General features: G+C 40.5%; 1 protein-coding gene and 3 pseudogenes across 1 annotated transcript; 3 read left to right on the plus strand and 1 right to left on the minus strand.

The window, feature by feature from the left end:
• The first annotated feature begins 13,712 nt into the window (after positions 1-13,712).
• LOC147452324 (uncharacterized) lies at positions 13,713-14,664 on the plus strand (annotated as a pseudogene).
• Positions 14,665-49,090: 34,426 nt separating this feature from the next.
• Positions 49,091-50,040, plus strand: LOC147452325 (uncharacterized; annotated as a pseudogene).
• A 99-nt stretch (positions 50,041-50,139) lies between these two features.
• On the plus strand, positions 50,140-51,036 carry LOC147452326 (uncharacterized). The gene is made up of 5 exons (XM_086519239.1): positions 50,140-50,256; positions 50,361-50,429; positions 50,521-50,619; positions 50,677-50,783; positions 50,868-51,036. Exons 1-5 carry the CDS (start codon positions 50,140-50,142, stop codon positions 51,034-51,036), a joined length of 561 nt encoding a protein of 186 aa, XP_086375365.1.
• Positions 51,037-63,552: 12,516 nt separating this feature from the next.
• Positions 63,553-64,992, minus strand: LOC147452327 (uncharacterized; annotated as a pseudogene).
• Between the last annotated feature and the right edge of the window lie 79,187 nt (positions 64,993-144,179).

Raw genomic sequence — 144,179 nt, forward strand, 5'->3', positions numbered from 1 at the left:
GTTATTATCCTCTTGATACGGCAAGACATCTTGAAATTCGCTAAAAATAATTCTGCATCCTCTCCAGGCTCTCCAAAGAAAAGAGGATACCCAAACATTTGGCGTTGGCTTTCCATTGAATTGATTTCAAAGTGACACCCGTTTTTGTTTTTCTTTCTTAAAAAGATTTACACAATAATGTTTTCTAGCTTGCAATCTATTCTACAACAAAATAAAGATATTCACATCAAACGACCTATGATAATCAATAAGAGGTAGGATGACAGGGTTTGGTGATGCGAGAATTTCTCCTACTCTTTGGGCACCAAACATGAACACCATACGTTGTTGAAAATGGATTTTCCTACTAATTGCAATGTTTATTCTAATGTGTGGAGTGAAATGGAAGGGGAAAACCTCTATTCCTGGGCCATTATCCATAGTCTATGCATGACCTAATGCTTAAAACAAAACAAAAATATAGACGTCCAAACTAAGGTCGTACCTAATGAGAGGCAAAATAAAAGGATTTACTGAAGCATTTATCTCGGCCAACCTAAGAGGACCTAAAATTCTACGAATGACACGTTGAAATTGCAACTTAGTACTAACAATTATGTGTACCTTTTGCCTTGCAATGGGAATGAAGGGATCATACAAATTTTCGTGATTCATGCAAACTACTTGACTATGCTAAAGGTTGATTCTACACAAAAATACACAAGCCGTCCTCAGTGGGGGCACCAATTTGAAGCGGTCCGGGGCGGGCAACAAGAAGAGCAACCTCTAGACACCCTTCAAGGCTCCCGTGCTGCTCAATTGGGTTGGGGTTGGAAAAAACAACAAACACACACACAAACCCACAACCTAACCCTACACAAATTTGGGGCACCACCTAGTTTTGGATGCGAACTAGGACGCGTAAAGAGAGAGAGAGAGAGAGAGAGAGAGAGAGAGAGAGAGAGAGAGAGAGAGAGAGAGATAGTGCTCGGGCTGCTTTGAAACGTATCGGCAATGATCAAGCAAACACAATTATATATGTAAGAAAGAGAGAGAAAGGGGGAGGGGACGCTTGTTGCATTAATACCTTCTTACAAATCTGTCATGATTGTCTGGCGGACTTTTGAAAGTGCATAGCTACATGGCATAGCTTAGAGGATTTTGTGAAGCCCTCATCTCCAAACGCCGCATGGAATTGCTGGATAAAGGCCAAGACTTTGTCCGTGGCACCAAAGGTACCATCATAGGTAAGGAAAGAGATGCTCTTCCCTCCCTCTTTGAATTTCTTCAGCTTGGACGACCTCTTCCATGCGGCATAGGATTTCCTATGGCCTCTTCTTTTTGATGGTTCAAAAGTTGCACCATCACTTTCTTCAGAAGGTGAAGAATTTGAAGAAGGTGGAGAAGAGGGTGACCTCTTTCTCGCCTTTTTCTTGTCCTGATCTTTGTCATCTTCACCATAGCTTTCATAAGAGGAAGAGGATGAAGAAGATGGAGAAGAGGGTGTCCTCTTTCTTGCCTTTTTCTTCTCTTGCTTTTTATCATCCCTCTTCGAATTGTGGTGAGGAGAAGAATACGATGGTCTTCTCTGCTTTGGTGGTGATGGAGAGCGTTTAGCCCGCCGTCTTCGTGGAGCCATCTCCGCCGAGGTGGCGGGAGACTCGCTTCTTTCTCGTTCCTTCCGTGGAGGCTCTTGAGTTCTCCTTTGGGAAGGAGATGCATTGTCAAGAAGTAAATTCTTGAGCCCTTCATCCCCTATTACAACACATGCACATGCATAAGACAATGAGCTTCCACTCAAGAGCTCCTTCTAGAGAGGTTGAGCTTGGCTTCTCAAGCTATAGCATAGTGCTCTTTCTTCTCCCCCTTTTGTGCTAGCTACACCCTCCTTTTATAGCAATTTTGAAGGCTAGGGTTACTCCTCTAACCATGGTTGGGTTAGATTTTCAGCAATTTATCTAATTTCTTTTGCTTGGAATTATCAAAAAGTTGGTGGGGAAAGAGAGAGGAGAGAAATGGAGGTGATAGGACTTTTCATAGTGGGTTAGTGTTAGTAGAGTTAGTATTAATTTACAAATGGAATTGGATATTTACAATGGGAGTATCCATGTAGGATACAAATAAGGAAGAAAAACTCTTAAGAGGTAAGAAAAGGTGGATTTCTTACAAGGTTGATGCTCCAAGTTTCTTGAGTAGGGCCAATTTTGACGCTTGTTGACGGTCCACTAGCTTTGACGGTACATTTTTTCTCCACTCTTGACCTTCCTTGAGAGACAAGGTAATTGAAGCTGAGTAATCAACCACCATGATGCTGTCTTTTAAGAGAAGAGGCTGAATTTTGTGGCTTTTTTGATAGATATGGGTAAATTGGAGGAGGAAAAATGAGACTAGGTGGTCAATTTTAGGATGGAATTGTGTGTGGGAGGTATGAGTTCACCATGGTTTCTCTTATTCTTCAAGGTTGAGGAGAAGGTGAGTAGGGTGCAGAGAGGAGTGGTGAGAGAGGTGGGGATGATGAGTGGAGAAGTATGTGTGAAAGAGGAAAATGATAAAGTGGAAGAGAGAGTGTGGCTGCATAGCATGGGAAAACTGGGGTCCACTAATAAAATCATATCTCAGAGCTCGTAGCTCAAAAAAATATGAAAAAATTTGAGGCAAAAGTTCAGCCCACGAGCTACAACTTTTGTCTGTATCACCTTTTCAAATTCGGAGAGCAAGTGAACTTTAAAAATTCAGCAAAACCGACCGTTTTTTTCCACTGCACAAGGTCCTTATGGGGTCCTTCTTTGGATGATTCTTTTGAATACCTCCAAGAGTGAGCCCTCCATAGTGCATGTATACATGCCACCTACCCTTGACCTTATTTGGTAGGTCTATAATTGAAGATATTGTTGAGATTATGATATAAGTGAATAGTACAACTAAGAAAATCAAATATTGAGGGGTCTAAAAAATATGTACATGTCAAATATAAATAATATAAGTGGAAAAAATATAAAGGGGTCAAAAGAAATCTCTCTCATTATGAGGCTACCATAAAAAGATAAATATTTTTGGTGTTCTAATTTTTTAGAAAGAAAAAACAAAATAGATGTAGGGAGGGAAAAATCACAATAGTGAAAAAATATACACATAAATAAAACTAGTTTTTTTGGATTTTTGTTGGGGTGGAGTTACACCAAATATAAGAGAAGCTTACATGAAAATATTTCTATATGGAATAAAGAGTATGAAAAATGGTAAGAAAAATTGTCGTCATGGTAAGGCAATGTACAGAGCATAAATAACACACACCTAGGTAAAAATATTTAAATAAATACCAAAATAATTATGAAAAAATCTTTTACTTAGGCCCTATATACAAAGAAATATTTACATATGCATGGGCCATAATATACTTATATTTTTTATTTTTTTTATTTTTTTGGCTCAACTAGCCCAATGCCTAGCTAATTGAGGGTTTTTTATTTCAGTAAGGAGATATGGGAAAAGTCCCCTAACTCACACGCACCTATATACAGTGAAAGGGTGAGGATAGCCACAGTGTTTGGGTGATTTTGGTAGGGTGAGGTAACTCACTGTGGCAATTACAAAGAGCCGAAAAACGGCTATCATTAGCCCTCCCCCTGGATGATGGTATATTCATGTACCATCATAGAGCATCTTTTCCAAAGAGAGTGCTTCAGAGTCCTTGAAGAGATCTTTATTGTTTGGCCCCTCAGAAGTTTGGCTAGAGTTACACTCATGCTTCATGTAACAATACTTACATGAGACAGTGGCCTTTTGCTCTGGTAGATCCTTTGGTAGAAGGAGACTCAAGTAAGGCTTCGAGCGATAGCCGTTTACCTTCCTAGAGTGCTCTTTCCCATTCAAGTCCATAAGTTGATAGTAACTTGAATTGAAAGCTTTCTTGACTATGTATGGCCCCTGCCATCTTGTTTCAAATTTGGCATCAAAACGATTATCGAGTCGATTGTCATACCTTAGCACAAGATCTCCTTCATTGATGCCTTTGTCCTTCAGTTTCTTGTCAAGCTTCTCCTTTGTCTGTGTGGCTTTCCTCTTATAGCACTCGTATGCTGCTTCTCTTTTCCACTCAAGCTCAGCTAAGGTAATAAGTAGATCCATCCATGCTTCTTGATCATCTTGTGCTGATTTTCCATGAAGTCGCATTTTTGGAATGTTTAGCTCAATTGGCTGTAAAGCCTCTTGACCATAGACCAAGTGAAATGGTGTGAACTCCCTGGCTTCCCTATATGTGGTTCGATACGCCCACAAGGCACCATCCAAGAAGTCATCCCACAACTTTGTCTTGTTTTTCACCATCTTTCTAATGATGCCTGCAATGACACCATTAGCTTTTTCTACCAAACCATTTGATGCCTGCAATGACACCATTAGCTTTTTCTACCAAACGGCTATCAATACATTTGTAATAGCTGAGAGAAGTTGCAAGGAATGCTCTTACCCCCCAATTGTCCATTCCAATTTCTTGGCTTGCAAACTAGGAGGGGTGCAAGAGACCGCGCTTGAGGTGTCATATGCTTTTTCTTTCGAGCACTCACATCCAATCCCCCAAATAGAATCTTCAAGAGATCGTCTTGAAATTCCACAGATGTGCGGGCCTCATCACATAATGATTGGATGCATAACACACAATCTAGTATGTACCAATCCAATTCCTCATAACTCAATACGTCACCACTTGGTGGAAATGATTGAGAAGATGTAGCATATCGGTCCATGTACAAGTGTGTGCTGGCAAGTTCATCATCACAACTACTTTTAAGCAGCATGTTTATCACATGTAGTATAACCCAATGAAAACATTATGAAACCTTTTATGGAAGAATTCCTCTCTTTTCAATCAAAATTCATGCGTTTCTAGAACATTGCAAGTCAACCATAATGATGCACCATATACCTAGCTAGGTATTTTGCCTACTAAAACATGACAACAGACATAAAAGAAGCAAAAAGACTGATGCAAATCAGAAACGGCTTCAACCTTCTCACAAACATCCTTCAACTGCGTCAGTGTTTTACTCAGTTAAGTAGATTATTTGGCACATCAATTATAAATTAATCTGGAATAATTTTTCACACTAATTACAGTCACAATCAACATTATGGCAGGATTGACATAATGTTAAAATGTCCCTATACAATACGAAAGGCAAGGTGGTCCATCTTTTTCATAGGTCTAGTTTGCATCACCACTATTTATTTTTACACAGCAGTGCTTGTATAGACGTGCATGAACGGCATCCAGAAGTGCGAAATATACAATTGCGAAATATACAGAAGTGCGAAACCTAAAATCACTTGCAAAAAGTAAACAAGTTAAATAATTGTCCCTAAAACATCTCAATATACAATTATGAAAAAAGGCTTGAGGAAATGAATTCTGACCTGAGCTTGCAAGTAGTGGCTCAAGAAATCGAAGCCCTCCTGAATTCGCACAAAATCTCCTCCTCTCAGGCTAGATCAATGGCAAAGTGCTCTTGTCTCTACTTGGTCTCATCTGGTTAGACGCATTGTAGGCGATGGGCTAGTAGTTGCCTACAAAAGACTGTCGATCAACTAGGGCGAGGGCGATCCTAATTCGTGAACAGTGGAGAAAATTTGAAAACATACTTGCGCACACTGCTTGCTTGGGATTCAGATATGTGGACGATATATAGTGGGCACGTACTGCTTGTTCGGGATACAGGAGACGCGCGACAGTGAACTGCAACTGACGCGGATGAGAAGAGGGATACATGTTGCAAGTCGATAGTGGGCGCATACTACTTGCTGGGGATACAAGAGATGCGTGACACTGAACTGGAGCTGACGTGGGCTACAGGACCTCTCCTAGGTTCAGCGAATCTGTTCGTAGCAAGACCCAGGTTCAACTCTGTAGCATTTCAAATAGTAGACAAAATGAAATCAACAGTGCACTATGCATTCTCTTTAGACTCCACAAGAACCAAGCCTCAAGGCTCTCGCAATCCTTCATATACTGGAAAAAATGACAGGTAATTCACAAATCAGGACTTGTCATTTGACAGCCATCAATTTTTGCTACTTGTCGTTCGATAGAAAAATTCTCTAGCTGCACTTGTCATTTGATAGGTGAATTTTTCTAGAACCTTTTTTGATAGGCAAAATGGCCCTTGACAGGAAAACCAGGTGTCAATTCTATAGGTTGCAAGTCGACCGCATGCGCACACTGATTGCTTGGGTTTCAGAAGTGGAGACGCGCCCCCATGCAGAGGGATGCAGGTTTCAAACTGTTAGGGTAAAGGGGCCAAAAGTGCGCCACCTAAGCAGAGCGACCCGCGGGAGATTTAAGGGTCAAAACCAGCGTTTTTAAAAAATTAAAGGTATTGGCTAGCACTGCCATGTGTCATTGCACATGCCAGGTGAGATGATAAGTTTGTGGTGAGGATAGATGGGGTAATTTTTGCAATCAATAATTTCTTTGTAAAAGTAAGGGAGTGAGAGAAGATCCAATAGCCCCCTATGCCTACTGGTTGCACTAATCTTTCGAGAAGTTTGACACCCGCCACAGTTTTCCCCCTCTTTCGGAGCCTCCATGAGCTACAAGCGCACCATGGCCCCCATTTTATCTGAATCCGCCATGAGTTGCAAGGGCAACATGGCCGCCATTTAACTGAGTCCTCCATAACCTACTAAAGTGATAATCCCGTTGGCCATAATGGTCAAAGTGTGGACACATGCAAGGAATCATTTGCCCTTTTGCTTCTCCTTGCGCTCCTCAGACTTTGCTATTGCGGCCATAGCATTCATCACACTTGCAGGGCATCGTTTACCCTGCTGCTTCTCCTTGCTATGCTGAGAGTTTGATATTGTGGCCTAGGTCATCAAAGACCAATTGTGTAGAGCACCACCAATTGGCATGCCGGGGAAGATTAATGCTTGCATCTCAATCTTACCCCTTGGCCCATGGTAAGTCAGGGAAGATCAGTGATCAGGACCCCTTTACCCTAAGAGTTTCATTTGGGAAGAGTAAAAGGTTTGATCCTGTCGTGTGTGAGACTATGACATGTGAGTTAAGCTCTGAACTTTTCCCCTAGGTAGCCCTAGCTCTAGCGATGGCGTGAAGCAGTGCTCGAGAAAAATCATTTTTCCAGACATACAAAATTCCTTTTCTTAATTTTCTCAAGAGGAAAATTAAGGAAATTAGGTTATTTTTCCAATTTTTTACACTATTTTTCTCTAGTTTCCCCTTACCTCAACCGGCATCTTTAAAATTGAAAATAGCACGATATTAAGTTGAGACACATTTTTTGCGAACACTAACGTGAAGAGAATAGCAGCGCCACCGCTCCCTCTGCCGTCTGATCGTCACAACTACTTTTATCATGTTTAAGCTTCCTCACCACTCGCTTGTGCACTATAATGCCTCTCTGCTGTTCCGACACCTAGACAAGTTCCAACTGATAGGAGTCCAAGGAGTTTCCAATATCCCATGGTTTACTCTTTTCTTTGGCCCTATCGAGGTATCAAAAAAAGGATTGGATCTCCTCAAAACGCTCTGGAAGGCTTGGAACAGGTATAGACCCAGCCTGAGGGTTAATTGGGAATCTAAACACAGCCTCGCAAGATATATATGCCCAATATCATATGTGAAGGGAACGCCCAATGCTGTGATTCCCTTTAATTGTATACAAAGGATAGGCCTTCCTATACCCTATACATGATACAACATCATGGAATGCATTACTCGTAGGGTTTGCAAAGTAGGGGCATAATGAGGCAATCCTAGAAAGCTTTGCTCAGATGGAGTGTCAGGAAGTCTATTTAGATGCACCAACATGTGTTTTTTTGCATGCGATTTTGTAGCCAAAATAATATTCTCTTCACTTCCGCATTGCGCCACAAGGGAAATGAGATGAGGGCACCACCTAGTCTTGGAAGCGTGGACTAGGACCGCTACACAAAGAGAGAGAGAGAGAGAGAGAGAGAGAGAGAGACATCACTATGAATGAAGCATTAACCTTAGTGTGTGTACAAGGAATGGATAACTTCAAACACTCCCAACAGAAATAGCATGTAGATTACTAAACAACCACTCAAGGATTAGCCAAAATCACATCAAGCACTCTCACACACACATAAAAGATTTCTCTTAATTAACATAAGTAAGAGGAGGGGAGGTTACTAGCATGAAACAATTTGCACTCTAGAATGTGCAAGAATAGAGTGAATGAATGAGCTTTATGGGCTCATGGTGAGTGATACAACGACTCAATGGGGCTGAGGGAGGCTTAAAATTACAAAGGGGAAGGCCTCTTTATATAGGAAAGAGAGTGATTAGGAGTGAGGTTAAGATCCAAGTGTAATTTGTACAAATGAAGCTTGATTAGGGACATTCAAGCAATGAAGAAGCTCCTTCCAAGTGATTTGTTGACCAATTTGCAACTAATTGGCTCCATCATCACTTGTGTTGTCTTCACTCCTTCCTCCATAGCTTGAGTCCAAGAGATTCCTTATTTTAAAATGTAAAGAATCTACATAAAATCAATACATATCTAGTAATAATAGAAAGGGGTTGAATGAGAACTTATGAATTACAACAAGATTAAGCATGACTTGAGAGGTGATTAGAAGAGGAATTTGTGATGGTTTTTTGAGCTTGAGAGAGAGGAGGAAGGAGGGGAGGGTGAGAAGACTAATGGCTGATTTTTAGAGAAGGTCTCAATGTGGAAAAGGAAGGGTGTGTGTGTAAAGGTAGAGGGGGTGGTCTCCACCACAGTTGGAAAAGCTGGCGTCCGCCATTTTGGCCATATCTCCTAGACCGTAGATGCAAAAATTATAAATAAAAAAATATGATCAGAATCTCCAGCTCATCAGCTACAACTTTGATGAAGACAACTTTTCTTGGATCGGAGTGGAAGTATTTTTTTAAAATCCAGCAAAATCATGTGTCTGGTTCCTTCCTTTACCAAGTCTTCCACTTGGGTCCCATCTGTTTGAATCATCATATGACTCCAAAGCCATGATGATATGAGCCACTCATGACCCTTGAATCATGGGTGCATGGATCCACAACCGCATCATATCTTTTCTTTTCACATTTACATATTTTCCCTTCCCTTTACCACTAGGTTCTCCCTCTACCTTTCACCTCCGGTGAACTAGTCAAGAAAAAATTCCCATCAAATCATTTTTTTAATTTTTCCAAGAGGTTGTTCTCACTCTTTCTTTTATTGTAAACCTCCGGAAGCAAGGAAAACCAACAAAATATAGTAAACAAAAATTTGTGATAGGCTCGGATCACCATGTTGGTTATGAAATCCTTCTACTATACTCCACCTTACGTTAGCGTAATGTGCATGAATGTACTGTGAATGAGATAAAAGCAAGAGCCATGCTAGAGCCATGTCTTAGAATAGTTCAAGAGTGTAGGTGGAGTGATGATGAAGATGGTGGTTTGAAAAAATGACGCAAGAGTTGGAACAATGAAAATATTTTACCCTTGATACCAAAGGGGACTCCAAGCTAGAGGAATCCTAGAGGGCAAAGCAAAATCAACAATTAGACCTTGCTTAACCTCATGGTTAAATAGGAGTTTCTAAAATATGAAATATATTTGTATGGGAATTAATCTTGGTTGCTCCTTGTTGAGAATTTTATAGAATATATCTTTAAGGCCTCTTAAGAATTTTCTTGTGATGTTAACTTAAAAGGAATCTTCTTATTCTTGTTCGAACTCTCTTCCGACCTAGTAAGATGCAATGTTTATAGAGGCTTGGACACCAATTAAACCCGCTTGAAGTGCTTCCTATAGTTTGAGGTAGATTCAGGGACTCATGAGCAACCGCATGAAACCCACTTGTATATATCGGTGTGGGTGGCTACAGGTAGGTGATTCGAGTCAAGATTATCAAGTAAGAAGTTCATTAACCAGGGTCCTCACATTGATGCCTCATACAAGTATGAAACTTGTTGTAGCGAATTGAAGTGTTACAGCTTGTGGATGAGCTTCTTGCTTAGGATGTCATCTCTTCGGGGTAGCAGTTCTGCCAAGCGTGCTCTATAATAATGTTTGGGAAATTATAAGTGGAGAAGAGAAAGAGCATAGATATGCCAATATCATATGTTAAGGAACGCCCAATTGGAATGCATTACTCGTAGGGTTTGCAAAGTAGGGGCATAATGAGGCAATCCTAGAAAGCTTTGCTCAGATGGAGTGTCAGGAAGTCTATTTAGATGCACCAACATGTGTTTTTTTGCATGCGAATTTGTAGCCAAAATAATATTCTCTTCACTTCAGTACGATATGCATCCCATGGTCCCACATTCACCTATATCCCACACCCATTTCATTGCTTGTAACTGGGCTATCCAAAATGGTCTCAGATTTGGGTCAACAATGTTTACTACCTACAATATTGATAAGTCTGAATTCATAGTATAACGAAGACATTAGACAAGATGAATGTGAAAGACCCATGTTGGTTATGAAATCCTTCTACTATACTCCACCTTACGTTAGCGTAATTTTCATGAATGTACGGTGAATGAGATGAAAACAAGAGCCATGCTAGAGCCATGTCTTAGAATAGTTCAAGAGTGTAGGTCGAGTGATGATGAAGATGGTGTTTTGAAAAAATGACGCAAGAGTTGGAACAATGAATTTATTTTTTGAAAAAAATACGCAAGTTGGAACAATGAATTTAACCCTTGATATCAGGGACTCCAAGCTAGAGAATCCTAGAGGGCAAAGCAAAATCAACATTAGACCTTGCTTAACCTCATGGTTAAATAGGAGTTCTAAAAATGAAATATATTTGTATGGGAATTAATCTTGGTTGCTCCTTGTTGAGAATTTTATAGGATTATCTTTAAGGCCTCTTAAGAATTTTCTTGTGATGTTAAAAGGACTCTTCTTCTTCTTGTTCGATCTCTCTTCCAACCTAGTAAGATGCAATGTTTATAGAGGCTACTTGTAGGTAGGATAAGCCACATGATGGGCATGGACACCAATTAAACCCGCTTGAAGTGCTTCCTATAGTTTGACGTAGAGTCAGGGACTCATGAGCAACCACATGAAACCCAATTGTATATATCGGTGTGGGTGGCTACAAGTAGGTGCTTTGAGTCATGATTATCAAGTAAGAAGTTCATTAACCAAGGTCCTCACGTTGATGCCTCATACAAGTATGCAACTTGTTGTAGCAAAATTGATGTGTTACAGCTTGTGGATGAGCTTCTTGCTTAGGATTTCATCTCTTCAGGGTAGCAGTTCTGCCAAGCGTGCTCTACAATACTGTTTGGAAAATTATAAGTGGAAGAGGAAGAGCATGAGAAGCACAATGGATATGTTCAATGTCTCGTCTTTCACAGTTTGGGCACGTTGCTAAGGATTTCCCCATGAAAGATTTGGTCCATATGTATGCCAAATGCAACTCCTTCACAAAAGCACAAAGAGTTCTTGATAACCTTTGTGTTTAAAATGTCATCTCTTGGAACACTTTGGTTGCAAGGAACGGTTTGGTTGCAAGGTATGCTCAAGAAGTGTAGAGTCAAGTAGCCCTGTGTTGTTTCCAGTTGATGCAAAGTGAAGGAATCTCTCCAAACAAAACAACATATACTTGTTTCTTATGGACCTATGGCCTTTCCAAATATGTTGACGTGGGTTAGACACTAGAAGTCATGAAATAAAGGCAGGTTATACTTAGAAAGAGAAGACTACTAAGTACTAACTAACTTGAAAGAGGAGGACAAACAAAAATAACATACTTGGGAGGGGACAATATCCTCTTCAATGTCTTTTAGCAGCATGTAGAAGCTTTCACCTCTTTGACAATGTAGCTGGGGGGATGGCAACATTGTGACTTAACATCGTGAGCTTTTGTGAGGGAGGCACCGCATACCTAGCTAGGTATGCGGTGCCTCTCAAGCACAAGCTCATGATGTTATTCATTGTATGAAAAACACTCAAAAAGACTCCGTTTTCCTACATGAGATAATTTCTAAATCTTCTTATGGTGCTGCCGATGCGCCAGACTGCACAAACCTCAGATAGGGCCAAAATGATGTTCCTCATTAGTGGCACTTCTTTGTCACTCTTTTCACACGTGAAGCCCATCGTGAAACATTCTTTAGAATTATCATTAATGAAACAAAAACTGCGACATGGCTGGATGGTGTTGATTGTTGGTAGGAGCCCTCGAAGCAGCCCATATGACGTGGCCACGCTGAGTGATGTGCATGGGATGCCTGTCCTGCTTGCTCACCGTTGTCGTGTTGGTGTCGAAGCCCAAGTTTTGCAAATATTCCACTACCCTCACCGTACTGGGGTTTCCTGCAGGCAGGTGTAGCTTGTTCCATGTACCGTGATATGCACATCTCACATGCATATGCTCTTCTCTCTTTATCTCTCTCTTCTAATCATCAAGCAGCTTGTTCCATGTGCTTTCATATGCACATCTCACATGCATGTACTCTCTCTCTCTCTCTCTCTCTCTCTCTCTCTCATAATCATCAAGCAATAATTCATAATTGGAATCCACAAAAAGCTGCACTTAATGTAGGAGAAAAAAGAACCCTAAGGTTTTATTTATGGATACAATTTACAATCTTAGTGTAGAAATTTGACTCGAGTCCAGCTCGCGCGCGGCTTTCTCTTTGCAGCCTACCAGAGGTTCGGAGTTGCTGTACAACTGAGCATTTGAGAATCAATTTCCTCTCTCCATCTCTCTCTCTCTCTCTCTCTCTCTCTCTCTCTCTCTCTCCTCTCTCTTTCTTCTCTCTCTTCCTCTTCTCTTCTCTCTCTCCCCCCCCCCCCCCCCCCCCCAGTACTGGCTACAATGGATTAGAACATGCAGCCAGGGTTGCTTTTATTAGAGTCGACAGCTTCACTTCTTGGCGAAAAAAGTCCAGGCTCTTGAGGGCTCTGCTCTGACCTCATATCTCTCTCTCTCTCTCTCTCTCTCTCTCTCTCTCTCTCTCTCTCTCTCTCTCTCTCTCTCTCTCTCCTCACTCTCTCACACACACTCTCTCACACACACACAACACACACACACACACATATCTAGCCTACACCACTTGCTTACGTACTATTGGCGGGTAGACTCACTCTCTCTCTCTATGGCGGCGCAGAAGTCCGGCCCGGATTGAGGGCTTGCAAGAGAGCATGACTATCTCTCTCTCTCTCTCTCTCTATCTCTCTCTCTCTCTCTCTCTCTCTCTCTCTCTCTCTCTCTCTCTCTCTCTCTCTCTCTCTCTCATAAACACCCACAGTCTCATTCATTAGGCAGACGTTGCATGAGAATGCAACTCGAAAATGTGGTTTTTGTGCACCATTGACAAAGCTGGAGTTTCTTCTGGGCCATAGATCGATTCTTTTGGAACATCAAAGCTAGAAATCTTCTTCTTCAGGCCACTAACTCAAATATACCTCCTAAGTATCCTCTCTTGCCGCTAGCTCAAGACCGTGATAATGTACAATGGACCAACATAACATTGAAAGAAGGTAAGCGCCATATTCAGTCATATTAGGCTAAATACTTTGCAATTGTATTTTATGTAGCAATGAAAGCTTCAAAAGCATTGCATTGTGGGATGACGAAAAGTAGTAGCTCTTTTGTGGAGGAGTTTTGTGTCACAAGTGAGTACTCCAAGCGGTGTCATCAAGTGGCATCAACGGCAAAACACTCTTATATATGACATTCGAAGGTTGGATAGAGCTTGGAATAACAAGATTTTCGCATCGTCACATGATTTTAGGATGGAGCAACCATATCCTCAATGATAATCCTAGTTCACACACACATGCTCCAAGTATTAGGAGAGATCCTTGAGGATTATTCATCATCCAATCGACAATGAAGATCATGATCACCTACAAATGTTGCATGAGATGAAATATCTTCACGCCGATGCTGTACCGGTGATGCGCAAACGGGTTTTGTATCCATCTACCGTTAGACATGAACATTCTCTTGTAGGAAAAGCTTTCCTTAAAAAATATTGGTACAAACAACATTTTTCTTACAATGAAAGCATGAGAAAAAAATAGAGGCTGGTTCAAAGAAGGTTTTGGGGATTTAGAGAAGCATTCATTCACACAAATTAACTTGCAAAAAGATCCATTGATTTCAACTAATTTGATGGAATTCATCAAGGGAAAGATGCATGAGTTGAAAACTCTAGTGTTTCCAAAAGATGTAAAGCTTGATTGGAGTGTCACATATGTGTATGAGAAGGTCTTAGAATGGAGGCATGCACAAAGAAACCCGAAAAAATGTTTGCGGTTGGGAAATGTAGAGAAAAGTCCTCCTTTACTTAGCCCACTTACTATCCAGCCAAGGAGACAATGGTGCTATCCCTCTCAAGATAGCTCCATGAAAGCACTCGAGGGCACCTCCATGCTCCAATTTATGAAGAGTGCTCTTCACTTTGAAGATCCTCCCAAGGTATGTAAGTACATGAGTTGCTTTTAATTTTGTTCTTAAACATCTTTAATGTGAGCTCAATGTGTGTGTGTGTGTAAGTGTGTTTCCTCAATGTTTCTTAGTTTGTGAGCTAACTTTTTGATTATTTTCCTTCCATGCTATGTTGACAAAAGACCTTCACAAGATCCTCAAACACTGTGCACGGTCATGCCACACAGTCTTGTGGCAAAGGCATCCTTTTGAAGAGCTTTATATGCATGAGGTAAAAAAGTAAAGAATATTTACAAAAAAACATTGTATTCTTATTTGGTAGCTTGACACTTTCATGCATACTTTGCTTGTTTAGCCAAAGCACACCACCTATGGCGATCCCATGAGCATATCCTCTTATGCTAATCACGTAGATGAAGATGGAGGAGACCCTTTTACGGAAACTTTTGTACAAGATTGTTATATCCCTGAGCCATTGAATGGGACTGCTAATACAATGGTAAGATATACATTATATGTTCTTTAAGATATGACTTTTTATTGTCCATTTTAAGTTTTGCACATGTCATATTTATCTCATGGTTATGCTCTCTTGGTACAAAGCATAAGGATTGTACCACCATATCTAGCTGAGGGGCTAGTTATTGCCATGATGATATAACTACAAACATGGTAAGAGTAATTAATTACATGCTAATTTATAGTTGTTAGATTACCTTATTTGAGGTTCTTACTTTGTTCATTTTTACTTCTTGTAAAATAGCATGAAGGAAGCCAAATTTTTTGCATAGATATTGATTGTGATGACATGCAAGTGAAGGAGCACATGGTTATGCTTGAGACACAAGGATCAAAACAAGAGGTGGCGACAATTGAATCATTACTACCTCAATTATGATACTCACTCCTTGTTTAAGCATGCCACTAACTTCTAGCTTGTTTTTTGTTATGTTATAGGCAAGACTCATGGCGACCATGTGAATGAAACATTTTTGTGCAATTATGATGTGATTCCACCCAAACATGACAAGTTTGTGAGGCTAGGAGGATCAAATCCATTGGCGATTAGTCACTCAAAGTGTATGTTACTTTCAAACTTATTTTTTTAAATATGGATTTTATGACATGATCTTATCAATACATTTTAGGACAAGGAGACTCTCACTAAGTTCTATAGGATCCCATTATACAATGGAAATATCCTTGAGGTGGAAGAAGCCACAATTGATAAGGTGAAGATTCCTAGTGAAGTGGTGAAAAGAAACAACAAACTTGCTAATTCGAAAGTGGAAGAGGCCACCATTACAAAGGGGGAAAAGCCAAGTGAATTGGTAAGGGGAGAACTCTTGTATAGATGACTTGAATAAATAAATATAAAAGCTTTGACACATCGCCTAGTAAGTTCTCTAAACTCATACCGTGTTTATGGAAAATGTGCAGCATGAAGACTTAGATGCAACTACTTCCACCCATGTTTTTGTGGATTATGAGGAGGAAAATGTGTTGGAGTTAAATAACTCAAACCCAAGGGTATGTAAAGGTTTTTCCTACTTAAGTGCCATTGGTTTTTTAATGCTTTTAGAATTGACATTTTGTGTGCTATAGCTTTGTGAAAATTCTAATGCAAGGGATAAGGAAATAAAATTTGCAAGTATCAACAAGATGATGGTATGTCTTTAGATTTGAGACCATGTGCCTATGTGTTCTCACATTAAAAAATGTGGTTTATGCTTGATATGCAAATGAAAAATATTAGGATTCCTGAAGACAAAAATATCAAGTCAATGAGCTCTTTCTAAAAAGTCTTGGTATCTCAAAAAAAGAAAGGGTATCCTATTGATTGCATGTTACACTATCTTAAAGTTATGTAATATGGCTTAAATGGGGCACATACTAAAAAATCTTGCATTTTCTTTTAGGCCTTTGATGGCTTAATACATCAAAATGCCTCAAAGAAGAGGAAGGTAATGCCACTCACTCTTTACACCGTTTGTAAAAATGAGTAGTTTAGTTTCTTATTTGTGAAGTTGCCCCTTACTCCATTGTTTGTTAATTTTTTGTATGCCTTTGATAACCTAACCAACAACTTGTTAACTAGTCCTAAGACATATGTGGTGTGGTTTTCACCTTAAATCTTACATTGGTTAATTTGTAATGCTTATTGTAAGTCACTATCTAACAACTACTAAATGTGCATCTATTCTTACACAATTTTGGCAAAAAGTACATACATCAAGGTCCTCTAGGCCTATAAAGACTCCAGCAAGATTCATAGATACCTTATTAGAGAATGTAAGCAATTCTCAAGCAAGATTATCATTATTGATATGTTGCTTTGTCTTGTTCATAGAGCTCTTGAATCTTTTATGCTAATAGGATCAAAGCCGCACAAGTTTGCTTAACAAGAAGACAATCAAGAAGAGTAATATGGATACTTGCATGAGTTGTTTGAAAAATCATGACTTCGTTTTCTCCTCTTTTATAAACTACTTTATTATTTACAGTTCCTTGCAACAACAAAGGAAATGAAAAATGAAGAAATGATACGCATTACGATGAAGGCAATGGATCAACATGATGTAGATGAGATGTTCGGGAAGTTTTGGAAAGCCATCAAAGAGGCACGTACATCTAACAAGTCTTTCTTCAAAGAGTGTTTCGTGACTATCGATCAATCACTTCTTTTGCAATACTATGTAGCTTGAGTCCGTCATTGTAGCTCTCTTAGTTGCCAATAAAAAAAATAAGACACTTTTGTTTTGATGGAATTGGACAAGTTGCTTCTTTTTCTATCCTTTGTGACTATGATTCAAAGGTGATGCTATTTTGATTTCATACACATCTTTTCTTTAAATTTCAATTGCTTGAATTTCTACATGCCCTCTATTTTAGCATGCTATCTCTTTCTAAATGTTTAAGGCCTAGAATTTCAATGATGGAGATTCAAGAATGTTATGCATTATGTAGTTTGTTGGTAAGTTTATATAGCCAAGTAAAATCATTTATCCAAGTTACCACTTTTTATGCAACAATTATGGAGAAGGTGAGTGTAAGCTTCTACCCATACATGAGAGAAGTATATATATATATATATATATATGTAGACGGCTGGCGCGTCACCATGTGGGAACGTGTTCTTAAAGATGGGCAGTGAATCACTTAGTAATTACTAGAATAATTACTACGGTAAACCCGAAGCATATAAATAGGGCCCATTACTTTGATATGGGGGGGGGGGGGGGGGGGGGGGGGGGGGGGGGCAATTGTTATCACTCGTTTCTTAGAAGATGGGCAGTGAATCACTTAGTAATTACTAGAGTAATTACTACGGTAAACCCGAAGCATATAAATAGGGCCCATTACTTTGATATGGGGGGGGGGGGGGGGGGGGGGGCAATTGTTATCACTCGTATTAGCGCTTGGAGCTATAACTGCACTTGAGCATCAGTCGCAGTATTATCGGCTACACTTTTCTCTCTCTGTAATTATATTCACTGTAATCTCAATCATGATATATATATATATATTTCAGTGATACTGACTTCTCAACAGTCTTCTGAATCTGAATCTGAACTTTATTCCAGTCTTTAAGTTTGATTCTCATTTCAGTATTCATATTTCAGTCTAGTCACTGATTTCTGTCTAGTCTGTTGTCTGAACTCTTCCTACTCTAAGTAGTTGAAATCCTTCAACACTGGAATTAGCTGTCTCAAGAGATCAGCTCCAATTCCATTTTGGCGATCACGGTGCTAGAGATGAAGCTTGTTGACTGAAAGACTCTTCTCCCAGTTGGAGTTTTCAGCAAATGGCACCAAAATCCAATCGTGACCGAAAATCTACCAATCGTGTGGACCCCATTCTTGAGGAGTCAGGAAGAGCGTCTGACCCCAAGAAAGAGAAAATGACTAAAACTGAGGCTCAGGAGGAGCATAGTCAGGCTGATGAGACGCAAGACTCACAGCACTCCAGTCATTCTCGACGCAGACGGGCAGAACGGGAAGCACGAAAGGCAAAGAGTTCCAAGAGTTCTCAGTCTCGCCAGAAAGATGAGCATATCAAAGGCAGAAAGAAAGGAAGTCACCGAACTTCTAGTAGACAAAATAGAGAGGATATTGATACTGAGACAGAGACATAGATTGACTGGGATGCTAAAACTGACAATTGCAAGAAGGTTCCCAAGCGTCAGTCTGAAGCCAAGAAGAGAACTGGCAGGATCAGCAGTAATCGAAATAATTACACCACTTCCCTGAAGATTTCCTTTCCCATGTTCAAAGGAGGGAAAAAGGATGATCCTGATGTTCACATACATTGATGAAGATGATTGGGGGAATACTTTCACAAACCTTGAAGGAAGCAGCAAGGAAATGGTCTAGTCTGCTGTCTGAACTCTTCCTACTCTAAGTAGCTGAAATCCTTCAACACTGGAATTAGATCTCAAGATATCATATATATATATATATATATATATATATATATAGCTAGATAGAAGTCTTTATCTAAGCTACTACTTTTTATGCAATTGTCATGGATAGGGTGAGTGTAAGCTTCTAACCATAACATGATCGAGGTAAAATTTAAAACAGTTGTAAGCAATGCTTAGTTTTAAAGGACCACATGATTCTTCTAGTCTTTGATTTCTTGGTCTATGTGCACATCATCACGGACTCATGACAAATAAGTTCAAGCAAACATGAAAAAAATAAATATGAAGTTTAATTTAGAGATTAATAATTGTCACATTCCAATCTTCAATTAAGTAGAGCTAGATGTTTTTCTAGTTTAACCTTAACAAATTTGTCCACAACAACGATTGGGTGCTCATCAAACACACTTAACGAGCAGTCTTGTTTTTGGCCTAGAAGGCCTTGGCGGGAGGGGTATAAGTGCAATTGTAGGAGAATCTCTAGTCCCTTGTGAAGTCGTGATGACAATCTTGGAGGCAATTATTTACCCTTGGATTGCAAGTAGATTGCAAGCTTTGAAACGTATGCCTCATCAACCTTTTGAAAAATTCAAGAATAGAGTTCCCTAACTAGGGGAGGGTAAGAGGGAATATACAAAGCAAAGGTCTCTCTCTCTCTCTCTCTCTCTCTCTCTCTCTCTCTCTCTCTCTCTCTCTCTCTCTCTCTCTCTCTCTCTCAAATCATAAAGATGGGGAATTATATTATTTAGAGAGACTTTCTACAACCATAAGCGACATAGAGGCCATCGAAGTGGAAGAACACAAAACTTCGGTTGTCCAACTATTCATGTGGTCCTTGTCAATCGTAATCTTTTTCCGATGGTAGCAACCCTAATTGGACTAATATTTTTAGATTTATTGATTACATATTGTTGCCTCTTTCAGGCACAAACTAAAAGGTCCTATCAATTTGTCTTGTTCATCATAGATTATCCCTGTGAGATAGTCAACATATTCTATTAGTTAATTGTTAGCCACAGTCTGCTTTTGAGGATCAACTAAGGATTTAATACATAGGCAACAATAAAATAAGTATTGATTATGAAAAGGTCAAAGTAACCATTTAAAAAATAAAAAATTCGGTGCTCATATTAAAACCTTAGTATAGAACTGAACAAGGGGCACAAGTGGTGCTTTTTTGAAGTTAAGAATTGTTAGACTCTAAATTTACACTAGCTAAGTTAAAAAGCATGTAGTTTTACAAAAAAATCCTTTTAATCTTGATTTATTAATGTGGAAAATTAAACCATCTTCAAATTGGGAAAATGAATCTATGTCTATGTGGGCACTTCCCACAAGGGAAAGTAAGTTCACATTTGCAAGGTGGGAAAAGTGAAGCTGATTGATTTCCCTCATGGTAGCAGTCAATTGTGTCAATTTTTCCACTTGGAGAAGTTACTATTCCCTTTTTTTCCCCATTGGGAAAACTCTGGCCTACTTTCCCATAAGGAGTTACATTATGGAGAAAATATTCCCATCAGTGAAGTTGTTCTTAGTCACATGATTCTCACATTCAATTGGCAAGGACAACCTAGAGTCTCTATTCACACCAGCGATGCGAGCAAATCCATGCATAGACGATCAGATTATCAGACAAAACCAGGTCAAGGAAAATGAGCCAACAAAGTCAAAAAAAATTGTTCCATGCTAGACATAAGAGAGGGACATAGACATAAAGAGGGGATTCTTTTTATACATAAAAATCTGTTTTTAAGGACCATTGTGTTGGACGAGTTTACCAATAATGAGTGCAGTTAAAACTCCAAGTGTGGGAGTTTGGTTCATTGATGATTATTGCTTATGATCAAGGACTGAGATTTCTCTTGTGATTATTGCTATGCTTATGCTTTTTTCGTTGTGCTAGCTGGTGTGGCTCTTGGATTGTGTTTTGGTATGGCTATACTATCAAAAATTTTGCAACTATGTGATGGGATATGGATTATTATTTATGATTAAATTTTTTATTATGGAATAATTTATGGCAAGTGTGTAAGAGTAAAGACTATGTATAGCTTAATTGTCTTGGAAAGGATTTTTTTTGCATATCCAAGATGCTCCTGTGCAATGTTTCTTATGGTAGCTTTGATACAAAACTAGGGCCACCTATATTGCATATTCCATGGTCAGGATAGATGACCAGCTATGGCTATGCTTGATGAAGAATGTCGCATAAATATTCTTTTTTGTTAGGCTCATCTACACTCCATCTGCATGGCTAGTTTCTTTATGGTGGCACCAGAGAGGCATGGCTCTTGAAGTAGTGTACTTGGTGTACAAGGTGAGAACTAATCCTTGGAGAGATGCAGGTTGGGTGACAGGTTATCTTTGAATATTTGACTTGGAAGATGATTGAGTTATCTTGAGGAGTTACCACTAGTTACTCTACACTATCTTGCTATTTTGATCAATCAAGATCTAGTCACAAAACCTATATATAGGCCCCACTAATCCTTTTTTGAGACTCTCTAGTCTTATGCCCTTGATCTTTGTATCTTTTAGAGCTTAGTGAGATTAAGAATACTTATCAATGGGCTTTGTGCTAGTTGTACTTCGAGATTAAATTTTCCAGAGCACTAATATCTAAACTTGAATGTATTTTAGTTGTTTCATTACATGTCTATAGTCTCAAATCTTTAATTTTTGCTAAGTTCATTTTTTTATTTGATATGAAATCAAGTCATCGGAATTAATTTAAAACTATCATCTAGACATCTAAAGTCCTACAAGGCTGGGATCCTCAAAGGGAAGGCTACCATATGTGCTGGTCGGATAGAAGAACCCATTTAACCAAGTCAAGACCACCAATGCCATGATGAGAGTATGAGTTATCAATTGCTTTTTGTGTGGGAGTGTCTATTAATGTAAGGATGCTACCAAAGAGGAGTATCGTATGGGGTTGTGGGTTTGATGTGAAGTTCATATATGCTTTATGGTTAGTTTTGTTGAGTTGTTTCCACTTGTTTGACCTCCATATATACATCTACAAATGTAGGCTTTTCTAACCCAAACCGTATGGTTGATTTTGCAGAAAAAATCTTTCTTTTTGCATCATAGTGTTAGCATGAGTTTCATATCAATGGAGTGATGTGCTATGATGATAACCTTTGCTATAGGGCTCAGTGTGATGCACTAATATGGGGTCAAAAACTATCTCTTGTGTGCCTTGTGTGTGCATCCACAAATAAGAAAAAAACTATTTTGCCCATAAGAAGGAATTACAAGATATGGTTGACAAAAGTGATGGGACTGTTTTGTGTCATGACTATGGTTATTTAATGAGGTTTTAATGTGCATAGAACCTGAGAGGGCATGTGTGGATGTCTCATGTGCATATTTGTCATGACTATGGTTATGTAATGAGGTTTTAATGTGCATGGAACTTGAGTGGTCATGTGTGGATGTCTTTCGTACATATGTGTACCACTTTCCATCTTAACACTAGACTCGTATAACAGGACACTTCTATGTCCTTAGACACTTTTCTGTCCTGTTAAGTGACCATTTTTCTTGAATTATTTGAAGAGCATGAAAATGAATTTCTAGGTGCTATATATCCACAAATTTGCCTTATGAGCTGAAAAAAACTTGACATTTTTTTTGGAATATCGATCTCACCATTAATCTTACTCTTACACAACATTTTTGAACATGAACTGTGTGAAAAAACGTGTCCTATTTTTGACTTTGTTTTCAAGTTTTTGCAACTATACCACTCTAAACTTCGTGTTTGTGAGGTTTAGATTTCTACAGGATAAGCCTTCGTAGTTCTCAACATGTTTTGATGCTTCGATGGAAAACTAGGTGGTAAAATTGAAACTTATGACAAAATTACAAGAAATGCAATTTTGATTGTGTAAGTGTCATTATAACAAATGTGAATATATTGTCAAGGTGGAGAATAACCTTTGTGGAGCTTGGAATTATAGTAACTATAGATTTCCAATCCAGCAAAAAAAATTCAGATTCTGCATCATCTAACCAAAAAAGAAGGGCCTTTCTACTTAGCTCGTCAACTTCCACAATAAAAGCAGCCTTCATTTGATAGTCGTCCGAAAATGCAATGACATGATCCCCAGGCTCAGTCCATGGTGGAACATAACCTGGATGTCCTCTTTGCGCCAATCTCCCTCGAACCTTATGCCCACTCACCTCATACATTATCTCCAAGCCATCAATAGGAGATCTTAACCCAAAAAAATTATGCTTGAGCCAAGCAAGAGGTTGCACCATGTCCTTTAGATTATTCTTCTCACTTGTGCGCACGAGAGCCATCCATGTCACCTCATTCATGATGTAAATTCTTTGAACCATAGATTCCATGACCATAAATAGCTGAAGTTCTCCTTCTTGTTCATGAAGAAATATTTTTTTCACATGGTCTCTACATAATCCTCCTCCTTGTTGGCATGTTTGAGATAGCTTATCTTTAAAAACCACAGAGTCACCTTGTGTATACTTACATCCATGCAAAAAGGCCTTGAAGTAGAACACACCCATATCATATATATTTTCTAAAGTAAGAAAAGTTGAGCCATTCCAATTGTAGATAGAAAACAATGACTCCCTTTCAAATGCACTAAGAGTAAAAGCCTTCTTCTCCTTGCCACCAACAATAAGACCCTTCTTCTCCTTGCCACCAACAATAAGACCCTTGTTATTTACCAAGCCTTTGCAACTACTTGGAAGGAGTCTAGAACATGCATTCCATACATCTTTGGCTTTGTCCTCTGACGATACCAAAAGAATACATTTCTCATGCCAATCAGCACAATCTCTTGGTACTTCTTGATCTCCATGTCCCTCTGGGAAAATGAAGAAAGAATTTACAAAATACTCATCTCTGTCAAAGCATCATGCCCCATATTTCTTGACATGGATTTGTTTCCAGATCCTTGTAAACAAATGACAACAGAAGAACTTAGTATAAGAAATCTCATTTTCCTTGTTATTGGTGGGTATACTCAAGAAGCCCAAAACACATCTCTCAAAAGAAAAGCACCAAAAACAATCGTGCGACCCATGTCTCAAGATGTCATCAAGCATTTCACCATTACCTTAAAAAACAACAAATAACATAAATATGCATGCATGAATTTGAAATTATATGAATTTTGTCATTAAAAAAAAAAGGACTAATACCTACAACATGTTCCAAAGGAGAGCTATTTGTACCCTCCCACTCCTCCGATAAGATGCACCATGAAAGAAAAAGAGATCGACAAACACTTATGTCATCTTGGGTCCATCCCTTTTTTTGCCTTGTACACTAAAAGAACATGTGTGAGATATCAATAAGAAGCTTTCCAAGGACCACATCTTCTTGGGAGTTTCCATTGACTACATTTAGAATATGGGGCAAACACCACTGAATAAACTTTTGGCAATCCTCCGCTTTGAAAATTTTGTAGTGTCGAGAAGGATGTCGTGGCCATCGTCCACTATTCAAAATAGTCTTGGGTATTTCCCTCTCCACCTCTTTCACTAATGTAGAAGCGGTTGACAACAATTTTCTAAGGTACTTTTGAAACAAGTTAAGAGACAAGATGTGCATGGAATCATAGACTAAGTCCTTAGAAATGTCAAAACCATACAAGTGATAGAGTCTCCAAAGTGTAGACTCCCCTGATAAACCCCCTTTTCTTAAGGTTTCCTCCTTTCTCTTCTTTGTCATGCATCTCTTTGACTTTTTTATAGTCCTCCACATCTTCTCCACATGCCTCTTCTTTGGCGGATACCTGCCTTGGAATCTGTTAGCATCATACACATAGCAATCGCCCACAAGTGTTGCCTTCGCCTTGTCTTGCCTACAGAACCTCATTAATTCCACCATGCTTCACTTGCCCAAGTTTGCATTGAGTAGGATGATCTCCAGTGCATAACATGAGCATGCTTCTCAATGTGACTCTTCCACCTTGTAGTTTGCCACTGATATCACTATAAGGATATGCATAATGCAAATCAAAACTCTCCACAAAAGGATGCAAGAATGCACCAAGTATATCGTTATGCTTTATCTCCAATTCTTGATGAGATAGAGGTAAAAACAACACGGGTAAAGATCCCAAAATTGATCTTTTGCCCCCATTCATCACCATTATTTCAACTACGGCGCTATCTTTCATCGTTGTAGAAGCGGCTTGGAAGCCATCCCAATGTAGCATGAGAGCAAAATTTCGAGGATCCCCCTTTACAAAGAAAGAAAGAAAAATAAAACTTGATAATGATAAGAGAAAGGCATAGAGCACAGAGTTAAGATGAACCATATATAAATGTTAGGAAATAAGACGTAGCTAAATAGATAATTGAGTAGATTACTTAATGGAGAGAGACAGATTTACATGCACGAGATTATAGAGTAGAGAGAGGGAGAGAGTACACACGATATACGTGGTTCACCCAATGTGGGCTACGTCCACGGGAAAGCAGCCACTCAATGGATTTAGTACTTCAAAACAAGAAGTAGTTTACAAAGGGATTATACCCTTAATGGAGCTCCCGCCTTGCTTCACTCTCACCACCTCACACTCACCTTGTTGCATCAACTTCACAAACTATGAAATGTGTGTAGAAATGGCCTCCTTTTATAGGCCAAAAGGGCTACCCTCTCTTATGAGAGGAAGCCATGTGTAGCCGCCCTTGTGCGAATAAGTCCAAATCGGACCCTCCAATCCGCCCATGTGTGGCCGCCCTTGAGAAGACAAGTCCGCTTTGAATTCGGCCACCGGCCACCGGCCATTGACTTCCGACTACCGGCCACCGGCCAACCAACGGGTGTTTTCCGACCACTTTCCGGCCGCCGTCCGGCCATAATATTCCGGCGAGGGGAAAAAAAGTCTCGGGGACTTCCGCCCCCGAGGCCCCTAAAGTTGCCCTTGATTCTTGACTTTGAAAATTTTTCTTTCCGATGAGTGATTTTCTTTCACGCGCAATGGCTTCTCCTCATAATGGGGGCCTTACAAATGTGCGCTTTTACCACAGAAAATTACAAGGGTAAATCACGCTCCATACTTAACAATCTCCCACTTGGAGACTGATCTCCAAACCAAACCTGTGACTGCTTTCCATTCTCGCTTCTTATCCTTGAATGCTGATTGAAGATGAGTAAAATCTCAACTTCTCCTTGTTGACCACCTTTGTAAACATGTCTGCAGGATTTTCACTTGTATGCACCTTTCCTAGCTTTAGCTGTCCCTCTTCCAAAAGAGTGCATATGAAATGATATCTCACCTCAATTTGCTTTGTCCTTGAATGAAAGGCTGAGTTCTTCGCAAGATGGATAGTGCTTTGGCTATCACTGTACAAGACACAATTGTCTTGTTTGAATCCAAGCTCTCTAAGAATCTGTGAAGCCATAGAATTTCTTTGCATGCCTCCGTCATTGCTACATACTCTGCTTCTGTGGAAGAAAGTGAAACCACTTTCTGCAGCTTTGTGTTGAGCTATATATAGAGATACTATATATAGCTTGTTGAGCTATATATAGTATCTGTATATATAGCTCAACACTTTGAACCCAGCTTATTGTTGTGCCTCCAACCGTGAACACATAGGCAGTAGTGCTCCTTCGAGTATCTTTGTCACCTGCCATATCTGCATCAGCATAACCTTATAGAAAAATATCAGTTCCTCCAAAATACAAAGCATTTGTTGTTGTCCCTTTTAGATACCTAAGTATCCACTTCACAGCTTGCCAATGATCTTTACCTGGGTTGTCCATGAACCTACTCACAACTCCCACTGCATGTGCAATGTCTAGCCTTGTCCAGGCCATAGCATACATTAGAGAACCTACCGTTGCAGCATATGGAACTTTAGACATATAGACTATCTCCTCTTGTGTCTTTGGACACATATCCCTCGTTAGTTTAAAGTGACCAGCCAAAGGTGTAGTAACTGGTTTTGCATTTTCCATTGGAAACCTTTCTAGTACCTTCTCGATGTAATCTTCTTGAGATAGATTTATTGTCTTCTTCGTCCTGTACCTTGATATTTTCATACCAAGTATCCTCTTTGCAGCACCTAAATCTTTCATTGAAAAAGATTTAGACAACTCCTCTTTTAGGTCTTTGTTGTCCTGCATGTTAGCACTTGCAATCAACATGTAATCAACATACAACATTAGCATGATGAATTTCCCATCTCCCAAATTCTTCGTGTAGACGCAGTGATCCGAGTTGCATCTTGTGAATCCATGATCCAACATCCATCGATCAAACTTCAAGTACCATTGTCTTCATGCTTGCTTTAAACCATACAAGCTCTTCTTTAATCTGCAAACCATTTTCTCCTTACCTTTTACTTCATACCACTTTGGTTGAAGCATGTAGATTTCCTCCTCTAAGTCACCGTGAGGGAATGCCGTATTTACATCCCTTTGCTCGAGATTTAGATCATGAGCAGCCACAAGGCTTAAGACAAGCCTAGTTGAGTTCATTTTTACAACTGGAGAAAATATTTCATTGAAGTCAATACCTTTCTTTTGAGAAAAACCTTTTACCACAAACCTAGACTTGTACCTTTTCTTCCCACCTTCTTCTTCCTTCACCTTGTACACCCATTTGTTTTGAAGTGCCCACTTACCTTTAGGCAACTCAACCAACTCCCATGTTTGGTTGGGATGTAGTGAGTCCATCTGTACTTGCATGCTCTTCGTCCATTCTTCTTTGCATTCATGTTGCATAGCTTCTTTGTATGATTCCGGCTCTCCAGAATCTGAGATCAAGAGATAGTTGAAGGAAGAAACAAACCGTTCTAGAGGTCTACTTGCTCTTGTAGATCTTCGGGGAATAGGTTGAGGCTCCTCATTTGGTTGACGCTGTTGCACATTGTTACCGTTTGCAGTCCTTGAGTCTTCACTGTCCTCAAGCTCCATGTACTCATCACTTGTTTCTTTTGTTTGTTTTCTTTCCAAGTAATCTTTGTACATATTTTGTTCGTTAAAAATTACATCCCTACTCCTTAAGATTTTACCATCTTCAGGATTCCATAGGCAATACCCAAAGTCACCTTCTCCATAGCCAATGAAGAAACACTTTTTGGACTTTGCATCTAGCTTTGATCTTAGGCTTCTATCTATGTGCATGAAAGCCTTACACCCAAACACTTTGAGAAATGCATAATTCACTAGTTTACCTGTCCATGCCTCTTCTGGAACTCCCCCATCCAATGCCGTTGAGGGTGACCGGTTGAGGGTACTTACAGCTTCCGCCCAAAGCTCAAGCGGTAGGCCTACATGTAGCCGTAGGCTTCGTGCTCGCTCCATGATTGCCCTGTTCATCCTTTCCAAAATCCCATTTTGTTGAGGTGTCCTTGGGGTTGTCCTTTGCCTCCGAATGCCATTGCTAGCACAAAAGCTTTCAAAAGCTTGGCTGCAATATTCGCCTCCATTGTCGAATCTGAGGCATTTAACCTTGGTACCTGTTTCATTCTCCACAAAGGCTTTCCACCTTTGAAATATGGAAAATACATCAGATTTATTCTTCATGACATAAACCCATGTTTTTCTAGTCACATCGTCTATGAATGTTACATAGTACAATGAGCCACCAAGTGATGGTGTACTTGGAGGACCCCAAACATCAGAATGAACCAACTCAATTTTTTTATTTTTTCTTTCATTTCCTGATTTTTGAAATTTTACCCTCTTTTGTTTACCATAAACACAATCTTCACAGAACTCTAAGTCCACTTCTTTCAAACATGGTAGAAGCTTCTTTCTTTGAAGGATTTGCATTCCTTTGGCACTCATATGGCCAAGTCTGGGGGCTTTTCACAAGCCAAGCTCCCGTACCCCTCTTCTCTCGTCCCCACCCCATGAAAACCCCCTCTTAGGGAGGGAGTGATAAAAGACATTGGAAAAAGTAAGAAAAAATAAAGTATGATTATGTAAATATATGAGAAAGGTAAAATAGGCCACCTCATGCCTGCGGGGCAGCCCATCCCCACCTTGCCTCCTTTTTCTTCACTGTTGCCCCGCCGTGTGTCCCTTTTCCTCTTCTCCACTCAAAAGGTCAACCCCCTCTCTCTTCCCCTTGTCCTTTCTACTTTCTGTCTCCCCTCAAGCTACCCCACCTCTCACCAATAATGCATTCTAACTCACCAATAATGCACCCTAACCCACATGCAACTTACCCTATCTTCCAAAATAGTATACCCCACCCCCCCTTTCTCTCTCCTATCATATCCCATGACCCAAATACCCCCCCCTCTCTCTAAAGGGCGCCATGTCTCATGTCTCAGTTTCACTAAAAAAGGTGCCCACAGACCCATCCCCACCCGGTGGTTACCTGATTTTTCTTGTGTTCACACACATCTGCACACAGATTCACCTCTGAACACACTCCTCTCTCTCCCCTCTTGTAATTACTTTATTCTCCATGTCACCTCTCACTTTTTTTCATCAACCCATCTCTCTCTCTTAGTCTCTCTCTCATGAGACTGCTGTTCTGGCACATATACACATAGCCAGACAAGTGTGGCCCACAGTCACATGGCCTATGTAAATAATGATTTCTTCATTTCTAAATTCTAGAATTTCTCCCCCCCCCCCCTCCTCCCCTATATAAAGAGGGTTCACCATCACACAAACACACACACCATCACCAAAGAGTACACTATGCACTGTGTGTGCCTAGTGCACACACACACACCCACACCATCACCATCACCATCACCGCAATCACCATGCTCATCTTGAGCATGACCTATACACCCTTGGGCTATGGAAGATGAAGGGCAACTAAATGAAGGATGATGGCCATAACCCTCATGCGAGTCTTCGCCATCAACTCCCACATATCCGCCATGTGCTCTACCACGCTCTCCCTTCTCATTCCCCTACCCTATGCTCCCCATTTCATCGCCTTATTCTCTAAATAAAGCTCGAGGTTTTGTGAGTATGCTTTATTGCAATGTTTTGCCCATGTGAGGTGTGCGGAATCGCCACCTAGTCTTGTGTTTGGAGTGAGCTTGTGTATGTGTGAAGGGTGTGCGGATTTGCCATCCTTTTGTGGTGCCTAAGTACTAAGCCGCTATACCCCCTCCCTCACTCTCTCTCTCTCTCTCTCTCACTTGATCTCATTCCCTTTCCTCTTCATCATTACTCCCAAGCATCCATCTCTCTTGGATGAAAACTTTGTTATGGTGGTATGTTGTTTGCGTCCTAGCCGCTGAAGCTAGGTGGTGCCCCCTGTTTGCTTTACCATGACAGGCTCGAGGCGCGCCATTCGGTCCCCGCTGTTTTAGAGGACATCGGGGTTCAGGGTTCGCTTTGCTCCCGTCATTTGGTGCCCCCACTGAGGAGGGCTTTCTAAGACCCTTCAGTTTACAATGCTGAAAGTGACGCCCACTATCAATCATGGACGAATGGCTGAAGGAATTTTTTAACTGGAAGACGGAAGAAGAAGAGACGAAGGAGGCACTAGCCGCCTTCATTGAGGTGCTACTGCCAGGCTGCAGTGTCGTCAGCATTCAAGATGTAAGTTCTAACTATAAATTGAGAGCATCAGGTGGGAGGTCGGTGAAGTGTCATCACTGTTGTCAACCAAGGCACACTGTCAATGAGTGCCAGCAACGAAGGCAGCGAAAGGGCTGAAGTCATCTACATCAACATTCATCGCAAAGAAGTCATTCACATCAAGGAAGGGAAGCAAACGGTGAGACCTCTTTTCCCTAAAGAAACTATAGTCAAAGTTATAACTCCAAAGTGGCCTAAAGGGGCTGCTCGAGCCAAAGGCAACGAGAAGATAAGCCAGTCTGGAAACACATGACCCCGAAGGGAGAAGCATCTGGCCAAGCAAGTGCTTCAAGCTCAGAAAGCCGGGTTGTACCCAGTTTGCCAAAGAGGAAGTCATCCGAAGCTAAGCGGCGAAAGGTCGCCTACCGGTTTGCACGACGCATGCGAGTGCTACCAATCCACTTCGACAATCCGAAAGAAGAAGTGGTAAGAAGATTCCCATGTCCTAGAGAAGAGTGGTTCGGCTACTGCTCTCGCTGTTTTGGAAAGAGAGTGGAGGATCTTCCTCCTCTCCCGGTACAACTTATCTTGAAGAAGCTCTCTACCACGGGAGAAACCCAGTGGGCTGGGGACGAGTTGCAACTGAATGGAGTAGAATTCATGCAACACGCCGACTACGGAAATTACCTGCAATTTTTGTTAGCCAAGAGGCTGGGAGTGGTCAGACGCGTCGCCATCACCCCGTACGTGCTGAGCAACGAAGGAAAGGTAGATCCTATGAAAGGTGACGACCTCTTGTGGATGTGCCGACTCATCAACACTGGCACGATAAGAGTATAAGTAAGTATTTCATCCTCTGTGCATGATGGAAAATGGGCCAACGGCATTCCCGTTCAGATTCTTGCAGCATATGCATGTGAATATCTATGTAGATAGGAAAGTCTTCTACCAACAGAAGATCGTACACCTATTCGGTGCGGCGATACTAGGATAAATCCTCAATTCCCCGAACCCTATCATTCTCCCCATATTAGATTACCATCATTCCTTTAATGTTTCTATCTTTATCTTGTTTTAACCTATCCACCCACCCTCGTAAAAAGCTGCTATGAGCCGCACTGTTAATGTAATGTTAAAAAAAAAAGAAAAAAAGAAAGAAAAGGTTTGTAATTTCCTGAGTCACTACCATGGCAAGTGTTTCTTTCCCCACGTTCAGTGGAAAGAAGGGAGAGGATCTCACCACCGACTTTTTGGATGATTTCGACATTGCTTGTATCGTCTCCAACAAAGATGACGATGCTTCACGACTTAGAATTTTTCCTCTATTGATGAGAGTAGAGGCCAAGTCCTGGTATAATGCATTGCCCCAGGCCACCAATAATGCATGGGATGTGTTAATGGCTACTTTTGTAAAGAGGTTTGGTGGAGGCACAACCTCGGAGAGGCTATGGAAGTTACTGAGAGACTTGAAGCAGGAGGGTCTTTTAGAATATGCCACCTATGAGTCCAAATTTGTGGATTTGTGGGAACGGTGGGTTGAGTCATTGGCAAGGGGGGAAGCTGCACCCGATTTCCTAAAAAAAGATCGGTTCACGCATGGCTTATGGCCTCTTCTCAAGGAGAAGGTGAAAGGTAGATTCCCGGCTACGTACGAGTTAGCCGTTGAGATTGCTCGCCTTAAGGACAAGAAGCTGCGAATGAAAGCCAAAGAAATCGAGTCAACAAAAACAGCAACATCACGTCCACCAACAACTATGACAACCACCATTCCACCACCACCACCGGCTCTTGGGGTAAGAGATGACCAACAAAATATGTTGGCCCATATTATTGACCAACTGCGTAATTTGTTTGTCCACTTAATACAACAAGGGAGGAGTCAAGAAAGAGATCAAGACCCTGGAAGAGCACGACGACAAAACAGGGAGTATCATTGCTACAACTGCGGAGAAGACGGTCACGGTATGTACTATTGTCCCAAACCACGACAAAACTATAATAGAGGAGGTAGGAGGAACCAATTGTCACCCCCTAGAGAAAGAACACCCCCACCCCGAGCACCAACCCCACCAACACAAATTCTATGTCCACCCCAGACACCACTACAAGCATCCATTCCACCTCTTCCACCAGCCCCACCACCTGATCGCCCTGTAAACATCATAAGTCTAGAAGAGAAAGGAAAAGCCGTAGTAGTGGATCCACCCAGAGCAAAGGAGAGGGACAAGGGTAAGGAGAAGGTAACCTTTTTAGAACCACTTGAGGCCATGACTGTGAAAAGAGCTAGGAGGGAGAAGGCTACACAATCAGATGATGAGAGAAGCATGAGAGGAGAAACTAGCAAGAGGCCATCCAGGCCACGACGGAAATTGGGCATCACCGACTTCCAGCTAGGGGAAAGTTCAAAGCCCTATGATCTAACATTGGATGTGGTAGAGCAAGGACCGAAGATTACATGGCCACAGCTGCTACATCTTGTACCTAAAGTAAGGCGACAATGGTCTAAAATGGTAAGTACAAGACGCTCCAAAACAAAGGTAGCCGGAGCAATTTCGGGATGCAACATGGATGACATCCTTCCAATTGTCGACGTAAACATAAAAGGAAAGAGGGTTGGAAACACCTACATTGATGGAGGTGCACAAATCTGTGTAATGAGCGAAGCTACGATGCTTCGATTAGGGCTCGAGGTTGACAGGCCTTCTCCATGCAAGGCAAAGATGGCAAACAACGCAAAAGTAAAGTGTGTGGGTGTGGTAAGTGCCGTGAAAATCAAAGCTTTCAACACTGAGGTAGAGGTAGATGTTTTTGTAATGCCTACTAAGGGGGAGGGCTATCCACTAATTTTGGGAAGGCCATGGTTGATGGCCATGAAGGCAAAACAGGACTGGGGTACTGGCCTTCTACGCATGACCGGTAAGAAAGGGGAGACAATCTACTACGACATGAGGATTGGCAAGCAGAAGCAAATGAATCTGGAAACATCGGCAGATGAAACCACTAGCGAATCTTCCAGTTCTGAGGAGGAGACCACATCCACCGAAGAAAGTGATAGTTCCATTGATAAGATGGGTATCATTATGAAGGATCCACAAAGGGTAAGCACAACTGGTGATCCATCACCAAAAGGGAAACCCAATGAAGAGGAGAGAAAATCACCTGGCCTAGGAGGAAGTAGGTTGAAGGGTATGTTGTCTACGGAATTAACACTTGAGGAGAAAGATAGTTTTTTGCAAATGTTGATGGGATTTCCTAACCTGTTCATTGACAACTATGAAAGAATCACAGGCATTACAGTGGTGGAACATCATATTAAGCTGAAGGAAGGGGTAAAACCAGTTGTGCAAAAGCTACGACGACTGGGGGTCATACAAGAAAAGGCACTCTTGGCCGAGGTAAGGAAACTGCTGGAGGTGGGATTCATCTATCCTGTAGAAAACTCAGAATGGGTGTCACCCGTAGTGGTGACTCCTAAAAAGAATGGTAAGTGGAGGGTCTGTGTTGACTACAAACCACTAAATGCAGCTACAAAGAGAGACCACTTTCCTCTCCCTTTCTTGGATGAAATTCTGAATGAAGTAGCGGGTTTTGAATGCTATACCGTCTGTGATGGTTATTCAGGATACTTTCAAATACGCATAGCCTTGGAAGATCAGCTAAAAACCACTTTTATCACGCCATGGGGTTGTTTTGCATATAGGGTTATGCCATTTGGTCTCACAAATGCACTTGCCACATTCCAAAGATATGTCACATATGTTTTTCAACCGTTCTTTGGAACATCCATAAGAGTGTTCATTGATGATTTTTGTATATATAGCTCCCGTATTTCACATTTAGAAAAGGTAACTGAAGGTTTGGCCAGGTTGCAGAGCCTAGGTGGGCAATTAAATGTGGATAAATGCCACATTGGGGAGAGTAAAGTCATTCTACTAGGCCATGAAATTTCAGCAAAAGGTATCAACGCAGACCCAAGTAAGGTGTCCGCACTCATAGCCCTACCTTCACCAACGACCGCACGTCAACTGGTCTCTTTTCTACAGAAGGTGAGGTACTTAAGTAGATTCATATATCTACTATCACAACTTGTTCTACCACTGCAACAACTCACTCACAGATCAGCTTTCACTTGGGACGAGGAAAGCGAACATCACTACAATAAGGTAAAGGAGGTCTTAGCCACTCTGCCAACTATCTCACCACCTAAGTGGGATGAAAAATTCTATGTCACCTCAAGTGTTGATGATGACTCATTGGGGGCTGTGCTACTCCAAAAGGATACGGCGACATCTTTCATGAGGCCAATCTACTTCTCTAGTCGATTGATGACAGCAGGAGAGAAAGGTTTCACCCATGTGGAACACTTAGTCCTAGCTCTTAGATTTGCAACTACAAAGTTTAGGTCATATTTGCTGCCTAAGCAATTTGTGATTCTAACCATGGATGAAATATTTCCCTATGTTGTACAACACATAGATGTGTCTGCTAGAATTACTAAATGGCTAGTTCGTCTGCAAGAGTTTGACTACACGGTACAGGTAGAAAGCATGACAAGGGCAAGTTTGGGGGGACTCGTGACCTACCAAGTCTTTGAAAGGAAGGAGAAGCAATCTAAGGAAGGAGAAGTCCGATTACCTCCAGTACCACCGATGGTAGAAGGAGCATACTCTCTCTACTTTGATGGAGCCTACAAGCGAGCGTTCGACAAAGCAGCTGCAAGCATAGTGGTCTTTGATGACAAAGGGACAAAGGTATTTTCGTTGGGCCAATTGTTAGATTCACATTCTAACAATGAAGGTGAGTTTGCAGCACTAACCAAGGGTCTACAATGGTGCGTCTCGCAAGGTGCACAATGCCTTAATGTATTTGGGGATGCTCTACTTCTGGTAAGGCAAGTAAATGGAGCATGGACATGCAAGAATCCTAGTTTAAGGACTCACTTAAGTGGTGTAAAAACCTTGTTGGGTAAGTTTGAATAAGTTCAAATACACCATATCCCAAGGGCTCAAAACCAAGAAGCAGATGCCCTAGCAAGTGAAAGACTACAGGAAGTGGTGGTTGGAGCAATAAAACTAAAGCTCCCTCTATTTCAAGGAAGTGATGCCTTGCCTGACATCATGCATTTTTTGGAAACAGGGGAATGCCCATCAGATTTAACAAAGGGACAGAAGCAATGGCTGACACAGAAGGCCACAAGGTATCGACTCATCAATGACGGTTTGTACTGTAAGGGTAAGGACCAAATACTCAGGAAGGTCCCTCTCTCTCAGGAAATCACGGGAGTAATTGCTAGTTGTCACGACGGGGTTTGTGGTGGTCACTTTGCCCTAGACATAACAAGTAGGAAAATTTTGCAGGCAGGCTTCATATGGCCTAGCCTCAACCGCCAGGTTTCAGAGCAGACTTGGTAGGAGAATTAATGCAGAAACTGGGCATTACAAGGAGGCACTCTTCACCATATTACCCTCAATGTAATGGCCTAGTTGAAAAGTTAAATGGAATGGTTTCTAAAATTATTACCAAGCAGGTAAACAATCATCCTGGAGACTGGGATAAGTATCTACTACCAGCTTTATGGGCCTACAGAACTTCATTTCGTACATCCTTGGGATTCACACCGTATCATCTAGTATTTGGTAAGGAAGCAATCTTGCCCATTGAAGTGCAACTACAAAGTCTCAGAGTAATGGCAAGCCAACTTCAACAACCCAACATGCATTTGAGAGATCACATCATCAACTTGGAAAGACTGCAGCTGGACAGAGAAGAAGCAATAAATTATTATGCAGCACAAGCAGAGCATAGACGGCTTAGTTTTAACGAGCATCTCCGGAAAAAAGAATTGAAGAAAGGAATGTTGCTGCTCCGCTACGACAATCGCTTCGACACGCGCAAGGATAAGAAACTCCTACTCCGATGGGAAGGTCCTTTCATCGTCAGGAAAAAGTATGCCAATGGAAGCTACCAGCTTATGGAGGCTGATGGAAAACTTCATAAAACCAAGGTAAATGGTTGGCAACTTAAACCTTATTTTCTTCGATTTGACCAGGCTCCACCAATTGACATTCCAGATGAGGACACACCATCAGCCGCCACCTCCGACGATAATGATCAAACAGATGAGCTAGAGACATGAATGCCTCTAGCCAAAAGGGGAGGGCTAATGATGGGGGCTTTTCACAAGCCAAGCTCCCATACCCCTCTTCTCTCGTCCCCACCCCATGAAAACCCCCTCTTAGGGAGGGAGTGATAAAAGACATTGGAAAAAGTAAGAAAAACTAAAGTATGATTTTGTAAATATATGAGAAAGGTAAAATAGGCCACCTCATGCCTGCAGGGCAGCCCATCCCCACCTTGCCTCCTTTTTCTTCACTGTTGCCCCGCCGTGTGTCCCTTTTCCTCTCCTCCACTCAAAAGGTCAACCCCCTCTCTCTTCCCCTTGTCCTTTCTCCTTTCTCTCTCCCCTCAAGCTACCCCACCTCTCACCAATAATGCATTCTAACTCACCAATAATGCACCCTAACCCACATGCAACTTACCCTATCTTCCAAAATAGTATACCCCACCCCCCCTTTCTCTCACCTATCATATCCCATGACCCAAATACCCCCCCTCTCTCTAAAGGGCGCCATGTCTCTTGTCTTGTAGGTAAATAACCTCCCGCACACTCACACACACTCAGTTTCACTAAAAAAGGTACCCACAGACCCATCCCCACCCGGTGGTTACCTGATTTTTCTTGTGTTCACACACATCTGCACACAAATTCACCTCTGAACACACTCCTCTCTCTCCCCTCTTGTAATTACTTTATTCTCCATGTCACCTCTCACTTTTTTTCATCAACCCATCTCTCTCTCTTAGTCTCTCTCTCATGAGACTGCTGTTCTGGCACATATACACACAGCCAGACAAGTGGGGCCCACAGTCACATGGCCTATGTAGATAATGATTTCTTCATTTCTAAATTCTAGATTTTCTCCCCCCCCCTCCTCCCCTATATAAAGAGGGGTCACCATCACACAAACACACACACCATCACCAAAGAGTACACTATGCACTGTGTGTGCCTAGTGCACACACACACACCCACACCATCACCATCACCATCACCGCAATCACCATGCTCGTCTTGAGCATGACCTCTACACCCTTGGGCTATGGAAGATGAAGGGAAACTAAATGAAGGATGATGGCCATAACCCTCGTGCGAGTCTTCGCCATCAACTCCCACCTATCCGCCATGTGCTCTACCACGCTCTCCCTTCTCATTCGCCTACCCTATGCTCCCCATTTCATCGCCTTATTCTCTAAATAAAGCTTGAGGTTTTCTGAGTATGTTTTATTGCAATGTTTTGCCCATGTGAGGTGTACGGAATCGCCACCTAGTCTTGTGTTTGGAGTGAGCTTGTGTATGTGTGAAGGGTGTGCGGATTTGCCATCCTTTTGTGGTGCCTAAGTACTAAACCGCTATACCCCCTCCCTCACTCTCTCTCTCTCTCTCTCTCTCACTTGATCTCATTCCCTTTCCTCTTCATCATTACTCCCAAGCATCCATCTCTCTTGTTATGGTGGTGTGTTGTTTGCGTCCTAGCCGTTGAAGCTAGGTGGTGCCCCCTGTTTGCTTTACCATGACAGGCTCGAGGCGCGCCATTCAGTCCCCGCTGTTTTAGAGGCCGTCGGGGTTCAGGGTTCACTTTGCTCCCATCATCGGTAGTGCGACACCGCACTGTCAACTTCTATAGTTGCTGCACAAGTTGAAGGTTGCGTGCTGACAGTACACAAGTAAAGTATACCGACTTTTTCTCCCTTGGCAGCCACCAAAGATCCCTTTGAGATCTTCCACCTTTTGTTTCCGAATGCAATGTTGTGACCTTCATCATCCAATTGTCCTGTAGAGATCAAATTTTTGCGAAGAGAAGGAACATGCCTAACATCTTTAAGCTTCCACTCATTTCCATTAGCAGTTTTGACATAAATTGTACCTTTGCCGACAATCTCACAAGCTTCATCATCTCCCAAGTATACATACCCAAAATTACCTTTGGTGTAGTCTTGGAAATGTTTCTTGTGTGGTGTGGCATGGAATGAAGCCCCGGAATCTACTATCCAGGAATTAGACACATTGTCAAATGAGAGAATTAGAGCATCTTGCTCTACTTTACCTGCCACATTGGCCTTCGATGTTGGCTTGTTGTCTTGAGACTCTGTCTCCTTCTTCTTCTTGGACCAGCAATCCTTCTTGACGTGGCCCTTATTGCCGCAGTTCCAACATTCAAGAACTGACTTTGTGCGTGACTTGCTCCGCCTTGAGTGATCACGACCCTTTTGGTTTTTGAAACTCTCCTTAGGCCTTCCTCTTGTTTCCACTGACAGTGCATCACTTGATGATCCTCTTGTGCTTCTCCTTCATATTTACTCGCTTAGGAGAACACCCACAACATCATCAAACTTAATAGTATTTGTGCTAGAAATAGAATTACTTACAGCCATCACAAGGCTGTCCCAACTATCCGGTAGAGATGATAGTATAAGGAGAGCTCGCACTTCGTCATCGAAATTGATTTTCACCGATCGAAGTTGACTTATGTTTGTGTTAAAGTCATTTAGGTCTTCTGCAACTGAACCATTCTCTCTCATCTTTAGATTGAACAAGCACTTCATAAGAAATACCTTATTGGATGCCGATGGTTTCTCGTAGAAGTCGTCAAGTGACTTCATCAAGTCCTCCGTGGTCTTCATCTCTGAAACATTGAAGGCCACCGTTGACGCCAAGCTTAACCGGACTGTTCCCAGTGCCTTTCGATCAAGGACATCCATGCTTCATCTGCCATTGTTGTGGGCTTCTTCGCAAAACCGCCTAGTGAAAAATAGAGGTCTTTCTGGTAGAGATAGTCTTCAATCTGCATCTTCTAATGTTGGTATTTTTTGCCGTTGAACTTCTCAATCTTGAGCTTCCCTTCCTCCGCCATAACTCCCACTCAATTCAAGGAATCCTTTCCTTGAGATAATTTAGCTACGAGTAAACCTTGCTCTGATACCAGTTGTTAGGAAATAAGACGTAGCTAAATAGATAATTGAGTAGATTACTTAATGGAGAGAGACAGATTTACATACACGAGATTATAGAGTAGAGAGAGGGAGATAGAGTACACACGATATACGTGGTTCACCCAATGTGGGCTACGTCCATGGGAAAGCAGCCACTCAATGGATTTAGTACTTCAAAACAAGAAGTAGTTTACAAAGGGAGTATACCCTTAATGGATCTCCCGCCTTGCTTCACTCTCACCACCTCACACTCACCTTGTTGCATCAACTTTACACACTATGAAATGTGTGTAGAAATGGCCTCCTTTTATAGGCCAAAAGGGCTACCCTCTCTTATGAGAGGCAGCCATGTGTAGCCGCCCTTGTGCGAATAAGTCCAAATCGGACCCTCCAATCCGCCCATGTGTGGCCACCCTTGAGAAGACAAGTCCGCTTTTAAATTCGGCCACTGGCCATCAGCCATTGACTTCCGACCACCGGCCACTGGCCAACCGACGGTTGTTTTCCGACCACTTTTCGGCCGCTGTCCGGCCATAATATTCTGGCAAAAAGGAATATTTTGGCGAGGGAAAAAAAATGAGGCCCATAAAGTTTCCCTTGATTCTTGACTCTGAAAATTTTGGTTTCCGGTGAGTGATTTTCCCTCACGCACGATGGCTTCTCCTCATAATGGGGGCCTTACAAATGTGCGATTTTACCACAGAAAATTACAAGGGTAAATCAGGCTCCATACTTAACAATAAAGGACCATTACTTGTATCATCTTTCTCTTAGCAGAAATGTCTTGACAACATTTTGAGCATGTAAATTGATACTATTTATTTGGCTCACTCCATATGAGCTCGGATCTCCTTGACTCCTTGGGAAAGGTCATGTATGCTTGCATGCATAATTCGTTTTTACATATTACAGGTGCCTCCCAACATTTTTTCAGGATTCCAAAAGTCCTGATAGGCTCTTGTCTTCTCCCCATCCCAAAACTCATTGATATCTGAAGGATAGTCAGAACCTTTCTTATCCAGCCATTGTCCTCTTTCCCTCCACATGGCCAAAAAGTTATGGCAAAACGTCTCACTAGCACATATGAGCCGAAGTTGTTCCATGAAAGAGATGTATTGAAAAGAAATCATATCTTTTCTAGGCTTCTGACAATGTGGACATCGTTCGCAACATTCTTTACGATCACATACTAAAGAAGATGTATTGTCTTTGATGCTACAGTCACACTTGAGAATTTCACCCTCATATGCATCCTCAAGACTAGGTGCAAAAACTTGAGGATCATGGGACATATCCTCGGTGCCGACACAAAGCTTCCATTCTTGAGGGGTCACCATGCCCATCTCTTTGTACATTTGCAATAGCTAAGAGAAGTTGCAAGGAATGCTCTTACCCCCCAATGGTCCATTCCAATTGCTTGGCTTGCAAACTAGGAGGGATGCAAGAGACCGCGCTTGAGGTGTCATATGCTCTTTCTTTCGAGCACTCACATCCAATCCCCCGAATAGAATCTTCAAGAGATCGTCATATGCAGGCCTCATCACATAATGATTGGATGCATAACACACAATCTAGTATGTACCAATCCAATTCCTCATCACTTAATACGCTAGCACTCAGTGGAAATGATTGAGAAGATGTAGCATATCGGTCCATGTACAAGTGTGCACTGGCAAGTTCATCATCACAACTACTTTTAATCAACATGTTTATCACATGTAATATAACCCAATGAAAACATTATAAAACCTTTTATGGAAGAATTCCTCTCTTTTCAATCAAAATTCATGCGTTTCTAGAACATTGCAAGTCAACCACAATGATGCATCATATACCTAGCTAGGTATGTTGCCTACTAAAACATGACAACAGACATAAAAGAAGCAAAAAGACCGATGCAAATCAGACACGGCTTCAACCTTCTCACAAACATCCTTCAACTGCGTCAGTGTTTTACTCAGTTAAGTAGATTATTTGGCACATCAATTATAAATTAATCTGGCATAATTTTTCACACTAATTACAATCACAATCAATATTATGGCAGGATTGACATAATGTTAAAATGTCCCTATACAATACGGAAGGCAAGGTGGTCCATCTTTTTCATAGGTCTAGTTTGCATCACCACTATTTATTTTTACACAGCAGTGCTTGTATAGAGGTGCATGAACGGCATCCAGAAGTGTGAAACCTAAAATCCCTTGCAAAAAGTAAACAAGTTAAATAACTGTCCCTAAAACATCTCAATATACAATTATGAAAAAAGGCTTGAAGAAATGAATTCTGACCTGAGTTTGCAAGTAGTGGCTCAAGAAATCGAAGCCCTCCTGAATTCGCACATAATCTCTTCCTCTCAGGCTAGATCAATGGCAAAGTCCTCTTGTCTCTACTTAGTCTCTTCTGGTTAGACGCATTGTAGGCGAATGGCTAGTAGTTGCCTACAAAAGACTGTTGATCAACTAGGGCGAGGGCGATCCTAATTCGTGAACAGTGGAGCAAATTTGAAAACATACCTGTGCACACTGCTTGCTTGGGATTCAGATACGTGGACGATATATAGTGGGTGCGTACTGCTTGTTGAGGATACAGGAGATGCGCGACAGTGAACTGGAGCTGACGCAGACGCGTAGAGGGATACATGTTGCAAGTCGATAGTGGGCGCATACTACTTGCTGGGGATACAGGAGATGCGTGACAGTGAACTGGAGTTGACGTGGGCTACAGGACCTAGGTTCAACTTTGTAGCATTTCAAATAGTAGACAAAATGAAATCAACAGTGCAGTATGCATTCTCTTTAGACTCCACTGTTGGAGCTATATATGGCTCACTCTATTGAACTTGGTCTCACCTATATATTTGTATCTTGTCCTCAATATGAATCAGTCTTTGGGAGCGTATATGGTGTGTCTCTTGTCTCGTCTCTCTCTCTCTTTCTCTCTACATCTCAACATGGTATCAGAGCGGTAACGATCATGCGCCGATTCAATTCATGGTGACAACAGTATGTGTATGCGATTCGCATGTAAGATTCAAAATTGTTACAAATTTTATTTTTGAGCGTTGATTCTTGTTAGCTGTGGTTGTTTTGTGTTAAGAAGAATATGATTAGTGTTTTATGTGGCGTTTATTTATAATCAATCTAATCGTTGATTACGTTTTCTTGTTAATGACACCCTGAACTTCATCTCAATTTTTCTTGCTGTTCTGCTCAAAATTTGGAGAAACAGCAATGGCACTTTTCATCCAAAACTTGTTCGTCTCCTCGAGCTCTTCGATTTGAGTTCTAGGTTTGCGTCAATCGGAGTTCGCAGCAGAAAGTTATGCTGTTTTTACTGCAATAGAGCTTGACGCAGCTTTCTTCGTCCTACTTCTTCGTGAAGCGTCCCCGATCGTTTTTCTTATTTTGGCGTTAACTTTTTCGAGAAGATTTAGCTTTTTTCTATTCATATTGTGGCCGTCAATCTTGCGTCTCACGCCACTCTATTTTGAGGACAAGATACAAATATATAGGTGAGACCAAGTTCAGTAGAGTGAGCCATATATAGCTCCAACATCCACAAGAACCAAGCCTCAAGGCTCTCGCATACCTTCTTGCTGACTGTAGTCGCAATGTGGAAATAATCATGTTCGTCCATCTCTACTCAAGAGTCATCACACAACCCTGTTCACAAGCAGTGTAGCTGTGTACCAATGTAGACAGCAGTGCAACCTGCTTCAATCTTGCTCCCTTGAATCCCTTTGTGCGCCAGTGGTCGTGCTCTCCGTTCGGTTGCTGCAACTCGGAGGTCTTCAAAGCGACAGGGACCAGGGTTCATTTTTTCGTGCTGTGGTTTTTAGCAGGGCATTCGATGATATGCAGGTTTTACGCGCAACTTTCAAGTTGCAAGGCTTAGCCTTTGGAGTGTCCGGCCTTAAGATTTTGAGCCACATCAAATTTGGGCCGTGGACAATGGCCACTTGCCATGATCAATGTCTCTTTGAAGTCTGAAAGTGGACCAGAGTCATGACCATTGACTCATGAGTCATAGCATATATGTATTGTATTATTTATATCTACTTGTATGTATCCTTCATATACTGGAAAAAATGACAGGTAATTCACAAATCAGGACTTGTCATTTGACAGCCATAAATTTTTTCTACTTGTCGTTCGACAGAAAAATTCTCTATCTGCACTTGTCATTTGACAGGTGAATTTTTCTAGAACCTTTTTTGATAGGCAAAATGGCCCTTGACAGTAAAACCAGACGTCAATTCTATAGGTTGCAAGTTGACCGCATGTGCACACTGCTTGCTTGGGTTTCAGAAGTGGAGACGTGCCCCCATGCAGAGGGATGCAAGTTTCAAGCTGTTAGGGTAAAGGGGCCAAAAGTGCGCCACCTAAGCAGAGCGGCCCGCGAGAGATTTAAGGGTCAAAACCAGCGTTTTTTAAAAATTCAAGGTATTGGCTAGCACTACCATGTGTCATTGCAGATGCCAGGTGAGATGATAAGGTTGTGGTGAGGATAGATGGGGTAATTTTTGCAATCAATAATTTCTTTGTAAAAAAAAGGGAGTGAGAGGAGATCCAATAGCCCCCTACGCCTGCTGGTTGCACTAATCTGTCGAGCAGGTTTGACACCCGCCACAGTTTTCCCCCTCTTTCGGAGCCTCCATGAGCTGCAAGCGCACAATGGCCCCCATTTTATCTGAATCCGCCATGAGTTGCAAGGGCAACATGGCCGCCATTTAACTGAGTCCGCCATAACCTACTGAAGTGATAATCCCGTTGGCCATAATGGTCAAAGTGTGGACGCATGCAGGGAATCATTTGCCCTTTTGCTTCTCCTTGCGCTCCTCATAGTTTGCTATTGCGGCCATAGCAATCATCACACTTGTTGGGCATCGTTTACCCTGCTGCTTCTCCTTGCTGTGCTCAGAGTTTGATATTGCGGTCTAGGTCATCAAAGACCAATTGTCGAAAGCACCACCAATTGGCATGCCGGGGAAGATTAATGCTTGCATCGCAATCTTACCCCTTGGCCCATGGTGAGTCAGGGAAGATCAGTGATCAGGACCCCTTTACCCTAAGAGTTTCATTTGGGAAGAGTAAAAGGTTTGATCCTGCCGTGTGTGAGACAATGACATGTGAGTTAAGCTTTGAACTTTTTCCCTAGGTAGCCCTAGCTTTAGCGATGGCATGAAGCAGTGCTCAAGAAAAATCATTTTTCCACACATACAAAATTACTTTTCTTAATTTTGTCAAGAGGAATTAGGTTATTTTTTCAAGTTTTTACACTATTTTTCTCTAGTTTCCCCTTACCCTCAACCGGCATCTTTAAAATTGAAAATGGCACGATATTAAGTTGAGACACATTTTTTGCAAACACTAACGTTAACAGAATAGCAGTGGCACCGCTCCCTCTATCGTCTCATCGTCACAACTACTTTTATCATGTTTAAGCTTCCTCACCACTCGCTTGTGCACAATAATGCCTCTCTACTGTTCCGACACCCGGACAAGTTCCAACTCATAGGAGTCCAAGGAGTTTCCAATATCCCATGGTTTACTCTTTTCTTTGGCCCTATCGACGTATCAGAAAAGGGATCGGATCTCCTCAAAACACTCTGGAAGGCTTGTAACAGGTATAGACCCATCCTGAGGGTTAATTGGGAATCTAAACACAGCCTCGCAAGATATGCCCAATATCATATGTGAAGGGAACGCCCAATGCTCTGCTTCCCTTTAATTGTATACAAAGGATAGGCCTTCCTATACCCTATACATGATACAACATCATGGAATGCATTACTCGTAGGGTTTGCAAAGTAGGGGCATAATGAGGCAATCCTAGAAAGCTTTGCTCAGATGGAGTGTCAGGAAGTCTATTTAGATGCACCAACAAGTGTTTTTTTGCATGCGATTTTGTAGCCAAAATAATATTCTCTTCACTTCAGTACGGTATGCATCCCATGGTCCCACATCCACCTATATCCCACACCCATTTCATTGCTTGTAACTGGGCTATCCAAAATGGTCTCAGATTTGGGTCAACAATGTTTACTACCTACAATATTGATAAGTCTGAATTCATAGTATAACGAAGACATTAGACAAGATGAATGTGAAAGACCCATGTTGGTTATGAAATCCTTCTACTATACTCCACCTTACGTTAGCGTAATGTTCATGAATGTACGGTGAATGAGATAAAAACAAGAGCCATGCTAGAGCCATGTCTTAGAATAGTTCAAGAGTGTAGGTCGAGTGATGATGAAGATGGTGTTTTGAAAAAATGACGCAAGAGTTGGAACAATGAAAATATTTTACCCTTGATATCAAAGGGGACTCCAAGCTAGAGGAATCCTAGAGGGCAAAGCAAAATCAACAATTAGACCTTGCTTAACCTCATGGTTAAATAGGAGTTTCTAAAATATGAAATATATTTGTATGGGAATTAATCTTGGTTGCTCCTTGTTGAGAATTTTATAGGATATATCTTTAAGGCCTCTTAAGAATTTTCTTGTGATGTTAAAAGGACTCTTCTTCTTCTTGTTCGATCTCTCTTCCGACCTAGTAAGATGCAATGTTTATAGAGGATACTTGTAGGTAGGATAAGCCACATGATGGGCATGGACACCAATTAAACCCGCTTGAAGTGCTTCCTATAGTTTGACGTAGAGTCAGGGACTCATGAGCAACCACATGAAACCCACTTGTATATATCGGTGTGGGTGGCTACAAGTAGGTGCTTTGAGTCAAGATTATCAAGTAAGAAGTTCATTAACCAGGGTCCTCACGTTGATGCCTCATACAAGTATGCAACTTGTTGTAGTGAAATTGAAGTGTTACAGCTTGTGGATGAGCTTCTTTCTTAGGATGTCATCTCTTCGGGGTAGCAGTTCTGCCAAGCGTGCTCTACAATACTGTTTGGAAAATTATAAGTGGAAGAGGAAGAGCATGAGAAGCACAATGGATATGTTCAATGTCTCGTCTTTCGCAGTTTGGGCACGTTGCTAAGGATTGCCCCATGAAATATTTGGTCCATATGTATGCCAAATGCAACTCTTCACAAAAGCACAAAGAGTTCTTGATAACCTTTGTGTTTAAAATGTCATCTCTTGGAACACTTTGGTTGCAAGGAACGTTTTGGTTGCAAGGTATGCTCAAGAAGTGTAGAGTCAAGTAGCCCTGTGTTGTTTCCAGTTGATACGAAGTGAAGAAATCTCTCCAAACAAAACAACATATACTTGTTTCTTATGGACCTATGGCCTTTCCAAAGATGTTGACGTGGGTTAGACACTAGAAGACATGAAATAAAGGCAGGTTATACTTAGAAAGAGAAGACTACTAAGTACTAACTAACTTGAAAGAGGAGGACAAACAAAAATAGCATACTTGGGAGGGGACAATATCCTCTTCAATGTCTTTTAGCAGCATGTAGAACCTTTCACCTCTTTGACAATGTAGCTGGGGGGATGGCAACATTGTGACTTAACATTGTGAGCTTTTGTGAGGGAGGCACCACATACCTAGCTAGGTACGATTGGGGGTAGGCGACCGCTGACTAGGTGGGGGGCCAGTGGTTGCTTGCCCCCAATCGTACCTAGCTAGGTATGCGGTGCCTCTCAAGCACAAGCTCATGATGTTATTCATTGTATGAAAAACACTCAAAAAGACTCCGTTTTCCTACATGAGATAATTTCTAAATCTTCTTATGGTGCTGGCGATGCGCCACACTGCACAAACCTCAGCTAAAATGTTGTTCCTCATTAGTGGCACTTCTTTTTCACTCTTTTCACACGTGAAGCCCATCGTGAAACATTCTTTAGACTTATCATTAATGAAACAGAAACTGTGACATGGCTGGAGGGTGTTGTATTGTTGGTAGGAGCCCTCAAAGCAACCCATATGATGTGGCCACGCCGAGTGATGTGCATGGGATGCCTGTCCTGCTTGCTCACCGTTGCCTTGTTGGTGTCGAAGCCCAAGTTTTGCAAATATTCCACCACCCTCACCATACTGGGGTTTCCTGCAGGCAGGTGTAGCTTGTTCCATGTACCGTCATATGCACATCTCACATGCACATGCTCTTCTATCTTTCTCTCTCTCTTCTAATCATCAAGCAACTTGTTCAATGTGCTGTCATATTCACATCTCACATGCATGTACTCTCTCTCTCTCTCTCTCTCATAATCATCAAGCAATAATTCATAATTGGAATCCACAAAAAGTTGCACTTAATGTAGGAGAAAAAAGCACCCTAAGGGTTTATTTATGGATACAATTTACAATCTTAGTGTAGAAATTTGACTCGAGTCCAGCTCACGTGCGCGCTTTCTCTGTGCAGCCTACCAAAGATTGGGAGTTGCTGAACATCTGAGCGTTTGAGAATCAATTTTGCAGGTCAACAATATGTTGCTTGGGAAGTTGGGAGTCAAGACTTGCATTCGTTTCTCTCCGTCTCTCTCTCTCTCTCTCTCTCTCTCTCTCTCTCTCTCTCTCTCTCTCTCTCTCTCTCTCTCTCTCTCTCTCTCTCCACCCCCCCCCCCCCCCTCCAGTACTGGCTAGTAATGGATTAGACATGCACCCAGGTAGCTTTTATTAGAGGCGACAGCTTCACTCTTGGCACAAAAGTCCGGGCGGCTTGAGGGCTTGCAGCACAGCATATTTTCTCTCTCTCTCTCTCTCTCTCTCTCACACACACACACACACACACACACACACACACACACACACACATATCTGGCCTGCACCACTTGTTTACGTACTGTTGGCGGGTAGACTCACTCTCTCTCTCTCTATGGCGGCGCAGAAGTCCAGGCCGGCTTGAGGGCTTGCAAGAGAACATGACTATCTCTCTCTCTCTCTCTCTCTCTCTCTCTCTCATAAACACCCACAGTCTCATTCATTAGGCAGACGTTGCATGAGAATGCAACTCGAAAATTTGGTTTTGGTGCACCATTGACAAAGCGGGAGTTTCTTATGGGCCATAGATTGATTCTTTTGGAACATCAAAGCTGGAAATCTTCTTCTTCATGCCACTAACTCAAATATACCTCCGAAGTATCCTCTCTTGCTGCTAGCTCAAGACCTCGACAATCGACACAGGACCAGCATAACATTGCAAGAAGGTAAGCGCCATATTCAATCATATTAGGCTAAATACTATACTTTCATGCATTTATTTTCATTAAATACAGACATTCCATATGAATGATAGGGGGTAACAAGCAAGATCTTAAGTGTTTTCAAATTCAAACTACATTAGCATCATTGAAAGGGAATTAATAATCCTTCCTTCACTACCAATTTTATGCATCAAATCCCTTCAAATTCTTCTCTTTCATCCAATACTTTATGATTTTTAGATAGTCCATGGTATAAATATGACTTTTTGTCCTTGACTAGAGGAGAGATGTGAAGGCAATTTGTGTGTATAAGTATACAATTGCGTGGATGGAGAGAGAGAGCGAGAGAGAGAGAGAGAGAGAGAGAGAGAGAGAGAGAGAGAGAGAGAGAGAGAGAGAGAGAGAGTATTGATATTTCGCAATTGTATTTTATGTAGCAATGAAAGCATCACAAGCATTGCATTGTGGGATAACCGAAAAGTAGTAGCTCTTTTGTGGAGGAGTTTTGTGTCACAAGTGAGTACTCCCAAGCGGTGTCATCAAGTGGCATCAACGGCAAAACACTCTTATATATGACATCCGAAGGTTGGATAGAGCTTGGAATAACAAGCTTTTCACATCGCCACATGCTTTTAGGATGGAGCAAGCATATCCTCAATGATAATCCTAGTTCACACACACATGCTCCAAGTATTAGGAGAGATCCTCGAGGATTATTCATCATCCAATCGACAATTAAGATCATGATCACCTACAAATATTGCATGAGATGAAATATCTTCACGCCGATACCGTACCGGTGATGCGCAAACGGGTTTTCTATCCATCTACCGTCAGACATGAACATTCTCTTGTAGGAAAAGCTTTACTTAAAAAATATTGGGACAAACAACATTTTTCTTACAATGAAAGCATGAGAAAAATTAGAGGCTGGTTCAAAGAAGGTTTTGGGGATTTAGAGAAGCATGCATTCCCACAAATTAACTTGCGAAAAGATCCATTGATTTCAACTAATTTGATGAAATTCATCAAGGGAAAGATGCATGAGTTGAAAACTCTAGTGTTTGCAAAAGATGTAAAGCTTGATTGGAGTGTCACATATGTGTATGAGAAGGTCTTCAAATGGAGGCATGCACAAAAAAACCTGAAAAAATGTTTGCGGTTGGGAAATGTAGAGAAAAGTCCTCCTTTGCTTAGCCCACTTACTATACACCCAAGGAGACAACGGTGCTATCCCTCTCAAGATAGCTCCATGAAAGCACTCGAGGGCACCTCCATGCTCCAATTTATGAAGAGTGCTCTTCACTTTGAAGATCCTCCCAAGGTATGTAAGTACATGAATTGCTTTTAATTTTGTTCTTAAACATCTTTAATGTGATCTCAATGTGTGTGTGTGTGTAAGTGTGTTTCTCAATGTTTCTTAGTTTGTGAGCTAACTTTTGATTATTTTCCGTCCATGCTATGTTGACAAAAGACCTTCACAAGATCCTCAAACATTGTGCACGGTCATGCCACACAATCTTGTGGTCAAAGGCATCCTTTTGAAGAGCCTTATATGCATGAGGTAAAAAAGTAAAGAATATTTACAAAAAAACATTGTATTTTTATTTGGTAGCTTGACACTTTGATGCATACTTTGCTTGTTTAGCCAAATCACACCACCTATGGCGATCCCATGAGCATATCCTCTTATGCTAATCACGTAGATGAAGATGGAGGAGACCCTTTTATGGAAACTTTTGTGCAAGATTGTTATATCCCTGAGCCATTGAATGGGACTGCTAATATAATGGTAAGATATACATTATATGTTCTTTAAGATATGACTTTTTATTGTCCATTTTATGTTTTACACATGTCATATTTATCTCATGGTTATGCTCTCTTGGTACAAAGCATAAGGATTGTTCCACCATATCTATCAGAGGGGCTAGTTATTGCCATGATGATAGCACTACAAACATGGTAAGAGTAATTAATTACATGCTAATTTATAGTTGTTAGATTACCTTATTTGAGGTTCTTACTTTGTTCATTTTTACTTCTTGTAAAATAGCATGAAGGAAGCCAAGTTTTTTGCAAAGATATTGATTGTGATGACATGCAAGTGAAGGAGCACATGGTTATGCTTGAGACACAAGGATCAAAACAAGAGGTGACTACAATTGAATCATTACTACCAACTTCTAGCTTGTTTTTTGTTATGTTATAGGCAAAGACTCATGGCGACCATGTGAATGAAACATTGTTATGCAAGTATGATGTGATTCCACCCAAACATGAGAAGTTTGTGGGGCAAGGAGGATCAAATCCATTGGCGATTAGTCACTCAAAGTGTATGTTACTTTCAAACTTATTTTTTTAAAGATGGATTTTATGACATGATCTTATCAATACATTTTAGGACAAGGAGACTCTCACTAAGTTCTATAGGATCCCGTTATACGATGGAAATATCCTTGAGGTGGAAGAAGCCACAATTGATAAGGTGAAGATTCCTAGTGAAGTGGTGAAAAGAAACAACAAACTTGCTAATTCGAAAGTGGAAGAGGCCACCATTACAAAGGGGTAAAAGCCAAGTGAATTGGTAAGTGGAGAACTCTTGTATAGATGACTTGAATAAATAAATATAAAAAATTTGACACATCGCCTAGTAAGTTCTCTAAACTCATACCGTGTTCATGGAAAATGTGCAGCATGAAGACTTAGATGCAACTACTTCCACCCATGTTTTTGTGGATTATGAGAAGGAAAATGTGTTGGAGTTAAATAAATCAAACCCAAGGGTATGTAAAGGTTTTTCCTACTTAACTGCCATTGGTTTTTTAATGCTTTTAGAATTGACATTTTGTGTGCTGCAGCTTTGTGAAAATCCTAATGCAAGGGATACGGAGATAAAATTTGCAAGTATCAACAAGATGATGGTATGTCTTTAGATTTGAGACCATGTGCCTATGTGTTCTCACATTAAAAAATGTGGTTTATGCTTGATATGCAAATGAAAAATATTAGTATTGCTAAAGACAAAAATATCAAGTCAATGAGCTCTTTCTAAAAAGTCTTGGTATCTCAAAAAAGGAAAGGGTATCCTATTGATTGCATGTTACACTATCTTAAAGTTATGTAATATGGCTTAAATGGGGCACATACTAAAAAATCTTGCATTTTCTTTTAGGCCTTTGATGGCTTAATACATCAAAATGCCTCAAAGAAGAGGAAGGTAATGCCATGCACTCTTTACACCGTTTGTAAAACAATGAAGTAGTTTACTTTCTTATTTGTGAAGTTGCCACTTACTCTATTGTCTGTTAATTTTTTGTAGGCCTTTGATAACCTAACCAACAACTTGTTAACTAGTCCTAAGACATATGTGGTGTGGTTTTCACCTTAAATCTTACATTGGTTAATTTGTAATGCTTATTGTAAGTAACTATCTAAAAACTACTAAATGTGCATCTATTCTTACACAATTTTGGCAAAAAGTACATACATCAAGGTCCTCTAGGCCTATAAAGACTCCAGCAAGATTCATAGATACCTTATTAGAGAATGTAAGCAATTCTCAAGCAAGATTATCATTATTGATATGTTGCTTTGTATTGTTCATAGAACTCTTGACTCTTTTATGCTAATAGGATCAAAGCCGCACAAGTTTTCTTAACAAGAAGACAATCAAGAAGAGTAAGATGGATACTTGCACCTTGAGCAAGGTATAAATATAGGTTTATAAGGTTTACTTGTCCATGAGTTGTTTGAAAAATCATGACTTCGTTTTCTCCTCTTTTATAAACTACTTTATTATTTACAGTTCCTTGCAACAACAAAGGAAATGAAAAATGAAGAATTGATACGCATTGCAATGAAGGCAATGGATCAACATGATGTAGATGAGATGTTCGGGAAGTTGTGGAAAGCCATCAAAGAGGCACGTACATCTAACAAGTCTTTCTTCAAAGAGTGCTTCGTGACTATGGATCAATCACTTCTTTTGCAATACTATGTAGCTTGTGTCCGTCATTGTAGCTCTCTTAGTTGCCAAAAAAAAAAATGAGACACTTTTGTTTTGATGGAATTTGACAAGTTGCTTCTTTTTCTATCCTTTGTGACTATGATTCAAAGGTGATGCTATTTTGATTTCATACACATCTTTTCTTTAAATTTCAATTGCTTGAATTTGTACATGCCCTCTATTTTAGCATGCTATCTCTTTCTAAATGTTTAAGGCCTAGAATTTCAATGATGGAGATTTCCCTCATAGTAGAAGTCAATTGTGTCAATTTTCCCACTTGGAGAAGTTACTATTCCCTTTTTTTTTCCCATTGGGAAAACTCTGGCCTACTTTTCCATAAGGAGTTACATTATGGAGAAAATATTCCCTACAGTGAAGTTGTTCTTAGTCACATGGTTCTCACATTCAATTGGCAAGGACAACCTAGAGTCTATATTCACACCAGCGATGCGAGCAAATCCATGCATAGACGATCAGATTATCAGACAAAACCATGTCAAGGAAAATGAGCCAACAAAGTCAAAAAAATTTGTTCCATGCTAGACATAAGAGAGGGACATAGACATAAAGAGGGGATTCTTTTTATACATAAAAATCTATTTTTAAGGACCATTGTGTTGGACGAGTTTACCAATAATGAGTGCAGTTAAAACTCCAAGTGTGGGAGTTTGGTTCATTGATGATTATTGCTTATGATCAAGGACTGAGATTTCTCTTGTGATTATTGCTATGCTTATGCTTTTTTCGTTGTGCTAGCCGGTGTGGCTCTTGGATTGTTTTTTGGTATGGCTATACTATCAAAAATTTTGGAACTATGTGATGGGATATGCATTATTATTTATGATTAAATTTTTTATTATGGAATAATTTATGGCAAGCGTGTAAGAGTCAAGACTATGTATAGCTTAATTGTCTTGGAAAGGATTGTTTTTCCATATCCAAGATGCTCATGTGCAATGTTTCTTATGGTAGCTTTGATACAAAACTAGGGCCACCTATATTGCATATTCCATGGTCAGGATAGATGACCAGCTATGGCTATGCTTGACGAAGAATGTCGCATAAATCTTCTTTTTTGTTAGGCTCATCTACACTCCATCTGCATGGCTAGTTTCTTTATGGTGGCCCCAGAGAGGCATGGCTCTTAAAGTAGTGTACTCGGTGTACAAGGTGAGAAATTGTCCTTGGAGAGATGCAAGTTGGGTGACGCGTTATCTTTGAATATTTGACTTAGAAGATGATTGAGTTATCTTGAGGAGTTACCACTAGTTACTCTACACTATCTTGCTATTTTGATCAATCAAGATCTAGTAAGGACCATGTGTATTGGATGAGTTTGCCAACAATGAGTGCAATTAAAACTCCAAGTGTGGCACTTGGGTTCATTGATGATTATGGCTTATGATCAAGGACTGAGATTTCCCTTGTAATTATCGATACGCTTATGTTTTTTTTGTTGTATTAGTTAGTGTGGCTCTTGGATTATTTTTTTGGTATGTTTGTCCTATCAAATTTTTTGCAACCATTGGTGTGCTAAAGTGGTTTGCAAAATGGTTATGTATCACGTAAAGAGGGGTAGAGTCCTCACCCATGTCATGGGTAATGGATTATGATTTATGATTGAATTTTGGATTATGGATGGTTTATGGCAAGCATTTTGAACATGCGTTGATACGCCTAACAAATTTTGGCCCACTAAAATTTTTCCTTATATCAAATGCTTGAAATGGTCTGTGAGACTTGATCAACACTTAGAGACTCCATCCCACTACATTATTAGGAAAGAAGGTGCATGTGTCAATCCTCCTAGAGACTCATATTCTTCACCTGTGGAATATGTCTCCCATAGTGATGTTCAGTATGTGAAGGTGGCATTCATCATAAACCTTGCTCCAAATTGGCTACATCAATCTCCTTGATTTGGAAGCCCAGATTTTGCAGCCTTATATACAGTAAGAGCAACATGTGGAAATTCAAAAAAACGATCGCTAACCTTGTAGCCATATAATCTTTGATAGAAAATCAATTAAAAGAAATTTAATGCCTGTAGTTGTTAACATATGAAAAGGGAAGCTTGACAGAGGAGGTACTACGTACACTAACCCCTAGAATCCTTTCCTCAAACATGACCTTGTCATCTACCTAAAGAGATAAGTGGGTGAAAGTTCATTCAACGCATATTTAAAAATGAAATAAAATTAAATTGATTAAATTGAATACTTATTATGATGAGGAAAAGTATCATATACTTACCTCAAGGAAAAAGGGCATTAGAAAACAAAAAAGGTAAAGGTGCATCACCAAAATCCCTACCTCTATTAATCTAGTCAATTCCTTGACCCGTTAACCAAACACTAAAAGTATGGATAAGTGAATATAAACAATACATCTAAACTAATGGCATGGATTGAAAACCTTGGTCTTCTTAGCTAGGAGTTCAATATACGTCAGTTTGAGAACTGCCTTTCGGAGTGAAATCTAATTCACCAGCTTGATCTTACATAAGCTATACTTTATCTATAGGCACAACAATTCATTTAGAAAGTACTATGATATACTTAAGTTGGAATCGTATTCACTTCATTATAAGTGAGAATTGTATAGTTAGGATTTTGAAAATTTTCCCCTTGTTCCTACAAGTAAGACCATCTAATGCTGACTCAGATCATCATCCTCTTGGTCTTCATCTTGGCTTAATTGGAGATGCTCCATTATTGCTTGATTTTCTAAAGCACTTGTTTATTTGGTCGCGCTATCTTCCAGGTCCTCTTTCATGTTTACAAACGGATCTTGTAGGTCCGCATGGTTTAGGGATAGATTTCCTTCCAAGTTTGTGATATCTACCAGAGACTAGTGGATGTAATTATCCAAAATGGACTACTTCATTACATTGTGGGCCTCCTTTAAACTATCAACAATTGGTTGCTTCTGGTGTAACATAGACTAGTACTCTTTTAGATTTTTCCCTAGGTTCCATTTCTCAACCCTCTCATTGGAATTAAAATTTTCCAGTTCTTTAGTTTGCTGCTCCAGTCCTTTGATGGCTTTCTCTATTTTCTGTTAACTACTTACTCACTATCAAAACCTTGTCATGTGTGATTAATTCAAAATTCCACTATAATTCTAAATTTTGAGTCTCTTGAGTCCCCAACCATTGTCTGAGTTGCCGATGTCGATAAAAAGTCACCTTGCTAGCCTACGCTTCCAATCATTTGGCCCACTGGATTGACAAGTTTATTCCATCCTGTTTGGATTGTGGCTATGCATCCATTGGTAATGGTATCCACATTTATGCTCTTACTTTCATATTTGACTACATGGGAATTGTATGGTATTTGTAGTTGGTGTGTGGTATTGATGAGTTGAAACTTGATGGAACTTGAGCTATGAGCTAAGTATGATGGGATAAAGGCATTGGAAGTGAAAAATTCTAAATATATCCCACAAGGTGTTGCTTTTGTAAGGCCTCAAGTCTGTAAGGTAATCTTTGAATTGTTGTGTAGTGGCGATTGTGGATTTCTGTTTCAATGTGGTAGTTTTCAATTTTGTGTCTTCTTAGATTCATTTATTTCTCGGCGTACATCGATGGTTGTCTTCGGGGTTCTGTGATAGTGGTACTATGGCCGTGCATTCTAGTTTACCTCCTACCAGTTTAATGGTTCATTGTGCCTTCTTTTCTTTAGATTATTTGCTTTGGCGACGAGCTAGTCTCAATATTCTTTTGATAGGTTTTTTCTTTGTGGTATTTTCAAAATCTCCTTGCCTGGTCCACTCTGTGTTCATGTTACATGTCTTCTTGCCCTTCTAATTTGGCTACATCCAATGTTTGATCTCATGTTCTATTGGGCTTTCCTGCCAGAAGTTTTGGATGCCCTGGCTTGCAAGTCATCTAGTAGAAAACTTGCCAAACATACGAGGATTTAAACAGGTGTTGGGATTTTACCTTGGCTCTCTAAACACCACACTAGATCATAAAAGAGTGTGCTTAGGTTAATTGGACACTTATTGTCCAAAGCTATCACAAGAAGCATGGTGAACAACTCCTTAGACACATACATAGGGTTGATAGTTTTCAGATTGATGGCCTCAGCTACAAATTTATAGGTTGTTTTTTGTTCCAGAGTCATGTCTAGTGATGTTGGCTTGCACATTCTCTCACAAATGTCACATGTCTTCCAAAAATCTCAAACTTTTGATATCATACTCTATCACCATGAACCAACTTGAAGAATTTTCTTGTAGTAGAGAAGTGTCCACTCAAACTTCTAGTGTGTGCTTTAGTAATTACTTGCATCTTGCCTTGCATTTGTATACACCTTCTCAGAACTCCATCAATACTTAGTAAGATTCTAGTTCAGACTTCTTTGAATGAGAGCCTTTTTACTAGGCTGTGTGCTTTAGTAATTACTTGCATCTTGCCTTGAATTTATACACACCTTCTCCAAACTTCAACAACACCTAGTTGATACAAAGATCCTATTATGATAGTAAAATTTAGACTTCTAAGAATGAGATATTTCTTACTCGATTGTCACCTGTCCTTTGGTATACACCCATATTGTAGGAATTTATACACGTTGGTGCAATCAAACATGGTCGAAGCTAGGAGCAGGCACAGACAATGCTATGTATGTTTACAAGTGCATGCTAGAGTGCTAAAGTAGGTGTGGAGGTCCTAGGTAGGCAAGTGGTTGCTGGAATGTATGCTTGAGGTGTATTTTTAGGCCATAAAGGCTCCATGATCGGCTAAATAGATTGGTAGATCAAGGTGTTCAAAGTAGTGGAGTCATGTGGTAAGATATAGTGCTCAAGGTGCTCTACAAATTGGTCAAGACTACTCCTCAATCGGAGCTATAGGGTGGATGTTATTGGAATTTGAATGTGGAGTGCCTTGCAGATCTTGGACGGGATGGATAGGTGCAGATGGGTGGTCAGAGAAAAGGTGAGTGTATAGATATGGAGTGTTTAGTTTATGGAGCATGTGTATCTTTTGAGATTGACAATTGGAGTCTAGATGCTTGAGATATGGCCAGTTGAATTTTTTTCAAGGGCTAGGTCAGTGCCAGTTTGACTGCCTCGGTAGGCATGCCATCTAGAACTTTTTTGGGCTTAACAAAGTTCTCAAGAGAAGTATGTAGTGTGTGGAGTTAGCTAGAATTGATGGGTTGTCGATCTAAGTTGTAAGTATAGAGTTATGGACGATTGAATTTTGTGGATGGTGGCAATAGTGGAGAGTCGGATGGTTTTTCACATTTTTTGGATGCGTTGTTCAAGTCCACAGAGACGTTGAATGGTGGAGGAGAGATGGTGGGCTATCGATGGAATCTTATAGCATGTGCATTGGATTTTGGGGCCAAAAACCATGAGCCCCTCAATTGGCAAAGAAGAAGACAAATTTTTAAAGTTATTGCGAAATTTTTCTAACCCCAAAGGGGTGCTTCCACCGTGTGCAGCCACATGGCAGTGAATAGGCCCATATGTGATGGGGATATCCTTGGATGCATGTTATAAATCTTGGGGCAAGGCCCTATCATCATCAAGAAAATGGAAAGAGAAAGGCTCTCGTGGAGCTCTCCCCCCCCCCCCCCCATGCTTGCGGCCCTGTGCGACGCTCATGGCGGTGTTGGGTGGTTTTTGAGTGCACGGTAGTGGTGTTGGTTGATGGTGAGTGCTCCTAAGCATTGGTCGACCATTATGGAAACAATGATGTGGCAATGTGGCACCTTTAGAGGCTATTCTCACTTGACGGGTCCCCGAGGAGCCCGCTTTTAGAATTGAAAGCAAAACACCCCCCCCCCCCCCAAACTAGCAATCTCGCTAGTGCTTGGGTGAGGGAGAGTGAGTTCAAGGAGGAAGTTCTTGAGAGAGAGAGAGAGAGAGAGAGAGAGGGGGGGGGGGAGACGGGGGGGAATGGAACCTTGTGAATCACAAGGGGCACTAGTGATGTTGCTAGTGCTACTCGCTCTAAAAAGGGAGAAAGGGAAATTCGTGAAGTCGAAAGGCACTGCCCTCTCCAAAAGATGCCAAATTGGGCCGCCAAAGAGCCACCAAGTGGACCAATGGAAGAGCAGATGCTAAAAGTGTAATATCACCTGTACAACATGGGGTTTTCTAATCATTTTTGGGCTTTTTGGGATCCATTAAAGCATGCACGAGGGTTTTTAGATAGAGATCTGTGCTTGTCAACCCATGAGGGTTTTTTTCTTGAAACTAGTCACAGCTTTGGCATTGGAAATGTTGTAAATGTTCTTTTGAAGCGATATCAAGCCCATTGTCACCCCATTTGATATCGTTTTTCCCTTCCCCCTTTCTCCTTCTCTTGCTCTTGTTGTGTCTTGCAATGTTGTCAGTGTGGATGTGTGTGTCCCCCCAAAGCAGTGGTGTATGTGTAAAGAGAGTGAGATAGAATGGGTGGGTGTGTGTTGTTTGGTGATCTTGTCAGGTGTGTGAGTATTGGGTGGAGTGCAGACGTGGTTCTGTTAGTTTAAGTTGTAAGTTTTGAAGGAGTTTCTTTTATAGGATAGGGGTGTTGTGAATACCCTGATCTATAGAGAGTCCATTGTGTTGTGTTTCATGTGTGTTCCCCATTCCCCCTCTCCATCTTCTGGTGCCCCCATGGAGGAGCACACTAGATTTACAAGAAGCATAGTTTTTTGCATTGGTAAGCATGTCGACGTGAAGCTATGGACCAATTTTCACTGATGAAGAGAATTCACACAAGTAAATTGCAGATTTTGAGTTGTACATGCTATCATTGTGTATGCCTAATGAGGATAAGAAGATGCAAACTTTTCCATTGGTGATGCACGGTAAAGCGAAGGTGTGGTGTGAAGCTTTGGAAGGCAAGATCAAGGCATGCGTGGTCAGTTGTACGGCATACTTTTTTCATGTTTTCCATAAGAGGGTGTCCCAATTGAGGTGAATGTGAAGCTGAAGGCTCTTAACACTAGAATGGTAACCTAACAAGACATAAAAGTGTCCTTTCAGGGTTTTGGGAAAAAATTCCAAAACCATAGTAGATCCACTCATTTTGAAAAATCCTTTCATGAGCTTATAGTTCAATAACTACTACATATGGAAAAAATAAGAAACTTGTAATTTTTCTCATCACTTGGTCACTACAAGCCTCCAAAGTTGACGGAACAATGCATTTTGCCCAAAACAACAATTTCTTACGGTTGATTGTATATAAATAAGAGTGGGGATTTTTGTAGGACATGATATAAAATGCCCCGTTAACTTCAATGGGTTGGTGACCAAAACATATGGTTGCTTTTACCTCACTATTTGTTTTTGGGCAAAAAAAATAGGTACAAAAAAGTCGCATTTTTGTCATTCTGCGGACCTATCATCAAAGTTTCTATAGTCACGCTCAATACAGATACTATATACATGTTTTCTTGGTTCCCTTTGGGCCTTTGGATTCAAAAGGAGCCATGAAGCATGTCAAAAGGATAATGGATCTCTTAGAATTGGAACCTTGGGGGCAATGATAAAGTGCTAAATACAGCAAACATGAAAATACTGGGTTTAGCATTATGACCTCTAGAAACCCATAGAAACTACTCAATATCTAGCCAAGTTTGTAGTCTATGATTAGATATGGTTACTACCTACAAAATACACACAATTGGACTAAGAAAATAGCAATATTGAGAAAGTTATACTTGCTACTCTAAAATGTATCATATTCTTCAACAATCAAAAAACTCAACCATCATCATATACTATGCTATATAGCATATTAGGTCCCCCAAAACTCAAGGAAGATTAGCTTTATGTTATACATTACACTTACACAATCAAAATTGAATTTGGATATCAAGAAAGCCACCAAAAAAATCATAAAAGTGCTAATTTTGGCCAAAAAAAAGGATTATGCAATTCTTGTAAATTGGTCATAACTTTCAATTTTGACACTTAGCTCTCCCTACAAGCATCAAAACATGTTGAGAACTATGAATGCCTAACCTCTAGCCATCTAAACCTCACAAACTTGAAGTTTAGAGTGGTATAGTTGCCAAAAATTGAAAAAAAGCCAAAAACAGGACCCGTTTTTTCACACAGTTTAGGTTCAAAAATGTTGTGCAAGAGTAAGGTTAATGGTGAGATCGATACTCCAAAATAAAGGCTAAGTTTCTTTCAACTCCTAAGGAAAATTTTTGGATATATAGCACCTAGAAATTCATTTTCATACTCTTCAAATAATTCAAGCAAAATGGTCACTTAACAGCACACAAAAGTGTCCAAGGACATAAAAGTGTCCTGTTACCGTTCTAGTGTTAAACAAGATGTAAGTGAGGATTTCAATCTTTTTTATTTATTTTGCTAAATCATGTTGGACACAATTATCGGCAACTATGCAGTTGGCTAATGGTGAGTACTTCAAGGTGGATAAGTTCATGGCATTCTTGCATCCCAAAGTGCGAGAGAAGGTTGACTTTGAAAGCCCAAAAAACTACAAGGGTGCAGAGGTGATTGTACGAACTAATACTAGGAAGATTAAGAAGAAAATTGACAAAGGCATGTTGGGCTACAAGGTGGTGGTTCTACTCAACCACAGAGTCCTTAAGACGTTGTCTAGGATGAGAATCATGGGAATCAAGGTATGGGAGCTATTCCACAGCATTCGGAGCCCAGGATTTGTCTGAGAAAATGCAAGAATTGCTATTACCTCTGATGAAGAGGGGACAACCAAGAGGATCAATAAGATTTTGGATGCAGGTATCGTCTATCATATGAACGAGTCAGAGTGGGTTTCACATGTGGTCATCACTCCAAAGAAGAATGGGAAGTAGAGAGTGTGCATCGACTACAATCTCTTCAATGCTACTACGAAGTGGGATCACTACTCTTTACTATTATAGGATGAAATCCTAAACCAAGTAGCGGGTCATGAAAGGTATTTGATTATGGATGGGTTACAGAATGTGCATCAGATTTTGGGGCCAAAAATTATGAGCCCCTTAAGTGGCAACAAAAGAAGACAAACTTTTAAAGTTTTTGTGGATTTTTTCTAGCCTCAAAGATGTGATTCCTCTCTCTCTCTCTCTCTCTCTCTCTCTCTCTCTCTCTCTCTCCTTCTTGCTCTTTACACACGCACAACATTCGTGCACTCACAATTGGTATCAGAGCTACGGCTTGGCAATGAAAAGGAGCACGAGGGCTTTGAGAGCTTCAAGGTGATAGCTTGCTTTCTCTCAGTGGTGGAGAGATCAAGAAGCTATCTGAGAATGCAATGGCAGCTTGCGAGCTTAGCCTGCGAGTGATGTATACTCTTATGGAAGCTCTGAAAAGAGTATGGAAAATTGTGTGTAAGTGAAGGTGTTACCCTAAAAGCTGTGTGAGTAGTAGCATTGTTTTTAAATTCCTTTTTATGCTCGTAGAATGCAGATTTGAATATTCTACCCGCTAAATCCCTTCGTTTCGATGTGGTCTACAACTTTGCAGAAGACACTTTCTACAAAATCCTCACCGTTTTGTTGATATTCATCTCAGACTGACTCTATACAAAAAATTTAAGTTTTTTGTTTTCACATAGTGTGCAAGATTAATGCATTTTTTGGAAGCAAGGCAAGTGCTCAAAGTTGAGTGCATAAATTATGAGTTTAAGATGCAATTTCAGCATGTGCAGAGATTAATGCATTTATTGGAAGCACGGCAAGTGCTCAAAGTTGAGTGCATACATTATGAGTTTAAGATGAAATTTCAGCTTGTGCAGAGCTTGTGGTTTGAAGGTTTTTGGTAGATTTGGGCAACAAAGCACGGAGGCGTTCACACACCATTGAAGCGATCTCTTGAGAGACATGGTTTTTGAGCACACAGGTGAAGCTTCTTTCACAAGTTTTCATAGGATACTTTGACAGTGATTTTGTGCTTTGGTTTATGATCTTCGCAAATGGATTTGCAGATGGTTATGGTGCATTGTGTATGCCCATTATACATGCGTTTTGGCGAGTGCTTTTGAGTGTCGGTGAGCTCTCTTGAGTCTTGAGAGTATTGGTTTTGCATTGATCAAGTTTTTGGATTGCAACTCTTTTGGCGCTTGTTCATGTGCAGTCACTCCGTGGATGTATGCCGAGTGCGGATTGCCATTGTATGTGGAATTGTGGAGCCATTTTAGCATTTCTACTCATTGGCATTGAGTAGTGTTTTGGTTTATGGTTTTGAGTCCTCTTTTGGAGGCTGTAGTGGTCGAGGTTTACTCCCACTTTGCCATAACTTTTGTTGATAGATTTTTGTCATTTTTTAGTGATCAAGAGCTTCTCCCACTTTGGCATCTTGGATGCGATTTTATGGTTGAGATTTGCATTGAGATTTTACTTCAATTGCATTTAGAGGAGACTCTCTTGGTTTTTCACCAGGTTTTATGCGGTGTGTACAAGTAATAGGCGGTTGGACGTCTCTTGCATGTTCATTCGGGGTAAGAGGCACATTGTCTTTACCCCAACAATCCCCCACTTAAAGGAGAATGTGTCGCATAAGTGGTACTACTATAGGACCTAGTAGTATGTATAATAGGTAAGGGACTAAACTTGTCTCAACCTATGCCCACTGGCTCTCTCACACAAATTGTGTTGAGATGCTCCAAGCTCTCCTAGTGATGACATCAAATAATTGAAGCAATCAATAACCAATAGCCTCAAATTGGCTACATCTTGGCTACAAGAGAGACTATCAGAAGAAGACCGACTGAAGCGATCAGCAAGCACAAACTACACTTTGGCTACAGGAAAGATTGACCAAAAACAAACAACTGCAACAAACGGAACACACCCTTGCTTGCACCAACTTCAACATCGAATGTAACCAACAATTATCGAATAATTGAACCATCAACAAGCAAAAGCCTTACATTGGCTGCACTTTGGTTGCAACAAAAACTAACCCAAAAACAAACAACTGCAACAACACAAACCCCTGCTTGCACTTATTATTGAACGTAAACCAACATTGCAACTGTGATCAGAATTTTACAACCTACAAGAGGTGCTATTCATATAAAAACTGTAAACAACAAGCCACTACTATAATCAGATTTAAAATAGTAGCAGGACGTGTTGTTCAAAACAAAAGTGTCTACAACAAGTTTGTCTTTATCAAAGAGGAGTTGTCACGGTATATCTATCAGAACCATTCAACAATCAACTCAACATAGACTATCCAAAGAACGATTCTTCAAGTCCTCACAAAAAAAGGATTTGTTACGGTTTCAATTTGAAAGTTAACAAAGATGAAGCATAGCTCGTAGTTTCCATACCCTAGCAACTTGCAAGAAAGAAGCAAAGAGTATGATCTAACAAGGGCGTTGCACTTGACCATACAAGAAATGGTGCCAAAATAAGAACAGAACACAAGGCATTGAACAGCCACCTGAGAAAAACAGCTCTACCACACACCAACGGACCCCTGCCAAACAACAAAATGACAATGAAATTCCATTTAAGATTGCAAGAAATTAATGCCCGTCAAGTATTTTCCATGGTAACAGACATAATATCCATCATAGATACAGCACATACATGTGTGTGTGTTTGCACACAATATGTACCTGTACGTGTGTTTGTGGACGTGTACATACATACATACATGCATGCATACATACATTTATATATGTATGTATCCATGTATGTACATCAATACATGCATAATACATACATGCATTTGTATCATAGAGATGGTATATATAGATATATCTATGTGTCTGAGAGAGAGAGAGAGAGAGAGAGAGAGAGAGAGAGAGAGAGAGAGAGAGAGAGAGAGAGAGAGAGAGAGAGACCAATGCAAGTTTCAAACATCTTAAGCAAAAAACACATAAAGACAAGGAGATTTACTAGTAAACTAGTCCGTCCATCATGAGCTCTCTGCATCCAGCTTCAGATTGAGCTCGTTGTCAAAAACCTTAGTTAGCAATCCCTTTTCATATCAGAGATTAGGATTCACCCCTCACAAACTTTAAAGCTTGGACATATCAAATTCATATTGAAACTTTCAACAAAGGCTTTGCGAACAACTACCTCATGACAAGTACGCTGCGAAGACGTGCCCTCCTGCGCTCTACCCTGAAAGAAGAAACGAGTAAGGTTAGAAGCTTGACATAAGAGTAATAAATAAGGAAAAGGTGAATATATTGTCAAGGTGGAGAATAACCTTTGTGGAGCTTGGAATTACAATAACTATAGATTTCCAATCCAGCCAAAAAATTTCAGATTCTGCATCATCCAACCAAACAAGAAGGGCCTTTCTCCTTGGCTCGTCAACTTCCACAATAAAAGCAGCCTTCATTTGATAGTCATCGGAGAATGCAATGACATGATCCCCATGCTCAGTCCATGGTGGGACATAACCTGGCTGTCCTCTTTGCGCCAATCTCCCTCGAACCTTATGCCCACTCACCTCATACATAATCCCCAGGCCATCAATAGGAGATCTTAACCAAAAACAATTATGCTTGATCCAAGCAAGAGGTTGCACCATGTCCTTTAGATTATTCTTCTCACTTGTGCGCACGAGAGCCATCCATGTCACCTCATTCATGATGTAAATGCTTTGAACAGTAGATTCCATGACCATAAATAGCTGAAGTTCTCCTTCTTGTTCATGAAGAAATATTTTCTTCAGACGGCCTCTACATAATCCTCCTCCTTGTTGCAATGTTTGAGATAGCTTATCTTCAAAAACCACATAGTCACCTTGTGTATACTTACATCCATGCAAAAAGGCCTTGAAGTAGAACACACCCATATCATATATATTTTCTAAAGTAAGCAAAGTTGAGCCATTCCAATTGTAGATAGAAAACAATGACTCCCTTTCAAATGCACTAAGAGTAAAAACCTTCTTCTCCTTGCCACCAACAATAAGACCCTTCTTCTCCTTGCCACCAACCTTCTTCTCCTTGCCACCAACAACAAGACCCTTGTTATTTACCAAGCCTTTGCAACTACTTGGAAGGAGTCTAGAACATGCATTCCATACATCTTTGGCTTTGTCCTCTGACGATACCAAAAGAATACATTTCTCATGCCAATCAGCACAATCTCTTGGTACTTCTTGATCTCCATGTCCCTCTGGGAAAATGAAGAAAGAATTTACAAAATACTTATCTCTGTCAAAGCATCATGACCCATCTTTCTTAACATGGATTTGTTTCCAAATCCTTGTAAACAAATGACAACAGAAGAACTTAGTATAAGAAATCTCATTTTCCTTGTTATTGGTGGGTATACTCAAGTAGCCCAAAACACATCTCTCAAAAGAAAAGCACCAAAAACAATCGTGCGACCCATGTCTCAAGATGTCATCAAGCATTTCTCCATTACCTGAAAACACAACAAATAACATAAATATGCATGCATGAATTTGAAATGATATGAATTTTGTCATAACTAAAACAAGGACTAATACCTACAACATGTTCCAAAGGAGAGCTATTTGGACCCTCCCACTCCTCCAATAAGATGCACTATGAAAGCAAAAGAGATCGACAAACACTTATGTCATCTTGGGTCCATCCATTTTTTTGCCTTGTACACTCAAAAAACATGTGTGAGATATCAATAAGAAGCTTTCCAAGGACCACATCTTCTTGGGAGATTCCATTGACTACATTTAGAATATGGGGCAAACACCACTGAATAAACTTTTGGCAGTCCTCCGCTTTGAAAATTTTGTAGTGTCGAGAAGGATGTCCTGGCCATCGTCCACTATTCAAAATAGTCTTGGGTATTGCCCTCTCCACCTCTTTCACAACCATATCAATTTCCTCTTTCACTGATGTAGAAGCGGTTGACAACAATTTTCTAAGGTACTTTTGAAACAAGTTAAGAGACAAGATGTGCATGGAATCATAGACTAAGTCCTTAGAAATGTCAAAACCATACAAGTGATAGAGTCTCCAAAGTGTAGACTCCCCCGATAAGCCCCCTTTTCTTAAGGTCTCCTCCTTTCTCTTCTTTGTCATGCATCTCTTTTACTTTTTTATAGTCCTCCACATCTTCTCCACATGCCTCTTCTTTGGCGGATACCTACCTTGGAATCTGTTAGCATCATAAACATAGCAATCACCCACAAGTGTTGCCTTTGCCTTGTCTCGCCTACAGAACCTCATTCCACCATGCTTCACTTGCCCAAGTTTGCATTGAGTAGGATGATCTCCCGTGCATAACATGAGAGTGCTTCTCAATGTGACTCTTCCACCTTGTAGTTTTCCACTGATATCACTAGAAGGATATGCATAATGGAAATCAAAACCCTCCACCAAAGATTTTCCAAGATCCAAAAGCAAAGGATGCAAGAATGCACCAAGTATTTCGTTATGCTTTATCTCCAAGTCTTTATGAGATAGAGGTAAAAACAACACAGGTAAAGATACCAAAATTGATCTTTTGCCCCCATTCATCACCATTATTTCAACTACGGTGCTATCTTTCATCATTGTAGAAGCGGCTTGGAAGCCATCCCAATGTAGCATGAGAGCAAAATTTCGAGGATCCCCCTTTACAAAGAAAGAAAGAAAAATGTAACTTGATAATGATAAGAAAAAGGCATAGAGCACAGAGTTAAGATGAACCATAGATAAATGTTAGGAAATAAGACGTAGCTAAATAGATAATTGAGTAGATTACTTAATGGAGAGAGACAGATTTACATACACGAGATTATAGAGTAGAGAGAGGCAGAGAGTACACACGATATACGTGGTTCACCCAGTGTGGGCTTTAGTACTTCAAAACAAGAAGTAGTTTACAAAGGGATTATACCCTTAATGGAGCTCCCGCCTTGCTTCACTCTCACCACCTCACACTCACCTTGTTGCATCAACTTCACACACTATGAAATGTGTGTAGAAATGGCCTCCTTTTATAGGCCAAAAGCGCTGCCCTCTCTTATGAGAGGCAGTCATGTGTAGCCGCCCTTGTGCGAATAAGTCCAAATCGGACCCTCCAATCCGCCCATGTGTGGCCGCCCTTGAGAAGACAAGTCCGCTTTTGAATTCGGCCACCGGACACCAGCCATTGACTTCCGACCACCAGCCACCGGCCAACTGACGGGTGTTTTCCGACCACTTTTCGGCCGCCGCCCGGCCATAATATTCCAGCAAAAACGAATATTCTAGCGAGGGAAAAAAAAAGTATCGGGGGCTTCCGCCCCCGAGGCCCCTAGAGTTGCCCTTGATTCTTGACTCTGAAAATTTTTCTTTCCAATGAGTGATTTTCCTTCACGCACGATGGCTTCTCCTCATAATGGGGGCCTTACGTACAAATGTGCGCTTTTACCACAGAAAATTACAAGGGTAAAGCAGGCTCCATACTTAACAATCTCCCACTTGGAGACTGATCTCCAAACCAAACCTGTGACTGCTTTCCATTCTGGCTTCTTATCCTTGAATGCCGATTGAAGATGAGTAAAAGCTCAACTTCTCCTTGTTGACCACCTTTGTAAACATGTCTGCAAGATTTTCACTTGTATGCACCTTTCCTAGCTTTAGCTGTCCCTCTTCCAAAAGAGTGCGTATGAAATGATATCTCACCTCAATGTGCTTTGTCCTTTGAATCGCAAGATGGAAGGCTATCACTGTGACACAAATTGTCTTGTTTGAATCCAAGCTCTTCTATAATATTCTGTGAAGCCGCAGAATTTCTTTGCTTGCCTCCGTCATTGCTTACATCTCTGCTTCCGTGGCTATCATTGTACCAGAAACAAACTTGTTTCAATCCAAGCTCTTCTAAGAATCTGTGAAGCCACAGAATTTCTTTGCTTGCCTCCGTCATTGCTACATTCTCTGCTTCCGTGGTAGAAAGTGAAACCACTTTCTGCAGCTTTGAAGCCCAGCTTATTGCTGTGCCTCCAACTGTGAACACATAGCCAGTAGTGCTCCTTCGAGTATCTTTGTCACCTGCCATATCTGCATCAGCATAACCTTCTAGAAAAATATCATTTCCTCCAAAATACAAAGCATTTGTTGTTGTCCCTTTTAGATACCTAAGTATCCACTTCACAGGTTGCCAATGATCTTTACCTGGGTTGTCCATGAACCTACTCACAACTCCCACTGCATGTGCAATGTCTGGCCTTGTCCAGACCATAGCATACATTAGAGAACCTACCGCTGCAACATATGGAACTTTAGACATATAGGCTATCTCCTCTTGTGTCTTTGGACACATATCCTTCGTTAGTTTAAAGTGACCAGCCAAAGGTGTAGAAACTGGTTTTGCATTTTTCATTGCAAACCTTTCTAGTACCTTCTTGATGTAATCTTCTTGAGATAGATTTATTGTCTTCTTCGTCCTGTCCCTTGATATTTTCATACCAAGTATCCTCTTTGCAGCACCTAAATCTTTCATTGAAAAAAATTTAGACAACTCTCTCTTTTAGGTCTTTGATGTCCTGCATGTCAGCACTTGCAATCAACATGTCATCAACATACAACATTAGGATGATGAATTTTCTATCTCCCAAATTCTTCGTGTAGACACAGTGATCCGAGTTGCATCTTGTGAATCCATGATCCAACATCCATCGATGAAACTTCAAGTACCATTGTCTTGATGCTTGCTTTAAACCATAAAGCTCTTCTTTACTCTGCAATCCATTTTCTCCTTACCTTTTACTTCATACCCCTTTGGTTGAAGCATGTAGATTTCCTCCTCTAAGTCACCATGAGGGAATGCCGTATTTACATCCATTTGCTCGAGATTTAGATCATGAGCAGCCACAAGGCTTAAGACAAGCCTAATTGAGTTCATTTTTACAACTGGAGAAAATATTTCATTGAAGTCAATACCTTTCTTTTGAGAAAAACCTTTTACCACAAGCTTAGACTTGTACCTTTTCTTCCCACCTTCTTCTTCCTTCACCTTGTACACCCATTTGTTTTGAAGTGCCCGCTTACCTTTAGGCAACTCAACCAACTCCCATGGTTGGTTGCGATGTAGTGAGTCCATCTCCACTTGCATGCTCTTCATCCATTCTTCTTTGGATTCATGTTGCATAGCTTCTTCGTATGATTCCGGCTCTCCAGAATCTGAGATCAAGAGATGGTTGAAGGAAGGAACAAACCATTCTGGAGGTCTACTTGCTCTTGTAGATCTTTGGGGAATAGGTTGAGGCTCCTCATTTGGTTGACATTGTTGCACATTGTCACCGTTTGTAGTCCTTGAGTTCTTCACCGTCCTCAAGCTCCATGTACTCATCACCTGTTTCTCTTGTTTGTTTTCTTTCCAAGTAATCTTTGTACATATTTTGTTCGTTAAAAATTACATCCCTACTTCTTAAGATTTTAGCATCTTCAAGATTTCGCTCCATGATTGCCATGTTAATCCTGTCAAAATCCCATTTGTTGAGGTGTCCTTGGGGTTGTCCTTTGCATCCGAATGCCTTGCTTAGCACAAAAAGCTTTCAAAAAGCTTTGGCTGGCAATATTCGCCCCATTGTCTGATCTGAGGCATTTAACCTTGGTACCTGTTTCATTTCTCCACAAAGGCTTTATCCTTTGAAATATGGAAAATAAATCGGATTTTTTCTTCATGACATAAACCCATGTTTTTATAGTCGCATCGTCTATGATTGTTACATAGTACAATGAGCCACAAGTGATGGTGTACTTGCATGACCCCACATCAGAATGAACCAACTCAACTTTTTTTTTTCTTTCATTTCCTGATTTTTGAAATTTTACACTCTTTTGTTTACCATAAAACACAATCTTCACAGAACTCTAAGTCCACTTCTTTCAAATTAAACCTGGTAGAAGCTTCTTGTTTTGTTTGGAAGGATTTTGCATTCCTTTGGCACTCATATGCCCAAGTCGGTAGTGCCACACACCGCACTGTTAACTTCTGTAGTTGCTGCACAAGTGAAGGTTGCGTGTGCTAATAGTACACAAGTAAAGTGTACCGACTTTTTCTCCCTTGGCAACCACCAAAGATCCCTTTGAGATCTTCCACCTTTGTTTCCGAATGGGATGTTGTGACCTTCATCATCCAATTGTCGTGTAGAGATCAAATTTTTGCGAAGAGAAGGAAATGCCTAACATCTTTAAGCTTCACTCATTTCATTAGTAGTAGTTTTGACAGAAACTGTACCTTTGCCGACAATCTCACAAGCTTCATCATCTCCCAAGTATACATACCCAAAATTACCTTTGGTGTAGTCTTGGAAATGTTGCTTGTGTGGTGTGGCATGAATGAAGCCCCGGAATCTACTATCTAGGAATTAGACACATTGTCTAATGAGAGAATTAGAGCATCTTGCTCTTACTTTACCTGCCACATTGGCCTCGATGTTGGCTTGTTGTCTTGAGACTCTGTCTCCTTCTTCTTCTTAGACCAGCAATCCTTCTTGAATGGCCCTTCTTGCCGCAGTTCCAACATTCAAGAACTGACTTTGTGCGTGACTTGCTCCACCTTGAGCGATCACGACCCTTTTGGTTTTTGAACCTCTCCTTAGGCCTTCCTCTTGTTTCCACTGACAGTGCAGCACTTGATGATTCTCCTGTGCTTCTCCTTCGTATTTCCTCGCAAGAAATAGAATTACTTACAGCCATCACAAGGCTGTCCCAACTATCCGGTAGAGATGATAGTATAAGGAGAGCTCGCACTTCGTCATCGAAATTGATTTTCACCGATCGAAGTTGACTTATGTTTGTGTTAAAGTCATTTAGGTCTTCTGCAACTGAACCATTCTCTCTCATCTTTAGATTGAACAAGCACTTCATAAGAAATACCTTATTGGATGCCGATGGTTTCTCGTAGAAGTCGTCAAGTGACTTCATCAAGTCCTCCGTGGTCTTCATCTCCGAAACATTGAAGGCCACCGTTGACACCAAGCTTAACCGGATTGTTCCCTGTGCCTTTCGATCAAGGACAATCCATGCTTCATCTGCCATTGTTGTGGGATTCTTCGCAAGACCGCCTAGTGGCAAATAGAGGTCCTTCTGGTAGAGATAGTCTTCAATCTGCATCTTCCATTGTTGGTAGTTTTTGCCGTTGAACTTCTCAATCTTGAGCTTCCCTTCCTCCGCCATACCTCCCACTCAATTCAAGGAATCCTTTCCTTGACATAATTTAGCTACGAGCAAACCTTGCTCTGATACCAGTTTTTAGGAAATAAGACGTAGCTAAATAGATAATTGAGTAGATTACTTAATGGAGAGAGACAGATTTACATACACGAGATTATAGAGTAGAGAGAGGGAGAGAGAGTACACACGATATGCATGGTTCACCCAATGTGGGCTACGTCCACGGGAAAGCAGCCACTCAATGGCTTTAGTACTTCAAAACAAGAAGTAGTTTACAAAGGGAGTATACCCTTAATGGAGCTCCTGCCTTGCTTCACTCTCACCACCTCACACTCACCTTGTTGCATCAACTTCACACACTATGAAATGTGTGTAGAAATGGCATCCTTTTATAGGCCAAAAGGGCTGCCCTCTCTTATGAGAGGCAGCCATGTGTAGCTGGCCTTGTGCGAATAAGTCCAAATCAGACCCTCCAATCCGCCATGTGTGGCCGCCCTTGAGAAGAATCCTTTATAGGCCAAAAGGGCTTGCCGGCTCTCTTATGAGAGCAGCCATGTAAGCTGGCCTTGTGCGAATAAGTCCAAATCAGACCCTCCAATCCGCCCATGTGTGCCGCCCTTGAGAAGACAAGTCCGCTTTTGAATTCGGCCACCGGCCGCCGGCCATTGACTTCTGACAACCGGCCACCGGCCATTGACTACCGGGCCACAGTCCGGCCATATTTTCCGGCGAGGGAAAAAAATGAGGCCCCTAAAGTTGGCCTTGATTCTTGACTCTGAAAATTTTGGTTTCCGGTGAGTGATTTTCCTTTACGCACGATGGCTTCTCCTCATAATGGGGGCCTTACAAATGTGCGATTTTACCACAGAAAATTACAAGGGTAAATCAGGATCCATACTTAACAATAAAGGACCATTACTTATATCATCTTTCTCTTAGCAAAAATGTCTTGACAACATTTAGACAAAATGTCAGGGCTCAAGAGGAGCAAGGAGAGGATAAATTGGAACCACATGTTGTGGCTGAGCCTGAGCCACCTATTTTGCGTAGATCTGGACGTATCACGCGACCTCCTGATCGGTTTGTTCCATCTATGAACTATGTCATGTTGACTGATTGCAATGAGCCTCTTTCTCAAGGCTACAAACGTAGTGAGTTCGATCATTGTCTATATACAAAGAAGGCTAAGGATGGTAGTTGGCTAATCCTTATTTTGTATGTGGATGACATGTTGATTGCTGGCAAGCACTTGGAAGAAATTTCAGCTTTGAAGTCAAAGATGGCAAAATCGTTTGACATGAAAGACATGGGTGAGGCAAGTCATATACTTGGTATGCTCATTGAGAGAGACAGATCAAAGAAGTTGATTTGGTTATCTCAAACAGAGTATATTGACAAGGTTTTTCAACGTTTCAATATGGAGAAGGGAAAGGCATTGAGTGTTCCATTGCCACCATATGTGAAACTTAGCAAACAAGATTGTCCTGTGTCTGAGGAAGAACAGGCTAAAATGGATAAGATTCCATATGCTTCTGCAGTGGGTATTTTGATGTATGCAATGATTGCTACTCGCCCAGACATTGCATTTGCAGTGGGAATAGTAGGTCGATTCATGTCAAACCTAGGCAAGAAACATTGGGAGGCAGTGAAAGGAATATTGAGATACCTGAAAGCTACAAAGAGTATGCGTATATGCTATGGGAGTCAGGAGCTAAGTGTAAAGGGTTTTGCAGACTCAGATTATGCAGGTGACTTAGACAACTGAAGGTCTACGTCAGGGTATGTCTTTACATTGGCTGGTGGAGCAGTATCATGGCGTTCTAGATGACAAGATTGTGTTACTCAGTCTACTACAAAGGCTGAATATGTTGCAGCATCAGAGGGCACTCAAAGACAAAGCATGTGGATGTGAAGTATCATTTCATCTGGGAAATGCTCGAGGATAAGAAAATTCATCTTGTCAAAGTTCACACCACAGAAAATCCTGCTGATCTACGTACAAAAGGACTTCCCTTAGAGAGCTTTGCGCACTTTCACAAGCAATTAGGTGTAGGGTAGTACATCACTTCTCTACATCTCTTGTATATTAGCTTGTATAGTAGCTTCTCTCACATTGAAAGTACGACATTGGACTTTAAGTGGGAGGTTGTTGGGTATAAAGCCCAATGTGGTCGCCCGAGGTAAGTGGGGGCCGCCAGGTATGTACACATATTCTTTTGTAAAAACCTAATAAGAACTCACTATGCTCTACACATTACAGTAGAGCGTCACCATATCTTCGTGCTCTTCTTCTCGCACTCTCTCTCGCGTCACACTTCCGCTCGTACTCCTTCAGATTCCATCAATATACCACCATCTCTCCTCCACCATTCAACGTCTCTGTGGCCTTGAACAACGCATCCAAAAAATGTGAAAAACCATCCGACTCTCCACTGTTGCCACCATCCACAAACTTCAATTGGCCATAACTCTATACTTACAACTTAGATCGACAACCCATCAATTCTAGCTAGCTCCACACACTACATACTTCTCTTGAGAACTTTGGTAAGCCCAAAAAAGTTCCAGATGGCATGCCTACTGAGGCAGTTAAACTGGCACTGACCTAGCCCCTGAAAAAACTTCAAATGGCCATATCTCAAGCATGTAGACTCCAATTTTCAATCTCAAAAGATACACATGCTCCATAAACTAAACACTCTAGTTATATACACTCACCTTTTCTATGACCACCCATCTGCACCTATCCATCCCGTACGAGATCTGCAAGGCACTCCACATTCAAATTCCAATAACTTCCACCCTATAGCTCCGATTGAGGAGTAGTCTTGACCGGTTTGTAGAGCACCTTGAGCACTACATCTTACCACATGACTCCACCACTTTGAACACCTTGATCTACCAACCTATTTAGCCGATCATGGAGCCTTTATGGCCTAAAAATACACCTCAAGCATACATTCCAGCAACCACTTGCCTACCTAGGACCTCCACACCTACTTTAGCACTCGAGCATGCACTTGTAAACATACATAGCATTGTCTGTGCCTGCTCCTAGCTTCGACCATGTTTGATTGCACCAACGTGTATAAATTCTTCCAATATGGGTGTATACTAAAGGACAGGTGACAATCGAGTAAGAAATCTCTCATTATTAGAAGTCTAAATTTTACTATCATAAGATGATGTTTGTATCAAATAGGTGTTGTTGAAGTTTTGAGAAGGTGTGTACAAATTCAAGGCAAGATGCAAGTAATTACTAAAGCACACAGCCTCTCATTCAAAGAAGTCTGAACTAGAATCTTACTAAGTATTGATGGAGTTCTGAGAAGGTGTGTAAAAATGCAAGGCCAGATGCAAGTAATTACTAAAGCACACACTAGAAGTGGACACTTCCCTACTACAAGAAAATTCTTCAAGTTGGTTCATGGTGGTAGAGTATGATATCAAATGTTTGAGATTTTTTGAACACATGTGACATTTGTGAGAGAATGTGCAAGCCAACATCACTAGACATGAATTTGGAACAAAAAACAACCTATAAATTTGTAGCTGAGGCCATCAATCTAAAAACTATCAACCCTATATATGTGTCTAAGCAGCTGTTCACCATGCTTCTTGTGATAGCTTTGGACAATAAGTGTCCAATTAACCTAAGCACACTATTTTATGCTCTAGTGTGGTGTTTAGAGAGCAAAGCTAAAATCCCAACACCTGTTTAAATCCTCATATGTTTGGCAAGTTTTCTACTAGATGACTTGCAAGACAGGGCATCCCAAACTTCTGGCACCAAAGCCCAATAGAATATAAGATCAAACATTGGATCTAGCCAAATTAGAAGGGCAAGAAGACATGTAACATGAACAGAGAGTGGACGGGGCAAGGAGATTTTGAAAATACCACAAAGAAAAAAAAACTATCAAAAGAATATTGAGACTAGCTCATCGCCAAAGAAAATAATCCAAACAAAAGAAGGCACAATGAACCATTAAACTGGTAGGAGGGAAACTAGAATGCACGGCCATAGTACCACTATCAAGGAACCCCGAAGACAACCATCGATGTAAACCAAGAAATAAATGAATCTAAGAAGACACAAAATTGAAAACTACCACATTGAAACAAAAATCCCCAATCGCCACTGCAACAACAATTCAAAGGTTACCTTATAGACCTGAGGCCTTACAAAAGCAACACCTAGTGGGATATATTCAGAAATTTTCACTTCCAATGCCTTTATCCCATCATGCTTAGCTCATAGCTCAAGTTCCATCAAGTTTCAACTCATCAATACCACACACCTACTACAAATACCATACAATTCTCATGTTGTCAAATATGAAAGTAAGAGCATAAATGTGGATACCATTACCAATGGATGCATAGCCACAATCCAAACAGGATGGAATAAAATTGTCAATCCAGTGGGCCAAAAATCCGGAATCTATGTTCCCAAGGTGACCTTTGACATCGGCCAACTCAGACAATGGTTGGACTCAAGAGACTCAAAATTTAGAATTATAGTGGAATTTTGAATTAATCACACATGACAAGGTTTTGATAGTGAGCAAGTAGTTAACAAAAAATAGAGAAAATCCATCAAAGGATTGGAGCAGTAAACTAAAGAACTGGAAAATTTTAATTCCAATGAGAAGGTTAAGAAATGGAACCTAGGGAAATATCTGAAAGAGTACTAGTCTATGTTAGACCAGAAGCAACCAATTGTTGATAGTTTAAAGGAGGCCCACAATGTAATGAAGTAGTCCATTTTGGATAATTATATCCACTAGTATCTGGTAGATATCACAAACTTGGAAGAAAATCTATCCCTAACCAGGCGGACCTACAAAATCCGGTTGCAAACATGAAAGAGGACTTAGAAGATAACGCGACCAAATAAACAAGTGCTTTAGAAAATCAAGCAATATTGGAGCATCTCCAATTAAGACAAGATGAACACAAACAGGAGGATGATCTTAGTCAACATTAGATGGTCTTTACTTGTAGGAACAAGGGGAAAATTGTCATAATCCTAACTATACAATTCTCACTTATGTTGTGAATACGATTCCAACTTCAGTATATCATAGTACTTTCTACATGATTTGTTGTGCCTATAGATAAAGTATAGCTTGTGTAAGATCAAGCTGGTGAATTAGATTTCACTCCAAAAGGCAGTTCTCAAACTGACGTATATATATTGAACTCCTAGCTAAGAAGACCAAGGTTCTCAATCCATGCCATTACTTTAGATGTATTGTTCATATTCACTAATCCATACTTTTAGTGTTTGGTTAACAGGTCAAGGAATTGACTAGATTAATAGAGGTAGGGATTTTGGTGACGCACCTTTACCTTTTTTGTTTTCTAATGCCCTTTTTCCTTGAGGTAAGTATATGATACTTTTCCTCATCATAATAAGTATTCAATTTAATTTTATTTCATTTTTAAATATGCTTTGAATGAACTTTCACCCACTTATCTCTTTAGGTACATGACAAGGTCATGTTTGAGGAAAGGATTCTAGGGGTTAGTGTACGTAGTACCTCCTCTGTCAAGCTTCCCTTTTCATATGTTAACAACTACAGGCATTAAATTTATTTTAATTGATTTTCAATCAAAGATTATATGGCTACAAGGTTAGCGATCGTTTTTTTGAATGGCCACATGTTGCTCCTACTGTATATAAGGCTGCAAAATCTGGGCTTACGAATCAAGGAGATTGATTTAGCCAATTTGGAGCAAGGTTTATGATGGATGCCACCTTCACATAGTGAACATCACTATGTGAGACATATGACACATGTGAAGAATATGAGTCTAGGAGGATTGACACATGCACCTTCTTTCCTAATAATCTAGTGGGATGGAGTCACTAAGTGCTGATCAAGTCTCATAGACCATTTCAAGCATTTGATATAAGGAAAAATTTTAGTGGGGCCAAAATCTGTAAGGCGTAGCAGCGCATGTTTCAAAATGCTTGCCATAAACCATCCATAATCCAAAATTCAATCATAAATCATAATCCGTTTCCCATGACATGGGTGAGGACTCCACCCCTCTTACGTGATACATAACCATTTTGCAAACCACTTTATCACACCAATGGTTGCAAAAAATTTGATAGGACAAACATACCAAAAAAATAATCCAAGAGCCACACTAGCTAACACAACAAAAAAAACATAAGTGTATCAATAATTACAAGGGAAATCTCAGTCCTTGATCATAAGCCATAATCATCAATGAACCCAAGTGCCACACTTGGAGTTTTACTTGCACTCATTGTTGGCAAACTCATCCAATAGACATGGTCCTTAAAAAAAAAAATCTAATGTATAAAAAAAATCTGACGAGCAAGTAAACATAATCTCAAATCACCAACTTAAAATGTTTGAACTACATGTGAACAACATACCACAATTGTACATCTTCCTCCTTCTACATAGAGCTAGTTTTTTTTAACTTAAAATGAAAAGCAGTACACATACGCACATGAGACATCCACACATTCTCTCTGAGATTCCATGCACATTATAACCTCATTACATAACTATAATCATGACACAAAACAGTACACACAAGAGATAGTGTTTGACCCATGTCAATGCATCAAGCTCAACCCTGTAACATAGGTTATCATCATAGCATATCACTCCATTGATATGAAACTCAAGCTAACACTATGGTGAGAAAAGAAGCCTTTATATGCAAAGATAAGCACACATTCAAGTTAGAAAAGCATACATCTTCACATAAGGTCAAATTGTGGAAACAACTCACCGAAACTAATCATAAAGCATATATAAACTTTATATCAAACCTGCAATCCCATACGGTACTGCTCTTTGGTAGCACCCTTACACGAGTAGGCACTCCCACACCAAAAGCACTTGCTAACTCATACTCTAGTGGTGGTCTAACTTCAATTATCGGCATATCCAAACAAGGTCTTGACTTCATTAAATGAGCTACTCTGTCCTATCAATACATATGACAGCCTTCCAAAGATTTTAATGTCTAAAAGAACTAAAACATGATTAGGGTTTAAAAAGAATTCACGTACGTTTGGTGCATATACACCACACATGAATCTTAATTATCACTTATGTTTGGAAAAAAAAATTACTTAAAAAGAAAACAGATGTTGTAAAACCATTTCGTTACATAATTTCATCATTGTTTTAATAATTTATTTTCTCAAACAAAAATAATTTATCTTCAAGCCCAAAAGGTCGACGTAAAAGGTAATACTAGCCAAGCCCAAAATGTCAAAGTAAAAGTTGTGGGAAGACCAAAAACCAACATTAGATGACGATCAAAATGTGTGTAAGTATCAGCTTTCAAGGGTGAGGTGAAGGCTGATTAGGAAGATGGAGGTTTTTGTCGAAGCTAGCATTGAAAGCACAGCCTAAATAGGCAATGCCAACCCTTCTTTTTGAGGAGCCCGGCCCTGTACAAGGTGGAATGATGCGCCATAAATGTTTTGTGTAATCGTAGAGATACATAGAAGCACCCGCCAGTAGAAGCACCTGGCTGCAGCTAGCGATGCAGAAGGAGTTCCGTGGGAGCGTTCGAAGCTTGATGTCAAAATCATCCCCCTCTAGCGCCATCCAATCTTGGGTGGCAAAGTCAAACTGAAAGACATGGATTCCGTATATTCAAGGTGCTCTAGATCCACGACAAGCAGGTGCTCACCAAGCTGCACCATGTGGAAGCGGAGGTCCTGCGAGGTGTGCCGCTGGCCTGCGTTATAATCGTGTGTAAGTACTATGGTGGCAGGCATAGATATCCTTGACCTAATTTATGTACCCTCATAGAGTTGTATATATGGCATAAGTGGTGATCAAATCGAGGGATTATCCGCCTGAAGAAAGTGATACGAGGCCCTGAACTTATTGTACTAGTGTCGTGCTTGTAGTAGAAGCTGTCAAAATTCTCGCTATCGTTGTCAAACAGGTTGCCAATATACAGCTCTTCTCACCGTGTCTGTGTTATGAGTTCATAAGTCTCCACTCGCACTGCTCCTACCAACACAAGAACCAGAATCAGGCAGGTCTGTACCATGCCTCCATCACCTGCTCTCTGCTCCATGCGCGCCATCCTCCATCCTCTAGTGAATGTGGCATTTTGATCTGGTGGAAAGGCATCGTGCAAAATGCGAGAGAAGGGAGTCAAGGGCTTGCTAATCACCAGCGGCTCTGATACGCTATTCTTGTGGCCCTTGAAGAACTCCCAGCACACTATGTCTCCCTTGCCACCGACCACTAGCGATATTAGCGGCCTATTAAACTCCAACAATTTTTTTTCTGGAGCGTACTTTTGTAGTCCATAAAGCTTCATAGTTCATATAGATTCCTTGGATTAGGACATTGGAATAGTCTTTTGTATTAAAGATTCTCCTATCGAGAGAGACTTGGTACAATACAATCTTCGTGTTCCTTGTGATCTAGGTGATGCAATGAAGATAGAAAGCTTCATGCATCACGAGCATAACATAGACTTTGTAAAACGCATTAACCACCCCCGTCCTCAATCCCAAGGCCTCAAACACCTTCAAAGGTGGAGAGAGCTAGAAACATTCATAGGAGAAAGAAGTAGTTCTTCACTTATCATCACTCTTCTTGCTTAGCATACATAATAGCATAGTAATGAAGATGGAGAAGCTGGAAAGCTTAAGCATTGGAGCATGGCTCTTGGTTGGATTTGCATTCCATAGACAAGAGTGTTGGTGTAGGCTCTCAACTTCTCTACGAGCTTGGAGAAGGAGATGGAGCTCTTGCAACTTTGCAACTCACACAATGAGTGTGTGTGTGTGGGGGAGAGTATAACCCCCAAGCTAGCCCCCTCCTTGCTTTGGTCGATCCCCTCATCTAGCTCTATCTTGTACTTGATTGGACCTCCTCAAGCCTGGCCAATCACATGCTTAGTGCATATCAAGCAACAAGGGTAGCCTTGGGAAAAGTGCCCCCTTTCCCCTTTGAGAGAGAGGACTTGATAAATGCATAAACAATGAATTCAATTATCTTGCACTTGGACCCTGGCCAATCACATGCTTAGTGCATATCAAGCAACAAGGGTAGCCTTGGGACAAGTGTCCCCCTTTCCCCTTTGAGAGAGAGGGCTTGATAAATGCATAAATAATTAATTAAATTAACTAAATTATCATTGTACCCCCTTGGGATAGGACAATCAATAGGATTTAGGGATACCATGAGGGAAACATGAAGAGGATCTTGACAAGTGTCCTAGATGCTTTCTTTGTACCAAGATTGGCTTGTGTGAGTGTGTGTGTTTTTCTCTCTCTAGCTCCTTCAATGAGGGCTCTCCCCCCCTTGGGTAGGGATATTCTTTGAATATTTGAACACCTTAACCCCTCAATCACCTTAGTTATGGAGCACATTAGCACCTTAGTCATTAAGCACCTCAAGCACCTTAGTCAGCAAGCACAACAAGCACCTCAAGCTTGGGCCGGGTTCCGACCTCAAGCACAGTCCTAGCTTACCTAAGGTCAAAGGCCTTTTAACACTAACCTTTGGAGGTCTTTCATGAAGCTAACCCTAAGGTCTTTAAACTCCATTAGCTAGCCTTGCGCTTTGACAGATCATCTCTCATTTGGACCGCTTTACCATTGGCCCAGTGTTGAGATAGATCTGTAAGCACATGTCTATATTCTACCCTCGTTCCCATTTATTCTCCCACATTAAATGATCTTCCATGAGAAAGAAGTCATCAAAATTGTGTCTCTTTTGGATGAAGCTTTGGAGGGGTTCCATGCTATATGAGAAGGATACTCAAAAATTTGACTTGGGACAACAACTTGATGAGGACTCTTTTGAGCACTCTCAAGTTCGATGACCGAGAGTGAATGCGGTATCCATAGCAACTCACAATGGTCTATCTTCTATGATATATGAGTATGCTATCAATGCCGGATTTAAAGATGTGGTTTCAGCCCTTTTACTAGGGAAGAAGGAAGAACCATTTACCCTACAAGATGGTTATCTTCTCTATGACAGGCTATGCATTACTAACTCATCACGTGAGAAAGTAATGTATGAATCTCATGCTCCTCCTTATGTGGGGCATAGAGGCTAAAAGGGATAGAAACATACTGCTATTGGCCTGCCATGAAAACAAACATACAAGAGTATGTTTCAAAATGTGTGGTATGCCAAAAGATGAAGTTTGATAGAGGGAAGCAACCTGGATTGCTTCAACCTTGGCCAATTCCTAATTCACCATGGGACAGCATATCCATGGATTTTATCTTTGGATTGCCCAAGTCTTTCCATGGGAATACAAGAAATATGGACGATAGTGGACAGCTTTAGCAAATAAGCATGTTTCATACCTATCAAAAAGACTATCAAGGCCCATCAAATGGCGACCATCTTTATATCAAAAATCTTCAAGTACCATCTTTCCATTGGCCCAGTGTTGAGATAGATCTGTAAGCACATGTCTATATTCTACCCTTGTTCCCATTTATTCTCCCACATTAAATGATCTTCCATGAGAAAGAAGTCATCAAAATTGTGTCTCTTTTGGATGAAGCTTTGGAGGTGACTTGGGACAACAACTTGATGAGGACTCTTTTGAGCACTCTCAAGGTCGATGACCGAGAGTCAATGCGGTATCCATAGCAACTCACAATGGTCTATCTTCTATGATATATGAGTATGCTATCAATGCCGGATTTAAAGATGTGATTTCAGCCCTTTTACTAGGGAAGAAGGAAGAACCATTTACCCTACAAGATGGTTATCTTCTCTATGACAGGCTATGCATTACTAACTCATCACATGAGAAAGTAATGTATGAATCTCATGCTCCTCCTTATGTGGGGCATAGAGGCTAAAAGGGATAGAAACATACTTCTATTGGCCTACCATGAAAACAAACATACAAGAGTATGTTTCAAAATGTGTGGTATGCCAAAAGATGAAGTTTGATAGAGGGAAGCAACCTGGATTGCTTCAACCTTGGCCAATTCCTAATTCACCATGGGACAGCATATCCATGGATTTTATCTTTGGATTGCCCAAGTCTTTCCATGGGAATACAGGAAATATGGACGATAGTGGACAGCTTTAGCAAATAAGCATGTTTCATACCTATCAAAAAGACTATCAAGGCCCATCCAATCGCGAGCATCTTTATATCAAAAATCTTCAAGTACCATGGCTTGCCAATGTCCATAGTATCAGATAGTGATCCTAGAATGACCAGTAATGTCTGGAAGGGTCTCTTTGAGAATTTAGGTACAAGGCTAAACTTCTCTTTGGCCTATCACCCCGAATAGATGGCCAAAGTGAAATAGCTAACCTAACAATTCTTGATCTACTAAAAGCTCATGTTACAGAAGTAGATCAAAAGTCCCAATGGGAGAAGTAATTACCTTTAGTGGAGTATGCTCATAATAACACTGTACATACTTCCACAGAAAAAGCACCTTTTGAGGTGATCGAGGGAAGATTAAAAAGTCCCCTGCTACTCAAGGTACATGGGAATATCTTTGTTGCATATGAATATAGCCGAGACCTGCAAGAATCTTTCCAAAAGATTAAGGATGCTATATCCATCTCTCAGCAAAGGCAAATGGCTGCTAGTGATAAGCACAGAAGAGCCATGGACTTTGAAAAAAACGATTGCCTTGCTTAAGTTTCCCAAGGCTCGATTAAGGCACACGACGGGCAAGAATCCTACGGGGCACCAAAAGTACTATGCTAAGTTAGCAAAAAGGTACTATGGTCCCTTTCAGATTCTTAGGCCAATCAATGAGATGGCATATCAGCTCAAGTTTCCCAACCATTGGCTCGTCCACAATGCCTTCCACATGAGCCTACTAAAACCTTACAAAAGAGAGCCACCTCAAGAAGCAACCATTGAAGACCCACCAGAGATCGAGGACCAAGAAGAGGTGCCACAGCCCGAGTCCATTCTCCGACATGAAGACAAGGTATTGAGAGGTGGTAAGACTATCCGATGATATCTTATCAAGTTTAAAAATTATCCTTTTGAAGATACTAGATGGATGCAAGGCATACAATTAAAGGATAACCTAAATCTTGTCAATGCTTACAATGATTCCCTAGAATAAGCAAATGTAATATGTATAAATGAACAAAGTTTTTGTCTTATAAGACTCTTTTTTTTCTTTATTGTGCACAAATGTTAATAAGTATGCATACTTAGGATCATGTTTGTGGAGCCAACGTCTCCCAAACACCAAGTAGAGCTTGTTACTCTACCATGGAAGATTGATACGGGCTAATGTGCAGACATGCTTGCAGTAGCTAAGGCTCTCAAGCACCAAATGGACTAGTCATCCATTCTGGAGCGGTGTCGTAGGGATCCTCTAGCCGCTAAGCAAATGGACTAATGACTAGGCTTTATCTTCTCTACCTCATAGTCGAGTAAGACTATAATTTCAAGAGAGCGGTAATGTCATAAAAACTAATATCTAATTCTTCCAAATGATTTTATCATGTTAAACTGATCATTTAATATGAGGAGGTAACAGGGGAATTAAAAGCTAAAATATTGGTACAGCTGCCAGAACGGTCTCAACAGGGATCCAAAGGAGGGAAAACAGGGATCCAAAGGGGGACAGTCTGTAAAAGAGCAACGTGCATCATTGGAGCTTAAAATACCTAAGGTTTAGCTCCATTAAAACTTCCATAGCAGCCTGAAGGGTTTATTCAGGAGAATGCATCTCATGAGGAGCTAGTATGTAAGCTCAAAAAGTCACTTTATGGCTTAAAGCAGGGTTCAAGGCAGTGGTATCATAAATTTGATGCATGTATGAGGTCTCAAGGATATAAAAGGAGCGAAGAGGATCACTGCTTGTACACACGAAAGCTAGATGATAGCTCAATGATCATTCTAGTTTTGTATGTTGATAACATGCCTATCGTTGGGAAATCCATTGCGAAAATTGCCAACTTGAAGAAAACACTTAGCAATAATTTTGCAATGAAAATTTTTGGGGGTGCTACAAACTTTCTTGGCATGCGAATCAAAAGAGATCGCAAAAGTCCTATTATTGAGTTATCTCAGGAAACATACATTGAGAAAGTTTTGCAGCGTTTCAATATGCAGGGGGGAAAAGTGTTGAGTACCCCAATGCAGACATTCTTGAAACTCAGTAAGGAAGATGCACCCAAATCTGATGTTGAGCAAGCTGAAATGGCTAAGGTATCATATTCTTTGACAGTGGGCAGTCTCATGTATGCTATGGTGGCCACAAGACCAGAGATTGCTTTTGCAGTGGGAGTGGTGAGCCGATATATGGCAAATCTTGGCAGCAAGCATTAGGAAGCAGTGAAGCACATTCTTAGGTACCTCAAAGGTATGGTCGGCAAGTGTTTACGCTTCGAGAACAGTGATGCATCCATCATGGGTTATGCGGATGCAGACTATGTGGGTTGTGTTGACAATAGAAGATCGACATCTGGCTATTTCGTCATATTTGCTGGAGCAGCAGTATCTTGGAGGTCATGTCTTCAAGATTGTACGTCATCTTCCACTACGGAAGCAGTGTACGTTGCATAATCGGATGCAAGTAAAGAGGATGTATGGTTATCTCACTTGGTCAGAAATCTTGGCATTGATGAGACTCCAATGATATATTGTGATAGTCAGAGTGCTCTTGCATTGGCAAGGAATCCCGTGTTTCACTCCAAATCGAAACACATTGAAGTCAGGTATCATTTTGTGAGAGATTTCTTGGCCAAAGAACTCATTGATTTGGTCAAGGTACACACTGACGACAACCCAACAAATGCTTTGACAAAAGGCTTAGCTTAGAGCAGTTTACACATTGCAGTGAGTTGATGGGTATAGGTTAAAGCCACTAGATTGCTTCATGGTTGAACATATCAGGTCACTTGGGCTGCGCTGGCCTTAAAGTGGGAGTTTGTTGAGATTCAGGACACTTGGCCAGACATACCACTTACTACTAACCCATCTACTCACTTAACTATTATACACTTATTCTTTAATACAACAGAATAAGGAGTTGCAAAACAGGATAACGTTGCCGTGCGCTCCACCCAAAGCAGGTCTCTCTCTCTCTCTCTCTCTCTCTCTCTCTCTCTCTCTCTCTCTCTCTCTCTCTCTCTCTGTGTGTGTGTGTGTGTGTGTGTGTGTGTGTGCTCTCGCACTTGCACTCGCACACGCTTCCCGCGGCACCTTCATCGATGTTGTCTGACTCAACAATACTTGGTTAGACATCCATATACGGAGAGTCATTTTTAATGTCTGCCTCTTTTCCATAAGCATAACTATAGTATAGTGTGGTTTAGTGATTTGTGGTGTCATAACAAGTGTTAATGATGGATCTTCTTTATCCCACATACCCTCTTCACCCTTAAGAGTACTAAGCTCTATATATATAGTTTGGCCCTCACTCTTGCTTTCACCAAAGGAGGAGGCTATGGAGGATGTAGTCTCTACATTTTATATATATATCAAAGATCGGGGCTAGTTGGGTTTTTCAATTCAATTTTTCTTTCCAAGAAGAATTCCATCCCCCTCTCTCATGCGGTCTTTTGTTTATGTTATTTTTATTTATTTATTTTTAACATGAACCTTATCACTTCAACAATTAAGAACTGAGTGTGTGGTTTGTGAGTGAGCTAATAGCCACGAGCTGACTATGTACTGTGATGGTGGTAAATTATAATGATAGTAAATGAGCTTAATAGATCTAAAATTCCATGTGTGCTATTGTTGAAATATAAAAACACACAGATAGAGCACAAAACACTGAACTAACAATTGAAAACACAGAACCTGAAACCCATATATGTATAGACAGACACCAAAAATGACAATACATGCACCCTTCCCAACCTTTCCTACAGAAAGAATATAACAAATGTAAATGTTTTTTTAAATGAACAATATTTTTGTCATATAAGACTAGTTCTTTTTCTATTGTGCACAAATTTAAGTAGATGCATGCTTAGAATCATGTTTGTGATGTCGATGTCTCCCAAACACCAAGTAGAATTTGTCACTCTACTTTGGGAGTATGATATGAACTAAAGAGCAGACATGCTTACGGCAGCTAAGTCTCCCATGCACTAAATGGAGTAGTCATCTTGTAACATTTAATGCACTAGTAACTTGTGTGTGGCGGAAAATGATAACATAGTGAGCATTCCATTAAGAACAACTTCCAAATGAGCATAGAGAGAGTACTTGATTGGAGAAATAAACATAGAAATTTACACCTAGCTAGTTTGGCATAGACAATACTTGAAAAGAGAGAGAAATAGAAAAATTGACAATAGTTGAGGACCCGATCTACATGGAGCCAATCCCCCCTCCAAAAAGGCTTTTTATTATAGCTTCTCCCATCAAAGTAGAGTTTTGTACAATACAATCTTTGTGTTCCTTGACAAAATTCATAGGTGCAGTGAAGATGGAAGCTTCATGCACCAAATTATGCTTGAAAAATGCCTAGTCTCAGCCCCAAGACCTCACACACCTTCAAAGATGGTGAGAGCTAGTAGGTAATGAGGAAAGATTGAGAGGAAGAAGATGTATCTGAAGTATTCTCCTCACATATTCACTCTAATAGCATAGCTTAGCTTAGTAATTAGCATGGTAGAGGAGATGAGCATGCCATTGAAGCTTGGCTCTTGGTTGGATTTGCATTCCATAGCCAAGAGTTGTTGATGTAGGCCTCTACTTCTCAATGCTTGGAGAAGGAGATGGAGTTCTTGCTCAACACATGAGTTGTGTGTGGATGTGGAAAAATTGGTTAGAGTAAAATGCCAACTTCTCTCTCTTCTTGGTCGCGACCCCTCTTCCCAAAAGCTCTTACTAGCTTCCCATTGGCTCCTGCAGATCTTGTCCAATAGCAGTTAATAAGCGTAGTTGATAGCATTGTGACAAGTGTCCCCCTTTCCCCTTTTGTGAGAGTTTTAGGTAATTAAAATAATTTAATTAAACTCTCATTGAACCTTTTAGTCTTTTGGCCAATTAGAATCAAGCAAGCCATTGGGTTGCTGGATGCTCATTGGACCCCTTGGTGGACTGTCCAAGAGTCTTCTAGGGAGCTTAATTTCTATTGGTTATTTTATCAAGCATTTTTAAATTGATTAGACTACTTTTACTCTAGCCTAATTCTCATTGGTCCACCTCTATGGCCATCCAATAGGATTTGAGGGGAGATTGGGGGCAACTAGGCTAGGAGCCTTCCATGTGTCCATTCTTCCCTTTGTGTAAAGGGAGAGCTTGGGAGTGTGTATGTGTGTGTTTCTCTCTCTTCACCTACCATTAGGGCTCGCCCCCTCCTTCATATGGATGTGGGAAGAATTTTTAGTCTTCCCATAACCATCCAATTTTCCCCACTTTTGGCCATTGGACTTTTTAATTAATTTTTGGAACTTTAGCATGAATGGCGCATAGGTTGGTATCTTCCAACGCCGAAATGATGTGGGCCTCTGCAGCTTCTTGAATAGCCTCTAGCGCTATTGCTTGCATTCTATACTGATTTCCATAGCTTTGAAGCACCTCCTTCACTATGCGAGCAAAGGGGGTGCATCGAATCAAAAGCTACGTAGTCTTCTGGTAGTGGCAGATTTCTGCAAATGCCCTTGCTATTTTTCGATGCCGCTGCGGTTGTCTTGGGGGCACTTGCACATTTGCTGGCGGGCGACGTTTAGGCTTCTTGAAAAACTTAGACTTGCGCCTGTTCACATGCTTAGGGGCTGGTTCTGCATCCTTTTCTGATTCATATATATATATATATATATATATATATACATGTATATATATATCTATATTATATGTATACATATACATATATATATATATGTATACATATATATATATATATATATATATATATATATATATATATATATATATATATATATATATATGCATATGTATATGTATATATATATATGTACCCTCTTCCCTTGGCTGCCGATCTTGTTGTGTGGGGAGAGCTCCCTGGCCTCGAGGCAGTGTCTTCCCCACAACGGCCACCAGGTGTGTGCATGGTATTTTATCTCGCAATCATGGTGGCTCACTCTCTGATTCAGTTTCTGTATGGACCACCCGAGTCCTGGATGGTCCTGCTTGTGATTGGTGGCGTGATGGCTTATCCCTATCGGACTCTGTTGTTTGTTGGCCGTGTTCTTCTCTCCAGCGCTGGGCACGTTGCTTCATTCTTTTCCTAGGTGTTATACCTTGAGGAGGTGGAGATTCAATAGCCCTCGATGACTCTGCTGCCCTACCACCACGCCCACTGCTAGAAGAGTTCCTGGAACGGCCAGGTGTTCGTGGCCGTTTTCTTGTGCCTTTAAGCCATGCCGGCTTCTCACATCCTTAGAGGGTGTTTTTGCTGGCAGGTGGATGCTCTTTCGCGGTTTGTTTGGTGCGCGCCATTTCGTTGGTAAGAGCTCACCTGCTCTTAAGAAATGAGTGGTTTATGAGAGCATGCAATATTTGTAAGGGTCCATTTAAAAAGGGCATTGTTCACACTAATTTTTAAAAAAAAAACTATTATTTTTAAGAGAAACATGTCGCTAAGAGTTGGACCCTGTGTTCATGTTAAGTGACTCGCGCAGTATCCACTTTGATCCTTGTCGCACTCTATATCGCCGCCATGCAGCATGCGTGGTGGGACATTGCGACATTTTCCACTTGTTGCTATGCTCTTGACGACTCCATTTCCGCACTTCAATAGCAATCTTCAATTGTCATGCACGCTCCATTGTGAGATTACGAGCAAATGTTGTGCGAAAAAACCAGTTGAACATCTCCTCCAAATAATTGGATTGCACCATTCCACCACCATGTCGAGCATTTTTGAAGTACACTCCCCTTGCTCGATAATGGGACTTCTCCATGCCTTGAGTGCTAAAAATTTCAAGCGATCCATACTTGTGCATAAAAAATGCACCATGCGCAAAAAAGATATGTTGTTCACATGAGTAAACGATCAAAATTATTTAATAAAAACAATCCCTTGTAATAAATACACCACGTAAAATGGCTTACCATGTAATGTGTGATGTTATTTTCACCCCAAGAAAGGGTGAAGACCTTGGTAAAATCCACCAAGGCTTTTTGAAATGATTGGTGTGGCCCATAAGCTTGACCATTTTATCAAAATGTGCCGAAACTTGCTTGCGCTTGTTTGCAAGCTCGCCATTTGAATCATTGTCAGTAGTAGCTTTGCATAACTCCTTCCAAAGCTCCCAAAGGTTACCTACCTGCTGGTTGGAATTTTTTTGAGCATCATATCGACTTGGCTTTCCTTGGGAAACTTTCTTCAAAAAGTTCCTAGCTTTTTGTCCACTCATTGACACTTGTTGAGCAATTTCATGGGCCTCCCCTGTGTTCTTTGCAGCAATGATAGACACATTTCCACCGTATCAATAAAAGTCACGAAGTATAGGTAATTGCCTAAGGATGGAGTTTGCATAGGCCCACAAACATCACTATGCACAAGTTGCAACCTGCATGCAACTCTTACTAGACCATCCTTTTGAAACTTTGAACATTGCATATTACCCAAAATAAAGCCTTCACACAAACATGCTTAGAAGGTGCTTCAAGAGGTGGCAAAGAAGCCACCATATCAGATTTTTACAAATGTAGCAAACTGGAAAAATTCAGATGCCCAAAATATGCATGCCTATGAGTGTGCAAATGCGGTACATGTGTAGAGAGCAAGAAGGAGAGATAGAGAGAACAGAGGATGTGGGTGGAGCAGCTCAACACAATTTTTGTGAGAGAGCCAGTGGGCATAGGTTGAGACAAGTTTAGTCCCTTACCTATTATACATACTACTAGGTCCTATGGTAGTACCACTTATGCGACACATTTGCCTTTAAGTGGGGGATTGTTGGGGTAAAGACAATGTGCCTCTTACCCCGGATGAACATGCAAGAGACGTCCAATCGCCTATTACTTGTACACACCTTATTATTTACTAGTAAGAAGAATAAGGGGCTCTCTTACACATATTATGTTGAGCTGCTCCACCCTCATCCTATGTTTTATCTCTCTTCTTCTTGCTCTTTGCACATGCATGCATTCGTGCACTCACAATTGGTATCAGAACGCGAATGCGATGTGTGTGCAGAAAGAAAGAAGGAGAGAGAAATGAGTGCATGAATGCCATGCGTGTGCAGAGAGCGAGAAGGAGAGAGAACACATGATGTGGATGGAGTGGTACTACTATAGGACCTAGTAGTATATACAGTATGTAAGGGATCTCATTTCAACCTATGCCCACTAGCTCTCTCGAAGCCAATGCAAGCTGTCGTGTAGGCTCTAGCGGTGTGCAAAAGCATATATCCCTACTAGAATCAATATGCATACCCTACAAGTATCTTGTAATGACCTGCACCGCTCCATGATGCATCATGCTAGTGTCAATCATCAAACGACTGACAGCCCCAACTGCAAATGCTCCCACTATAATTACTATATTGGGTCTCAACACTAAGAGGTCATATATGAGAGTCTCAAAGGCGGATGAAAAATGCGTAATCTCTACCAGCATATCCATGCCAATCATGTCAATGCCATGTGCATTGACCTTTGCCAATCTATCCGCAATATGTATCTCAACCCTCAGTGCATCACCACGAGAAATAGTCACATATGGACGCTTCAATCTCATGACTCTAGGGTAGTTTTCACTCCCTCATTGTCCATACGGATTGTATCTTATTATCCTGGCATCACCATATCAACCTCTAATATGAGCATGTCAAAGAACTCCATGTCACTCATCTCGGTGGTAGTAGGCATCTTTGTCCTAAGAGGATCAATCCGCTCTGTCTCTCTAGAGCATGTCTCCTCTAACTCTGCATCTCTAGACATATTGTGCATAACACTCTGGAGCTCATCCGCAAAAGTATATGTCTGCAAAGTCACTAAGACTGCACTGTCTGGTACATGTGACTTGCTGCTCTGCTCCCTCAAAGACTCAAAATTTGTCACCACCACTAGTGAGTGCTCTAGTCGTGCACTCACAGAGCTGTCCTGCTCTACATGTCTATCCTTAGACCCTGCACACAAAAACAATAAAGTGTCACACACTGCTCATTAGTAAAGTGTACTCACCTAGATTGCGAACATTTGTATGGCAACAGACACAAAGAGACTATGGCATCTTTGACACCAAGAACCTAGAGAAGAGTCAAATGAGCACCATGATGGCCTCACGCTATCACAAGTGGGCACATATTGAACACCATGGAGCACAAGCATACTCCCACTGGAAAAACGAAAATGAATGTCACCCACACCATGAACACCATCATGTTTCAGAGCAGAAAACGTGCTAAACCATTCCCTACAAGGAGTAACATGGCATAAAGCTTTATTGTCCAACTACCAATCGTGAAACAAAGTCTATGCATGCCTAGGTGAACCTGTAGAAATAGGAGTGCCTACCACAGTCGTACTTTGAGTAATATCTAATGGAATCGTATGTTGTCTCCAACGCCTAAAATAACGTCTGCTCTTGTGTCCTGGCCTGCCACAATGCCAGCAAGCCGCATGTCTACGCCTTTGAGGTCTACATAATACACCAACCTGTGTATCCAATGACAAACTGTCACTACAAGATGCCATAATTGAGCACAAAATGAATCTACATATCAGCCCAAACAAAGTGTAAATGGAATGTCCACAAGAGTATAACTGCTCAACACGATGCAAAACAAAACTAGCTGATCAAAAACCATCCGTATAGGCACAAGCCAAATCTTTGCTAAAATAGAGCTCTACCACCTGTAATAAAACGCATAAAACCTGGTGAAAAACCAAGAGAGTCTCCTCTACAATTGAAGTAAAATCTCAATGCAAATCTCAACCATAAAATCGCATCCAAGATGCCAAAGTGGGAGAAGCTCTTGATCACTAAAAACTGACAAAAATCTATCAACAAAAGTTATGGAAAAGTGGGAGTAAACCTCGACCACTACAGTCTCCAAAAGAGGACTCAAAACCATAAACCAAAACACTACTCAATGCCAATGAGTAGAAATGCTAAAATGGCTCCACAATTCCACATACAATGGCAATCCGCACTCATCATACATCCACGGAGTGACCGTGCATGAACAAGCACCAAAAGAGTTGCAATCCAAAAACTTGATCAATGCAAAACCAATACTCTCAAGACTCAAGAGAGCTCACCGACACTCAAAAGCACTTGCCAAAATGCATGTATAATGGGCATCAACCACGCACCATAACCATCTGCAAATCCATTTGCGAAGATCATAAACCAAAGCACAAAAATCACTGTCAACGTATCCTATGAAAACTTGTGAAAGAAGCTTCACCTGTGTGCTCAAAAACCGTGTCTCTCAAGAGATCGTTTCAATGGTTTGTGAACGCCTCCGTGCTTTGTTGCCCAAATCTACCAAAAACCTTCAAACCACAAGCTCTGCACAAGCTGAAATTTCATCTTAAACTCATAATGTATGCATTCAACTTTGAGTACTTGCCGTGCTTCCAAAAAATGCATTAATCTCTACACATGCTAAAATTGCATCTTAAACTCATAATTTATGCACTCAACTTTGAGCACTTGCCGTGCTTCCAAAAAATGCATTAATCTTGCACACTATTTGAAAACAAAAAACTTAAGATTTTTGTATACAGTCAGTCTGAGCTGAATATCAACAAAACGGTGAGGATTTTGTAGAAAGTGTCTTCTGCAAAGTGGTAGATCACATCGCAACGAAGGGATTTAGCGGGTAGAATATTCAAATCTGCATTCTACAATCATAAAAAGGGATTTAAAAACAATGCTTCTACTCACACAACTTTTAGGGAAACACCTTCACTTACACACAGTTTTCCATACTCTTTTCTGAGCTTCCATAAGAGTATACATCACTCGCAGGCTGAGCTCGCAAGCTGCCATTGCATTCTCACAAAGCTTCTTGATCTCTCCACCATTGAGAGAAAACAAGCTATCACCTTGAAGCTCTCAAAGCCCTTGTGCTCCTTGTCATAGCCAAGTCGTAGCTCTGATACCAATTGTGAGTGCACGAATGCTGTGCGTGTGTAAAGAGAGAGAGAGAGAGAGAGAGAGAGAGAGAGGAAGCACATCTTTGAGGCTAGAAAAAATCCACAAAAACATTTAAAATTTGTCTTCTTTTGTTGCCACTTAAGGGGCTCATTAATTTTGGCCCCAAAATTTGATGCACATTCTGTAACCCATCCATAATCAAATACCTTTCATGACCCGCTACTTGGTTTAGGATTTCATCCTATAATGGTAAAGAGTAGTGATCCCACTTCGTAGTAGCATTGAACAGATTGTAGTTGATGCACTCTCTCTACTTCCCATTCTTCTTTGGAGTGATGACCACATGTGAAACCCACTCCGACTCGTTCATATGATAGATGATACCTGCATCCAAAATCTTATTGATCCTCTTAGTTGTCCCCTCTTCATTACAGTTAATAGCAATTCTTGCATTTTCTCGAACAAATCCCGGACTGTATGCTCCCAATGCTGTGGAATAGCTCCCATACCTTGATTCCCATGATTCTCATCCTAGACAACATCTTAAGGACTCTGTGGTTGAGTAGAACCACCACCTTGTAGCCCAACATGCCTTGCTTAATTTTCTTCTTAATCTTCCTAGTCTTAGTTCGTACAATCACCTATGCACCCTTGTAGTTTTTTGGGCTTTCAAAGTCAACCTTTTCTTGCACTTTGGGATGCAATAATTCCATGAACTTATCCACCTTGAAGTACTCACCATTAGCCAACTGCATAGTTGCCGATAATTGTGCCCAACATGCTTTAACAAAATCAAAAAATAGATTGAAATCCTCACTTACATCTTGTTTAAGAGCCTTAAGCTTCACATTCACCTCAATTGGGACGCCTTCTTATGGAAAACATGAAAAAAGTATGTCGTACAACCGACCACGCATGCCTTGATCTTGCCTTCCAAAGCTTCACACCACACCTTCGCTTTACCATGCATCACCAATGGAAAAGTTTGCATCTTCTTATCCTCATTAGGCATACACAATGATAGCATGTACAACTCACAATCTGCAATTTACTTGTGTGAATTCTCTTCATCAGTGAAAATTGGTCCATAGCTTCACTTCGGCATGCTTACCAATGCAAAAAACTATGCTTCTTGTCTATCTAGTGTGCTCCTCCATGGGGGCACCAGAAGATGGAGAGGGGGAATGGGGAACACACATGAAACAAAACACAATGGCCTCTCTATATATCAGGGTATTCAAAACACCTCTATCCTATAAAAGAAACTCCTTTAAAACTTACAACTTACACTAACAGAACCATGTCTACACATTCACCGCTGCTTTGGGGAGACACACACATCCACATTGACAACATTGAAAAACACAACAAGAGCAAGAGAATGAGAAAGGGCGAAGGGAAAAATGATATCAAATGGGTGACAATGGGCTTGATATCTCTTCAAAAGAACATTTACAACATTTCCAATGACAAAGCTATGACTAGTTTCAAGAAAAAAACCCTCATGGGCTTGACAAGCACACATCTCTATCTAAAAACCCGCATGCATGCTTTAATGGATACCAAAAAGCCCAAAAATTATTAGAAAACCCCATGTTGTGGAGGTGCTATTACACTTTTAGCATTTGCTCTTCCATTGGTCCACTTGGTGGCTCTTTGGCGGCCCAATTTGGCATCTTTTAGAGAGGCCAGTGCCTTTCAACTTCACAAATTTCCCTTTCTCCCTTTTTAGAGCCAGGAGCACTAGCAATATCGCTAGTGCCCCTTGTGATTCACAAGGTTCCATTCCCCCCCCCCCCCCCCCCCCCCCCCCCCTCTCTCTCTCTCTCTCTCTCTCTCTCTCTCTCACTCTCTCAAGAACTTCCTCCTTGAACTCTCTCTCCCTCACCCAAGCACTAGCGAGATTGCTAGTTTGGGGGGGGGGGGGGGGGGGGGGAGTGTTTTGCTTTCAATTCTAAAAGGGGGCTCCTTGGGGACCCGTCAAGTGAGAATAGCCTGTAAAGGTGCCACACTGCCACATCATTGTTGCCAAAATGGTCGACCAATGCTTAGGAGCACTCACCATCAACCAACACCGCTACCGTGCACTCAAAAACCACCCAACACCGCCATGAGTGTCGCACAGGGCCGCAAGCATGGGGGAGGGGGGAGGGGGGGGGAGAGCTCCACGAGAGCCTCTTTCTTTCCATTTTCTTGATGATGATAGGGTCTTGCCCCAAGATTTATAACATGCATCCAAGGATATCCCCATCACATATGGGCCTATTCACTGCCAAGTGGACGCACACGGTGGAAGTGACCCTTTGGGGTTAGAAAAATCTCGCAATAACTTTAGAAAATTGTCTTCTTCTTTGCCAATTGAGTGGCTCACGGTTTTTGGCCCCAAAATCCAATGCACATGCTATAAGATTCCATCGATAGCCCACCACTGTCTCATCCATCATTCAACGTCTCTGTGGCCTTGAACAACGCATTCAAAAAATGTGAAAAACCATCCAACTCTCCACTGTTTCCACCATCCACAAACTTCAATCAGCCATAACTCTATACCTACAACTTAGATGGACAACCCATCAATTCTAGCTAGCTCCACACACTACATACTTCTCTTGAGAACTTTGGTAAGCCCAAAAAAGTTCCATATGGCATGCCTACTGAGGCAGTCAAACTGGCACTGACCTAGCCCTTGAAAAAACTTCAACTGGCCATATCTCAAGCATCTAGACTCCAATTGTCAATCTCAAAAGATACACATGCTCCATAAACTAAACACTCCAAATATATACACTCACCTTTTCTCTGACCACCCATCTGCACCTATCCATCCCGTAGGAGATCTGCAAGGCACTCCACATTCAAATTCCAATAACTTCCACCCTATAGCTCCGATTGAGGAGTAGTCTTAACCGGTTTGTAGAGCAACTTGAGCACTACGTCTTACCACATGACTCCACCACTTTGAACACCTTGATTTGCCAACCTATTTAGCCGACCATGGAGCCTTTATGGCCTAAAAATAAACCTCAAGCATACATTCCAGCAACCACTTGCCTACCTAGGACCTCCACACCTACTTTAGCACTCTATCATGCACTTGTAAACATACATAGCATTGTCTGTGCCTGCTCCTAACTTCGACCATGTTTGATTGTACCAACGTGTATAAATTCCTACAATATGGGTGTATACCAAAGGACAGGTGACAATCGAGTAAGAAATCTCTCATTCTTAGAAGTCTAAATTTTACTATCATAATAGGATCTTTGTATCAACTAGGTGTTGTTGAAGTTTGGAGAAGGTGTGTACAAAATCAAGGCAAGATGCAAGTAATTACTAAAGCACACAACCTAGTAAAAAGGCTCTCATTCAAAGAAGTCTGAACTAGAATCTTACTAAGTATTGATGGAGTTTTGTGAAGGTGTATACAAATGCAAGGCAAGATGCAAGTAATTACTAAAGCACACACTAGAAGTTTGAGTGGACACTTCTCTACTACAAGAAAATTCTTCAAGTTGGTTCATGGTGGTAGAGTATGATATCAAATGTTTGAGATTTTTGGAACACATGTGACATTTGTGAGAGAATGTGCAAGCCAACATCACTAGACATGACTTTGGAACAAAAAACAACCTATAAATTTGTAGCTGAGGCCATCAATCTGAAAACTATCAACCCTATGTATGTGTCTAAGGAGTTGTTCACCATGCTTCTTGTGATAGCTTTGGACAATAAGTGTCGAATTAACCTAAGAAAACTATTTTATGCTCTAGTGTGGTGTTTAGAGAGCCAAGATAAAATCCCAACACCTGTTTAAATCCTCGTATGTTTGGCAAGTTTTCTACTAGATGACTTGCAAGCCAGGGCATCCCAAACTTCTCGCACCAAAGCCCGATAGAACATGAGATCAAACATTGGATCTAGCCAAATTAGAAGGGCAAGAAGACATGTAACATGAACAGAGAGTGGACAAGGCAAGGAGATTTTTAAAATACCACAAAGAAAAAAAAACTATGAAAAGAATATTGAGAAAGCAATAATCCAGAGAAAAGAAGGCACAATGAACCATTAAACTGGTAGGAGGGAAACTAGAATGGACGGCCATAGTACCACTATCAAGAAACCCCAAAGACAACCATCGATGTACGCCAAGAAATAAATGAATCTAAGAAGACACAAAATTGAAAACTACCACATTGAAACAAAAGTCCACAATCGCCACTACAACAACAATTCAAAGATTACCTTATAGACTTGAGGCCTTACAAAAGCAACACCTAGTGGGATATATTTAGAATTTTTCACTTCCAATGCCTGTTACCATATACATGTGGTAGTGATGTGTGTGAACACACTAGGACCGTCGGGGCATTTTTTCCCTCTTTAGGAGGTTTTTTCCCCAGTGCATTGTATATACGCCCATCACTTTAGGGCCATCTATCTTTCCATTGCACACTAAGTAAAACACTCTCTATTGTGTGCCTTGAGCTTCCTTCATCTTCTCCAAGCTGTGTGTGTTTCTCTGCAACCCTAATTCCAACAAAGCACAGGTTGTTTTCTAGAAAAAACAGGACTAGGCAGCGTGTAGTTGAACAGGCTTTTATTGCTTCTCAAAGAAAGGGTGGTAAGAGTAATGCAGTCACTTCTTATGGTTCTGCTGCGAGTGGAAAAAATTCTGTTCCTAATTCTTCTGCCGGTAGCACTTTGTCTGGAAATTCTAGTGATAAGGGCAAAAAGAAGATGCGTTGCCATTATTGTAAATCCAATGATCACTAGATCAAGTTGTGTCCTAAGTTGAAGGCCAAAGAGGCTAAGAAGAAAGAGGGTGGTTCCACTACAAATGCTGGTTCTAATACAAATGCATCCATTGTTGAGTCTTCTGTGAAAGGAGACTGTGTTGCTGATGTTGATGCAGAATGGGCTTTTAGCGCAGAGTGCACTTACAATCCTGCTGTCCATGATGCATGCTTGTCAATTGCTGCAGATTCACATGTGTGGTATTTCGACAGTGGTGCTACAAAGCACATTACCTCACATCGTGAATTGTTTACCTCTCTCGAGTCTGTCCCTCATGGGAATTTAGTCACTTGTGCCAACAACGCCTCTTATCCAGTTCAGGGAGCTGGAAAGATTGTGCTTACAGCTGCTACTGGCAGTTCTTTCACACTTGTTGATGCACTTTATGTATCTGAGATCAAGAAGAATTTCTTGTCTGTATCCACACTTGCTAGACTTGCACTTGTAGTCAAATTTGTGGATGACAAATGTACAGTTCATGATCTCAGTTTTGGTGATGAAATTGTTGCATCCGGGCTTTTGTGCCGTGGGCTATATAAGCTCACTTTGTATGACAAGTGTGGACAAAATTTTGCAAATGCTGTTGCAGATTCAAGGGCTATTTCAGATGCAAAACTTTGGCATGCACGTTTTGGTCATCTGAATTTTGCTAGTTTGCTGCGTTTGCAGAAATCTGATATGGTTGCTTCTTTGCCACCTCTTGAAGCACCTGTCAAACAAGTTTGTGAAGGCTGTCTTTTGGGTAAGATGCAGCGTTCTAAATTTCCAAAGGATGGTTTAGTTAGGGACACATGCAGGTTGCAGCTTGTGCATAGTGATGTTTGTGGGCCCATGCAAACTCCGTCCTTGGGCAATTACCTGTACTTTGTTACTTTCATTGATGATTACTCCAAGCATGCATGGGTATTTCCGCTTAAAGCGAAGTCTGAAGTTTTTATGTGCTTCAAACAATTTCTGGCTATGGTGGCTGAAAATGTCTCGGAATGTACTATGGGCACCCTCCGTTCCGATCGAGGGGGGGAGTATATGTCTCATGAATTTACATCAATCAGACATTGTTACTTCTTTCTTGAATGGTGACATATTTGAGGAAGTAATGTCATAGAATCTAATATCTAACCAACCCAAATGATTTTCTCATATTAAATTGATCACTTAATGTGGGAGAATAAACGGGAACAAGTGTTAAGATATAGATATGTGCTTATAGATCTATCTCAACACGGGGCGAATAGTAAAGGGGCCCAAATGGGAGATGGTCTATCAAGAGCAAGGCTAACCAATGGAGCATAAGACCTTAGGGTTAGCTTCATTGAAGACCTCCAATAATGTGTGAAAAAGTCCTTTGACCTTAGGTAAGCTAGGGCTAAGCTTGAGGTGGGAACCCAGCCCAAGCTCGAGGTGCTTGACCTGCTTGAGGTGCTTGTCCTGCTTGAGGTGCTTGACTTGCCGCTTGTTTAAGGTGCTTGAGGTGCCTTGACATGCTTGCCTGAGATGCTTGTGGGAATACCCCCTAGTCCAAGTGCTTTGTCATGCTCGATGACTAAGGTGCTTGAGCTCCTAAAGTCAAAAAGATCCCTACAAGGAGGGGGGTGAGCCTACAAGGGGGGGGGGGATGAGAGAGAACACGCACACACACACACACACAAGGGAAGCCCCAGCTTGAAGAGGCAGCAAGGACACTTGTCAAGTTCCTCCTTATGTTGCCCTCATGGTGTGCCTGAAGCCTATTCGTTGGCCACCCAAGGGGTCCAATGATAATTTAGGATATTTAATTAATTGATTTTGCATTTATCAAGTCCTCTCTCTCAAAGTGGAAAGGGGGACACTTGTCCCAAGGCTACCCCTGTTGCTTGTAATGGCTCCTGCTTGTGATTGGCTAGGCCTGGAGGGGTCCAATGAGCTTCAAGCATGAGCTACAAGGGGGGGTCGACCCAAGCAATCTAGGGGGGTGCTTAGGGGGTATACTCACCCACACACACTCTCATTGTGTGCTATGCAAAGTGCAAGAGCTCCCTCTCCAAGCAAGTAGAGGTTGAGAGCCTACACCAACACTCTTGGCTATGGAGTTCAAATCCAACCAAGAGCCATGCTTCAATGCTTGAGCTTGTCATCTCCTTCTTCTTCATTACTATGCTATTATGTATGCTATCTCAAGAGTTATGATAAGTGAGGAACTAGCTCTTTCTCGTATGAAATGTTTCTTCTTCCTCTTCCCTACCCTCATTCCCTGCTAGCTCTCTCCACCTTCGAAGGTGTTTGAGGTCTTGGGACTGAGGCTTGGTATTTCTTCAAGTTTAGGTTATGCTATGATGGTGATGCATGAAGCTTTCCATCTTCATTGCTTCACCTAGGTCACAAGGAACACAAAGAATGTATTGTAACAAGTCTCTCTTTATGGGAGAAATCATAATACAAATGCCTATTGGAGGGGGGACCAGCTCCACATAAATCCGGTCCTCAACTGTTGTCATGTTCTCTAAATTCTCTCTCTTGCAAAAGTATTGTCTATGCCAAGTTAACTAATTGCTATGATTATGTTGCTATCTTCAATTATGTCTACCCGCTATGCTCACAAAATCATTTCTTGAAAGTATTCTCATTAAATTCCGCTACTCTCAAATTGAATAGGCAAATTCCATTACAAAGTTTATGTAACGTAGCCTCGCGGTTTTGTCATAAAAGGACAAGAGGACAAAGTGTGCAGATGTAAGAAAGCTTTGTATGGGTTGAAGCAATCTCCTCGTGCTTGGTATGAGAAAGCTGACACTCATTTGGTTAAATGAGGCTTTCGTAACAGTCCAAAAGAAAGCACATTGTATGTAAAGCGTGAGGGTGATGTACTTCTCATTGTGGTTCTTTATGTTGATGATTTTCTGATCACTGGACCAAATGAGAGACATATTGCTGAATTTAAGGCTGATTTGAATGCTACTTTCAAGATGAAAGATTTGGGGCTGTTGCATCATTACTTGGGTATACAGTTTAAGCAGTGTGATGGTGGTATTGCCTTGTGTCTGAAAATTTACATAGAGACATTGCTATGTAAGTTTGGACTTGAGGAATGCAAACCTATTGCCACTACCATGGAAATAGGTTTGAAGTTGAGTCTACATGATGCTGGCGATCTTGCTGATGTCACTCTTTTTCAAAGTGCTGTTGGCTACCTCATTTATGTATGCAACACGAGGCCGGATATTCAGTTTCCAGTCTCACAGGTCAACAGATTTATGCATAGCCCAGGGTCTAAGCATTGGCAGGCTGTCGAGAGGATTTTCCGCTACCTTAGTGGCACTTTACATCTTGGCTTGTTTTATCCCAAGGGGGGATCATTGCCGCCAGACTTACATGCTTTTTCGGACTCAGATTGGTCTAGTTGTTTTGACACGCGAGTGTCCACAAGTGGTTTTTGTTTCATGCTTGGCAGTTCATGTATATCATGGAAAGAAGCAACCTACTGTGTCCACTTCGAGTTGTGAGGCTCAGTACAGGGCAGTCTTCACAGCTACGATTGAGTGTGTATGGCTTAGACGCCTTATGGCTGATTTGGGTGTTGGATAGGACACTGCCAACACTATCTACAATAACAGTCAGAGCGCATTGGCAGTTGCGAGGAACCCAGTTTTTCATGCTCGCACAAAGCACATTGAGGTGCATTACCATTATGTCAGGGAGAGGCTCTCAGCAGGAGAGATCAGCTTGGCTTATGTGCCAACACAGGACAACCTTGCAGATCTTTTCACAAAGGCATTGTATCATGAGAAGCTTGAAGCTTTCCGCAAAGCTTTGGGCTTACTCCCCTTTGTGGACTGATCCTGTCCTCAGGGCATGGAACTTCCCTTTACTCATGTGCCAGCTCTCATTCACCACATCACTCCAGGGGGGGATTTGTTACCATATCCATGTGGTAGTGATGTGTGTGAACACACTAGGACCGCCAGGGCATTTTTTCCCTCTTTAGGAGGTTTTTCCCCCCATGCATTGTATATACGCCCATCACTCTAGGGCCATCTATCTTTCCATTGCACACTAAGTAAAACACTCTCTATTGTGTGCCTTGAGCTTCCTTCCTCTTCTCCAAGATGTGTGTGTTTCTCTGCAACCCTAATTCCAACAATGCTTTTATCCCATCATGCTTAGCTCATAGCTCAAGTTCCATCAAGTTTCAACTCATCAATACCACACACCAACTACAAATACCATACAATTCCCATGTAGTCAAATATGAAAGTAAGAGCATAAATGTGGATACCATTACCAATGGATGCATAGCCACAATCCAAACAGGATGGAATAAAATTGTCAATCCAGTGGGCCAAATGATTGGAAGCGTAGGCTAGCAAGGTGACTTTTGACATCGGCAACTCAGACAATGGTTGGAGTCAAGACACTCAAAATTTAGAACTATAGTGGAATTTTGAATTAATCACACATGACAAGGTTTTGATAGTGAGCAAGTACTTAACAGAAAATAGAGAAAGCCATCAAAGGACTGGAGCAGCAAACTAAAGAACTGGAAAATTTTAAATCCAATGAGAAGGTTGAGAAATGGAACCTAGGGAATGATCTGAAAAAATAATAGTCTATGTTAGACCAGAAGCAACCAATTGTTGATAGTTTAAAGGAGGCCCACAATGTAATGAAGTAGTCCATTTTGGATAATTATATCCACTAGTCTCTGGTAGATATCACAAACTTGGAAGGAAATCTATCCCTCAACCAGACGGACCTACAAAATCCGATTGTAAACATGAAAGAGGACCTGGAAGATAACGCGACCAAATAAACAAGTGCTTTAGAAAATCAAGCAACAATGGAGCATCTCCAATTAAGCCAAGATGAAGACAAAGAGGACGATGATCTGAGTCAGCATTAGATGGTCTTTACTTGTAGGAACAAGGGGAACATTTTCATAATCCTAACTATACAATTCTCACTTATAATGTAGTGAATACAATTCCAACTTCAGTATATCATAGTACTTTCTACCTGAATTGTTGTTCCTATAGATAAAGTATAGCTTGTGTAAGATCAAGCTGGTGAATTAGATTTCACTCCGAAAGGCAGTTCTCATACTAACGTATATTGAACTCCTAGCTAAGAAGACCAAGGTTTTCAATCCATGTCATTAGTTTAGATGTATTGTTTATATTCACTTATCCATACTTTTAGTGTTTGGTTAACAGGTCAAGGAATTGACTAGATTAATAGAGGTAGGGATTTTGGTGATGCACCTTTACCTTTTTTGTTTTCTAATGCCCTTTTTCCTTGAGGTAAGTATATGATACTTTTCCTCATCATAATAAGTATTCAATTTAATTTTATTTCATTTTTAAATATGCTTTCAATGAACTTTCACCCACTTATCTCTTTAGGTAGATGACAAAGTCATGTTTGAGGAAAGGATTCTAGGGGTTAGTGTACGTAGTACCTCCTCTGTCAAGCTTCCCTTTTCATATGTTAACAACTACAGGCATTAAATTTATTTTAATTGATTTTCTATCAAAGATTATATGGCTACAAGGTTAGCGATCGTTTTTTTGAATTGCCACATGTTGCTCTTACTTTATATAAGGCTGCAAAATCTGGGCTTCCAAATCAAGGAGATTGATGTAGCCAATTTGGAGCAAGGTTTACGATGAATGCCACCTTCACATAGTGAACATCACTATGGGAGACATATTCCACAGGTGAAGAATATGAGTCTCTAGGAGGATTGACACATGCACCTTCTTTCCTAATAATGTACTGGGATGGAGTCTCTAAGAGTTGATCAAGTCTCACAGACCATTTCAAGCATTTGATATAAGAAAAAATTTTAGTGGGGCCAAAAATTTTTAGGCGTATTAACGCATGTTTCAAAATGCTTTCCATAAACCATCCATAATCCAAAATTCAATCATAAATCATAATCCGTTTCCCATGACATGGGTGAGGACTCCCTCTTTATGTGATACATAACCATTTTGCAAACCACTTTAGCCACCAATGGTTGCAAAAAATTTGATAGGACAAACATACCAAAAAAATAATCCAAGAGCCACACTAGCTAACACAACAAAAAAAACATAAGCGTATCGATAATTACAAGGAAAATCTCAGTCCTTGATCATAAGCCATAATGATCAATGAACCCAAGTGCCACACTTGGATTTTTAATTGCACTCATTGTTGGCAAACTCATCCAATACACATGGTCCTTAGAAACAAATTTTTTTAATGTATAAAAAAAATCCGACTAGCAAGTAAACATAATCTCAAATCACCAACTTAAAATATTTGAACTACATGTTAACAACATACCACAATTGTACATCTTCCTCCTTCTACATAGAGCTAGTTTTTTTTAACTTAAAAGGATGAAAAGCAGTACACATACGCACATGAGACATCCACACATTCTCTCTGAGATTCCATGCACATTATAACCTCATTACATAACTATAATCATGACACAAAACAGTCCCATCACTTTTTTGGCCAACCATATGCACATTATAACCTCATTTACATAACCATAATAATGACACAAAACAACCCCATGATCGCTTTGGCCAGCCATATACCCTAATTTCATCCTTATGGATAAAACAACTTTTAAATTTTTTTTTGGATGCATGCACCGTATACACAAGAGATAGTGTTTGACCCATGTCAATGCATCAAGCTCAACCCTGTAACATAGGTTATCATCATAGCACATCAGTCCATTGATATGAAACTCATGCTAACACTATGGTGAAAAAAGAAGCCTTTATATGCAAAGTTAACCACACATTCAAGTTAGAAAAGCATACATCTTCACATAAGGTCAAATTGGTGGAAACAACTCACCGAAACTAATCATAAAGCATACACAAGAACTTCATGACACTTTTCTATTTGGAAAAGAGACCTATTTTCCTCTAAGGATTTCTACTTTGAAATGTAAATTTAGATAGGTATTTCTCTTTTCAATATGAGAAAAGAAGGACGTTTTAATTTCCATGTTGGAATATAAGAGCATATTTTCCATGATGTAAATATTTCTAGGAATATTTACCATAAAGAAATCAAGACTTTTCCATGTAGGTTTTAGTTATCACATCATGGAAATTGAAATTTCTTTATATGGGAAATTTCTCACGCCCAACTTAAAAACTTTTCTACATGGGTATATTAGAACTTCCACATGGAAAATTTGTTTTCCAATTTGTAAATATTGGACATGGCACAGTTAAAAATATAAATATATGTATTGGCTACAATCAGGATTTTTTTTTGCAACCACCCGTTTCTTGAAAAAACCAAAGGTTTTATTCTTTTCTTTGCGCTTAAGTGTAATTTATAACGGGTAGCTCACATTTCACATGTAAAGAATAGGTAAAATTCATGGAAAAAAGGCTAAAGAGTCCTGGGTAGAATGCCATCTCACTCTTCCAAGATAGTAGAATATTCCTTCCAAGCTACTTGTTGACCAACACTTCTAAAAGACCACATCTACCCCTCACCTTATGGACACATGTCTCAAGGTCTCATATACCTAAATTTGTCAATATTTCTATCATATTACATTCAAATACACATGTCTTGAAATTTCGTACCCTATCTTTAAAATATTTCATATTTTTTTGTAATTATTTGTTTATAAAAATGGTTAGAGACAAATTGCATGACTACTTTGAAACAATGCTGAAAACAATTTAAGCTTACTTCCCAAGACCATTTGGAGGGTTTATCACCATGTAGATGAGCATAGATGAAGAGAACTTTTGAGGTTTCGATTCTAAAATGAATAGAATTACAAGGGCCTTTAAATAGAGGCATTAGTGGAAGCAATCCATTCTATGTAACATCTCAAAAGATGCTCTTGCTGTGATTTGCTAGTGCAACTTTTAAAATGTACTTTGTGTGTGCTCTTTAGGTCTCTTATAGTTGGCCAAAGTTGACCATACATGTCATCTACATCATCTAAGTTCAATGTATCCATTGCAATTGCCTCCATGCGATCATTGCTCAATAGCTCCACCACAACCTAAAGCATCCAAAAAAACAATAATTAGTAACTAGAACAAGGCATGTCAATTATCTTTAGCTAAGCGACATTTCTAAATACAATGTTACTTTCATCTAACCTCTTCATCAAAGCTCTCATTGAACCTTGATGGCTTTTTTATAATTCTACATGACCTGGTTACTTTAGGCATCTACACAAGAAAGGACCATTAATCAAAAGGTGGCATTAACAATGTCAACATTTTCACACATTTAAATTGTTCAAATTAACACTCACTATTGAATGGTGGAATCTTGGAACATAAAATCCTCGAAAGTTACTTGATAGTCACAAGCATATTGTATCTCATGAGCAATGGCCGGTACATTGACAATTGTGCTTTTGTTCAATGGTTGCTCTACTTCATTCGAAAATGGTGCAACATTATACTAAAAGCAATTAGATTCTATTAGATGACAAAATGGTAAGCAATACTCACTATGTTCAAAGCTAAGATTAAGAGAAAGGGTATAATCCCAAGAAAATAAAAAGAGATTATAATAGCATACGAAAACTTTAGCAAACTCTAATGATAAAGAATGATGATTGCCTTTTCCTATTCTATCATTACAAGAATGACATGGACTTGCACTTTACAACTTCAAGCATGTGGAACAAAGATAAAAGAAACATTTTCCTAAAAGAGAAGACAAATGATATAAAATACTAATCTTTCACACTCAATCACCCATATCTAACTTACAGTATTATCTAACAAGCCCTTGGACCTTCTGAATTCAATAAAAATTTCTAGAGTGCACAAAGAAAAATAGAGTTCATATACACACATACTATCTCACATTTATGCACAAGGTATTAAAATCCTTGCCTGAAAAATCCTCTTTGTCTTGCTTGCAAAAACCCATGTCAAACAACTCTCTAATTTTTACCATGCCCTTGTTAAAAGATGCCCATGCTTCTCGATAATGTTTCACAAGGAAGGATTTCCCAACGGTGGCATACATATCTTTTACCTTCGTAGGATAGAAAATCCTATCATACGTTATTGGGCGCGCATCATTTTTAGGGATTCCTACATTACTTGTGATAAAGTCACTAACTACATCGGGTAAAGTAGGTTTGACATGAGATTCGGTGTTGTATTCTAGGGCTTTGCTTTGTGAGGTTAAGCTCATATTCTCGGAAGAATGAAAAAGGGGTGATGTTTGACTCTTAGGAACAAATATGTGGCCACCCTCTAGTACCCTTTTAGACCAACCCACCAGAGCATGTCTATGGGCAACACTCTTTATGCCTATCTCACTCCAACCTTCACTAGTCATATACAAGCAAAGTTTTCCATTAATGCCACTGGAAAAAATAGCCTCAGAATATTCACGTGTACCACAAAACCTTTGCACAAAATTAACCACTGATAGAGTGTCCCATGATATCACCTTGGAGTTAGTGTCAAAGCTCACATCTTCAAAGCTACGAGCTAAATTCAGAACGCTTAGCATTGTACGTACCCTTTGGCAGCCATATCTGTCCTCGAAAATGCAGTTTATGGAGCTCGTGAAATAGCCCCTGTGAGCACCTGAGCTTGTCTTCTTGTTGCACGTATGACCCTGTTCAGAGTTTCAAATGGAGATGAGCCGTTTATATAGGAGCTCGGAGACGACCTGGCTGTGATAACAGCTTCTGCAGCGCACCCTTAAGGGCTCCGTACTGACTGGCCTTGATTACAGCTTCTGCAGCGCACCCTTAAGGGATCCGTACTGACTGGCCTTGATTATAGCTGCTGCATCGCACCCTTAAGGGCTCCGTACTGAGCTCGTCTCTAATGTCCCTCGCTCTCTCTGAGCCCAGCCTTGAGAGCCTTTTGTTGAGCTTGTTAGATGGCTTCCCTCCCTTTCAACTGCAGCTCGTATCCTCTCTTTGGCTGTCAATCAGTTGGCCGCCTTCATCCCCTCCAATCCCTTGGTAGTGCCTAGCTCCTGCAGTGTGCTCTGGCTTTTGAGCCCCCCGTGCCCTCCTTTTATATTTCTCTGCAAGTGGTGTTGAGATGTAGAGAGAAAGACAGAGAGACGAGACAAGAGACACACCATATACGCTCCCAAAGACTGATTCATATTGAGGACAAGATACAAATATATAGGTGAGACCAAGTTGAGTAGAGTGAGCCATATATAGCTCCAACACCCCCACTCAAACAAAGGTCTCTAGCTTTGGATGAAAAAACCCTTGGGGAGTTCAAGGGAAAAACCCAAGCCCCTATACAATGTGAAAATATGAACCAGCCTTGTGGAACTGTTTGAAAACAGATAAGGCTTCAGATTTTTGTCTAAGTAGAAATACAGTCGTATACCTTGAGAAATCATCAATGAAAGTAATGAAGTAGCGATATTGTGATCTCAAAGAAGGTAGAGGTCCACATATATCAGTATGAACAAGATCCAATATGTCATGAGAATGAGTTGTATTTGAAAGAGGAAAGGGTTTTCGATTGTGTTTCCCAAGAGCACAAAATTCACAAATTCCCTTATGGGGATGGGCTTTAAGATCCATGCCATGAACAAGATCACGACGTTGAAGATCAAGGAGTTTTGAGAAATCAGCATGATTAAAACGGTGATGCCATACTTTGTAATCATGATCACCTGGAGCAGTGACAACATTTGCTACAGCATCGTTGAGAGAGAGTTCAAACAAATTACCATTTCGAGGAGCAGTGGCTATAGTTTGTCCATCTTTCTCAATTCGGCATTTGGTATGATCAAATCCAACAAACAGACCAAGATCAACAAGTCTAGCAACTGAAAGAAGATTAAGTTGAAGATCTGGTACATGTAATACTCCTTGAAAAATTCGAGTGGAAGAAGATAAGGTACCAAGATATAAGTCTCCAATACCCATTACTTGACAAGTAGTATCATCAGCAAGATAAACAACACGTTGAACTGGCAATGGATGATAGTTATGGAGCCACTTAGACTGATATGTCATATTTCATGTAGCACCAGAATCGACAAAAAAAAGTGATCCATCGCAACTGAACATAGGACGCAGCTTGTTTCTGGTACAATTTTGTTTCGATGTTCAATAGCATATGCTCTATTCCGATCTGTGTCGAATCGACGCTTATAGCACATATGAGTGGGATGATCAGATCGTCCACAATATTCACAAGAATAAGAAGAAGAGTCTCTAGATAAACGTGGTTGTTTTGTGGTAATATTGTGTTCTTCATCATATTGACGTGCCCAACAATCATCTTCAGTATGGCCATTTCTGTTGCAGTAAGAACATTGCTTATTAGGGAATTTGAGACGAGAGAAAATATTACCGCGACGGCCACCTCTGCGGTTTCCTCGTTGAAATGGACGCCTTCGACCATAAAACGCCCGTTTCATTTGTTGTGACTCAGTGTCCTCTTGTGAAATCATAGTTGTATCATGACTAGCATTACGATGTTCTTGACGTTGAGAGTATTCAATTAAAGACATGCAGGCTTGGTCAAAATCAAGACCATCTTTATTAGAGAGAATAGTAACAATGTTATCATAAAAAGAGTCCTTCACCGTATCAAGGAGAAGTGTAATCAGTTGCTTTTGTGGAACAGGATCATCGGCAGCAGCAAGTTGGTTAATAATAGATTTGAAAGATTCAATATGTCCCGTCATGGCAGTACCAACTTCATATTGTAACTTGTTAAGCAACCCTCTCAAATAAAGTATTTCTGTGACAGATTTCTTCTGAAAGTTTGCAATAAGGTACTTCCATACGTCGTGGGAAGTAGGCAGTTCATACTTAGCAAGAAAAAGGGAATCAGTAACAGCAGAAAGAATATACCGACGAGCTGCTTTATCACGTCGTTGCCAATCCGTATAGGCAACATTCCAATCTTCAAATATAGGTCCTTCAGTGATAAGCACGTTATCATTATCCGTATCAACAGGCTGAGGCGGACAAACACGATTTTCAAGAACAACATCGGAGAGTTCATCGCCTTCACGAATTAACAACATCTTTGTTTTCCAGCCTGGAAAACCTTGACCTTGGAAAGGAGGAACAGAACGATGGCCAGAAAGAAAGCCGTTGACGAGAATATTCATAGCCATATCTTGTTGCGAGAAGAAGTATAAGATAAGATCGCAGAATTTGCACACCATATATGGTGAAGGCCACAATTGAGAATGAGAGAGATATGAGGACTGCGTTCTGTCAACGATAAACGTAAGAACGATGCTCAAGGAACGTCGAAAGATGTGAGAGACGTCACCCAAAAAAGGCAGGGTAAAGGAGACGTTAAAAATAAAAGAGTCCTCAAAATAGAGTGGCGTGAGATGCAAGATTGACGGCCACAATAAGAATAGCAAAAAGCTAAATCTTCTCGAAAATGTTAACGCCAAAATAAGAAAAACGATCGCGGACGCTTCACGAAGAAGTAGGACGAAGAAAGCTGCGTCAAGCTCAATTGAAGTAAAAACAGCATAACTTTCTGTTGAGAACTCCGATTGGCGCAAACCTAGAACTCGAATCGAAGAGCTCGAGGAGACGAACAAGTTTTTAGGGTTCTTACTATCCAGGTACTCCAAATCGAAGAGCTCGAGGAGACGAACAAGCTTTTCCCGTTTCTCCAAATTTTGAGCAGAACAGCAAGAAAAATTGAGATGAAGTTCAGGGTGTCATCAACAAGAAAACGTAATCAACGATTAGATTGATTAGCAATAAACGCCATAGAAAACACTAATAGTATTCTTCTTAACACAAAACAACCACAGTTAACAAGAATCAATGCTCAAAAACAAAATTTGTAGCAATTTTTGAATCTTACATGCAAATCGCATACACATACTGTTTTGTCACCATGAATTGAATCGGCGCGTGATCGTTACTGCTCTGATACCATGTTGAGATGTAGAGAGAAAGAGAGAGAGACGAGACAAGAGACATACCATATAAGCTCCCAAAGACTGATTCATGTTGAAGACAAGATACAAATATATAGGTGAGACCAAGTTGAGTAGAGTGAGCCATATATAGCTCCAACAAGTGGGAGCCTGCGCAGCATATACGCAACCGCTCCATCCTTCACTTCACGCACACAATATACCCCTTGCTCTACCAGTCGACAGTGGCTTGATAAGGAGGACTCCCACTAAGGAGCTTATTCAAGCTTGGGCGCGCGGTCGTAATACAACAAAGTGAAGTAATAGTATTAGCAAAGTGAAGCTGACATTTGAGGAGAAGCCTTGTGCGTTCGCTACGCTGATCTGTGCATAGCCAAACTAGAACGTTCAACGCGCTCTATGTATAGCTAGAGAATACAGAAATTAGCTGTGGCGGGATATGAAGATGGAGTGTCGATTTAGATTGTAGCTACTAACAGAATTTGTGTGTGTGTGTGTTTGGAGGGAAACTTGAAACGTGACTGCTTTGCCTGTAAAAGCTTATTGAATCGAATATTGGTTTTGCCAGAATTCATAATTGTAAGAAACGGCGCCCAATAGCCCTCCATAATGACGCTACAGACTCACGGTGGACTCGTGGAGAGAGAGAGAGAGAGAGTAAAGCAATGTGTGTGTGTGTGGTTGTTGAGCTTCACTAGAGTCTGCCGCTAGCCAGCGTGGACCCACTCCTAGCCAGCGTCGAATTCATGGAGCCTGGAAACAGTTCGCTAGTCCATACATTTTCATTGGACCATTTTGTAGCATATACCTCTTGATATAGATATAATTTGTCCATTGTAGCAAATTCCGATTGATCTATATATTCGTTTAGTTTTACATAAAATATATGCAAAATCTAGCAGATAATTTTATATAACTTGTTATTCTATGTGACATATATACCGAGTTGTATATATACATGGACATTGTTCATCTATACACGAGGTAACATACTGTGATTGTAGGTTATTGTTTATATCCTATCTCACTATCCAACTATACCATACATGCAATTTTACCATTATTATCATGCACTATATTTTACGTAGGTAATTGCATCCATTATAAACATCTTATCATAATTATTATCCCACGTTATTATCCTCGAGTATATCTCTAATTAATTTATATCCTATCAAGGTGTTATGTTCATACCCCTTGATATACATCTACATTTAATATCAATTGTTCATTGGGCTCGTCGTAATAATTACATGCGGTATCATAATCATTATCATGCACTATCCTCTTAGATCTCTAAAATACACCCTATATATATCTAGTGGATATCAAAAACATGCTCTACATCACATGGTGCAACTAAAATAGAGCTTGCATAATTATATTTGTCTAATGTATACTATCTTGTGAGATATATAGGGAATGTCTAGTGCTAAGTTATCTAAACATGATATTCTAGGTACATATGGAGTTGTATACATGCATGGACACTATCCATCTATAGAAGGGGTATTATAATGGTTGTTATCAAGGTTAAATATGTATATCCTAACTCACTACAGCTCCCCACATTAATATATCCACACATATATACATATATATCGAGGCTCGGTAGCTCCAAACACGTGTACGTACATACACATTATCTTAGACATTAATAATAATGTGGTAGTGTGGATTGTTTTAATTTTTCATAACTCCACTATTTGAGCCTCCTATTTGAACTCTCAATCATCATCATAACCTAATCTAGGCTATCATGAAGTAGACTAGAGGCCGCATCGTAATTATTATCTTGTATTGTTTATATCGTAGGTCGGATATATTGAAAATATATAACAAATTCCTATTGATCTATATATTCGTTTAATTTTATATAAAATATATGCAAACTCTAGCAAATATGTTTAGAGAACTTGTTATTCTATGTGTATATATGGAGTTGTATATATACATTGACATTGTTCATGTATACACAAGGTATCATATTGTGATTGTAGGTTATTGTTTATATCCTATCTCACTATCTAACTATACCATACATGCAATTTTGTTATTATTCTCACGCACTATATTTGAAGTTATAAGTAATTGCATTGATTGTAAACATCTTATCATAATTATTGTCTCACATTATTAGCACTCATTAAGTATTGAGTGTATCTTAAATTAATTTTTATCCTATCAAGGCGTTATGCATTTACCTCTTGATATACATCTTCATTTGATATATAGTTTTTCAAAAATATGTAGGACATTCATATACTAAGTCATTATTCAATTACTAGACTCACGGCACCATGATTATTATCAAACACTATTTACATTGTATATCATAATAAATAGTAAAAACATATATCTGTGTTGTAACAACAAATGCAAATGATATGTGCGTATACATGTGGGGTTAATACGGGTACCTATAAACATGCAGGGACACTATCCATCTATTCATGTGTATATGTAGGGACACTATAGAACTATGCAAGGGGTAACATATACGTTTTAGGTTAGTGTTTATATCGTACATCAATATGCAACTAGACTAGCAGTGCTGCTATTATGGTAGGGAGACTATCGAACTATTCCAGGGGTGAAATATACATTCTAGGTTAGTTTTAATTATATCGTATATTACTATCCAAGTAGACTAGCGGTGGCGTTATTATCTTTGCTACAACAACGAATGAAAATTATATATACGTATACATATGTGGGGACATCTTGGCCTAGTTAAAATTTCTTTCCGATTGACATCTTGTGTTGGTTACACGTGAGGTATACAATGTCATGGACGGGTTGTAGCTCTTAGGGCCCAATCACACACGTCCACCTCGACGTGCGCGACTTTGAGTTGGCACAATACCATCGGTGCCGCATGTTGTTTGGAAAATCAAAAGTATACCCTGGGTTACCTCCTCGCCCACAACAAGATAGCGACAGAATTACAAATTCTGAAGCGTGCAAAAACAAGAGAGGGGCTGCGAACCACCAACGTCCCCAGCAAGAGACGCAAGCCATTACAGCTATGCTACACTGTTTCGAAGTTGGTCCTTAGGAAATTAGCAAACTACCTCTCTAATTTTTGCAAATTCCCAAAATACCCCTCAAATTTCAAAGATTGATTGCCATTCAATAGAAGATGCTAAAACTAGAGTTTGAGTTGGTTATGTAGTTTTTGGAGACTATGAACTTCATTATTTGTAAACATAATTGCCCTTTTTCGTGAGGTGCTTACACTTGAAAACGCCTCTCATTGCTCAATTGTCCAAAAAGAATAATGATTGGAATATCTTTAGGCCACCGAAATAGATACAATGGTATTTGGGAATTTTTCAAACTTGATAGGTAGTTTGGAATTTCCACAAATTAGTGGGGTATTTTGGCCTTACATAATAATTACAATATATGTGAGCTACAATATAGTCTAGTTGGATAGTGGATAGTAAAGTCATTATTGGACTCAAACTTTTGTCTACTTATATCAACATAGCCTGGTATAATGGTCACACGTCTCGTCATTGCTTCCCAAGCCCGCCCAGTCTAGCCAAGATCCAATATGATTTTGTGTAAACGTGTAGGATAATTATTACACCCCTTATATAAATTGATAATGTCCCTACATGTATACATTTATAGATGGATAGTGCCCCTACATGTAAATAATTTGACATATTATCTCTATACATGTATGTACATAATATTCACAATGGCCATCCATGTAAACTGGACATTTTGATACTATGTCCATGTCAAGATATAGACACAATTAATATATGGATTCCGTACATCTTTTAGAAAAATTATATATTAAATGAAGATGTATATCAAAAGGTATCAACATAACAAAGATAAAATAATCTCACATATTATCTCCAGGTAGGTATACATATTATTCAAAATGGTGATTCGTGTAAAATGGACCTTTTGATATTATGTCCATGTCAAGATATAGACTATTAATATGGATGTCCTACATATTTTTGGAAAACTATATATTAAATGAAGATGTATATCAAGGGGTATCAACATAACACCTTGATAGGATATAAATTAATTAGAGACATACTCGAGCAATAATAGGGTGCGATAATAATTATGATAAGATGTTTACAATCCATGCAATTACTTATAACTTCGAATATAGTGCGTGATAATATAACAAAATTGCATGTATGTTATAGTTAGATAGTGAGATAGGATATAAACAATAACCTACAATCACAGTATGATACCTTGTGTATAGATGAACAATATCAATGTATATATACAACTCAATATATACACATAGAATAACAAGTTCTATAAACATACTTGCTAGATATTTGTTATATATTTTCCATATATGCGACCTACGATATAAACAATGCAAGATAATAATTACGATGCCGCCTCTAGTCTACTTCATGATAGCCTAGATTAGGTTATGATGATGATTGAGAGTTCAAATAGGAGGCTCAAATAGTGGAGTTATAAAAATTAAAACAATCCACACTACCACATTATTATCAATGTCTAAGATAATGTGTATGTACGTACATGTGTTTGGAGCTACCGAGCACTCGATATATATGTATATATGTGTGGAGATATTAATGTGGGGAGCTGTAGTGAGTTAGGATATACATATTTAACCTTGATAACAACCATTATAATACCCCTTCTATAGATGGATAGTGTCCATGCATGTATACAACTCCATATGTACCTAGAATATCATGTTTAGATAACTTAGCACTAGACATTCTTTATATATCTCACAAGATAGTATACATTAGACAAATATAATTATGCAAGATCTATTTTAGTTGCACCGTGTGATGTAGAACATGTTTCTGATATCCACTAGATATATATAGGTTGTATTTTAGAGATCTAAGAGGATAGTGCATGATAATGATTATGATACCGCATGTAATTATTACGACGATCCCAATGAACAATTGATATTAAATGTAGATGTATATCAAGGGGTATGAACATAACACCTTGATAGGATATAAATTAATTAGAGGTATAATCGAGGAATAATAACGTGCGATAATAATTATGATAAGATGTTTATAATGCATGCAATTACCTACGTCAAATATAGTGCATGATAATAATGGTAAAATTGCATGTATGGTATAGTTGGATAGTGAGATAGGATATAAACAATAACCTACAGTCACAGTATGTTACCTCGTGTATAGATGAACAATGTCCATGTATATATACAACTCGGTACATACGTTGTCAGGAGTTTTTTAGAGAAAGGGATTGCGCATATGTATATATACATGCATGGTGCATCAAATAAAGGATTTCCTAATCTCCATAGCCAGGTGGTTACGTGGGGCCCACGTGTGTACAGGTAGGACAGGGTGTACATAGTGCAGCGATTTTCACTATTATAAGTACTAGTGTGTTTTTTCTACAATAAAGAGGAGTTGGTAGCGTGTAAAACTTCTCGAGGAAGCTATCTGCGGGCCGACGACATGAAGTAAGCAGGTGTGTCAGATGGCATCTAGTGGCGTCAGGAGGGCGAATGGGGTCAATACTTGCACGCGCAGAAGTATGGACACGACGTGGGTGTTATCTTGTGATACTTATGCAGAAAGGTTATCATGAGGAACACTTTTTGGGGCCACTTCACGTGGTTGCGGGATGCATTATTTGGAAAAACTGAGTGCCAGGTGTGCGGATGATGCAAAAAGGTGACAACTATGCACTGCGAGGTCTGTTTTTCGCCTGTTTGGGGTCCGTTTGAGGACATCTAAAAGGCCACGGGTGCCAAACTAATAAAGCTAAGTGTGGGAACTGAAAAAACTGAGAGAAGACCAGAAAAAACATGGAGAAGAGAGGAGGAACAGCCGCAAGTGTGTTTTTTGCTTTTTTTGGAGCATTTTTTGGCCCTAAACTGCTCATCCGAGGTCGGATTTGAGCACTTTGACATTGTAGACTGGGGTTTTTGGGCGTTCTGGACACAATGGCGCTGTCCATTTTGCCAAATTCCTCACAGATTTTTTGCTTTTTTTCTGTGTAATCTTCTCCGGTGAGTGAAGCCTCTGCTTAACTTTGTGGTTGTATCTGGTGTATTTCCTCAATACTGTGTAGACTATTTGCCCCATTGGTGTTGGGCTGAGCTTCATTGAGTCTAAACAACAGCAATTTGCCTCCTTTGAGCTGAATTGAGAGTGTGTGTGTGAGTGTGTATGTGTGAGTGTTTAGTGGGGAAGTCGGAAATCTCTCTCTTCTCACTCCGTCTGTGTGTTTCCTATCTCGGCCAGGCTGGTTGTGTAAGCCGAGTGGTGCCCCATAGTGTGTGTGTATCTTCCCAAGAGTGTGTGTCGGGTCATTATAGAGGCGTTGTGTGTGTTTCCATCCCGCTCACATTCTTTTGGCGCCCCCACTGAGGATCTTCTTCGAGTACCTTCTGCTTCGAGCTTCAAGGTTCAAGATACAGGTTACAGGTTACAGGCTACAGGGACAGGTATAGGTATAGGTGGTTCACAGAGGTACAGGTAGCTGGAGTACAGTGATATACTAGCAGTGATGTCACTTGTTGTTGTTGTGGGTATGCATCACTTGGCACCTATTTGAGCGCATTGTCTGCTGGATTGTACGTTACTTGTGGAAACTGCCATTGTACTCATTTGTGGAGCTATACTTGGTTGTATTTGGCAGTCCCAGCCATTTCTGAGACTTGGTCTGGAAGATAGTCATTTCTAAGACTTGACTATACGCGATTTGCATTAGCCTTCGTGTGAGGGTCGATAGCATGAGGTTTTTATTGAGCTGGGGGATTCTTAAATGTAGAGATCCTTTCGGTGATACAGGTAGCTGGAGCACCCTTTTTGTGACCTTGCCATAGGCTATGTACTAGTGAATCCTACTTGATGCTCGGGTTCTATTGTTGACAGTTTATGCATACATATACAGTCTATATTTTGGGTTCCTACTACTCTATTTCTGGGGAAACTCTGCCAAAATTTTTCCAAGTTATGATGGCTGGTTTTTTGGTCTTTTGAGCCATTTATGCTGTTATGCTGCTGAAATTTTGGCAAAATCAGAGGTTAAGTCAGGTGTGCCTTCTTGGGAGCTTCATGGTTGGCTTTAATGGATGATCAAAATGCCCCTCAATTCACTCCATTTCATTTAACTCAAAGAATCCAGATAAATGTTCATGTGTCCAGGAAGATTTTTTTCCAGCAATGCATAGTCTTTATGTTCGGGCCAAGAAGATTAAGAGAGATCCTGGAATGTCCTTTGCCTGTTGTAATTCCGATGATCAACTATGAAAACTCATTTGATGTGCATGTGTTTCTCCTTATCTAAAGTTGAGCTCCATTGAAGTTTCTGAGAATTGAGTCAGTAAAAGTTTTGGGTTCTTGCACGTGTGTTCAAAGGGGTTCTCAAAGCATTGAAACTTGGGTAGCCATGGCTTTCTCTTATCCGGAGTTTCATGGAAGAAGTGATGAAGATGTGGAAGACTTTCTGGAAAAGATGGAGGTTGCCTGCATTAGCAACCAGATTCATGACCCTGTGCAGATGTTACGTGTTCTCCAAATTTTTTTGAAGAGTGATGCACGATTTTGGTCCAAAGCATTTGAAGAGGAGTTGCGTGTAGCGGATCCACCTATCAGATTGAGTTGGGACAATCTACGACATGGGTTGGAAGTGGAGTTTGTGAAGATAGAAGATCCTGACAAAGTGTGGCAAGAAGTATAGGCTTTGGTGCAAAAGGAAGGTGAGCCAGTAGATGCGTACATACGTAAGTTTTCATTGGCATGGGAGCGAATGTGCAAGGCCTTAGGACCACAGGTACCCCCGCCTGACATGATGAAGAAGGACAAGTTCTTAGCTGGTCTTTGGGAGAATATACATTGGAGAGTGGAGCTAAAGAAGCCTAGGACATATGAAGATGCACTAGAGGTAGCAAGGAACAAAGAGTGGAAGCTGAGATAAATGAGACAGTTAGGGGTGGAGTCTTTGCCCATGAGGTCTGAATTTCAGCCTATTGACTCTTTACAAGGTCGCATGCCAGGGGTTCATCATGAACCAGTGGTTCCTGTTACTACTTAGGTTATGCCAGCAGGGTTCACTACAGCAGTGCAAGATGATGGGCTAAGGCAAGACATGAGGCAAATGGTAGATTTGATGAAGAATCTCAGCGTAAACATGCTAGGTCAAGTGGGAAATAATCGAGGTCAAGGGAGGTTTGCAAATCAGCCAGGAGGTGAAGAAAGGCCTAGGAATGGTGTTGGACAAAGCAATGGTAGGTTTTGGAGGCAGACGCCCACATGTTACAATTGTGGAGAGTTGGGTCACATCAGCCCGCAATGTGATAAGCCACCAAGGATGGGGGGAGACATGTATCCATTGCCAAGACAGGTGTTAACTAGGTCAAATGATTATGGCATCGAAATTAAGGGAGATAAAGGAACCAGTGGATTAACCCAAGAGGAAAAGGGAAAGACAAAAGTGTTAAGTGTAGTCACCTTGGAGAAGGCATCAAAGCTAGAGGATAGATTAGTGATGCCTATTGGGAAGAGGACCACAGAGGATAAGGAAGGAAGAAGTGCCCCAGGTCCTAGTAAGAAGAAAGGAAAGAGCCATGAAGGCGAGGATGTCAAGGCCAAGAGGAAAAGGAGAGCTCGTCGAAAGTTTCATGTTTCAGATTTTCCACTAGGGGATGGGCAATTAAGCTATGACTTGAAGGAGGATCTGACGATCAGGAAGGCAGATGTTACTTTTGGGCAGCTTATAGAGATGGTGCCTAAGCTAAAGCGACAGTGGAAGAGGATGGTTAACCCAATGGAGAAAGAGCCAGAGAGAGGTTCAGTAAAGGTGTTGGCAATGGATGAGCTACCAGACATTTGTCCAATAGTAGATGTGTGGCATAAAAGGAAAAATTTGGGACAAGGTTATGTGGATGGCGGAGCCCAAATATGCGTCATAACACACTCATGCGTTGAGAAGATGGGTCTCACAGTGGCTGGGGTGTCAGGTTTTCGGATCAGATTGGCAAACCATCAAAAAGTAAAATGCTTGGGTGTTGTAAAGAGCTTAGAAGTGGAGGCATATGATGCAAAGGCAGTGGTTGATTTTCATGTGATGCCAGCAGGGTTGGGAGCATATCCTATTATACTGGGCAGACCATGGTTACATGCAGTGGGGGATGTTCAAGATCGGTGACATGGTACGATTAGCCTCTATAGAAATACAAGTACCAAGAAGCTTTATAATATGGACACAAGGAAACGATTAGAGGAGCTTTATGAAGATGAGGATGAGTCTAGTGATGAAGACTCTTCCACGGTGACAGATGAGGATAGTGATAGCACTACCAGCAGTGATGAGGATGCTGATGTTGAATTTCTTTTGATGGAGAAAGAAATCCAGGAGTTTGGTTTAGTTGCATTTGCGAATGAGGTTGAAGATGAAAGTGAAGGGCCTTATGAAGTGATTGAAGGGCTGATGCAAACCAAGGTTGAGTTGTCAAAGAAGCAGGAATTGATGACACAAATGATCAGTGGAGACCTCTCAACTATGGAGAAGGATATATATTTGCACATGCTGGCTAGTTTTCCTGATTTGTTCATTACTTCATATGAAGAGATCAGAGGGTTCAAGGGCGAAGAGATGCATATAGAGCTGAAAGAAGGTGCTAAGCCAGTGCGGCAAAGGCTAAGAAGGATGGGTCAAGAGCAAATGGAAGCCTTGCGAGAAGAGGTGGACAAGTTATTGAAGGCAGGGTTCATAGTCCCTGTGGAGACCACAGAATGGGTGAGTCCAATTGTAGTCAGTCCAAAGAAGGATGGGAAGTGGAGAATCTGTGTAGATTTTAAACCCTTAAACACAGCCACTAAGAAGAACCCATATCCTCTTCCATTCATCGATCAGATCTTGGATTTAGTGGCAGGTTATGAGAGGTAGAGTGTGTGTGATGGTTTTTCAGGCTATTTTCAATTGAAGATTGCTCTTAAAGACCGCACAAAGACCACTTTTATTACGCCATGGGGCTGCTATTGCTACACAGTATTTCCATTTGGGTTGTCAAATGGACCTTCCTTCTATCAAGAGAGAGCAAATTGGGTGTTGGAACCATTCATTGGTAGTTGTGTTAAAGATTTTATGGATGACTTCTGTGTTTATAGCAGTAGGGCTGAACACCATGAGAAGCTGCAGATGGTATTGGCTCGATATGATGAATGTGGAGGACAACTAAATCCAAAGAAATGTCATCTAGCACAGCCAAGGGTGAAGTTATTGGGCCATATGGTGTCAGAAAATGGCATTGAGGCTGATCTAGAAAAGGTTAAGTCTATTATTCTTCTTCCATCACCTACGAGTACGAAGCAAAGTGAAGTACATAGCAAGGTTTATTCCATTGTCTTCTCAGATTATTTATCCATTAGAACAAGTGGAAAAGCATGATCCATTGCAATGGGATGACAACTATGAAGAAGTGTTTCAAGAGGTGAAAGAGGTGTTAGGGGGGTTGTCAGCCATACAGGCTCCTGATTGGGAGCAAGTGTTTTATGTAAATCCATCAGTAGGGGAGGATGCCATTGGAACCATGCTATTGCAAAAGGGGAAGGGCAGCCATTATATGAGGCCAGTGTATTGTGCAAGCCGTGTGAAGCTGGTAGCAGAGAGAAAATTCTTGGAAGTAGAGCTAGTGATGGCCAGTGTAATATTTGCTTGTCGACGATTTCGTCATTACTTGCTACCACGAACTTTTGTTTTCTTGACGAGCTATGCCTTTTTGCCATAGTTAATTAATGTCACTAACATGTCAAATGTGGTCAAGAAATGGATAATTTAGCTGCAAGAATTTGAGTTCTCTTTTCTAGTGGAAGATAGTACAAGGGCTACCCTAGCTGATTTGTTGACCTACAAGGAGAATCCCCTTATTGTTAAGGAAGAGGTGGTGAGAAAGGTAGTTGAAGAAGTGCCACAGATCAGCAATGCACATGTGTTGTTCTTTGATGGTTCATACAGAAAGAGCCATGATGCGGCTTCAGGGGGTATAGCACTTTATGATCCAGAGGGGAAGCTAGTATGCAAGAGAGGGTTCAAATTGGATGCTCATAGTAACAATGAGGCTGAATATGCTACTCTGGAAGCCGGATTACACATTTGTTTGAAGCATGGGGTTCGAAGGTTGAGCATAAAAGGTGATGCCTTGTTAGTGGTGAAGCAAGTGCTGGGTGTGTGGAAGAGCAAGAACACCTCATTGAAGGAAATGTGCTTCAGAATTAAAGGCCTGTTAAAAATTTTCAAAGCATGGAGAATCACACATTGAACGTGCTCTAAATGGAGAGGCACATGAAGCAGCTCAAGGCATGATTGGGGAGCTATTTGTGTTGAGGACCACTTTACCTCTTTATCATGGCCGGGAAAGTTTGGCTCAAGAAGAGGAGTTTTTGCTAACAGGAATCATTCCAAAGGAGATTCAGAAGTCTAAGAAGTATGGTTTTGTGCGTAGAGCATACAGGTACAAATTGATTGGTGATGTCTTATACATGAAAGGGGCTGATCTCGTGTTGAGACGTGTACCTTGGCAAGAGGAGCTTTATAGAGTGTTGGAAGAGAATCATGAAGACGCATGTGGTGGCCATTTTTCTGATCTAAAGATCACCTTGCATAAGATTTTGCAAGAGGGGTATGTATGGCCTAGTTTGCACAAGGATGTTTCACCATTGGTGTAGGTCTTGCAATAGGTGTCAAGCATTTGGGAAGAGAGTGTTGAAGCCAGAGCTACGAAAAACTATTATGGCGTTTGATGCGTTTGAAAAGTGGGGGATTGATGCAATAGGCCCGTTACCTATCACAAGCAGGGGTAAAAGCTATATCTTGACGACAGCGGACTATCTCTCTAGATGGGCAGAGGCTATACCAGTAAAACAGATCACTGCAAAGGATGTGGCAAAATTTTTGTATGATGAAATATGTTGCAAGTTTGGGGTGCCATTAGAGCTACTTTCAGATAAAGGGCCAGGATTTAGAGCTAAACTGCTAGACTTCTTATGCATAAACATGAAGATTAGGCACCAGCATACCACTCCTTATTACCCGCAGTGTAATGGCTTAAATGAAAGATTCAATGGTGAGTTGGTACAAATTCTTTCTAAAGTGACAGAGCACCAAGGAAAGAATTGGGATTTGGAATTGCCTTGTGCATTATGGGCTTACCGTACTTCGATGAAGACAGGTACAGGGTTTACTCCATTTCATTTGGTGTATGGAAAGGAAGCACTATTGCTTGTGGAGGTAGAGTTGCCTGTGGTCAAGATGTTAGAGAAGTTGCTTGGGCCGCCTAGTGATGCATTCAAAGAGAGGCTCTTGCAGTTACAAGAGGTCCAGTTGGATAGGATGAGCGCATTGGAGCATTATGGGAAAATGCAGGATAAGGATTTGGCAAAGATAAATGAAAAGGTCAAAAGTAAGGGTATCAAGTAACATGACTTGGTTTTGTGCTACAACAGTAAGCTAGACAACACCTTCCAAAAGAAGTTTCAAATTAAGTGGGAAGGCCCTTTCAAGGTAGTGGAGTGATTTCCAAATGGCACATATCAGCTGGCTAACCTGGATGGTGTTCTACATAAGTCAAGGGTAAATGGATTGCGTCTTAAATTGTATCATGCTAGATTGATGATGGTGGAGCAAGATGAGCTGTCTGTGGATCAAGCAGTGTTGGTGAGGGATGAGGAGAGTAGTGATGCGGCGAGTCTCATATCTCTCTTTGCTGCTGCTGATCATGAATGATCTAGCAGGCTAGGGGATGGGAAAATTATGTCAGGAGCTTTTTGGAGCAAGGGATTGTGCATATGTGCATATACATGCATGGTGCATCAAATAAAGGATTGCCCAATTTCCATAGCCAGGTGGTTACGTGGGGCCCACGTGTGTACAGGTAGGACAGGGTGTACATAGTGCAGCGATTTTCACTATTATCAGTACCAGTGTGTTTTTTCTACAATAAAGAAGAGTTGGTAGCGCGTAAAAATTCTCGAGCAAGCTATCTGCGGGCCGATGACATGAGGTAAGCAGGTGCGTCAGATGGCATCTAGTGGCGTCAGGAGGGCGAATGGAGTCAATACTTGCACGCGGAGAAGTATGGACACGACGTGCGTGTTTTCTTGTGATAATTATGTAGAAAGGTCATCATGAGGACCACTTTTTGGAGCCACTTCTTGTGGTCACAAGATGCATTATTTGGAAAAACTGAGTGCCAGGTGTGCGGATGATGCAAAAAGGTGACAACTATGCACTGCGAGGTCAGTTTTTGGCCTGTTCGGGGTCCGTTTGATGTCATCGAAAAGGCCACAGGTGCCCAACTAATAAAGCTAAGTGTGGGAACTGAAAAAACTGAGAGAAGACCAGAAAAGAGGTGGAACAGCCGCAAGTGTGTTTTTGCTATTTTTGGAGCATTTTTTGGCCCTAAACTGCTCATCCGAGGTCGGATTTGAGCACTTTGACATTGTAGACTGGGGTTTTTGGGTGTTCCGGACGTAATGGAGCTGTCCATTTTGCCAAATTACTCACAGATTTTCTGCTGTTTTTCTCTGTAATCTTGTCCGGTGAGTGAAGCCTCTGCTTCACTTTGTGGTTGTATCTGGTGTATTTCCTCAATACTGTGTAAACTATTTGCCCCATTGGTGTTGAGCTGAGATTCATTGAGTCTAAACAATAGCAATTTTCCTCCTTTGAGCTGAATTGAGAGTGTGTGTGTGAGTGTGTATGTGTGAGTGTTGATTGGGCAAGTGGGAAATCTCTCTCTTCTCACTTCGTCTGTGTGTTTCCTATCTCGGCCAGGCTGGTTGTGTAAGCCGAGTGGTGCCCCATAGTGTATGTGTGTATCTTCCCAAGAGTGTGTGTCGGGTCGTTATAGAGGCGTTGTGTGTGTTTCCATCCCACTCACAACGTCACATAGAATAACAAGTTATATAAAATTATCTGCTGGATTTTGCATATATTTTATGTAAAACTAAACAAATATATAGATCAATCGGAATTTGCTGCAATGGATGAATTATATGTATATCAAGAGGTATATGCTACCTAATAATTACAATATATGTGAGCTACAGTATAGTCTAGTTGGATAGTGGATAGTAAAGTGATTATTGCACTCAAACTTTTGTCTACTTATATCAACATAGCCTGGCATAATGGTCACATGTCTCGTCATTGCTTCCCTAGACCGCCCAATCTGGTCAAGATCCAATATGATTTTGTGTAAACGTGTAGGATAATTATTACACCCCTTATATAAATTGATAGTGTCCCTACATATATACAATTATAGATGGATAGTGCCCCTGCATGTAAATAATTTGACATATTATCTCTATAAATGTATGTACATAATATTCACAATGGCCATCCATGTAAAATGAACCTTTTGATACTATGTCCATGTCAAGATATAGACACAATTAATATATGGATGCCATACATCTTTTAGAAAAATTATATATTAAATGAAGATGTATATCAAAAGGTATCAACATAAAAAGGATAAAATAATCTCACATATTATCTCCAGGTAGGTATACATATTATTCAAAATGTTGATTCGTGTAAAATGGACCTTTTGATATTATGTCCATGTCAAGATATAAACTATTAATATGGATGTCCTACATATTTTTGGAAAACTATATATTAAATGAAGATTTATATCAAGGGGTATCAACATAACACCTTGATAGGATATAAATTAATTAGAGACATACTCGAGAGATAATGGGGTGCGATAATAATTATGATAAGATGTTTACAATCCATGCAATTACTTATAACTTCGAATATAGTGCGTGATAATAATAACAAAATTGCATGTATGGTATAGTTAGATAGTGAGATAGAATATAAACAATAACCTACAATCACAGTATGATACCTTTTGATACTATGTCCATGTCAAGATATAGACAGAATTAATATATGGATGCCATACATCTTTTAGAAAAATTATATATTAAATGAAGATGTATATCAAAAGGTATCAACATAACAAAGATAAAATAATCTCACATATTATCTCCAGGTAGGTATACATATTATTCAAAATGGTGATTCGTGTAAAATGGACCTTTTGATATTATGTCCATGTCAAGATATAGACTATTAATATGGATGTCCTACATATTTTTGGAAAACTATATATTAAATGAAGATGTATATCAAGGGGTATCAACATAACACCTTGATAGGATATAAATTAATTAGAGACATACTCGAGAGATAATGGGGTGCGATAATAATTATGATAAGATGTTTACAATCCATGCAATTACTTATAACTTCGAATATAGTGCGTGATAATAATAACAAAATTGCATGTATGGTATAGTTAGATAGTGAGATAGGATATAAACAATAACCTACAATCATAGTATGATACCTTGTGTATAGATGAACAATGTCAATGTATATATACAACTCAATATATACACATAGAATAACAAGTTCTATAAACATACTTGCTAGAGTTTGCATATATTTTATATAAAACTAAAGGAATATATAGATCAATAGTAATTTGTTATATATTTTCCATATATGCGACCTACGATATAAAAAATGCAAGATAATAATTACGATGCGGCCTCTATCTACTTCATGATAGCTTAGATTAGGTTATGATGATGATTGAGAGTTCAAATAGGAGACTCAAATAGTGGAGTTATGAAAAATTAAAACAATCTACACTACCACATTATTATCAATGTCTAAGATCATGTGTATGTACATACACGTGTATGGAGCTACCGAGCACTCCATATATATGTATATATGTGTGGAGATATTAATGTGGGGAGCTGTAGTGAGTTAGGATATACATATTTAACCTTGATACCAACCATTATAATACCCCTTCTATGGATGAATAGTGTCCATGCATGTATACAACTCCATATGTACCTAGAATATCATGTTTAGATAACTTAGCACTAGACATTCTTTATATATCTCACAAGATAGTATACATTAAACAAATATAATTATGCAAGATCTATTTTAGTTGCACCATGTGATGTAAAACATGTTTCTGATAACCACTAGATATATATACGGTGTATTTTAGAGATCTAAGAGGATAGTGCATGATAATGATTATGATACCGCATGTAATTATTACGACGAGCCCAATGAGCAATTGATATTAAATGTAGATGTATATCAAGGGGTATGAACATAACACCTTGATAGGATATAAAGTAATTAGAGACATAAACGAGGAATAATAACATGTGATAATAATTATGATAAGATGTTTATAATGCATGCAATTACCTACGTCAAATATAGTGCATGATAATAATGGTAAAATTGCATGTATGGTATACTTGGATAGTGAGATAGGATATAAACAATAACCTACAGTCACAGTATGTTACCTCGTGTATAGGTGAACAATGTCCATGTATATATACAACTCGGTATATACGTCACATAGAATAACAAGTTATATAAAATTATCTGCTAGATTTTGCATATATTTTATGTAAAACTAAACGAATATATAAATCAATCAAAGTTTGCTACAATGGACAAATTATATCTATATCAAGAGGTATATGCTACATAATAATTACAATATATGTGAGCTACAATATAGTCTAGTTGGATAGTGGATAGTAAAGTGATTATTGCACTCAAACTTTTGTCTACTTATATCAACATAGCCTGGCATAATGGTTAGACGTCTCGTCATTGCTTCCCTAGCGTGCCCAATCTGGTCAAGATCCAATCTGATTTTGTGTAAACCTGTAGGATAATTATTACACCCCTTATATAAATTGATAGTGTCCCTACATGTATACATGAAAAGATGGATAGTGCCCCTGCATGTAAATAATTTGACATATTATCTCTATACATGTATGTACATAATATTCACTATGGCCATCCATGTAAAATGGACCTTTTGATACATACCATGTCAAGATATAGACACAATTAATATATGGATGCCATACATCTTTTAGAAAAATTATATATTAAATGAAGATGTATATCAAAAGGTATCAACATAACAAAGATAAAATAATCTCACATATTATCTCCAGGTAGGTATACATATTATTCAAAATGGTGATTCGTGTAAAATGGACCTTTTGATGTAATGTCCATGTCAAGATATAGACTATTAATATGGATGTCCTACATATTTTTGGAAAACTATATATTACATGAAGATGTATATCAAGGGGTATCATCATAACACCTTGATAGGATATAAATTAATTAGAGACATACTCGAGAGATAATGGGCTACTTGGGAGTAAACTTTTGCAACTAAACGCACCTTGAATACACCCACTTACATTTAATAGTAATTGTACGACCAGGAGGTAATTCAGTTAGTATCCATGTACCTTTAGAGATAAGAGAATCATACTCTACTTCCATAGCCTCTTGCCATTGATCCTTTTGTGGTGAAGAGATAGCTTCATCATAAGTAATGGGATCTTCGGAAGTAGAAAAAGCATTATCAGCAATATCGTCATCATAAACATGACATGAGCCATTTTCAAAATCAATAGGCAGATCAACAAAAATATCAATATCATCATTGGCAACATTCGGAATGGATGGTTGTGAAGAGGAAAGTTGCTCTATAGGAAGAGTTTCATCTTCTGAAAGAAATGGAAAAGCCTGAAGCAATGATTTAGTATCATCAGAATCATCCATGGACCATGAGCCTCCCATAAGCTATTCGTTAAAAGTAGCATCACGATTCACAATTACTTTCTTGGAGGAACGGTCATAGCATTTGTAGCCTTTGGAAGTGTCAGAATATCCAATAAAAATAACTTTAAGACCAGGAGCATCAAGCTTTGTTCGTGCTTCTTTGGGAACATGAATATAAGCAATACATCCAAAGGTTCGAAAATGAGATACAGAAGGAATGTCACCTGTCCATGCTGTGATGGGTATCTTACCAGAGGGTGCAGTAGTAGGAAGATGATTCTCAATAAATACTGTTGTCAAAGTAGCTTCAGCCCAAAAAACACGAGATAAGACAGAATGAATCAGCATACATCTTACAGCATTGAGAATAGTGCGATTCTTTCGTTCAACAACACCGTTCTGTTGAGTCAAATATGGAATAGTGTGTTCATGATGAATTCCATTATCAGCACAGTAACTCACAAACTCCCGAGAAATATATTCGCCTCCATTGTCACTACGAAGCTTCTTAAGGCGATGACCAGTTTGAAGTTCCGCAGCCTTGTGGAATTGTTTGAAAACAGATAAGGCTTCAGATTTTTGTCTAAGTAGAAATACAGTCATATACCTTGAGAAATCATCAATGAAAGTAATGAAGTAGTGATATTGTGATCTCGAAGAAGGTAGAGGTCCACATATATCAGTATGAACAAGATCCAATATGTCATGAGAATGAGTTCTATTTGAAAGAGGAAAGGGTTTGCGATTGTGTTTCCCAAGAGCACAAAATTCACAAATTCCCATATGGGGATGGGCTTTAAGATCCATACCATGAACAAGATCACGACGTTGAAGATCAAGGAGTTTTGAGAAATCAGCATGAACAAAACGGTGATGCCATACTTTGCAATCATGATCACTTGGAGCAGTGACAACATTTGCTACAGCATCACTGAGAGAGAGTTCAAACAAATTACCATTTTGAGGAGCAGTGGCTATAGTCTGTCTATCTTTCTCAATTCGGCATTTGGTATGATCAAATCCAACAAACAGACCAAGATCAACAAGTCTAGCAACTGAAAGAAGATTACCTTGAAGATCTGGTACATGTAATACTCCTCACAAAATTCGAGTGGAAGAAGATAATGTACCAAGATATAAGTCTCCAATACCCTTTACTTGATAAGTAGTATCATCAGCAAGATAAAACAACACATTGAACTGGCAAAGGATGATAGTTATGGAGCCACTTAGACTGATATGTCATATTTCTTGTAGCACCAAAATCGACAATAAAAAGTGATCCATCGCGTACATGAAGTATTCTGTCTGGAGCAACTGAACATAGGACGCAGCTTGTTTCTGGTACAATGTTGTTTCGATGTTCAGTAGCATATGCTCTATTCCTATCTGTGTCGAATCGACGCTTATAGCACATATGAGTGGGATGATCAGATCATCCACAATATTCACAAGAAGAAGAAGAAGAGTCTCTAGATAAACGTGGTTGTTTTGTGGTAATATTGTGTTCTTCATCATATTGACGTGCCCAACAATCATCTTCAGTATGGCCATTTCTGTTGCAGTAAGAACATTGCTTATTAGGAAATTTGAGACGAGAGAAAATATTACCGCGACGGCCACCTCTGCGGTTTCCTCGTTGAAATGGACGCCTTCGAGCATAAAAATCCCGTTCCATCTATTGTGACTCAGTCTCCTCTTGTGAAATCATAGCTGTATCATGACTAGCATTACGACGTTCTTGACATTGAGAGTATTCAATTAAAGACATGCAGGCTTGGTCGAAATCAAGACCATCTTTACTAGAGAGAATAGTAACAATGTTATCATAAGAAGAGTCCTTCACCGTATCAAGGAGAAGTGTAATCAATTGCTTTTGTGGAACAGGATCCCGTCATGACAGTACCAACTTCATATTGTAACTTGTTAAGCAACCCTCTCAAATAAAGTATTTCTGTGACAGATTTCTTCTGAAAGTTTGCAATAAGGTACTTCCATACATCGTGGGAAGTAGGCAGTTCATACATATCAAGCAAAAGGGAATCAATAAGAGTAGAAAGAATATACCGACGAGCTGCTTTATCACGTCGTTGCAATCCGTATAGGCAACATTCCAATTTTCAAATATAGGTCCTTCAGTGATAAGCACGTTATCATTATCCGTATCAACAGGTTGAGGCGGACAAACACGATTTCCAAGAACAACATTGGAGAGTTCATCGCCTTCAAGAATCAACAACATCTTTGCTTTCCAGCCTGGAAAACCTTGACCTTGAAAAAGAGGAACAGAACGCTGGCGAGAAGGAAAGCCGTTGAGGAGAATATTCATAGCCATATCTTGTTGCGAGAAGACGTATAAGATAAGATCGCAGAATTTGCACACCATATATGGTGAAGGCCGCAATTGAGAATGAGAGAGATATGAGGACTATGTTCTGTCAACGATAAACGTAAGAAGGATGCTCAAGGAACGTCGAAAGATGTGAAAGACGTCACCCAAAAAAGGCAGGGTAAAGGAGACGTTAATAATAAAAGAGTCCTCAAAATTGAGTGGCGTGAGACGTAAGATTGACGGCCACAATACGAATAGAAAAAAGCTAAATCTTCTCGAAAACGTTAACGCCAAAATAAAAAAAAGGATCGCGGACGCTTCACGAAGAAGTAGGACGGAGAAAGCTGCATCAAGCTCAATTGCAGTAAAAACAGCATAACTTTCTGCTACGAACTCCGATTGACGCAAACCTAGAACTCAAATCGAAGAGCTCGAGGAGACGAACAAGTTTTGGGTGAAAAGTGTCATTGCGCTTTTCCCGTCTCTCCAAATTTTGAGCAGAACAGCAAGAAAAATTGAGATGAAGTTCAGGGTGTCATCATGAAGAAAACGTAATCAACGATTAGATTGATTAGCAACAAACGCCACACAAAACACTAATAATACTCTTCTTAACACAAAACAACCACAGTTAACAAGAATCAATGCTCAAAAATAAAATTTGTAGCAATTTTTGAATCTTACATAAAAATCGTTTGAATCGGCGCGTGATCATTTACGTAATCAACGATTAGATTGATTAGCAACAAACGCCACACAAAACACTAATAATATTCTTCTTAACACAAAACAACCACAGTTAACAAGAATCAATGCTTAAAAATAAAATTTGTAGCAATTTTTGAATCTTACATGCAAATCGTTTGAATCGGCGCGTGATCGTTACTCCTCTGATACCATGTTCAAATGTAGAGAGAAAGAGAGAGAGACGAGACAAAAGACACACCATATATGCTCCCAAAGACTGATTCATATTGAGGACAAGATACAAATATATAGGTGAGACCAAGTTGAGTAGAGTGAGCCATATATAGCTCCAACATAGTGCCCCTGCATGTAAATAATTTGACATATTATCTCTATACATGTATGTACATAATATTCACAATGGCCATCCATGTAAAATGGACCTTTTGATACTATGTCCATGTCAAGATATAGACACAATTAGAATATGGATGCCATACATCTTTTAGAAGAATTATATATTAAATGAAGATGTATGTCAAAAGGTATCAACATAACAAAGATAAAATAATTTCACATATTATCTCCACGTAGGTATACATATTATTCAAAATGGTGATTCGTGTAAAATGGACCTTTTGATATTATGTCCATGTCAAGATATAGACTATTAATATGGATGTCTTATATATTTTTGGAAAACTATATATTAAATGAAGATGTATATCAAGGGGTATCATCATAACACCTTGATAGGATATAAATTAATTAGAGACATACTCGAGAGATAATAGGGTGCTGATGCATGGTTTTTAGGACCCCTTCTGAAGATGCAATAAAGACACAGTTAGTTGTTGGGGAGATGAGGATACTCTAGTCCAAGGGATCTCGAAAGAGAAGAAAAATCTACTTCACAAGCACCAAAGAGTAAAAAGTGCCATGGACAGAAGATACGTGGGAACGAGCTCTTATGCATGCCTACAACCTATATCTTATAGAATAGCCCATTCTAGGTGTGAATTTCTAGTGAAATTTACACGAGGATGTTCGTGTGGACTCACAGCACAGCATACTCCGTTTTCCCTTTTTTACCGACAGTAAATATTTTTTACCTACAGTAAATATTTTTCACCTACATGGTAAATACAAATCACTTTTTACCTACAGTAACTTTTTTTTACCCATGGTGAATATTTTTTACTGCACCATAAGTATTTGGTAGGTAACAGTTCACTGTTACTAGAAGCAGTGATTGGGCATCAACAATGCAGTTACAGGAGGAGAAAAGGGGAAAATCTTATGGTAAAGGTGAGTCAACAGGGATAAAGACTTTTGAGTTGAAAAGAGACATGCTGATTTTTTCAAAGAACACATGTCAAAAGAAGCCATGGTTGAGGATTTTTTGAGAATTTGATATTCAGGAGGACCCAGCAGGTCCCCCCCTGACATGTGCAGAACCTCCAGTTTCAACAACCACCTTACCTGCTCTTAAATGCTGGTCAAGGCCTTATCCCCATGTGTCACAATCAGAAAAATCAGCATTACCCTCCCCTCTCACATCACTCTAGAGAATATCTTGATGGTGACATATCAGGTGACCTCAATCTGTTGACCACCCTAAGCAAAAAGTAACCCCAATCAGTGGATTTAAGCATGTTTATCCCTAATCCTAAACCCTCTTAGAAACCTATATAAGGAGGCCTTCTCTCACTCAAAACCAACACTTCACCAAGCAATGAAGCTATGACGACATTGCTCACAACGAGGAGCTATGGATGGAGCTCTACTCTCTCTCCCTCTCTCTCTCTCTCCCTCTAGTATGCTACATTACTAGCCCTAAAACCTAAATAAGGAGTCTTCTCTCATGCTCCATATCCCTAATCCTAAACCCTCTTAGAAACCTATATAAGGAGGCCTTCTCTCACTCAAAACCAACACTTCACCCCCTTCACCAAGCAATGAAGCTATGACGACATTGCTCACAACGAGGAGCTATGGATGGAGCTCTACTCTCTCTCCCTCTCTCTCTCTCCCTCTAGTATGCTACATTACTAGCCCTAAAACCTAAATAAGGAGTCTTCTCTCATGCTCCATGGCCACCATCCTCGCCATCATTCTCTAAGGTATTGATGTGTTGCTAGTAGGATCATACCTACTTGCTGGGTTGATTGTTTTTGACAAGGGATTATGCCATCCTTGGCTTGCTTCTCTATATCCTTGTTATGTATGATCAGATGCCGTTGTATTGTAAAGCTGATGTCTTGTGTATATATATGCTACATAAGGTCCCTAAGCTTCGTTTCTATGTGTTTTGCCATATCTTTTGATGCCATCATAATGCCACAAGTCTCACTTGCCTATGTGAACTATGTGTGAGGTCCCTAAACCTCTTAATTTAGGGTGGTGCCCCCTTTGTTTTGTTCTTTGCTTGTTTGCATGAGGCGTGGTTTGTGGAGTGTGCATGAGTACAGAGGCCACCCGATTGCACTGCTCTTTTTCCCTCTATCATTTTGGTGCCCCCACTGAGGAGGGCTACACAGACCTTCAGTCCACAAGCAATGAAGATGTGCAATCTACAACATGGATGAATGGAGTTAAAAGCTTTCATCGAGGTCTTGTTACCAGGTTGCAGTGTCATTGAAATTCAAGAAGTAAGTTCTTCTACATGCCTTGTTCGTGATCGTCGCCAACGAAGGAGAGTAAGAAGAAGATCTTGATATACCTCTCCTCTCAACCTATGAGTGCTCCAGAAACCGCCAACACACACGAGCTTGAAATATTCTACATCAACATACACGAAGGTACTGTGACACACATTAAGGGAAGAGAAAGCATCACCAGACCTCTCTTTCCTGAGGAGCCGACTAAGAGGAGGAAGATCACCTCTACACCTAAGTGGCCCAAGGCCGCAACGCGTGCTCAAGCGTAAGGTAACATTTGGCCTAATCTCATTAATAAGGGATTACATGACCACTACAGGCAAGAAAAAGGCTAGTGAGCAACCAACTTCAACCTCCAACTTGCAACCACGACTCTCACCCCTAAATCCTCCTGAAGCAAAGAGGCGAAGGCTTGCCTACAAGATTGCCGCCCGTCTGCGAGTGCTCCCAATGCACTTTGTGAATCCAGACACCACCAATCCCAAGCCAACCTCCTGTCCGCGTGAAGATCACTTTGGATATTGTCCAAAGTGCTTTGGAGACCGGGTGAAAAGCCTCCCTGCCCTACCTTTGATGCTAACTTTCAAGAAGTTATCTCAATCTAAGGAAACTATCTTAGTTGATGGTGTGCTGCACATTAATGGTGTCACTTTCATTCGTCATGCGTATTATGGTAATAGCATCCAATTGTTGCTTGCTAAAAGGCTCAGCATTGTACAAAGTGTTGCCATCACGCCTTACGTCTTCACAGATGCATCAGGAAGAGTCGAAGTGATCCGAGGTGCTAACCTTCTGTGGCTGATCAGGCTCATTGGTCCCAAGGTGGTGCAACTAAGGTAGGCTCTTGTGTGTAAGTATGGATGCCAATAATGAGAATGATGATCCCCGCATGTTTCCTTTCCATTTTGTGCGTCATATCCGTGTGAATATTTGTATTGATAGAAAAATATTTTATTAGCAAAGAATAGCCCTGTTGTTTGGAGCCAAGAGACTTGGGGAAATCTTGCGCTCTCCTCATCCTGTCATTCTACCCTTACTAGACTATTACCATTCCTTTGATGTGTCTATCTTCATCCTATTTTGAGCTAAGTTGTGCTAAAGCTCCAAATTGTAATTACCATACTCTATTTTAAAATAAATTGGAGCTCTTTGTGTAATTGTTTACTCTCTCACTTATGGCCTTCCCTAATTTTTATGGTAAGCATCGGGAGGTTGCTCCAGAATTTTTGGATAATTTGGAAATGGCCTTTCTGGTATCGGGAAGGGATGACGAAGCTACTAAGTTAAGGGCCTTTCCTTTGGTCTTGAGAGAAGGTGCAAAATTATGGTATCAAACTTTGGCACCTGAAGAAAGAAGAGACTGGGACTCCTTAAAGATGACCTTCATCGAAGAATTTCGCCGCCATGAGCCTCCAGAGGAGATATGGAGACAACTCTTTGAGCTACGCAAACTTCACCCAATGACTATAGAAGCTATGAAGGAAAGTTTTCCAACCTGTGGGAGAAATGGTGTGCATCACTAGGTGAAGGAGAAAGGGCACCAGAATGCCTAAAGAAGGACTGTTTCCTGGCAGGGCTTTATCCCATCCCTCGAGAAAAGGTAAAAGGTAAATTCCCAGATACCTTTGATAAAGCTATGACTTATGCAAGGGAGAAGGATAGGTAGTTAAAATTCCAAGCTCAACTACAAGGGGGAATGGAGCCTCCACTGCTAGCTCAACCTACGGCAAGGGTAGTAGTAGGGACAGGAGCAACAGACCAAGATTCCTCTCAACAAGAATTACTTCAACAAATCACCAATCAACTAGAGAGCCTGTCCATCAATCTGGTTCAAGGTGTAAGGGCTCCCCAGCTAGGAAATGAACGAAATAGACAAGAAGGACAAAGGCAAGCACGTGAGTACATTTTCTACAACTGTGCAGAGGTAGGTCACGGCATGTATTATTGCCCCAATCCATGACGCTATCAAGGAAATGGTAATCAAAGACGGCCTCCTCGCCAGCAAGTCACTACTCCTCGAGCTAGGCCACTAAATGGACAAAATGCACACGTGGCTCCACCAATCCAAATATTGAGACCCCCTCCTGCACCACCACAAGCACCAGCAGAGATCCCTCCACTACCATCGGGAGGGGAGGACAGGGCTGTCTCTGTCATAAGTCTTGACAATGGTAAGGATAAAGGGAAAGAAATGGAGGAAGTTGTTGCCATGCCAATAAAGAGAGTTAGGAGACAAAGAACTGATGAAATGGAAGTTTCAGAGCCGGATAAAGGGAATGAGGGTTCCTCCCAAGTGATAGGAGACAAGAAAAGGAAGAGTAGGTCAAGGAGGCACATAGGAGTAGAAGACTTTCCACTTGGGGTAGTATCCATACCTTACGACCTGGTAGCAGATGTGAGTAAGCAAGGACCAAAGATTTCATGGCAGCAACTCCTCCACCTTTCCCCAAAGATGCGTAGAACCTGGTCTAAGATGGTCAGCACCAGGAGGGCTAAGGCAAAGTCAGTTGGGTCTATTAGTGCAAGAGGCATGAAGGATATCATGCCAGTCATTGATGTAGAGATTAAGAGTCAGCGAGTCTCCAATGTGTACGTAGACGGTGGAGCCGAGATTTGTGTTATGACAGAGAAATTAATGCACAGGTTGGGTTTGGAAGTAAACGAGCAAACTTCCTTACAAGCTAAGATGGCAAATAATGTAAGGGTGGCTTGTGTGGGAAAGGTTAATGGAGTGAAGGTTTCAGCTTTTGGTGTTGCAATCTCAATTGATGCTTATGTGATCCCAACTAAGGGGGAGGGCTATCCGCTAATCCTTGGAAGACCTTGGCTTATGGCTATGAAAGCTAGGCAAGATTGGGAGACAGGTTCCCTTGAGTTGCGACCAAATCATAAGGTAGGTGGCAAGCAACAAAAAATTGTGTATGACATGAAGCAGGGTAGACAACAAGACCTAGAGATGGAGACTTCTATGGATGAATGGAGTACAAGCAGTTGCTCTTCATCTGAGGATGAGTCATCTGAGGAGGATGCTAGCTCTTTGGAAGTCATGGGTATAATACTGCGAAACCCAGAAGGAGAAGGTGTTCAAGACTCTCTAAACAAGGAAGAAGCCACAGGCTTAGAGGAGATGCTAGCTAAGGACCTACTAGAAGAAGAGAGAGAACCCTATTTGCAGGTACTAAAGAAGCATGCTGGCCTCTTTATAACTGATTACGAGATTGTTAAAGGAGTGACGGTAACCCAACACCATATCCAATTAAAGGAAGGTGCCAAACCAATGGTTCAAAGGCTAAGGAGATTAGGGCTAGTGCAACAAGATGCACTCTTAAAAGAAGTAAAAATATTACTCAAGGCAGGATTTATCTACCCAGTGGGAGATTCTGAGTGGGTGTCTCTAGTTGTGGTAGCACCAAAGAAAAATGGGAAGTGGAGGGTATGTGTGGATTACAAGCCTCTAAACACAGCCACAAAAAGGGACCATTTTCCTTTGCCTTTTCAAGATGAAATACTAAATGAAGTGGCTGGTCCTGAAAGGTACACAGTGTGTGATGGGTACTCAGGCTACTTCCAAATCAGAATTGCAGATAAAGACCAAAGAAAGACTACCTTCATAACACCTTGGGGGTGTTTTGCTTATGCCCCAGCTACATTCCAAAGGTTTATGAACTTGGTGTGTCAACCTTACTTTGGTAAGTCCATACGAGTCTTCATTGATGATTTTTGCATTTACAGCTCTAGGGAAGTACATCTGTCCAAGGTTGATGAAGGTTTCACCCGTCTGGCCCAATTGGGTGGGCAATTGAATACAGACAAGTGCCACATAGGTGAGAGCAAGGTCACTCTACTAGGCCATGTTGTGTCTCAAGATGGTATTGAGGCTGACCCTGAAAAGGTAAAGACATTGTTAGCTTTACCTACTCCTTCAAACGTGAAGCAACTAGTCTCCTTCATTCAAAAGGTTTGCTACATGGGACGATTCATACATCTCCTTTCTCAGGCAATCTATCCTTTGCAGCAGCTCACTAAACACACTACATTGACATGGAGTGAGGAGGGTGAAAGGTGCTTTCAAGAAGTTAAAACCATTTTGAGCTCATTGCCTGTCGTCCTACAACCCACATTGGGTGAATTATTCTATGTAAATCCTAGTGTAGGTCCAGAAACTCTAGGAGCTGTTTTGATGCAAAAAGACCCAAAGACATCTCTCATGAGACCAGTCTACTTCTCTAGTAGAGTGATGACAGCTGCTGAAAAGGGTTTCAGTGCAACTGAGCAATTGGTGCTAGCTCTTAAGTTTGCAGTGGAGAAGTTTCGGGCTTACTTACTTCCGAGACAATTTGTGGTGATCACAACTGAGGAGGTTTTTCCATATGCCCTACAACACATGGAATTGTCTCAAAGAATAGCAAAGTGTGTGGTGTAGCTTCAAGAGTTTGACTACACACTACAAGTAGAGGATTCCACTCGTGCTTGTTTGGCAGATGTCCTCACACAAAGGTGTTATGAGAAGGCCAAGAAAGAGGCACCTAGTAAGGTACCGCCTATCCCAGAGCCTGAAGTTCTATTGGGAGCACACAGTCTGTATTTTGATGGGGCTTACAAGAGGACCAAAGACAAGGCATCAGCAGGCATAGTAATATTAGGACCAGAGAAGGAGAAGATCTTTGCAAAAGGGTTTCATCTAAAAGAGGTTCATTCTAACAATGAGGCAGAGTACCATGCCCTTGTTTTAGGGTTGCAATGTTGTCTTTTTCAGGGCATCACACAGCTAAATGTTTTTGGTGACTCCATGTTGATTGTTAAGCAAATGGTTGGTGTATGGGCCCGTAAAAATGACAAATTGTCTGTTAAGATGAGGGAAGCAAAGGCCTTGTTGAAGGGTTTTAAAGAAGTTCGAGTGCACTTTGTACCTAGAGATCAAAATCGAGAAGCAGATGCCTTAGCAGGTGAAGAACTACAAACTCTCATAGTAGGTGCTATCCTTGTGAAAAGTCCTTTATACCAGGGAAAGGAGGAGCTGCATGATTTACTTTACTTTCTTGAGCATTGTGAAGCACCCTCTGGTATGAGTAAAAGTGAACGTAGGTGGTTGGCAAAAAAGGCTACCAGCTATAGCTTACTGAATGAGGACTTGTATTGTAGAGGGAAAGATGCTGTCTTAAGGAGAGTTCCTGCATCCCAAGAGATAAAGGATATTTTGTTGAGTTGTCATGAAGGTGTGTGTGGTGGCCACTTTGCACAAGAGATTACTAGAAGAAAGATTTTACAAGCAGGGTTCACGTGGCCAAGCCTCCATCGAGATGTACAACATTGGTGCCACACATGTGAGGTTTGCCAAAAAGCTGGACCAAGGCGTCTTACCCATGAAAATCAGCATCCAATCAAAACCGATGGGCCATTTGAAAAATGGGGGATAGGTGCAATAGGGCCACTACCTTGCACTCAATCAGGGAAGGAATACATCATTATGGGGGTGGAGTACATGACCAGATGGGCAGAAGCTCGTCCCACAAAGTGCATCACAGCCAAGGACGTGAGTGATTTCATTTTTGAATTCCTTTGTTGCCGTTTTGGCACACCTTTGGAGATTCTCTCGGATAGGGGACTGGGATTTCGAGCTGATTTAGTCGGGCAAGTGATGAGCAAGTTAAAAATCAAGCGCAGGCACTCTACACCATACTACCCTCAGTGCAATGGTCTTGTGGAAAAGGTAAATGGTCTTATATGTAAAATCATCACTAAGCAAGTGCATTTACATCCTAAGGCATGGGACAAACACCTAGATGCAGCACTTTGGGCCTATAGAAACATCCTTTAAAACATCCTTGGGGTATATACCTTTTCACTTGGTTTACGGGCAAGAGGCACTATTGCCTATAGAAGTGGAGCTAGCGAGCCTCCGAGTTCTAAAAGCACATCAAGAGGATAGTCAAGAGAATTAGGTGGAAGGAAGAATCATCGATTTGGAGAGGTTAGGGCTAGATCGAGAGTCAGCAGTGAAGTACTATGCAGCCCAGGCAGAGAAGAAACGAAAGAAGTTCAATTGCAACCTTGTCAAGAAAGGTATCAAGGAAGGTTCTTTAGTGCTCAGATACGACAATCGCTTTGATTGCTGGAAGGATGGTAAGTTCTTGGTTAAGTGGGAAGGCCCTTTTGTAGTGATACAAAGGTTCTCAAATGGTAGTTACCAACTAGGTGACCTAGATGGTAAGGTACATCAGACCCCGGTAAATGGTTGGCGATTGAAGGCCTACCAATGTCGTCTTTCACAGCCATATGCTGGTGAAATCAATGCTAAGGATGGTTCAGAGGAGAGCTCATCATATTGGAGCTCCAACTAAGGTAACAATCATGTACATAGTCGTTTCAAAAAAAAAAAAAAGAGAGAAGACAAAAAAAAGAGAAAGGAAAAAAAAACAAAAAAAGAGGAAAAAAAGAGAAGAAAAAAAGAAAAAAAGAGAATGCTACCAGTGAAAGTGGATATTGACAATGGATGGGGTATGGCTTTCAAGGGTCTAGGAGACCAGTTGTTAGTCATGGATGGATACAATTATTCATCTGAAAGGACTTAACAGGGTGCATCAGCCAAGAAAGCAGTAACATGGCAAATTCAATTGGTACCAGGTGGGTAAGTATTCAAGAGAACCCTATTGTAGCCCAACCTACAGCTAGAGGCATCAAATACCTCTAGCTTAAGGGGGAGGGCTATATGATGCATGGTTTTTAGGACCCCTTCTGAAGATGCAATAAAGGCACAGTCAGTTGTTGGGGAGATGAGGATACTCTAGTCCAAGGGATCTCGAAAGAGAAGAAAAATCTACTTCACAAGCACCAAAGAGTAAAAAGTGCCATGGACAGAAGATACGTGGGAACGAGCTCTTATGCATGCCTACAACCTATATCTTACAGAATAGCCCATTCTAGGTGTGAATTTCTAGTGAAATTTACACGAGGATGTTCGTGTGGACTCACAGCACAGCATACTCCGTTTTCACTTTTTTACCTACAGTAAATATTTTTCACCTACATGGTGAACACAAATCACTTTTTACCTACAGTAACTTTTTTTTACCCGTGGTAAATATTTTTTACTGCACCATAAGTATTTGGTAGGTAACAGTTCACTGTTACTAGAAGCAGTGATTGGGCATCAACAATGCAGTTACAGGAGGAGAAAAGGGGAAAATCTTATGGTAAAGGTGAGTCAACAGGGATAAAGACTTTTGAGTTGAAAAGAGACATGCTGATTTTTTCAAAGAACACATGTCAAAAGAAGCCATGGTTGAGGATTTTTTGAGAATTTGATATTCAGGAGGACCCAGCAGGTCCCCCCTGACATGTGCAGAACCTCCAGTTTCAACAACCACCTTACCTGCTCTTAAATGCTGGTCAAGGCCTTATCCCCATGTGTCACAATCAGAAAAATCAGCATTTACCCTCCCCTCTCACATCACTCTAGAGAATATCTTGATGGTGACATATCAGGTGACCTCAATCTGTTGACCACCCTAAGCAAAAAGTAACCCCAATCAGTGGATTTAAGCATGTTTATCCCTAATCCTAAACCCTCTCAGAAACCTATATAAGGAGGCCTTCTCTCACTCAAAACCAACACTTCACCCCCTTCACCAAGCAATGAAGCTATGACGACATTGCTCACAACGAGGAGCTATGGATGGAGCTCTACTCTCTCTCCCTCTAGTATGCTACATTACTAGCCCTAAAACCTAAATAAGGAGTCTTCTCTCATGCTCCATGGCCACCATCCTCGCCATCATTCTCTAAGGTATTGATGTGTTGCTAGTAGGATCATACCTACTTGCTGGGTTGATTGTTTTTTACAAGGGATTATGCCATCCTTGGCTTGCTTCTCTATATCCTTGTTATGTATGATCAGATGCCGTTGTATTGTAAAGCTGATGTCTTGTGTATATATATGCTACATAAGGTCCCTAAGCTTCGTTTCTATGTGTTTTGCCATATGTTTTGATGCCATCATAATGCCACAAGTCTCACTTGCCTATGTGAACTATGTGTGAGGTCCCTAAACCTCTTAATTTAGGGTGGTGCCCCCTTTGTTTTGTTCTTTGCTTGTTTGCATGAGGCGTGGTTTGTGGAGTGTGCATGAGTACAGAGGCCACCCGATTGCACTGCTCTTTTTCCCTCTATCATTTTGGTGCCCCCACTGAGGAGGGCTACACAGACCTTCAGTCCACAAGCAATGAAGATGTGCAATCTACAACATGGATGAATGGAGTTAAAAGCTTTCATCGAGGTCTTGTTACCAGGTTGCAGTGTCATTGAAATTCAAGAAGTAAGTTCTTCTACATGCCTTGTTCGTGATCGTCGCCAACGAAGGAGAGTAAGAAGAAGATCTTGATATACCTCTCCTCTCAACCTATGAGTGCTCCAGAAACCGCCAACACACACGAGCTTGAAATATTCTACATCAACATACACGAAGGTACTGTGACACACATTAAGGGAAGAGAAAGCATCACCAGACCTCTCTTTCCTGAGGAGCCGACTAAGAGGAGGAAGATCACCTCTACACCTAAGTGGCCCAAGGCCGCAACGCGTGCTCAAGCGTAAGGTAACATTTGGCCTAATCTCATTAATAAGGGATTACATGACCACTACAGGCAAGAAAAAGGCTAGTGAGCAACCAACTTCAACCTCCAACTTGCAACCACGACTCTCACCCCTAAATCCTCCTGAAGCAAAGAGGCGAAGGCTTGCCTACAAGATTGCCGCCCGTCTGCGAGTGCTCCCAATGCACTTTGTGAATCCAGACACCACCAATCCCAAGCCAACCTCCTGTCCGCGTGAAGATCACTTTGGATATTGTCCAAAGTGCTTTGGAGACCGGGTGAAAAGCCTCCCTGCCCTACCTTTGCTGCTAATTTTCAAGAGGTTATCTCAATCTAAGGAAACTATCTTAGTTGATGATGTGCTGCACATTAATGGTGTCACTTTCATTCGTCATGCTGATTATGGTAATAGCATCCAATTGTTCCTTGCTAAAAGGCTCAGCATTGTAGAAAGTGTTGCCATCATGCCTTACGTCTTCACAAATGCATCAGGAAGAGTCGAAGTGATCCGAGGTGCTGACCTTCTGTGGCTGATCAGGCTCATTGGTCCCAAGGTGGTGCAACTAAGCTAGGCTCTTGTGTGTAAGTATGGATGCCAGTAATGAGAATGATGATCCCCGCATGTTTCCTTTCCATTTTGTGCGTCATATCCATGTGAATATTTGTATTGATAGAAAAATCTTTTATCAGCAAAGAATAGCCCTGTTGTTTGGAGCCGAGAGACTTGGGGAAATCTTGCGCTCTCCTCATCCTGTCATTCTACCCTTACTAGACTATTACCATTCCTTTGATGTGTCTATCTTCATCCTATTTTGAGCTAAGTTGTGCTAAAGCTCCAAATTGTAATTACCATACTCTATTTTAAAATAAATTGGAGCTCTTGGTGTAATTGTTTACTCTCTCACTTATGGCCTTCCCTAATTTTTATGGTAAGCATCGGGAGGTTGCTCCAGTCTTTTTGGATAATTTGGAAATGGCCTTTCTAGTATCGGGAAGGGATGAC

Source organism: Adiantum capillus-veneris, chromosome 8, assembly GCF_014529385.1.
Source record: "Adiantum capillus-veneris isolate H3 chromosome 8, ASM1452938v2, whole genome shotgun sequence".
In the NCBI taxonomy this organism is placed as follows: Eukaryota; Viridiplantae; Streptophyta; class Polypodiopsida; order Polypodiales; family Pteridaceae; genus Adiantum; species Adiantum capillus-veneris.

Bases quoted from the DNA above. Each gene is read 5' to 3' on its own strand.
- LOC147452326 (XM_086519239.1), top strand. From the start codon at position 50,140: ATGAGCATATCCTCTTATGCTAATCACGTAGATGAAGATGGAGGAGAC. The intron at 50,620-50,676 runs GTGACTACAATT...GTTATGTTATAG, and splicing joins CACAAGGATCAAAACAAGAG to GCAAAGACTCATGGCGACCA. The intron at 50,784-50,867 runs GATTAGTCACTC...CAATACATTTTA, and splicing joins GGAGGATCAAATCCATTGGC to GGACAAGGAGACTCTCACTA.